At 37.6% G+C, this 144,179-nt stretch overlaps 1 protein-coding gene across 1 annotated transcript; it reads left to right on the top strand.

Annotated features, from left to right (window-relative positions):
• Positions 1-68,389: 68,389 nt before the first annotated feature.
• Positions 68,390-132,882, top strand: LOC119508831. The gene is made up of 4 exons (XM_037802594.1): positions 68,390-68,596; positions 70,658-70,886; positions 89,963-90,117; positions 132,390-132,882. The coding sequence occupies exons 1-4, from the start codon at positions 68,390-68,392 to the stop codon at positions 132,456-132,458; spliced, it is 660 nt and encodes a 219-aa protein (XP_037658522.1). The 3' UTR covers positions 132,459-132,882.
• Positions 132,883-144,179: the final 11,297 nt, after the last annotated feature.

The raw sequence follows: 144,179 nt of genomic DNA, 5'->3' as shown, positions 1-144,179 counted from the left end.
TCCAATCTATATACTGATATGAAGGGATTTTTCAGATGTAATTTAAAGTCCCAAATCAGCTGATCTTAAAATAGAGAGATTATCCTGGGGGAACTGACCTAATGAAGAGAGCCCTTTAAAAACAGAGCCTTCTCTAGCTAGACGCAGGAACGGAAATCAGCTGCGCTCCAGCCGGCCAGGAAGAAAGAAAACATCCATGTAGTGAACCGCCTACGGAGACCTCAGTCCTACAAATGCAAGGATATGAATTCTTCCAATAACCAGTGAGCTCAGAACTGGACCTCAGGCCCCAGATGAAAACCACAGCCCCAGGTGATGCCTTGATTTCAGCCCAGTGAAATCTTTGAGTGGAGAATCCATTCACATCATGCCTGGACTTCTGACCAACAGAAATTGTGACATAATAAATTTGTATTGTTCTAAGCCACTTAGTGTAGGGTTATTTGTTAGGCAGCAAGAAAAAAACAATACAACCTCTCCCCCAATACTCCTACCAGCCACCTTCATTTTCTTGGCTGTTCCTAGAAGTTACTAACAGTAACATATGCCCTCTTCAAATTCTCTAACATTTACCTTGCATTCCTCTTAGCTGTAGATCAATGAAACCCAAGTTAGTGCTTTACTAAATGTAACAACTTGTCAGCCTGTAGCCTCCAAGTTTGAGAGGGGTCAAAAGTGAAATCTAGAAAAAGAAGAATAGTGTGAATTAAGTGATCACAAATTTATTGATCAGCTCTTGAAAATTAATTTGAATGAGCAATCTTTGAGAGATGAGTGAGCTATATTAAGGAAAAAAATAAAAATAAATAAGATGATAAAATAAGATAAAATAAAATATAAGAACATTGTCCTGTAGAATTTGTTTCACTTAAGGAATCTGCCATAGAATTTGTTTTACCTAAGGACTAAATATAGCTTAAATAGATTAAAAAGAAGCTTTGAATCAGTTTGTGTATTACAGAGGAAATGCATGGCAAGGAACTAAACGTGGAATGCATTAAGACTCAAGAACTGACATCAGGGAGGGTGACCCATATCCACCCACAGCCCAGTTTTGGGGCTTTTTTTGGCATCAGACCATTGGCTCAGATGCACCATGGGTACAGACAAATGGCAGGTCCTTTGTCTCTGCATACTGACCGCATAATTTGTGTAAGTGACTATTCATGACTTTGCTGGATCTGCACCCTTTTGCTACCACCTAGAAAAGCTGCTTTGTATTTTGCCTCATTATTATGATCAATTTATGCCATCTTTCAAAAAATTATTAATAACACTTGATAACAAGCTTTCTAATTGTAATTAAAATCATTTTCCGTGTTTCAAGCATTCATATCATTCATATTAAATGAGGTGTGAGGAAAGTTCTATTTTGTAAATAATTGCTCATATGGTGCTAGAGAATTCCATAGTCCTGAGTGGACAGGGCCAGAGGGTGTCAGCGAAGTTCTGAGAAATGGTCTAATTAAATCAGCACATAATGGGAGAAGACAAAATGCTTCTGTGGCCTAAAGACACGATGTGACTTTGACAGATGCAGAAATTGTCTGTTTCTAAAGAAAGAACGCGCGGTCAGCAGGAAAGACAGGATGTGAACAGACAAGATTGCCATGGTGGTGTAAGCAGCGCTAGTGAAGAGAGAGAGAGAATGCATCTGGGAGGCAAAAGAAACCTTCTCACCAAAGAGAGAGATTTTGCTGGGCAGCAGAGTTATTTCATCAACCTTCTCTAAACTTTACATGTACTATTTCCCCAAGCTAAAAACCCTTACTTGACTACTCAACAAATAAAATTCTGATTTTAAAAAATCAGCTTTTCAGGTGTCATTTTATGAGGATGAAGGTATCTTGAATAAACAGCTGGCACCCTGTAGGTTTTATGTTTAACTGTGACTTTGGTTCTCAACGGTACTTAAAATATCTTACTTTTTCACATATTACAAAATTTAAGACCACTATGTCAGCTTCATAGTCAATTTGCTTCAACCTATGAGGTAGGTTTATTACAAATTTCAAGATGGTAACACAGAGAATTAAACCAAATGTGGGGCCCTTTTTAAGGGTCAGATTCACAGAACTTAGTTCTACCCATGCTTTGTGTGAAGTTTTAAAAATGATAGATTAGTTTATTTAAAAAATATACAATGCTTCAGAGTTTCTATTTCCTCTTATGCCAGTTTTGGTAAATTCTATTTCACTAGGAAATTGCTTATTTCATATAAAATTTTTGCCCCAAATTTGTTTGTAGTATTCTCATATTATCTTTTGAATGTTTGTAAGATCTGCAGTGATGATCTATTTTTATTACTGACCTTCGTTATTTGTGCTTCTTCTCTCTCTTATATTTTTGGTAAGTATCTCAAGGGGCTTCTCAATTTTATTAAACATTTTCCCCAAAGAACCAGCTTTTGGCTTTGCTGATCTCCCTTCTAAATATTTGTTTTCTATTTAATCTGTTTTCATCTCTATTATTTCCTCTCTGTTACTGTTTTTTACTTTAACTTGCTGTTTTAACACTTGAAATGGATGCTTAAACCATTGATTTTCAGGCTCTTTTCTTGCTAATGTATGTTTTTGTTTTTGTTTGTTTTGATGCAATAGAAGGGTTAGATCAATAATAAGGAAATCTCGAAATTCTAAGGCAAAAAGGCAGAGATGAAAAATTCAGAAAGAGAAGAGAATAGGGGGTCATTCCCAGAAGTCTAACACCTGAATAGTAAGAGTCTCAAAAGAGAAAAAATAAGGAAAGAAATAATAAATAAAGTAATTCAAGACAATATCCCCAAACTAAAAGGACAAGGGTTTGTGAATTAAAAGGGCCAACCATATGGCTAGAAAAGTAGATGAAGGTAAAACCATATTAAGTCATATCACAATGAAATTTCAAAAACTGGGGATAAAGAGAAGATATGGCAGTCTTTCAGAAAAAAAGGGAAGAAAGGAAGGGAGGGAGGGAGTTCTGAAGAAGGAAGGGAGAGAGTGCCAAATAAAAAAAAGAGTAAAGAATTAGAATGGCAATGACTATCTCAAAAGCCACATTGGAAACTGTAAGACAATAGGACAATATCTTTGCTACTCTGAAAAAAAAAATATTTCTATTTCATCCCAAATTATTAAGTGTGAGTATAATTATTATATATCAAATAATATATTTAATATATAATTGTTATATATCAAATAATTTATATTCTCTGCACCACATATAAAGAATTAGTATTAGGGGATGTTTTTCACCAAAAGTGAAAGGGAGCCAAGACAGAAATTGTCAAGGAATTCAGGAAACAGGGAATCCAACATAAGAGAAGCAAAGGGATCCCCAGACTTATGGTGAAAGGAGATCCCAAGATGGGAGCTGTCAGTAATCTCACAAACAACCACACCACATTTGAAGTACCCAAGTGTTTGAATGTATTGGGAGGAATATTTACACAAATTAGGGTGGAGTGTAAATTGAATGTTGAATTATTGATAATTACATAGAAAAGTATTCAAACAAAAATATAATTATTAACTGGGGAAGAGGTGCTTTGTACAAGAAATAAAAAGTAATCGTGATATTTTACATGACTTGGTATTTATATAGTCATATTAAGACAAACACTTAATGCTGATCCAAGAAAAACTAATCTATAACTATATTCAGTCAATAAGGGATATGGCAAGGAGTAGTGTTAGGAGTAGGAGATGAATGAGAGCCAAATCCTTATATTTCATAGTGGAAAGTCCTTAAATAATGAGCCAATCTGAAAATCCAAGAAGGAAGAATATTAGCACTTATTAGGAGACATATGGTAGATCCTCAAATAAATAGGTAACAAAGTTGAAAATGGTTGCCATTGGAGAGCAGAAAATGAGATGATCTTGTACACAAATCATGTGTACCCCGAGGCCTCCAAAACTGACCATCAGCACATCATATAATCCAAATATTTCTTCCTTTCTCATGCTTTGTGTCCATCAAGGTCAACTGTGGCCCTGCTCATGTCAATTCTTTCATTTTATCAGATAGAAGAAGTCACATGTATAAGCCTTGCATCAATGCACTGAGAATGTATAATCTGCTTCTAGGGAAGGGCAGCAAATATTTGAGGATATAGGCTGACACAATCCAGTCAAAATATTCACTTTCCTTAAACACGCAGAGCACACTCCCACAGGAGATAACCCGAACTGCCATGGCATCAGGCTCAAAGTTAGGGGCTGGTGATGGTCTTTACATTGATCTGGAGACCTAAAAATAAGTTATCCATCCCCTGCATGTCCAACATACAGCGGTTAAGCAGGATGAGCATAGCTACAATGAACACTCACATTCAGAAGAGGGAAGAAGGGGAGCTACGGCAGTCTCTCGTCAATAAAATTCTGAAATCCCACTGAGAAGTTTTAGTAAGGGACTCCTAACCTGAGGTTGAGGAATATTCCTTATCAGTCTCTGATTCCATCTTCTGGGAACAGCTCTACAGTTCCTTTTTCTCCATGGGCCCTGAATTTGCCTTCTGAGAAGTCCTTCATTTTCCAGCATTCTCCTTGGTGCATCTGAAGGGGGCATTGAAGACCACGCCCTCATTGGGGGCTGAGGTAAATTCGCAGCCAGCTTTCCACCCATAGAAGTTTAGTCAACCAAGTTTCAAGCTGTCACAGTCTGTTTTAGTCCAAGTTGGTATTCTAACAGCACTACTCCCTCAGAAACATGGGTGTCTTCTTATCTATCCAATTCCATTAACTCTGTGTGCCAACAGACATGCCTCTCTCAGCCCTTAATTACTTCCTCTTCTGCTCTTCATTTCAGGTGTCTTGAACCCAATATTCCCCCTTAGAGGTGTCATACTCTTAATCTCTTTTCCCTGAATCATTTTTCAATGAAATACTAGGCTCCACATTAATCAATTCAGAAGTTTCGACAAAAGGTATGAAGGCTATATCCTTGATTTGTACCTTGTTCGAACTGTAATTATCTTCTTAGACATATACAGTCAGTTTCAATTTTATCATTCATGGGCTATAGATGAGAGTCAGCTGCATCTTTCAACTTTGCAAGTTCTCGAATACCTTGACTCTTCCCATTTCCTTTTATTTCTTCTTGCAAACTTGTCAATATTTTCTGAGCTCTTCTCTGTCAAATGAACCTTTTCAAATGCAGGCAACAGCAACCAGGACACACTCAATTTCTTGGCCTAAATAAACAAACTCATAGGAGAATTATTTGCCCTTTAAGTTATTCAAGGGAATAACCTTACTTAATCTTTCACTATTTCATAACATAAATTGCTATATAACCAAACTCAGTTGTTCCTTGCTACCCACCGCCTGGCCTTGAAGCCATTGCTACATATTTTAGTATTTCAGCTTAGGCATGAATTCCTCCTAAGAGTCAGGATGGGCTAAGTTATATTACAGAAATAACAGCCCTCAAACCTCTAAAATTCAGTAATTATCAACTACAGCGGTGTATTGATTATGATTCCTGCCGTGTGCCCACTGTGTGTCAGCTAAGGCTGTACTCCATGTCCCTGTGTTCACTTCAGGATGCAGTCTGCTAGAGCAGCTCCTGCCTGGGCTGTTGCCATTCTTGTGGCAAAGGAGAAAGAGAACATGTTAAGTCGTGCACTGGCTTTTCTAGCTACTGTCAAAAGTAAAACATTTCATTGGCCAGAGCAAGCCACATAACCACACTTGTTGTCGTTAAGGCCAGGAAGTATCATCTTTCCCCTGAGAGGGGCAGTGAGTATTTCAGAACAATGATACAATCTTCATCAATTATATAAGGATTTTTTTTCATAATAATTTTTCTGCAATATTAAATGTAAATTCAATGTGAAAATCAAAAGGAAAATTGGAGTGTGGGCTCTGGAGTCAAATCACCTTCATATCTCTGCCCTGCCACATACTGCACGTAAATTACTTAATCTCTCAGGCTTAGATTCCTCTCTGAAAATTAGGATAAAAATAAAACTACTTATCAATCTACATATAGGTGAAATGAGACAATGTATGTATACCCTTAGAAGATGTCACAGTAAAAGCTTAATAAATATGAATCTCATTATTTGATTTAGTATCGCTATTAGTAATATTAAAATATTGCTTTTATACATAGCCATTTTATAAATTAATAATGCTTATTCTCTCATTTTATCTACAACTTGGATCACTTTTGAAATTAAGTAAAAATAATGAGAAGAAAATCCTAAAGTAAATGGGATCGAAACAAAACTGAACTAGGGAGAGTAATACTCAATAATACCCCTAAGACACAATCTGATCTTCACCATTATTTCTGATTGGCAAATTTTAGTTAAAGTCTTTTTTATCTCATCATTAAATTCTGTTTTCACGCACACCCACATACAGAATGCATTCACACATAACGGCACACAGAACACAAAAGTCTTTCAGTAAACCTATTATAAATATAATGCTTCCTAGGTAATGATAAAGCTTCAGATAGAACTATATTATACTAAGACTTATGAAAGACCAATTAATCATGTATCCAAAAGTTATGTATTCCTGCATTTCATCTCGCTATATCAGCCAACATGTAGTCCTGTATTGATGAGATCACCACATTTGTGGAAGGTAGTGCTTAGAAACACAGTGGTTTCATTTCCTTCATAAATCTTCTAACTATGGTAACAACAATCTCAAATGATTTTTAAGATATAAGAAAGCAAAATATTTAGCCTGAAAATCTTTTCAGTCTAGTCTAGGCTGACCAGCCTGAAATGACAACATCACAGAAGCTAACAGCCTGACAGATCCAAATGTCTGGACACTATTTTCCGGTGAAGCCATATGGATGCTCTAAAATCTAATAAGGCAGTAACTGCATTAGCCAGATATATTTTGATGACAATGAAATATATTTTATACAACTCATTCCTTTTAAACAATTGTTTAGGTAAGCATTAAGATTAATGTGGTTAAGCTCTTGAAAATGTGATTATTTCACTTCATATGTACACTATACATTACAAAGTCTATTTGCCTGTTCAGGAAACAACCCAAGCAAAACAAAACAAAAATAAGCCAAGCTTGAGGAATTATTTTGGTACACTAATCAAATGGACTAAACAGCTGCCAAATTCCTACTTCATTCTGTTACATGTATTTAACTGCTTTTCATTTTGAATAGCAGTTTAATTCTATGCACATATAGAACCTTAGCAGTGGTATTTTTCAAGGCAAATTCTTTCAGTGGCCAAGCAAAAATAGCAACATAATTACCACATTCTACCCAGATAACAGCAGCATCTTTTAATACATGCACCGTTTTTCCAAAATGGAGTGAACTATGTAGACATTAGTTCACTGATCCTCACAAGTAATGGGTAAATTCAGAAGTGTTTGAATAATAACCACCCACTTAACAATCAGAGAAATAGTAACAACAACATCAACAAAATAATAGAAGACCTGCACTAGGTCATTCAGGAAACCAATTTCAGGTTCTTGTCGTCACACTCACCATTCAGAGCTTAGTTTTACATTTAACCAATATACTTACATTTATAAAAATATACTGGTTAAATACTATATTATTATTTATTATGTTATAATACTTTTTAAGTCATTTTTTTCATGAGTGCATTTACTACATGATGAACTTAGAAAGAGATGACACAGCTGCAATACAAATTATGACATTACAGATTCAGAGTACAGGATATATAGCAAGGCTCCTGGTTCACTGTGCATATTTGACGCTTGAACATGAGAAGCCATAATCAGTAGACAATTAGAATTAGACCTGAAGGCTAATCATATCAATAACATAGTCCACAGTGTTTATTCAAATCACTGAAACATTTTATTTCATTTCCCTTGTGATTAACCAATATTTTCATATATTTGATTTCTAATTACTTGTTTCTCCAGACAACCACATTGAAGAAACTGATATATGAATCTATGTGTATAGATATATCTATGCATATAGATAAATAGAATCTGTGTGTATAGAATTTATAGAGAAATCTTAAGGATTTTGAATATAACATTTGTAAGAAACAAAAATTCAAAAGAAATATGAGCAAAACAGAACAGGTGTGTCTGACCCTTCTTTCAATTTTATGCTATAAGTGGTCAGAAACAAATAGGATAAAATTGGGAGGCAGCTAGTTTTCCAGATAATTTGCCTTACCTAATTTAAGATAAAAGCACATAGAATAAAATAATAATTGAGGAAGGAGATTTTTCTTATCTTTTATATTTCGAAATTCTCATTTCTTTTATTTTCAGAATTCTATCTGGATTAAAAGACTACATAATTTCTAAATGATAAAGGAGTATATTTAATAATTACTTAAATTTAAAGCATGTTTGAAGAGTTTTTCACAGAATGCTTTCTTTCCTCAAGAATGTAGGAAATCAAACCCCAACTTTTACATATTAATTTTTATTCATCTATGTTATTATTCTACTGTATTAATGATTTTAATATTAAAACTATGCCTGATTAGTTCCATCATCAACACTTACCAGGTACTTATTACATGTAAGTTGCTATCAAGCAAAAGAAAAAAAAATGTTGCTATCAGGCATTCAGTGAATAATTTTAAAGATGAAAAGACAATTTCTAAGTAAAGATTCCCCCATGATTAACTTTTGCAAGAATGCATCTTCGTTTTGAAGAGTAAAATTAGTCATTTATTACAAACTGAGGTGTCAAAAGATTTTCTACATCTTGAAGTTGTCAAAGGATTTTCCTAGTTCATTAAATAATGACTTACTTTTAATATGTTGTAGTTTTCTGTGTATAAGTCCTTCACATCCTTGTTAGATTTATTCCTAGATATTCTTTTATTTGCTATTGTAAGTGGAAATTTTTTTTCTTGATTTCCTCTTAAGATTGTTCATAACTAATGTATAGAAATACTACTGATTTTTGATCTTGTACCCTGCCAAGCTGTCTAATTCATTTACAAGTTGTAGTTTTGTTGTGGATTTTTCAGGATTTTCTGTATATGATCACATCATCTGCAAATAGGTAAAGTTTTACTTCTTTCTTTCCAATTTTTCTTGCTCTGGCTAGAATTTCTAGTACAATATTGAATAACAGAGGTGACAGTGGGTATCCTTGTCTTGTTCCTGATCCTAGAGGGAAAGCTTTTAGTCTTTCACCACTGAGTATGATAGAGGTGGGTTTTTTATATATGCCCTTTATTCTGTGGAAGACATTTCCTTGTATTCTAGGTTTTTAAAGTGTTTTTATCAAGAAGGGATGCTAGATTTTGTCAAATGCCTTTTCAACATCAATTGAAATGATCATGTGTTATTTTTTTCCTTCAGTCTATTAATGGGGTGTAGTACTTTAATGGATTTTTTTATGCTGACCTTCCCTTGCATACATGGTTAAATCCCACTTGATCATGGTGTGGAATTCTTTTAGTGTGCTGTTAGATTCAGTTTGCTAGTATTTTGCTGAGGTTTTTGCATCCATATTCAATAGGGGTTTGGGTCTGAAATGTTCTTTTCTTTGTGGTATCTTTATTTGGCTTTGATATGAGAGTAATGTTGGCCTTGTATAATGATTAGGGAGTATTCCCTCCTCTTTGATTTTTTTTAGAAGCATTTAAGTAGGATTGGTATTAATTCTTCTTGGAATGTTTGGTAAAATTCCCTGTGAAGCCATCTAGTCCTGGTTTTTCTTTGCTGAAAGGTTTTTGACTACTGATTCAATCTCGTTACTAGTTAGTTATTGGTCAGCTATTATCTTCTATTTCTTCTTGATTTAGTGTAGGTAGTTTGTTTGTTTCTAGGAATTTTCCCATTTCTTCTAGATTATCTAATTTGTTGGTGTGTGTTCTAGTTTGCTAATGCTGCCGGCATGCAAACCAGAGAAGGACTGGCTTTTATAAAAGGGGGTTTATTTGGTTACACAGTTATAGTCTTAAGGCCACAGAGTATCCAAGATAACACATCAGTAATCAGGTACCTTCAGTGGAGGATGGCCAATGGAGTCAGGAAAACCTCCGTTAGCTGGGAAGGCACGTGGCTGGCATCTGCTCCAAAGTTCTGGTTTCAAAATGGCTTGCTCCCAGGATGTTCCTCTCTAGGTGCAGTTCCTCAAAAATGTCACTCTTAGTTGCTCTTGGGGTGTTTGTCCTTTCTTAGTTTCTCCGGAGCAAAAGTCTGCTCTCAACAGCCATCTTCAAACTGTCTCTCATCTGCAACTACTCTCTAAGCTTCTGTGCATTCTTCAAAGTGTCCCTCTTGGTTTTAGCAAGCTTGCTCCTTCTGTCTGAGCTTATATAGTGCTCCAGTAATTTAATTCAGACCCACCCTGAACGGGCAGGCCAACACCTCCATGGAAATTATCCAATCAGAGTTATCACCCACAGTTGGGTGGGGTGCATTTCCATGCAAACAACCTAATCCAAAGTTCCAACTTAATCCCCACTAATATGTCTGCCCCCACAAGACTGCATCAAAGAACATGGCCTTTCCTAGGGGAAATTATATATACAAACTGGTACAGTGTGCAATTGTTCATAGCATTCTCTTATAGTCTTTTTTTTTTTTTCCTGTACGGTTGTTATTAATGTCCCCTCTTTCATTTCTGATTTTAGTTATTTGCTTCCTCTGTCTTTTTCTTCCTTGTCAGTTTAGCTAAAGGTTTAATTTTATTGATCTTTTCAAAGAACCAACTTTTATTTTTTAATTCTCTTGGTGTGTTTTTGTTCTCTATTTCAATTATCTTTGTTCTAATCTTTGTTATTTTCTTTCTTCTGCTTGCTTTGGGCTTAGTTTGTTCTTATTTTCCTAGATCCTCCTCCTGCAAGGTTAGATCTCCAATTGAGATCTTCCTTCTTTTATGATGTAAGCATTTAGAGCTATAAATTTCCTTCACAGCACTGCCTTTACTGCATACCATAACAGAACAGTGGGGTGTTACTGTATTTTCATTTTCCTTCACCTCAAGATATTTCCTAATTTTCCTTGTGAGTACTTCTTTGACCCATTTATTGTTTAATATGTTTATTTTACACATATTTGTGAATTTTCTATTTCTCCTTGTTATTGATTTCCAATTTCATTGTTATCAGAGAAGATACATTTTATGATTTCAATATTTTTGCATTTACTGAAACTTGTTTTATGATCAAACATATGGTTTATCCTAGAGAATGATCCATATGCACTAGAGAAGAAAGTGTATTCTGCTGCTGATGGGTGAAGTATTCTCTATATATTTTTATATCTATATCTATATCTATATCTATATCTATATCTATATCTATATATATATATATATCTGTTAGGTTTAGAGTATTATTCAAGTCTTCTATTTCCTTACTGATCTTCTATCTATATGTTCTATCTATTATTGAAAGTGGTGTACTGAGGTCTGCCACTATTAATGTAGAACTGTCCATATCTCTCTTCAAATCTGCCAGTAATTGCTTCATATCTTTTGGGGCTCTGCCATTAGGTGCATATATATTGGGAATTATTATGTCTTCTTGTTGAATTGACCCCTTTATCTGTATATAGTGATCTTCTTTGTACTTTACAAAAGTTTTTGACTTAAAGTCTATTTTATCTATATTAGTATAGCTACCTCAGTTCTCTTTTGGTTACTACTTGCATGGTATATTTTTTCCATCCTTTCACTTTCAACCTACTTATGTTTTTTAATTTAAGGTAAGTCTCCAGTAAACAGCATATAGCTGAGTCATGCTTTTTTAAATCAATTCTGCCAATCTCTGCATTTTGGCTGGAAAGTATAACTCATTTACATTTAAAGTAACTAGTGACAATGCAGGACTTTCTACTGCCATTCTGCTATTTTATCTTCATAAGTATTATACAATTTTTGACCCTCAATTCTTCCATTAATACCTATTTTCATATTTATTTGATTTTTTTATTGTACCATATTGAGCCCCTTCTCATTTCTATCTGGATATATTTTTCAAATATTTTCCTTGTGGTTACCATGGGACTAAAATTTAACATCCTAGATCTATAATAATAATGTTTGATATGCTAACAACTTAACTTTAATAGCATACATATACACTATTCCTATTCTCCTCTCCTTTTTTGCCATACTTCTTGCAAATTATATCTTTACACATTGTTTATCCAAAGCCATAGATTTATCATCACTTTTTACCCTTGGCATTTTAGAAACTGTAAGAAATAAAATGTGGAGTTACATACCAAAATATACAGTACAATCATTCTGGTATTTATGAAGTATCCAAACAGTTCCATTTATAGGAGGTCTTTATTTCTTTATGCTGCTTCGATCTACTGTGTAGTGTCCTTTCCTTTCAGTATGAAAAACTCCCATTAGCAATGCTTGTAGGGCCAGTCTAGTGGTAATTAACTCCATCAGCTTTTGTTTATTTCATAATATCTTAATCTCTCCCTCATTTTTAGAAGACAGTCTCACCAGACATGAGATTCTTGGTTGGGAATTGTTTTCTTTCAGCACTTTAAATATTTCATCCCACTGCCTTCTTGCCTCCATTGTTTCTGATGATAAATAGGCACTTAATCTTATTGGGATTCCCTTATACATTGTTTGTTGCTTTCTCTTGAAGCTTTCCAGACTTTCTTCTTGTTCTTGGGATTGGACGGTTTGATTACTATGTGTCTGGGCATGGTTTCTTTGAATTTATCCTGATTGGAGTTTGCTGGACTTCTTGAATGTGCATATTTATGTCTTTCATTAAATTTGGTTATTTTTCTGCCATTATTTCTTTGAATATTCCTTCTGCCCCATTCTCTCTTTCTTCTTCTTCTGGGACTCCCATAATGCATATATTGATATGACTGCTGGTGTCCCACAGGTCTCTTAGGCTTTGTTCACTTTTTTTCATTCCTTTTTCTTTCTGCTTCTCAAATGAAAACATATCAATTATCTTGTTTTGGAGATCACTAACTCTTTCTTCTACATCTAGGGAATTTTTCTTTTCAGTTATTATTGTCTTCAATGCCAATATTTCTGTTTGTACCCTATTAAGAATTTCAAAGAGATTCTTATCTTGTACATTCATTATTCATTATTTTTGTCATATCCTTTAGTTATTTCTCTGTGCTTTTTAATCTCCTTGACCATACTGAAGATCATTTTTTCAAAAGTATTTATCTAGTAAGTCCAAAGTCTCATACACTTTGTTGATGGTTTCTGGATTTTTATCTTCTTCCTTTGGAAGGGCCATCATTTCCTATTTCTTTGTTTGTCTTGTAATCATTTGTTGCACACTGTACCTTTTAATATTTTAAGGTGGTAACTCTGGGATTTAGTCCCTGAGCTGCCTATTCCTAAAGTCTGTATTCAGCTGGTATATGACAGAGATTTCTTGAGTGTCAGGAACTAACCAAAACAAAACAAAGCAAAAAGTACCTTTCACACATTGCAAATTGGCTCTGCTTTGGCTGATGGTTTCCTTCCCAGCTTAGCCCTCCTATCAAGATCAGACCAAAAGGAATGAAAAATGCAGGGTTCTCTTGTCTTATCTGTGTCTGTGGGTGGAGCTGTGGAGCCTGCTTTTCTTCCCTGGCTTGTGCTTGCTCAAGGTCTTAGAATTCCCCAGTTTACAGTTTATAGGAGTTGGAATGCTGCCTCTACTCCCTTTGAAATAGATTTTCACCCTTCTTATGTGATCTATTAAATTACTTTGTCCCAGGCTGTTCGACTTGATTGCTTCCTACACTGCTTTAGCTGCCTACAAGCTGCTTCTCTACCTTCAGGCAAATTTGAAGAGGAAGAGCCTGAGACAACTTTCCTGGTTCAGCCGTTAGGCTCCTACTGTTTAAATTGGCACTGACATACAGGCACTTCAGTACATGCATGAGGGTTACTCTGCTCCCTGTAGAACAGGGCCAGGCACCCTCAATGGGAGCACAGGCTGGCTCCACACCACACTGGGGGGAGGTTGGGGGAGAGGTAGCAAGGGCACCATTGTTTTTTAGGCTGCTTTTTCTTGATTCAGCACTTACCCAGTTACTGCAACCCTTTACCTATTTTCCAGAGTTTTCAGGAAGATGGCTCTGCCAGTTTTTGCTAGTTGTTCAAAGATTCTGTGGGGGACAGCACCCAGGAGCATTTTATACCATCATCTCGGTTGACCAGTGTTATATTCTATTTTGCTTTTACTTACTCCTTCTTTTCCCCTAAAAACTAAGTCCAATCTTATTTTCTAACCCAGGGAATATTTCACATATTATTCATACTCTATAAATGTGGTCATTTACAGGATACAGAAAACTTTTATTGGACTCACAGCAAAGTCCCTGAGTACTTGGATTAGAGGAGTTGTAATAATTTGCTGTGTGCTCCTGTAAAGGTTATTTGGCTGCTACAGAATTTTATTGCTGTCTGAATAGAAATTAAGTGCTTTCAAATAGAAGCCAATTCTTGCTTTCTATTTTGTATTGTTTCCATAATTATGAAATATATTGGGGAAAATATAATGAAAATATCATCACCCTAGTAAACTAGATGGTGCAGATGAGTTGTCAAGCAAGAATCAAGGATAAGAGCATTTAGAGAATCTCTTACTCAATGATAAGGGAGGTATTGCAAATTATTGTCATTGAACCTTAGACCTGTGTGTTGGTTAGGTTCATGTGTCAACTTGGCCAGGTGATGGTGCCCTGGTGTCTGGTCAAGCAAGAACTGACCTATCTGTTACTTCAAGTACATTTGTGGCTGGTTTATTAAATCCTCAATAAACTGATTGCATCTGTGGCTGATTACATCAATGAAGTGTGTGTTCTTCAAAGACTTTCATCGGAGTTGCCAGCTCACTGCCTGCCCTATGGAATTTGGACTTGTGCATCCTGCCCTACAGAATTTGGACTCATTCATCAACACAGTTGTGTGAGACACTTTTATAATATCTCATATTTACAGATATCTCCTGTTGGTTCTGTTTCCCTAGAGAACCCTAATTAATACAACCCATGAACATTTTTTATGCTGAAAAAAATGTTCCCTGACACCACCTTTTGATTTATCACCAGTACTCTCTCTCCCAAGGCCCTCTGCCTTCTGTGGTTCTTCTTATCTCTAGCCTAAAGGGCTACAAGTATCTTGCAAACTCATTCAAAATCTTCCTGCCTTCCCGCTTAATTCCAACCACTCTGGCAAAAATTTCATCAAAAAACAATTTTAAAAGAAAAAAGCAAGGAGATGCCAAACATATTCAGCCTAATTTAGCTTCTCTGATTTCCAGATTAGTATATATTTGATATTTAACTTTTCTTGACTCCCTTTCTGACTTAGTCCATCAGCTTTCCAGGATGGATGATTTACAATGTCCTTTTTTTTCTCCTGGCCCCTATTAGTTGGGGAAGTGATTCAGACAGGAATCTGAACTGCCATAGAGCATAAACCTCAGAGATCTGCATACCAAGGTTTTCAAAACTACAGTTAATCAAACCAGTGAAAGCTGATAGTATTTGATTTTCTTTCAGATGCAGAGTCTTGGGGGAAAAAAAAAAAGGAGATTAAGACTAAAAATTTACAAAATCACAAATTTTAATCTCTTTCCACCAAGAACCGGAAGAGGAGGCTATAATAGAAGCATGAAATTCAAGTTAAACCTGATGATCTGTCGATGCTCATTCTTAAGATGTGCAGTTATCCATTTTCAGAGGTGTGGGTTTTGTTTGCTTGCTTGCTTGACCATTTTTAAATGTATACATTTGTTTCAAATAAAAACATTGCCTCAAGCACGTGATTTCAAACTATTTTGACGGTAGCATTATGATTTCTTGATATTCTATCTCCCCAAAGTACTTTATGGCATATTATTTTCATGCAAATAAATCAATTAACTCCATTTTAAGACTTGCACACACTGCCAACAGAGAAAACTACATTAAATCGCTACCAAGGGGCAAAAAAGAAACTTCATAATGCCCCTGATTTTTAAATGACAAATTTAACAATATAACTTACATATTTTTTGAAACACAAATTAGTTAAATATTCCACATTCATTTGTTCATTCAAATAACATCATAAGTTTAATAAGTTGCTTATATCTTCAAGGACTGACCCAAATACCAAAGTAAAGAGACTAAATGATGAAAAATAGATTTCCATTAATTTCAAATTCCTTCTACAGGTAATAAGATTTTTTTCTTTATCCTTAAAATAAACCAAAGTTCCAAACCTAGGAGTACCCCATACAGCTGTATCAATGTTTTGGTTTGGTATTTACTGACTAGACAGCATTGTACAAATTCGAATATAAACATTTTTCTCAAAGCTCTTCCTCTGTGATCCTCTTACTGTAAACAAGAAATTAAGCATTAACAAATGATTATGATTACTGAATCATTATATAGATCTTTTTTCTTTCTATATTGTAGAATAGCCAGAGGTTAGTACTTGAGATTACTGAAACTCAACTAATCCCAGCCTCCCATATACTGACTATCATAGTAATTTTTCTAACCTTGTCTCAGCACTGTTTATACTTACTATTGTAATGGTTATTTTAGCCTAGTCTCAGCCCCGTTTATACCTGACATTGTAATGGCTACAACTACATCTCCCCATGCTTGAATCCATAAAAACCCTGAACTCCTTCGATTCTGGGAGACAGATTTTGGGGCCTATAGGCCATCTGATCTCCTGCTTCACATGTAGCAATAAACTCTTTCTCTCTTTGAAACACCTGGTGTCATGGATTGGCTGTAATATGTATCAGACAGAGAACCTCACATTTGTTCTCAGTATTATTACTTCATTTTATCCCGTAAATAATTTGTGTTGTTTTTTAATTATTATCTTGTAAAGTCTATATATAAAAATCTACCTCATTCTTTTTAGTGATTGTATAGAATTCCATAACTCCATTACATGACTCACTTATTTTAACCTTTTCTTTATGGATTGGCATGTAGGGAGTCTTGATTTTTTCACTAATCACAAATGAAATGAATTTCCTTGCACAAATATATATATATGTTCATACATATTTGTATATTTCCAACTTATCCTTTAGAAAAATTACACCAGGCATCACTGTTACACATGAAAAATTGGCAAAGAAGGGAAAAAAATTATGAATTTATCCATGCATTTCTATATGAATTTTATTTCCAAGTAACCAAATAACCCTAGTTGATAAGGGAAAAGTTCTTCATCATAGAAGAATTCCAGCTTAATAAATATTTAAGGGATATTAGAATTGAAAATCATCATCTTACAATTCCTAAGATAATCATTTCAGAGGAAAGATACCAACAGATGTAATCATTCAGTAAAATACTGACAGGATATTTATAAAGGAGGGATCGGGGGTTATCTTCTAAATTCACTGATTGATCTCAGAATCTCTAAAAGTGGGAAAAAAAGAGTGTCACATGCTTCTCAACGATAAACAAGATAAAATATACAGTACCAACTATGACATATTCTTACCAAAGAGATGAACCAAAATCTAAACAAGCCAATTTATAGGAAATATGAAGGACAAATAGAAATAGTGAGACATTCTATCACACACTTGATTTGGTTTTTCAACATTATCACTAACATCCACAAAAAAGGGAGACGGAGTTTATCTAGGACAGCCTTAGATAAAAGAGACTTAAGAGACTCAAAACAGACCAAAGAGACCTTAGGATCCTGATTCTAACAAATTAAATATAAAAAGACTTTTTTAGCCAATCAGGGAAATCTTTATATGAACTAGGTATTAGATGATACCAAGGAATTATTGAGACATTTGTTAGGTTTTATTTATGGAGCTCATTATACTATCCTCTCTACTCTTACATGTTTTTGAAATTTTGCATTTAAAAAACTTTTAAATTAAAAGAAAAGATTATACTACATTAAATTTTTATCCTTACTGTTTGAGGGTGCCCATTTCTTTTCACCTTCAGCAACATTATTAAATTTTCTATTAATCTGACAAATGGAAATAGCATATTCTTACTGTTTCTATTTGAATTTAAATTTCCTTGTTAGTGAAGCTGAGCTTCTTTCAGGCATTCATTTTACATTTGTGTTTCTTCTTTTATGAATTATGTTTATATTGTCTGCCACTTGTAAAACTGAGTAGTTTGTCTTTTCTAGCTGTGGGTATCGATGCTAAGTATCATTACCAAAGTCACACAGCTAGTCAGTGTCAGAGCCTGGCTTTGAATTATCTTCACCAGCCTTTCTAATGTACCATATAGCCTCCATACTCCCTGCTTCACAAAACGAGTTTTCTTCTTCCTTTGAACCTTTTCCTCAAAAGGATAGAGTTGATATTAAAGTCTCTATCCCTCCTGCCATACTCTCTATACATTTAATTTCAAGATGACATTTTTTTGTCTAGTGTCCAATAGCTACAGGTAACCCTACTAAACCTTTATACTTAGATACTCTGGACTCAAGTGTAATATTTCTCAAGGATTGCTTCCCTGGTGATAACTGCAGGACTCTAACTAAAAACCACTTAGCCAAAGCTATTCACAGATATAAAATTCTCCCAAATGAATTAACACTTCTATTTTTACTTTTAGTTTAATAGGTTGCATAAAGTTCCTCTTAGCCTAATACCATGGGAAAGTATTTTAGATCTTTCTGAAAATGAATATTCTGTCCTCATACTGCTTTCCTATAAAGTAGACCATAAACTTGTTTAAATCTATTAGCAGAACACTAAAACTAGGGAGTTAAGGAATCTGAAATGGCTCAAGAGCCTTTTATTGTAATTAATTATAATTTTTTTAGAAAAATAATTTTTATACTTATCTTGAATTGCTTCATGAGATAGGTTTTCCCTCACAATTCATTAACCAAGGAATATCTGAAGCCAGTCCCAGCTATTGCCTATCTAGACAAACATGGGCCTTATCCCTCTTGCTTTTAATTTAATAATTATTTCTGGGAAGCAAAGAAAATACCTAGGAAGGTTAACGGACAGTATGTCAAGAAGAATACCAATGTGCTACCTAATTTATTATGTATAAATTCTATTATAAACCTATAAATCCTGCATTAGTAAAGAAAAGCCACTGGCTCCTAGGTCTAATAATCATGATCAAATTTTTTATATAATTTGTTAAATCTTACTGTGGACTTGCCAAGGGGAAATGCACATCATTCAGAGATCTTGAATTTGGAATTGGATGCAGTATCTGGATGGGCCTTTGGGTTGCCTCAATTTGCAGTGTAGGTGAATGAACTTTCAATGTTGTATGTAATAAATGTAGGCATTTTTGAAATTGCATGTATTGAGAAAAAGATAAATAAATAAATTCTGGGTAGCCAAGAGGTAGAACTTAGTCCACATCTGTTATCTCTGCCTGCCAAGCATCTATTCTCCTTTTGGTTGAGAGGAGAACCTCTTCCTTGTAGTCAAATTTGGTGTGTTTTTTCCTAAGATCTTAGTCTAGATCATGAACCCTCTAAGAGCAGTTGTCTAAAGTTGCAAATAAGTATGAACTGTGCCTCAAACAACTGAAAAAGGTATAAGAAACTGCTCTGAGGTGGCAGGAGTATTTGGGGCTTCTTCAGCTACGACTCTATACATATTCGGGATCACTAAAGTTGCTAAATATCCTTTCCATGCCAACTCACTATACTTCTGTACCTGTAATCTCAAAAATTGGTTAATGGAGCATATTTATGAAAGTGATTCTTTGTTGTCAAACACCTAGACTAATATGCATCTTTCACAGTTTCCAGATGTTTCAGCTGGAGGTAGCACACAGTTTCCCAGCCCCAAAAATGGGAACTTAAGGTAACCTATACTCCAGTGATACTAAGAGATTTGTTTAACCCAAGCTATGCAATTAGAATCTTTCTAGACACTTTTATGACAAAACAATCAGGAAAGACTTTCATCCATCTTCCAGGATTTCTAAGATGGTGTGTTAGATTGCTAGGGCTGCTGCAACAAATTATCACAAACTTGGTGGTCTGAAATCAAGGTGTCAGCAGGGCTATGCTCCCTGCAAGCTCTAAGGGGAAATCCTTCCCTACCTCTCCCAGCTTCGGTGGCCCCTGCTGCTCCTTGACTTGTGGGTGCGTAACTCCACTCTCTGCCTCTATCTTCACATGGCTTCTCCTCATCCCTGTGTGTTTTCTCCTTTTTGGTCTCTCACAAGGACACTTATTATTGGATTTAGGGCCGATCTGAATAATACAGGAGAGTCTCATTTCAAGATCCTTAACTTAATTACATCAGCAAAGACCCTTTTCCCAGATAAGGTCCCAGTCACAGGTTCTGGGGATTAGGATGTGGGAAACCTTTTGTGGGGGATCACCAATCAACCCACTACATCTGGTAAGAAGTTTATCAGGGACTGTTAGCAGGAAACTTACCTAGTAAATAAAAAAGCCTATCTGCCGGGGAGAAAGAGACAGGGAACCACATGGTTGGAATCTAGATATGCAGCTCAACTTCTCAGTTACATAAGCCAGTGAAGAATTCTATATTTGTATGCACTTATTTGTTTATTATTATATCATTTTGCTTCGATTTTTTTGCTTGTTACTTTAAGACTACTCTGTCACTTGCAACCAGAGAACCGTATAATAATAAATGACAATTCCTTTCAAAAGAAGTTTAAAAGCGTGGGTTATGCTAACGTGGAGAGAAAGTGTACACATTGCTAGTGTGTTATGCCATCATGAATGTTCTTTTTTTTAACTTTATGAAACTGTTCAGGAAAAGGATTTGGAAGACTTTATTGAAATCATCAGGAAAAGACATTAGAGTACTTACTAAATCCTTGAAGCTTGATTGTTTCACTAGGCAAAAACAATGTGAGTCTTTGAAGGAATCATCACAGTACATTAGCTAATTTTTAACCTATTTATTAAGTACCTGTTATGTGACAAGCATTGTGCTACGTACTGTGAATAGATTCGTGAACAAAATCGATCTGGTTTCTGTACTCACAGAGGCAATATTTTAGAAAATAATGGGCTCTGTATTAATCAGGTATTAGTAAAGAGTGAATATATCCATCAGTGCTCAATTGCAGAGAACAGAATTCACACTCTTGGCTTAAATAGAATAGAATATTGACAATAGAGCTTATAATAACCAGAAATTAATATGAAGTGAACGTGTCAGTCAGTATCCAGTTGCAAAAAAGTGTTTTAATTATACCTTTTACAGGGTATTGAATGGTTTTTGGAATCATTCAGAGGACTGAAGAAATACACTCCAGGTTCATTTTTCAGATACTCTTGTATGTTCATGCTGAACTGGGCAGCTGCAGTGCCAGAACCTTCACTGCCACAAGAAGGAATCTTCCACCATTGTGTATTGCTGTGACTGTGTATTGCTACTACAGGCAGAAAGCAGCTGCTACTCCAGCCAGCTCCAGACCATGCAATGCCCGCTGCCTTCCACATCAGAAAATGGATATCCCACACCCCACCACTCAACCTCCATGAACTGCACAAGGCCTTGCACCACTGCTAATTCTGGCAGAGGAAAACCAAATGCCTCTATGAGCAGCAGAAACAGAGGCTGCCTTCCAAAAGGGCTGTAACTGAGCAGAACCATACAGAATCCATTATTAAGGGTTTCTTTAACAATGTGATTTTAGTTTTTCAGCCCACTAGAAAAAGGCTACCACATCACTATTGGTCTGTAAATTGGAAGGACAAAAACATGGTTTTTAAAAGCCATGCTTTAGAAAGCTTCCTTGGTATTTAGAACGTCTTTGCATGTCAGCTTTGGGGACTATTAATGTTTTTAAAAGCCAGAGTGATAGTCTTCTGTTCTCCACAGTTTGTTTGTTTTTTAATAGAAGTGTGTGGTTCCTAATTTTTTATTGTTTAGTTGGTATGATAGACACTCAACTCAATGCAAGACTTCAAGTGCCAAGTACTGCTGCTGATTTGTTACTGTTTTTTACTTCAGCCAAATAATTAAAATAGATAAAAGCCCATTGTGGAAAAGGATCAAAAGCAATTATAACCAACTTACCAACATAATGAAGCAGATGTCAAATCATTAAAAGATAATGGTAAGAAATGTAAAACTAGCCTCAAATTTGATGACATTGTTATCATTATATAGTATCACATAAACAGAGACTTCTCAGAAGTATGCTGTTTTTTTTTGACAATTACCCTTATACCTATAGCAGTAAAATTTCCCTCCAAATTAATGCGAATTAGGGAACACCATTGTTTTGCAAATTAGAGTTAATGTGCATAGAAGCTGAAGCAGTTGACAAATTGGTTATACTAGTGACAAACCACAGCAGAAAACATTCCAAACTTTGTTGTTTTCTGGTTTGCTGTTACGTTGTTAGACATTTTTTTATGCAAGAGAATTACCTAAAAATTATGAACAGTCTCTATTTCCAGAGTGGTAGGAATTAAATCACTTTTTCTTAGATTTTGCTTAGTGATAGTCAACAAATGATCCTTTTGATGAAAAAATAAATAAAAATGTAAAGCAAATATCCTAAGGGTAAGAGAACAGAATACTTCTTTGGCTTTGCAAGGATTCAGGATATAAATGTTGGTGGTGTGAGAAATTAGGTATATCCTGCAAGCATCTATTTTAATTTTTGGCTTTATTTTGTGGCCAAAGAGCTATTTCAGAGGAATAGGTATGGACCCCAAAGCCTTTCCTTTAAGGTTTGAGAATTTCTGACCGACTGCTATATCCCCAACAAAGGCAGCTGGTTAGCGCGATTAGCAGGGATCCCCAACAAGAAACTTATCCAAAAGTCTTGTCTGGACTGATGAGTTGAGTTCAATATCAAGGCCTTGGTTGTCAGAGAGGAGGACTGGAAGAGCAGTGTAGCTGACCCTGCTTCAGCAAGTCTCAAAAAGAATTAAAATGCTAAGCACTAAAAGCAATACCATTTGGGAATTTTAATCCACTTTTGCGTGGAATATCATAATTCAAGTGTTTCACTGGATATAGAGGATCTCTTTGTACCCTGATGAAGTATTGCCACCTTAGAGGCAGACCTTGGCTAGCAGACTGACCATACTTTCTTGTTTCTCATTCTTTTCTTCTTTAGAATTGAACACTTGGATCCAAGTAAGCACTTTGGAAAGAGACAATATGGAAGTGTACTCATCAGAGAGATGCCTGGGCCATGCTATAAAACACTTACATCTAATTATCAGGAGGTATGGCTTAGAGGTCAGTATTTTTCAAAGTTCCCAGGTACAGTCAAGGTTAAAAACTACTGGGTTAGATGGTCACAAACTCTAACAGCTTCACATTCTTTTCTGCGTTATCTTTTCTCTACAAGCCTCAAATCCTTGTCAGGGGCTGGATGAACTCCCGGCTTCCTCAATGAATAGGAACTAAAAACTTCGCCTCTTTTATTCATAGGTTTATATTCATTTACTCTTTCATTCAACATTCAGTACACATGATGAACACTTACCCTATACCCTCAAGTAGGTGCTTAAAATAGACATCTGGAATATAGTCCCTTGCCCTCCAGAAACCAAGCAGGTTGCTTCCACTTACCCACCACTACAAGATGGAACCACACACCTATTTAGTCATCTCTCTTAAGAGATCCAGTCAGTTATATGGCATGCAATTCTAAAAAAGGAAGTCAATTGATATAAACCTCTAGTTTCTCATGAGATTTTCAGAATTTCCTGTTCCCAGTCAAGTTTGGAATAACTTGAACTCAGATGACCCTTGTATCCCAGTGTATTCTCATCCTATCTGTCTTAGACCAGCATTAGCAGAAAGACAAACAGAAAAACAAAAGTATGCTTATTCACATTTGTTCCAATCTAAAGAAATATTGTGGATAAATTTCTTTATTCAAAAGCAGCTCACTGATCTTTGTTAGGTAGCTAAATTATATTAATTATATGTAGGGCTCTAAAAGAGACAAAAACTGTTTCTAGAACTTTTGATTTGGAGACTATTGTTTGCAGGTGATTTTTCAATGTATTTTTAAAAGCACCATTATGTCTCACTAAGGACAGTTTCCCCAGTTTCCATAGTGATACTCAAAAAAAGTGTAGGTGCAATCAAAGAGAATGACTACATTAATAGGAGGTTTAACATTTCTGTTGAATACAAGTTTGCTCAATATTTTAAAATAATTGTGCTATTTTTTAAATCCTCATTCCTTAATGGATACATTTAACATCAGCTGCCTTCTTTATGAAATGAGTAATAAAGCCCACTTTGCTTGAAATTTAAAGCAGTTTCAAAGATACTGAAAGATATTCTGATCATGTCTTGTTTTTATAAAGATCATGTGGATAATTACTTCAGGCAATTAGAGAGCAGTTTTAAAATAACCGTGTTCAAAGTTATGCAAGGAAGGGGGATGGGAATATGATATGTGAGCAGATACAAAATAAGGCAATTCTTGCCCTAAAGGAGTTTACAGTTGTTTTCAATCTATTGACGGAATCTAGCCAGTGGTTCTGTTAGGAAGTTAATTTCCAGAGTGGTAACAACCATAGTCAACATTTACATACCTCATGGATCAACAGAGGAGTAAAAAAAATACTTGAAATAACTTACAAAATGTTCTCATGATGCTCTTTTTATCCACCTATGTATTTTGTGGAATTGTCTCACTGAGAAGCCAGATAACTATCAGGCCTAAAGATTTATTATTGAATCATTTCAGGAGCAAACAGAATCAACACCATGCCTTGTGCCATTTATTCAGCAAACAATTATTTTCCCCAGATATTCTCCTAGGATTCTCATGAATTACATGAACAATGGTTTTTAGGAGAAAAGAAAAAGACAAACAAAAAAAAACTGTCTATAAGAAGAATAAACATTAGCAAATTAGCAGAGATCTAATTCAAGTGTGCAGGAACCTCCAAAGTGCATTAGATGTGTGTCGATGGCAATATTTTAGTATTCTTCTATGAGCATTCAGTTACAAAGCAAGCTAAAGGAGGACTAAGACTGGAGATTAGGCTTTGTTCTCAAGGAGTCTGAGTGTGTGTGTGTGTGTGTGTGTGTGTGTGTGTATTCAGCTGAATATTAATTGAGTGCATGTCCTGTGCTTTCACTGTGTTTGGCATTGGGGAGAGGAAAAACACATGGTCTCCACTTTCATCTTGTGCAGTGACAGACTTAAACCTAGAAATTCTAATTACTGGAAACGTGCAAATGTAATAAGTGCTTCATTGGGGTAGGTATTAACAGTGGTATATGAGCCTATGGTGATTGGAGGAGGGGTGTTTCCTTGGACAGGAGGTCAGAGAAGACTCTCTAGAAGAAAGGATATTCCAATAAAATTATTTACAAACAGGCGCTGTGCCAGCTTTGGCTTATGAAACATAGTTGGCTGACCTGTGCTATCAAGTTTTTGCAACAAAGCTTACAAACAATCCTCAAAAGATCAATTTGCTCAACCAGTAAATTAACCGGTGCCAGATCTGAATTCAATTCTCTTTAAAGAGAGTAAAACCCAGAAAATCAACAACATATCAATCACAATGTTTACCATACAAAAAATGACTAGACATACAAGGAAGTATGAAATTGTGATCCATAATCGAGATTAAAATGTCAATAAAAAGACTGAAAGACAGATAATGACATTGGGATTAAAAGACAAAACTTTAAAACAGTTATGATCATGTTCAATATTTAAAGAAAAAGATTGCATAAGTAAACAAGAAATTCACCAAAGAAATAAGTCTATGAATACAATACAAATTCTAGAACTGAAAAGATTATATGAAAAGAAAAATTCACAGCGTTTTGGACACTACAGAAGAAAAGATCAGTGATTTGAAGACAGGGCATTAGAAACTATCTAAACTGAAATAAAGTGAGAAAAAATATTAACAAAATAATGAACAGAGCCACGGTGACATTTAGAAAATATCAAGTGGTGCAGATTCTTGTAATTGAAGCACTGGAAGGAAAGGAGAGCGAGAATGGGGGCAGAACATACTTGAAAAACTAAGGTTAAATATATTCCAAATTTGGTGAAACTTACCAATCTATAGACCTAAAAAATTCAACAAACTCCAAACAGGATAACATATCAAGTCTAATACTTGGAAAAAAAAAAAAAAAAAAAAACATAAAAGAAAAATCTTAAAAGAAACCAGAGGAAAAAAAGACACATCCCATACAGGGTATCAATGATAAAAATTACAATTGGTTATTCATCAGAAGTAATGCAAGCCTGAATACAATGGTATGGTAGACAAAATAATGGCCCCTTCCCCCAAAGATGTCCACATCCTAATCCCCAGAACCTGTGAATAAGGGACTCCGCTTATCCTAGGTTATCTGGTTGGGCAGCATGTAATCACAAGGCTCCTAATAAGGCAAAGAAGGAGGCAGGAGATGTGATGTTAGAAGCAGCAGTTGGAGTGATACACTATGAACCAAGGAATGCAGGTAGCCTTTAGAAGCTGGAAAAGGCAAGGAAACAGATCTTCCCCAGAGCCTCCAGAAGGAACAGTCCTGCCCTCACTGATTTTTAGTCCTGTAAGACTCATTTTGGACTTCTGACCTACAGAATTATAAAATAATAAATTTATATTGTTTTAAGTCACTAAGTTTGTGATAATATTTACAGCAGCAATAGGAAATTATACAAATTGAATGACATTTAAAGTATTGAAAGATGGAAGGAGTCATTAATGTTAAACACTATATCAAATGAAATGTCTTTCTAAAGTAAGAATGAAATAAAGATATTTTTAGACAAAAGCTGAAAGATTTTGTTGCTAACAAATCTGTAGTACAAGGAACGAGTTTTTTAAAATCTTCAGACTAAAGGAAAATGCTACCATTTGAAAACTTAGGCCTAAACAAAGGAATGAAGAATCCCAGAAATGGAAAATATGTAGATAATATAGAATATTTTTTCTCATTTCTTAATTTCTTTAAAATTTAATTTATTTTTATAGCAAAAATGATAACAATGCATTGTGGGGGTTATAGCAAACATGGAAGTAGAATGGGACACAGCATGGGAAGGGGAAAAATGTAAGTTTATTGTAAATTTATGGTAGACTATGGTAACTTTAGGTTACATTTTATAATCTCTAGTGCAAACACACAATACACACATGAAAGAAGTATAACAAAAAGCCAACAGAGGACATAAAGATGAAAGAATAAAAAATACTGAATTAAACAAAATAAGGCCATAAAAGACAAAACAATGAATCAAGTACAGATGAAACAAAAAGAAAACAAATAACAAGATGCTAGACCTGAACAGAAACATGCCAATGATTATGAAACACTTCAATAAAAGGCATAAATTATCATACTAGACTAAAAAAACAAGACCCAAATACAAAAGATGTGCTTCAAATATAAATACACAGACAGATTAAAAGTAAAATGATAGTGGGGCAACATGGCAGAGTTGTGAGGCGTGGAAAATAGTTACTTCTCTAGGGCAGCTGGTAAATAGCCAGGAACTGCATGGAACAGCAGTCTTGGGACTTTTGTTAACAGCACGCATCATATATCAGTCTAGAATGGGCGGAACAGCTGAGATCGCAGTAAAGACCTATAAGTTTCCCCAACCAGGGGGCTGGTGCCCCTTCTCCCCACCCCTAGGTGTGGCAGACTGTATTGGAGCTGGTTCCCTGAGGGAAAAAGAAATAATCTGTGCTGGGAGCAAGGAGGGGGGGCTCAACCAGGCCCCCACTGCAGAATTAATTAACAAATTCAGCCTGCTGAATAAAAGCTCTAAGCATATATAAACCAAGAGTGGGCACAAAAGGAACCAGGAGGATTTGGTCCAGCAGAGAGGAGGCAGGGCTGACAACGATAACAAAAAAAAAAAAAAAAAAAAAAAAAAAAAAAAAAAAATCACACAAAAAAACAGAGACTTCTGGAGTTGGAGGTGCTCAGAATACTGGAAAAGGGCTGGGCTCCAAGAAAAAGGGTCACATAGAAATGGGTACCAACTCTAGCTCTTGCTTACTAAAGGAAAATGCTACCATTTGAAAACTTAGCTCTTGCTTACTAAAGGAAAATGCTACCAAATTTATTGTAGTATGATACCATAGTTCAGAGCTGGGGTCCGGTTCTGTAAAGGGTTCCTCCTCTTCCTCTTCTTCCTCCTCCTCCCCCTCCTCCAACCCTGGCAGTGACAGGGTCTGCTAAGAATTAAAAACACTGCACCTCTTTTCACTGGTGGGGAGCTGTGGGCTGACAAGCACCACCTACTCAATGGGATAGGGAAAGCACAGAGTCTAGAGGCTTCACAGGAGGGTCTGAAAACCTGCAGGGTCTCATTCTCAGGGAAACATGATACAAAGTGCACTCTCCTCCTGAGACCTGGGCCTGTCTGGACTGAGGTTGATTATATCTGGGGAGACCCTCTCACAAAAAGGTTACATAGAGGCAGGGGAAGAACTAGAAAAACAAGAGCTGAAAATTTCAATCAACTAAACAGATGCTGTGTTAGATAGATGTCTAGAATAAGTTAAACTGAATGCCAAAGAACAGATAGAGAACAAAGCCAACCAACAAGGAAACCCTAGGTAAGAGAGTGAAAATGGGCTCCAGAATAAACTAATCAAGAAAATCAGATGCCTAAACTAATCTAGAAAATCAGATGCCTAGGCAGCTAAAAATAATGAGCCATAATAGGAAACATGAAAACATGGACCAACCAAAGGAACAAACTAACACTTCAACTGAGATACAGGAACTGAAACAACTAACTAAAGATGTTCAAACAAATCTCCTGAATCAAATCAACAAGCTGAAGGAACATGTGGCAAAGGGATGAAGGATAGGAAGAAGATATTGGATGACCATTAAGAAGAATTCGTAAGCTTGAAAACACAGATGGCAGAAATTTTGGGAATGAAAAGCATAACAGAAGAGATGAAAAACACCATGGAGACATACAACAATAGATTTTAAGAGGCAGAAGAAAGGATCAGTGAACTAGAAGACAGGACATCTGAAATCATACACACAAAAGAACAGATAGGGAAAAGAATGGAAAAACATGAGCAGAGTCTTAGGGAGCTGAATAACAACATGAAGCGCACAAGTATACATTTTATGGGTTTCCCAGAAGCAGAAGAGAAGGGCAAAGGGGCAGAAAGAATAATGGAAGAAATAATCACTGAAAATTTCCCAACTCTTATGAAAGACATAAAATAACAGATTCAAGAAGCACAGCATACCCCAAATAGAATAGATACCAACAGACCTACTTCAGGACACTTAATGATCAGATCATCCAACATCAAAGAAAGAATTCTGAAAGCAGAAAGAGAAAAGTGATCCATCACATACAAGGGAAGCTTGATAAGACTATGTTCAGATTTCTCCACAGAAACCATGGGGGTGAGAAGGCAGTGGTATGATATATTTAAGATACTGAAAAAGAAAAACTGGCAACCAAGAATTCTATACCTGGCAAAACCATCCTTCAAAAATGAGGGAGACAGTAGCCTTGAATCTTGAAGATGATTGTATAGCAATGTAGCTTACAAGGGGTGACAGTGTGATTGTGAAAGCCTTATGGATCACACTCCCTTTATCCAGTGTATGGATGGATGAGTAGAAAAATGGGGATAAAAACTAAATGAAAAATAGGGTGGGGGGTATGATTTGGGTGTTCTTTTTTACTTTTATTTTTCATTCTTACTTTTGCTTTTTCTGATATAAGGAAAATGTTAAAAAAATACATTGAGGTGACGAATGTACAACTATATGATGGTACTATGAACAGTTGATTGTACACCATGGGTGATTGTATAATATATGAATATATCTCAATAAAACTGAATTTTAAAAAAAAAGGAGGGTGATATTAAAATATTTTCAGACAGACACCGAGATTTATGAATAAGAGACCTGCACTACAAAAAATACTAAAGGGAGTGCTACAAGCTGATAGGAAAAGGCAGGAGAGAGAGGTTTGGATAAGAGTGTAGAAATGAAGACTATCAGAAAGGGTAAAAGAAGAGACAGAAAAAATAAGATATCATATGTTGTTCTGGTTTGCTAATGCTGCAATTTTGCAAAACACCAGAAATGGATTGGCTTTTATAAAGGGGGTTTATTTGCTTAGACAGTTACAGTCTTAAGGTGATAAAGTGTTCAAGGTAAGGCAACAATAGGGTACCTTCACTGCAGAAAGGCCTCTGGCATCCGGAGAACCTCTGTTAGCTGGGAAGGCACATGGGTGATGTCTGCTTGCTCCCAAGTTGTGTTTCAAAATGGCATTCTCCAGAATGTCTCTGTGTCAGCTTCTCACAGCAAACTCTGGGTTAGTACCTCCAAAGCATCAGCAAAACTGCTTTTAATGGCCGTCTTCAAAATGTCTCTGTAAGTTGCAGCAGGGAGCTCCTTATGTCTGAGCTTCTTATATAGGGCCCTAGTAAACTAATCAAGGCCCAGGCTGAATGGGTGGGGCCACACCTCCATGGAAATTATCTAATCAGAGTTATCACCTACAGATGGATGGGTCACATCTCCATGGAAACAACCTAATCCAAATGTTCCAACCTAATCAACACTAACACGTCTGCCCCCACAAGACTGTATCAAAGAACTTGGCTTTTTCTGGAGGACATAATATATACAAACTGGTACATACCACTCCCTAGGCCCCAGAAAAACATGTTCCTTCCATATACAAAATACAAACATCCCATTACAGTATCACAAAAATTTAAATCATTACAGTATCAGTAAGAAAGTACAAGATCCCATCAAAATCAGTCACATGTGTGGTCTGTCCTAAGGCAAAATTCCCCTCTGGCTGTGGACCTGTGAAACTTAAAACAAATTATCTGCTTCCAATATACAAAGGAGGGACATTCATAGGGTAAATATTCCCATTGCCATAAGGAGAAATAGTAAGGAAAACAGGGTTTAAGGGACCAAAACAATTCCTAAAACCCACAGGGCAAACTTCCTTAGATTTCAAAGTCTGAGAGTCATTTAGAGAACGGCATTTTATCTTTGGGGCTTGAGAGAGTGGAAGCTCAACCCGTTCCAAAGGCCTACAGGGCAGCCCTTTTCTCTCCAAACGGCTGGGGTGAGTGCTCCACCATATTCACACACTGAGGAGACTACCTTTTTCTCGGTCCACCCTCCTCAAACATCAAGATGTCACCCGGACCCTGCCTCTCCGGTGCAAAGGCGCTCCCCTCTCCGAACAGTGGGGTGGCAGCCAGGTGCTCCTGAATCCTAGGGAAATGTGTTCCACCTGCTCTGGGGCCAGAGGTGGCAGTACTCTTCCTGAGTATCTGGGGCAAACTCACCTTTTCCATGTGCCTGGGTTGCTCTGCTCTTTTTGCTCAAGATTTCTTGACTCCATACCTCAATTTCCATGATTCTGTCCTTGAAGAAATTTTTCCTTCTATTTTTTCCTTTGTCCCCTCTAGTCCAGACTGGCCATGGTTCCGTTGGCTCCACCTATACAGTTCTCTCAAAAATCTTATTGGCCTGGCATGAAGCACACAGGGGTCAAAGCCATCAGACAACAGAACTTTCCACAAATCCTTTCTGGATAACTCCACCTCCAATCCTGGCTGGTACTGAAATGGCGGTTGGGTTCCATGTTTGGTTAAATCCTCACATGGGGCTGTAGCCTCTGGGGTCACACTTTTTGGAAGCCCAGAATTTTCCAAATATCAGTTTCTGGTTTCTTTGTACCCAAGAGTTCAGTTCTCAGCTTATCTCTGTCCTGTTGCATTCTACTATAAGCTGCAAGGAGAAGCCATGCTGCATTTGCTATATTTACCTTGGAGACCACTTGAGCTAAGTACTCCAGCTTGTTGCCTTCAAATTCTTCCTTCCATCTGACACCAGGACTCAATTTTGCCAAATTCACTGCCACTTTAAAACAAGGCTTGCCTTTCTACCAGTTTCCAATGAAACATTCATCATTTCTGCTCAAGGCTCCATCAGAAGTACCTTTGAGTCCACATTTCTACCAGCAGTCTCTTCAAAGTAGTCTAGGCTTTTTCTGTCAAGCTCCTCACAATTCTTCCAGAATCTCCCCCTTATCCATTTAAAAAGCTGTTCCAACATGTTTGGTATTTGAAAACTCAGTAGCACCCCACTTCTCTGGTACCAAAATCAGTTCTGGTTTAATGCTGCCATTTGCAAAATACCAGAAATGGACTGGCTTTTATAAAGGGGGTTTATTTGGTTACAAAGTTACAGTCTTAAGGCCATAAAGTGTCCAAGGTAATGCATCAACAGAGGGTATCTTCCCTGGAAAAAGGCCATTGGCATCTGGAAAACATCTGTCAGCTGGGAAGGCACGTGGCTGGCATCTGCTGATAGGTTGCATTTCAAAATGGCATTCTCCAAAGTGTTGCTCTTGGGGCATTTTGTCCTCTCTTAGCTGCAGTTGCTCTTCAAAATGTCACTATCAGTTGCTCTCCAAAATGCCAACTCTTAGCTGCTCTCTGTTCCTTCTGTTTGTCAGCTTTTTATATGGCTCCAGTGATTTAATTCAGACCCACCCTGAATGGATGGGGTAACACCTCCATGGAAATTATCCAATCAAAGTCACCACCCAAGTTGGGAGGGTCACATCTCCGTGGAAACATCCAATCAAAAGGTCACACCCTAATCAAAAATATTAATCAATCTGCCTCCACAAGATAACACCAAAGAACATGGCTTTTTCTGGGGGACATAATATATACATGTAAAATCCAAAAGACAAAATGGTAGAAAAAAGTACTGCCCTTACAGTAATAACACTAAATGTTAATGGTTTAAATTCCCCCATAAAAAGAGAGACCAGCAGAATGCATTAAAAAACAGGACCCATCTATATGCTGTCTACAAGAAATTCACTTTAGAAACAAGGACAAAAATAGATTGAAAGTGAAAGGTTGGAAAAAATATTTCATGCAAACAACAAGAAAAAATGGGAGTATCTTCATCAGACAAATTAGACTTCAAATGTAAAACAATTAAGAGAGAAAGAAGGACACTATATATTAATAAAAGGGACAATTCATCAAGAAGACACAACAATCATAAATATGTATGCACCGAGTCAGAGTACCCCAAAATACATGAGGCAAACACTGACAACACCGAAGGGAGAAGTAAATACCTCTATCATAATAGTTGGAGGCTTCAATACACCACTCTTATCAATGGATAGAACATCTAGACACAGGATCAATAAGGAAACGGAGATGTTGAATTGTATGATAAATAAACTAGACTTGACAGACATTTATAGAACAGTATATCCCACAACAGCAGGATACAAATTTTTCTCAAGTGCTCATGGATCATTCTCCAGGCTAGACCACATGGTGGGTCACAAAGCAAGTCTTAACAAATTTAAAAATATTTAGATTATACAAAACATTTTCTCAGATCATAACAGAATGAAGCTGGAAATCAATACCAGGCAGAAGATCAGAAAATTCACAAATATTTGGAGGCTAAACAACACACTCTTAACCAGTGGGTAAAGGAAGAAATTACAAGAGAAATTAGTAAATACCTCAAGGCAAATAAAAATGAAAACACAACTTATCAAAACTTATAGGATGCAGAAAAGGTGGTGCCGAGAGAGAAATTTATTGCCATAAATACCTATATTAAAAGAGAAGAAAGGGCAAAAATTGAGGAATTAACTGTTTACCTGGAGAAACTAGAGAAAGAACAGCGAACTAACCCCAAAGCAAACAGAAGGAAAGAAATAACAAAGATTAGAGCCGAAATAAATGAAATTGAGAACAGGAAAACAATAGAGAGAATAAACAAAACCAGAAGTTGGTTCTTTGAGAAAATCAATAAAATCAGTGAACTTTTAGCTAAGCTAATGAGAGAGAGACACAGAGAGAGAGAGAGAGAGAGAGAGAGAGAGAGAGGAAATAAATACAACCGGAAATGGGAAAGCGGACATAACTACTGATTCCGCAGACACAGAGGAGATAATGAGAGGATACTATGAGCAACTATATGCTAATAAATCAGACAACTTAAATGAAATGTACAACTTCCTACAAAAGCATAAAGAACTAACACTGACTCAAGAAGAAATAGACAACCTCAACAAACCAATCACAAGTAAAGAGATTGAGTCAGTCATAAAAAGCTCCCAAAAAAGAAAAGCCCAGGATCAGATGGCTTCATATGTGAACTCTAACATGCATTCATGAAAGAATTAGTACCAATCCTGCTCAAACTTTTCAAAAAAAATTGAAGAGGAGAGAAAGCTACTTAACTCATTCTATGAAGCCAACATCACCCTAATACCATCATCAGACAAAGATACTACAAAAAAAAAAAAAAAAGAAAATTATAACCAATCTCTTTAATAAATATAAATGCAAAAGTCCTCCACAAAATACTCACAAATTGAATCCAGCAGCACATTAAAAGAATTATACACCATGACCAAGTGGGATTTATTCCAGGGAGGCAAGGCTGGTTCAACACAAGAAAATCAATTAATGTAATATACCACATCAATAACTCAAAGTGGAAGAACCACATGATCATCTCGATTGATGCAGAAAAGGCGTTTAACAAAATTCGACATCCCTCCTTGAAAACTCTCAAAAGGATAGGAATAGAAGGGAACTTTCTCAATATGATAGAGAGAATATATGAAAAACCCACAGGTAACATACTCAATGGGGAGAGACTGAAAGCTTTCCCTCTAAGATCAGGAACAAGACAGGGATGCCCACTGTCACCATTGTTAGTCAACATTGTGCTGTAAGTTCTAGCTTGCGCAATTAAGCAAGGAAAAGAAATAAAAGACCTCCAAATTGGGGAGGAAGAAGTAAAACCTTAACTGTTTGCAGATGATATGATCCTATATGTAGAAAATCCAGAAAAATCTACAGCAAAACTACCAGAGCTAATAAATGAATACAGCAAAGTGGCAGGGTACAAGTAATGAGCAACAGGAGGAGGAAATCAAGAAAAAATTGCAATAAAATTTTTTGAAAAATTTACAAAATTGAAAAAATTACAATAGCAACCAAAAGAATCAAGTATTTAGGAATAAACTTCACCAAGGCCACAAAAGACCTATACACATAAAACTACAAGAAACTGCTAAAAGAAATCAAACAGGACCTAAAAAAATAGAAGACCATACAATGTTCATGGATTGGAAGACTAAATATAGGTAAGATATCAATTCTACCTAAACAGACATAGATTCAATGCAGTACCAATTAAAATCCTAACAATTAACTTTGCAGAAATAGAAAAAAACAACAATAAAATATATTTGGAAGGGCAGGGTGCCCCAAATAGCCAAAAAATATCTTTAGAACGAGGAATGAAGTGGGAGGTCTCACACTACCTGACTTTAAAGCATACTACAAAACTACAGTGGTCAAAACAGCATGATACTGACATACAGATAGTTATACCAACCAATGGAATCAAATTGAGTGTTCATAAATAGACCTTCTCATCTATGGACAATTGATCTTTTATAAGGCAGTCAAGCCAACTGAACTGGGACAGGGCAGCCTCTTCAATAAATGGTGTTTGAAGAACTGGATATCCATTTCCAAAAGAATTAAAGAGGACTCCTATCTCACACCTTACATAAAAATTAACTCAAAATGGATCAAAGACCTAAACATTAGTGCTAAGACCATAAGACTTTTATATGAAAATGTAGGGAAATATCTTAAAGATCTTGTGATAGGAGGTGGTTTCCTAGACCTTACACCCAAAGCATAAGCAATGAAAGAAGAAATAGATAAATGGGATATCCTCAAAATTAAACAGTTTTGTACATCAAAGGACTTTGTCAGAAAAGTAAAAAGACAGCCTGCACAATGGGAGACAATATTTGGAAACCACTTATCGGAGTAAGGTTTAACATCCAGAATATATAAAGAGATCCTACAACTCAACAACAGAAAAGCAAACAACCCAATTAAAAAATGGGGAAAAGATGGATAGATACTTTTCTGAAGAGGAAACACAAATTACACAGAAACATATGAAAAGATGCTCAACTTCACTAGGTATTAGGGAAATGCAAATCAAAACCACAATGAGATATCATCTCACACCTACTAGAATGGCCATTAACAAGAAAACAGAAAATTACATGTGCTGGAGAGGATGTGGAGAAAGAGGCACACTTATTCCCTGTTGGTGGGAATGTAGAATGGTGCAGCCACTCTGGAAGGCAGTGTGGTGGTTCCTCAGGAAGCTAAGTATAGATTTGCCATATGATGCAGCAATTCCACTACTACGTATATACTCAGAGGAACTGAAAGCTCAGACACAGACATTTGTAAACTAATGTTTATAGCGGTATTATTCATGATTGCCAAGAGATGGAAACAGCCCAAATATCCATCAATGGACGAGTGGATAAACAAACTGTGGTATATACATTCAATGGAATATTATGCAGCTTTAAGACAGAACAAAGTCACAGGACATATAACAATGTGGATGAAACTTGAGGACGTTATGTTGACCGAAACTAGCCAGAAACAAAAAGACAATACTGTATGGTCTCACTAATATGAACTAACATTAGTGAGCAAACTTTGAGAGTTAAATCTGAGAACATAGGATATCAGAAGATAGAAAGAGTGTAGAGATCGGGCATTTGATGCTGAAGGAGTATAGAATGTTCAGGAGGATTGACTGTTTAGAACCAGAAATGAATAGCACAATACTGTGTGATGGTAGAATGATATTGTAAGTACAGTGAACAAAGATGTCTGTGAGTAAAGTTGAGAGACAAGGGCTAGCAGCATATCTGACATCAGAAGGAAAGATAGATGATCAAGACTGGGACTGTGTAACTTAGTGAAACCTAGAGTGGCCAATTATGGTGACTAAATGTACAAATATAAGAATGTTTTTACATGTGGCAGAACAAATGAATGTCAACCTTGCAAGGTATTGAAAAAGTGACAGTATTGGGGAAAAATATAATCATGAAAACTGGAATCTATGGTTAACAGTAACATTGTAATATGCTTCCATTAAATGTATCAAAGCCAATATACCGAAGCTAAATGTCTATAAGAGGGGATATAAGGGAGGGGTATGGGATTCTTGGTAATGGTGATGTTGTCTGACCTTATCATTGTATTGTATTGTAATTTTTTCTTTTATCTTTTTTATTGTTCTTTTTCAAAAATTTTTTGTGTAATGAATATGTTCAAGTTCTGATTGTGATGAATGTACAACTACATGATGATACTGTGAACAACTGATTGTACACTGTGGATGATTGTATGATATGGGAATATATCTCTATAAAATTGCAGGGGAAAAAATAAACAGATGGATACAAATGCAGGAGAAAACCTGGAAAGAGGGATTTACCTATTCACTGTTGGTGGGAAGTAGCATGGTGTAGCCCATCTGGAGGGCAGTGTGGTGGAGCCACAAGAAGCTAAGTACATGGGTGCCATAAGGTGTTCTTTTTTACTTTCATTTTTACTCTTTTTTTTTTTTTTTTGGAATAAGGAAAATGTTCAAAAATTGACTGTGTTTATGAATGCACAACTATATGATGGTACTATGAACAACTGATTTTACACTGTGGATGACTGTATGGTATGTGACTATATCTCAATAAAACTGAATTTTTTAAAAAAGTAAAATGATACAAAATGACATACTATGCAAAGATAATTAAAAGAAAGCTGCAGTAGCTATAACAAAGACTTTGAGATTTGGAATATTACAGATAAACAAGAACATTTACTCATGATAAAAGGTTCAATTCACCAGGAAGAGATAATAATCCTTAATGTTTGTGTACCTAATACTAAACCTTTATAAAGCATAAAGCTTACAGAATTGAACAGAAAAATAGGCATATAAACAATTATACTTGAAAATTTTAAAACATCTTTTTCAGTCATTAATGCAAAAATGTGACCAAAAATGAGCAAGGATATAGAAGATGTGAAAAACATTATCAACCCACTAGACCCAATTAATATTTACAGACGCTATACCCAACAATGCACAATGAACATTCTTTTCAAGTGCATGTGGAACAATTGCCAAGATAAACTACTAGTTGGACCATAAAACAAATCCCAATAAATATGAAAGGATGAAAAGTCATACAGAGTACATTCCCTGACCACAATGGAATTAAATTACAAATAAGTAATAAATATATTTGGGAATTAAACAACACACTTCTAAATAAACCATAGGTCAAAGAAGAAATCCAAGGAAAATCAGAAAATAATTTGAAATAGTGATAATGATAATAAAACATATTACAACTTGTGAAATACAGCGAATGCTGTTCTTAGGACATTTATAGCTTTAAAGGCTTATATTAGAAAAGAAGATTAGTTGAAACTTAGTGACCTACATTTCTACCTTAAGAATCTTTAGAAAAAGTAATGCAAGTTAAACCCAAAGTAAGTAAAATGAAGGAAGTAAACATAAAATCAGAAATCAATGAACTAGAAAATAGACAAGTTACCATCAGTGAAATTGAAAAACCTCTAATGCCATTTTTATATTTGAATTTTTAAAAATCTTCAGGTACCTTAACTTTTATACAAGTTAGATTAACAATTGTCCCCACATCATTGTATGGCAAGTAATTTACTGTAATAAATTATCAATCATTTTATAACTCTGTATAAGAATTTTCACAGTCCCTGAGTTTTCGCTAAATCAAAAACTAATTCCTCAGTCTTTCATTAAGACAGTCCATGTTCTGGTTTGCTAAAGCTGCTGGAATGCAAAATACCAGAAATGGATTGGGTTTTATAAAGGGGATTTATTAGGTTACAAATTTACTGTTCTAAGGTCATAAAAGTGTCCAAACTAAGGCATCAACAAGAGGATAACTTCACTGAAGAATGGCTGACTGTGACCAGAACACCTCTGTCAGCTGGTAAGGTACATGGCTGGCATCTGCTGATCCTTTCCTCCCGGGTTGCATTGCTTTCAGCTTCTGATTCCAGTGGTTTTCTCTTTAAGCATCTACAGGTTCTCACTTAGTTTTTCCAGGGCAAACTCTGGGCTTCCTCTTAGCTTAGCGTCTCCAAATGTCTTTCTGTCCACATCTCCATGCATCTAGGTCTGTGTCAGCTCTGATCTCTCTCTCCCTAAGCTCTCTGAAGGACACCAGTAAACTAATTAAGACCCACCCTGAATGGGCAGGGTCACATTTCCATGGAAACAACCTAATCAAAAGATTCCACCCACGATAGGTCTGCCCTAAAAGAGCAGATTAAAAGAATATAGTCTTTTATGGGGTACATAACAGATTCAAACAGCACTGTCCACAATCTGGCTTAAACCACCTTTCCATGCTTCTCTCCTGTTTTTTACTTCCCTTGAGATAATTTCACGCTCCAGCCAAACAGGGAGATTATCTGAATGTTTTCCTTGTTTCTTGCCATCTTCCTCTGTCCTTTCAGTCTGCCTTATTTTTTCCCTCTTACCTTCCCTCTCTTCCTATCCTCTCAGTCTGCCTTATTTTTTCCCTCTTACCTTCCCTCTCTTCCTATCCTTTCAGTCTGCCTTATTTTTTCCCTCTTACCTTCCCTCTCTTCCTATCCTCTCTCCCTCGCTATCAACTCGTCTTCCTTAACAAACATCACTAGAGTACCTCCTATGTGCCAGACACCGCACTAGGTGCTGGAAGTTATCTCCTGTTTCTACTTGTTGAAATATCAACAAGCAATGCTTAGATTTTACACCAAATCTGAGTATAACTCTCAAGTGCGAGACAGGATGATGTCATTCAAACATCCCTTAGTCCAGTTTCTGGGTACTGTCAAGCTGTAAGCTCCAAAAAAGCAGGCGCCATGTCTGTTTATTCCTTTATCCCCAGCACCTGGCATTACTGATATTTGGCCAATACTCGACTGATAACTTTCAAATGAATGAATGAGAACAAGCAAAAAGACCAAAAAATGACAGAAGAACAGGAGAAGAAGACAACAAAGGAAACAGTTGGACTGCCCAGGATCCACAAGGAGAGGGGACTTGGAAGGCTTGGAGTTGGAATGATTAAACCAGTTGAGAGCTAAGAGTCAAATATTCTTGGATTTTGGAAGACTTGGAGTTGGAATGATAAAACCAGTTGAGAGGTGATAGTCAAATATTCTTGGATTGTCACCCCATACCTAGAATGTCTTCAAGACTCATAAGGTATGAGGAGAGCATGTGTTTTAAGTTCCATTTCTTGAATTCAGAGATGAGAAAAAAAAAATGTATTTTTCCAGATGCACTTCCTTTTATCAGGCAATGAAAATCACTTCTATTTATAATTATTTATGAGGAAACTCAGCTAAATAGTGCTCAACTCTCAACTCCAGCTGAGCCTCAACTGAAAATACTGATAATTTCTCTCCCACTGGGGTATAGTTATGACTAAATGTGGTAATTTCTGATAAGGGCACTGCATAGGGCCAGTTACATAGAAGAACTCAATGTGTGCAGCTACCTTACGTATCTCAGCATCCACACAGTTCCAGTGGATAGAATCAACTTGTTATGGATTATGTGTAGTGTATCAAGGATATGGAATGTATTTGTGATTTTAGGGATCTTGTGAAGTAGCAACCTGGTGGTGTAATGGTAGCATATAATGTAAGTGGCTAAGAACTCTGGAACCAAGAGCCAGGGTTCTACTCCTGGCTCTGTCACTTATTGTATGAACTTGGGAAGTCACTTAACATCACTCTGCTTATTTACTCACCTATAAAATAGGTATACTATTAGGATCTACCTGATAGGGCTGTAAAAAATAAATGAACTAATAAATATAAAGGGCTTGTTATACAAACCCAACACATAGTAAGCATTAGCTCTTACAATATTTCTGGTTGTAATCAACACACAGCATTCCAAGCTGGAATAGCATAATGGTTAAGGGCACTGGGGTCAAGATGCCTGGGTTTACAGATTCTGGGACATAATTAATACTTAACAAATGTTATATTCTCAATGAAAAGTACATACCCTCAAAGTGCTCATGATCCAGTAGGAGAGTGAGAGAGATGTAGCAAAATGTATTTATTGATACCTGTTTCTACAGTGCACAATAAGAGTATAAAACACACTCGTTTATCTGGAAAGGTAGGGAAATATCACCTAATTATAACTTGGATGTATTATAATCATTTAATTAGCTGTTTGGAATAACAAATATTGACAAAGAAGAGGAAACCCCACTGGAGAAAATAAGCACTATCTTAATGGGATATTCTTGTTTTGATCATAAATGTCTTAGATATGGTTCATTTATTCTAGATTCCCTAAAAGACTGTTCAACTGTGGTAATAACAGTGAATCTGGCTCTTACTTCATCATGGCAGGACATATGCTTAATTAAGAATGCAAATCAAAACAACCCACCACCCACCTGTAAATGTGCTATTTTCACAGCTTGCTTCACAGCTCTTCTTCCAGCACCTGGTAATTCTTTGTGTATTTTTGTACTCCAGAGGAAATCACTGCCATTGTCATAGGCTGTGTCTAAATAGGTTGCATACACCCAAGTGTTCTGTGTTATTTCTTCACACTTATCACCCCCATCTGCCTACCCTGGGCTTTTGTTCTTTCCATTTTGATTTTTTTCTATGACTGTGCTGAGAAAAAATCAAAAAGTTCCCGGCTTGTTTGAGTACAGAGGTGGGGAATGTGTGATGTAAGTCAGGGAAGTCTAAACTAAAGTCATCAGAACCAAATCCCATTACATATCGGAGTCTTACGGTGGTGGCTCAAGATGGCCATTACATAAAGTAATAATTTCTGCACTTGGTTCTGTGGTCATGCTGATCAGTAGAGAGTTCTGGTTAATAACATTCTGAGCATCTAAAAATATATGACTATGCTTGGGTTTTCTATTGTTCTGCTTGTTCCTGACTTCCTCACTACCTCAATTTCAGTTAAGATTTAGTTTGAAGTATCTTTTTCTTATCCTTTCTTCACCCTCAAAGAGGAATGAAACAGTTTATAGTTATTGTCTATATGAGTGATAGAAGTGTAATATCTCACCACTTACACAACTCCCTTCTCCATGAAAAAAAAAACTAACCAGTTTGAAGATTTTATGTCCCAGAAACTTCTTGCCAGAACTGGAGGACTACTTCCACTGGGAGCAATGATCTGAACCTCAGGGAAGCAAAGATTTACTTTCTTAAAGAGCTTAACCTTAGTCAGTTTGGATCATTAATGAAGAGATGTCTTGGGAACTTGCTTGTTTTAAGCTTAAGGAACACTGAATTAAAAAACAAGTTGCATAGTAATAATTTTACCATTGTATTAGTTGTAGTCTTTTGGTTACAAGCTGTGGAAACTACAATTCATGGTGGCTTGAGAAATAAAAAAGATTACTGGTTCAATAATGACACCAGAAACCAGTCTCCCTCCAACCTCTTTCCTACCTTTCTCTGTTGGCTTCAATATCAGGGTCCATATGGTAGTAAGACATCTGCCAGGAGCTGCAGCCTTACATCATCCCAAGTGCAAATGCAGAGAAATTTTATTCTCCTCCTCAAACTGGGATGAGTCCCATGATTTGGCTGGTAGATGGCTCCCTTGGCTTAGGCATAGTTAACATGCTCTTCCTTGAGCCTTAGGGCTGAACACTGGGGGAGATTATTTCTAAGGGAAATTTAGGGTGCTATTAACAAGTATTAACAAACAAAAAAGGAGAAATGGGATAGTAGGCACTCAAAAAACAAATGTTTAATAATAGCCAACATGTCATCTATTGATAAGATTTAACACAGACTGAGTACTTACCATTTGTCCGCAATGTTCTATGAGTTTATTGGCTCTTAAAAGAAAGCAATTTCCTGTGTTTCTCTGTGTTGCAATCACTAATAGAATTAGAGAGTTGTTTCTTGTCTCACTGTTAATTTAGACTCATACTTAAAAATTCAATATACTTAACCAGAAATTAGAATCATAGAATTTTAGGGCTGGAAGAAGTCCTGAACTTCATTATGGAGATAGGTACCACAGATGCAGTAAGACATAGTGCAGGATTCATCAAACCATTTTGATCAGGGTCTTCTATGAACTGAAAATTTGAATATATGTACATATCACTAATGAATTACATTCCTATTCTACCACAGTAATATATTATCTGATTATAAAATATACATTTAAAATAGAAATTACTAAAGGACATTTTAAAGAGGAAATAAGTGATTTTATAAAGTTTTGCTAGTCATGATGGCTTACCATCTGCTTATATCTCAAGCACAATATTCACTTCATCAGATTCATCATTAATGATGGCAGATGAAAATCCATGGTTCAGTTGTTCTTCTGATAATTTCAAATATTTTATTCAACTTCTTTTCAGTGTTGATTATACTGACTTTAAAAAAATAATAAGTCCAGACCTTGCTGATAAAAAGCTCATGGTAAGTCTAGGAAGAGAGTCAGTTTTGCTAATTTCTTGTTCAATTGTGACCAAATTATGGGTATTTTCTTTACTCAGCAGTTTTGTTTTGTTTTGTTATCTGCAGGAATCTTTTTAAACCACTTGCACACTCTATGAACATAACTTTATTTAAAACAAAATATACAAAATCTGTCAAATCTCTTGCCTGGCACTCATACTCAGTAAATCAGTCATAATATGCTGACAGCAACATTCCTCTCTTGAGGACCCTCCACGCTTGCCTCAGGACCCTTCCCACATCTTAAGTACTCACAAATGAGGGACAGTGTCAATCTATGCATAATATATTTGAAGAGCTGATTTTTTTCTCATTTTTAAGATAAAAATAAAAATGAGTGCTAATGTTTTCTCTCTCCTACCCACTGAACGGCCTCGAGCAGTCTCTGGATTATGCCCATTGCACAATGGAGACCATGGCTCATGGCATAGAAAGAGAATTAACAAACTGTGTTTTCTGGTCCTGCCAGACTCTACTGTGTGATGTCAAGTCTGAGCCTTTGGCCATTTGTAAAATGGAGATTATGAAGTCATCCTCACAGAGTTTTCTTGAGACCTGCATGAGATAATTAATTCCATGGTAAGGAATCTTTTCCAGAAGGGCAATATGATGTCTGAATTAGGTTCTTGCATAGTCTGGAGTCAGACTCCTTACTCTCAAAGGCTAAGCCAACAGTGTAACCCTGGGAAAGTTACCTGTGCTCTCCAAGGGCCTGTCTCCTCACCTGTTAAATGGTACTATTAGTAACATCATAGTAGTAGCATCATATATATATATGTATATGTTATATATATATTTTATATATATATATGTATATATGTTTTTTATATACAGTAATATCATATACTAGTAGCATTATCTTCTAGGGTTGTTTTGAGGATTAAATGCAGTATCATTCATGAAGCTCTTAGCACAGTGTCTGATACCACAAGGGTTAGCTCTCATTTCATTATTACTATAAGGATCAATTCTGAAAAAACAAAAATTCTTATTTAAAGTTATTTTTATTCAAAATGAATATAACTATATAATCCCATGGTAGAAACAAAATATAAATGTATTTCCTTATGATTTAGACTATGTACTCCATCATATAGAACAGTGGCTATCAACTCCTGGGGTTCCCCCAAAACCCTTTCAGGGGCTCTGAGAGGTCAGAACAATTTCGTAACAATCCTAAGAAGTTACATGTCTTTTTCACTCTCGTTCGCTCAAGAGTTTATACTGGAGTTCTGCAGAGTCTATGTGTGTGATATTGCAACAGATCAAATGAAGAAGCAGATATAAGAATCAGCTGTCATCTATTGAGCTAGACATTAAAGAGATTTGTAAATTTTCCTTTACCCTCTTCACACTAGATATTTTTTTTGAGTTGGAAAACATATTTATTTTTCATAAAAAGTAAGTTATTTATGTAAGAAGCTTATTATTTTTAAATAAATATACACATTTTTAAAATTTGTCAGCTTTAATTTCTAAAACGGTAACTATTTATAGATAAAATCCACAGAAATAAAAGACCTTTGGGATCCTTAGTAACTTTTGTCTAAATGGGGTCCTGAAACTAAAATATTTGAGAACTGCTGATACAGAAGATTGTTGAAGAGAAAATTGGCCCTTCTTTCAGCTACTAAAATTAGCCACACATTCTAATCTTTCAGCCTGAAACTAGACACTGGCTGGTAGCAGGAGGTTAAGCTAGACACATAGGTCCCTCAGGGTGGTTATCACAGCTTATAAAGCACTGAGATCCTACATGGTGAGTACCAAGGGCTCAATAAAACGTAGAGATTGTAGCACAGTAGTTATGGAAAAGGGATCCAGAAATATTAAACATCTTGCCTAAGGCCACAGCCCATTAGTGGCAGAGCTGGAATCTCAAATGGGACTCTCTTCCTCCAAATTTTTATCTGAGGATGGGGTTTCAGATACAGGAATTCTGGAGCTTCTTAAGATTGTCTTTCAGTCTAACAGTCCCTCTCAAATATAGCAGAAATACAAGAAAAAAAATCATTATGAAACATTTGTCTATTAAGTAGTAATTCTATCTTAATCTTAACACGAATCTTGCCTTACCATGGACCATTTAGTCTAAACCTTACAAGAGCTACAAAACACTCACTTTAATGTTTTTCCAGTTATAATCTAAGTAGAGCACATCATATGTTGCATTTTATGGGTCCTCTTTATAGAATTTCTCAACCTAGAATCTGCATTTTCCCCACAAAATGTCTTATACAAATGCCACATTATTCTATTTCTTTTACATCTAGTCACATTTATGCCTTTTGGCGGGGGGGGGGGGGGGGGGGGGGGGGGTGATTTTAAATCTATTCCACAGGAGCAATGACACATTTCTCCCCTTTTTGTCCCTCATTCTCAAGTATTATAGAGTTACTACATTTCAACAACTAGGTAAATTATCCTTCTGTACAGAAAAATGAGTCTTCATTCTGATTATAATCTACAGATGTTTAAAAATGCATGCTGGTAGCTAGTCAGGCAATTCTGTTTGAAATCAACTCTCCAAAGTGACTTGTGGCCTTTTTATTTATTTATTTTACTTCAGGCAGGTGGGGTTGGCGGCTAATTTGACTATTTTGGTGGGTTTTTAAAAATAGTAGTAGAAACCAAGTTTGAGGTTTCAAAGTCCCCCTCTCTAACTCCCATATTTAAGTGGTAACATTTGGGAGAGTGCCATAGGAAATTTTGAGGCAATATAATCCTTTACCCAGAACAGGCAGTTCTAAAGCAACTAATAATTTAATAATGTTGTTTTGTTTTGCAGAAGTGATCTGTGGGCTCAATTGGCTTGCAGCTGCATAGTTTGCTGAATACTTTTACTTGTTGCCTGTAGTTTTTTTCCAGGTTATGATTGTAGCAAAGATTTCAAGAAAACATTTTCCAAAACGTAGGTTCCATCTACGATGCTTAATACAGAAAGTCTCAGAGACAAAAGTAACCATCAAATCTGCAGTCCAGCAACACAGTTGGGTTTTCTGTTCAGATAGGCCTGGGTTTTTTTCTCTGCTCCACCACAGACCATTGTGATCTTGGGCACATCACTTAACTGCCCCAAGCTATAAACTATAAATTATGCTTGTAAAATAGTTCCTACACATATCCTTGCTGTGCAGATTAAATAAGGCTAAGTTTGTTACACCTGGTACAGTTTTCCATACCTAATTAGCACTATATACATGCTTGTCATTTTTATTATTAGGGTGTGGGGCTGAGGGCAGGGAGGGAGGGAGGGAGGATGGGTAAAGGCTGAAGAAAGAGAAAGAGAGAAAGTTTAATACAACAAGAAAGAAAATAATAAAAGTATTTTACTAGGAAGTATTTTGATAAACATAGGAATTAAAAAGAGGGACATTTGTAACAATTGAGGAAAAAAAATAAAGACGATAAATCAGTTGCCAAAACATGCTGGGTTCAAAGCAAAAGTCAGAGATTTCCTGTGAAAGCCATACCGTTTGAGAAAGCATGGATAAAATTATTTAAATTTATACTTTTTTCATAAGTCCAGACCATGCATTACTTGCTTCTAGAAATCTGGGTTTCCCTGGGGGCTTAGAGGAAGGAGCCGCTCCTAGAATCTTCCTTGGGGATTGACCTGTTGTAAATTTGTCTGACTGGCTTTGTGGAGAAGCCCCAACCATACTCCTTCAGAGACATCAAAGTTATATTACAGGTAGAACAGAAAGCAACTACAGTTGTAACAGAGCAGTTGCATTCATGCTTACCCAGATATGGATAAAATTTCCATGACCTACAGCAAAAAATCTTGATTTAAAGTCAACTCCATTCTGTCACCACCTCTAACATTTACTTTAGAGTTAAGATAGTTTCAGAATCCTGATAAATGCTAGGGCTTTTATTGTTCCTTTGAAAAAAGAAAGAGAAATTGTCCTTCTACTGTTTTGTATTTCAGTCTTGAATGGTTTGGTAGAAAGAATGCAATACAAAGTTTGAATTATATTTAGATTAAATTCCTGGGGCTTTATGCATTTTGCAAGTAGAATCTACAAAAAAAAAAAAAGTGTTTTACCTTGTGATACTAGAAAAGTGACAGGACTTGTTCTAACATTTGGGGGGTTAATACTACAATTCTAATTTAACAAATAAAGTTAGATGCTCTGAAATTCTTAAATACTGTTGCCTATTAAACATTCCAGTTGAATGGGCATTCGAACTTTCCTGTATCTTCATTATAAAAATGGCTTTAGCCTCATTTTCTTTCCCCTCTATTAAATAATCCATTTGGTTGGGAGTTTTACCACTGGCAGGCTGCATGCAGCTATGGATTGAATTACAGTTGGGAGTCTCAGCTGTGTAAAATCTGATAAGATGGCTTCTCACGGTCATCTGGGTGTTTTAAAGATCAAACAAGGAAAGCCTTATTTGAGCTTAGGAAACCCTCCAGGAAGGCTTTTTTTTTTTTTTTCCCTGGAAAAGAACAGTATGGGGAATCAAAATGTTTCCTATGGAAATCTGAAGTAAATCAACAGACAAGCATTTTCCATTAGTGGGTAAACTATAATCTTTCTGTTTCACCTCAGCCTTTTTTTTTTTTTTTTTTGGCTTTTATAAAAGGGGGTTTATTTGGTTACACAATTACAGTCTTAAGGCCATAAAGTGTCCAAGGTAAGTCATCAACAATCGGGTACCTTCACTGTAGGGTGGCAAACAGTGTCTGGAAAACCTCTGTTGGCTGGGAAGGCACGTAGCTGGCATCTGCTCCAGAGTTTTGGTTTCAGAATGGCTTTCTTCCAGGACTTTCCTCTCTAGGCTTCAGCTTCTCTCCAAAATGTCACTCTCAGTTGCTCTTGGGGTGTTTGTCCTCTCTTAGCTTCTCCAGAGCAAGAGTCTGCTTTCAACAGCCGTCTTCAAACTATCTCTCATCTGCGGCTACTCTCTCAGCTTCTGTGCATTCTTCAAAGTGTCCCTCTTGGCTGTGCCTCCTCTTCAAAATGTCACTCACAGCTGCACTGAGCTCCTTCTGTTTGTCAGCTCATTTATATGGCTCCAGTGATTAATTTAGACCCACCTGAATGGGCGGGCCAACACCTCCATGGAAATTATCCAATCAGAGTCATCACCCACAGTTGGGTGGGGCGCATCTCCACAGAAATACTCAAAGAATTACAATCTAATTAACAATGATAAGTCTGCCCACACAAGATTACATCAAAGATAATGGCGTTTTGGGGGACATAATACATTCAAACCAGCACACCAACTATTATAGATGTTAACTACATATGCAAAATACCTTCACAGTAACACCTAGATTGGTGGCTGATTGAATAACACAGTACTATAGGCTGGCCAAGTTGACACATAAAACCAACCATCAGAGAGAATATCCAGGGAACATGGCAGAGTAGGGAGCTCCAGAACTCAGTCCTTCCAACAAAACAGCTATTGAGCAAGAAGAAACTGTTTGAAACAATCGTTCTGAGGCTCCAGAGGCCTGATGATCACTGTACAGCATCTTTACCGAAGGAAGGCCAATGGCATCTGGAAAACCTCTGTTAGCTAGGAAGGCACGTGGCTGGCGTCTTCTGATTCTGAGTTGTGTTCCAGCTCTACTCTTAGCTCCTGTGCAGCCTTCAAAATGTTGCTCTTGGAGTGTTTTGTCCTCTCTTAGATTCTCTGGAACAAATTGTCAGCAAAAGTCTGCTTTCAATGGCTGTCTCCAAAATGTCTCTCTTGGCTGCAGCTGCTCTGAGGTCCTTCTGTCTGAGCTTTCATAGGGCTCCAGTAAACTAATCAAGACCCACACTGAATGGGCGGGGCCACACCTCCATGGAAATAATCTAATCAAAGGTATTGCCCACAGTTGGGTGGGTCACATCTCCATGGAAACACTCAATGAAAGGATTCCAACCTCATCAACACTTATATGTCTGCCCTCACAAGATTGCATCAAAGAACATGGTATTTCGGGGGACACAATACACCCAAACTGGCACACTGTGCTCCAAAACTGAGTTTTAAATACTCACAAAAACTGAGAGAGTTCACCACCCAGAGACCTGCCCAACAATAAATAAATACTAAAGCGAGCTCTACAGGTTGAAAGGAAAAGACAAGAGATAGTGGCTTGGAATAGTGTAAAGAAATAAAGATTTTTCAGCAAGGGTAACTGTGATGGTTGGGTTCATGTGTAACTTGGCCAGGTAATGGTGCCCAGTTGTCTGGTCAAGCAAGCACTGGCCTGTTACTGTGAGGACACTTCACATACTTAAATCATCAGTAAATTGATTGCATTTATGGCTGCTTGCATCTATAATCAACTAAGGAGAGTTTCTTCAGCAATGAGAGGCATTTCATCCAATCGGTTGAAGGCTTTAAAAGGAGTAGTGAGGACTTCAGCAGTCAGAAGAGAGCACTTTCTTCTCTACATTAGCCAGCCAGCTTCTCATGATTTTGGGAGCTGGCAAGTCCAAAATCTGTAGAGCAGGCTGACAGGCAAGAAATTCCAGCAAGAGTTGATGCTGTGGTCTTAAGTCTGAAATCTATAAGGGAGGTAGGCAGACTCACCTCAGCCATTTTTTTTTTTTTTTTTTTTTTTTTTTTAGGGAATCAGGTTTTATTGTTCTGTTTCACAAAAATGTAAATAGAAATTTTTTGCTACCAGTAATGGGTATCAGGAAGGATATAACTGGAAACTTTTGCTTCCCTGCCTTTTTTTTTTTTTTTAATTAAATTCAGTTTTATTGAAATACATTCACACACCAATCATCCATGATATACAATCCACTGTCCACAGTATGATAACATAGTTATGCATTCATCACCACAATCTATCTCTGAACATTTTCCTTACATCAGAAAGAACCAGAACAAGAATAAAAAATAAAAGTGAAAAAAGAACACCCAAATCATCCCCCCATGCCACCCCATTTGTCCTTTAGTTTTTATCCCCATTCCTCCACTCATCCATACACTAGATAAAGGGGGTGTGATCCACAAGGTCTTCACAATCACACTGTCACCCCCTGTAATCTACATTATTGTATAATTGTCTTCAGGAGTCCAGACAGCTGGGTTGGAGTTTGGTAGTTTCAGGTATTTACTTCTAGCTATTCCAATACATTAAAGCTTAAGAGGTATTATCTATATAGTGCATAAGAATGTCCACCAGAGTGACCTCTCGACTCCATTTGGAATCTCTCAGCCACTGAAACTATTTCATCTCATTTTGCATCCCGCTTTGGTCAAGAAGATACTCTCAGTCCCACGATGCCAGGTCCACATTCATCCCCGGGAGTCATACTCTGCGTTGCCAGGGAGATTTACACCCCTGGGAGTCGGGTCCCACGTAGTGGGGAGGGCAGCAAGTTCACCTGTCGAGATGGCTCAGTTAGAGAGAGAGAGGGCCACATCTGAGCAACAAAGAGGTACTCTCACCTCAGCCATTTTTAAAGAAAGGTGACTTAGGAAACATTATCTACTGAAATTTCCTGAACCATTGACTTGTACTCTTTGGCTCAAACTCTAAAAAAGTAATTAAAGATTAAGAAGAATATGGTAAATTTGCCAACTTTAGCTATGGAGTCACCCCAGTAACATTTTAAATCTTATAATGTGTCTCTGCTCCCAGATTTAGTCATGTTCGTATTTAGGCTAAATGAGGCTTTTAAAATCTTTTAATGCATGGTTATACAGCATTCACTCATTTGTTCAACAATTAGTTATTGAGTGTATACTCTGAGAATTGTTTTCCAATTCTCAATAAATTCAACACTGTTCTAGAGTTCTAGACATGTTGAATGCTGGGTCACCAAACATCAACACAAACCTTTGATAAGACCATGCTGAGTTTATCAGGTTTATTGATAAGGAACATTACCAATGTAAGAAAGAGTCAAGTTTAGCTTTCACATAAAGGCAAGGTGCAGTAGGGAAAATGGAAACTAGACAAGACTGGCTCAAATGGGCTCCGTGGTTAAAGGGAAGGAGAGGGCCCCTGACGTAAGCCCAGAGTTGGCGCTAGCTCCTTCCCAAAGGCAGACTAGTTAGCTCTTTTGGATAGGCTGCACAATTTAAAATCCCAAAGGTGGGCTAGTTAGCTCTCTCGGATGGGCTGTACCCTCTGGAGTATCCAGCCAATAAAGACACAGGGGAGGGACTTGCCTGTTAGGCTTAGGATATAAATATTGCTGTGTTCTATTGTTTGGCGTGCCTGTCACATTTTTTGGTTGTGCACCTGTCCTTGCAAGATCATGAATAAATTCTTTTCCCCTCCATAATCGTGTGAGCATTTATTCTCTTTTAGATACAGAGTTCTTTCCAACAACTTGGGGGCTCATCCAGGATCCAAAGCATTGAGGAGGACCCCCGGGATGGAAGAAGGGAAGATGCACCCCACTGTTTGAGCGGTCTCAGACTCCATTGTTAGGGGCCTGCCTCTGACTGCTGGTGAGACCGACAATCAGATGATTAGGTTTGCCGCTTGTAGACAAGAAAAGGGGAAGGAAAAACATGCCTCACAGCGACTAGGTAACTCTAGGCATAGACCAAGGTAAGAAAAAAAAAGGACTATTATGTATTGCCTTGGTGGTTGGAACATTCTGATGAATCTGAGGCGGATCCTGAGGGAAAGATGCCCAGACAAGACTCAGAATGGGGAATAGAGGCAGTTGGCCAGCCGGGGATAAAGGGAAGGGGGTACCTGTAGGGTCCCTGTGAACATTCCTCTGGATAGTCCATTGGGGAGGATGTTGAAACATTGGGCTGAAAGTGATCAGACCAAGGGAAATGATTAAAGAAAAATGATCAAATATTGTTATTATATTTACACAAAAGAAAGCATTTTGCAGCCTGATGTATTCTGGCCACAATATGGGGCAGATGAGGATTGGCTCTGTGCCGACCTCCTCTGTTATATTAATGAGAAAAAAACTTTTTCCAAGGAGGAATCTGACTATGCCATGTCTGGCTGCAGGGAAAGGAGACCAATTTTTATCCCATAAAAGTTAAAACCCAAGACCCAGAGACTGAATCTTTAGAAACTAAAACCTGGGATCCTTTGTTAAGTATTCCCCTGCCTTATGTTTCTCCTGCCCCACAGGGACAGGAACCGATGAAGCCTGGGGATTCGCCGGGACCAGTCCATGCCCCCAGGCAACTGGAGAGCCAATTGGTGTGAACTACTCACCGGTTACAACCCACCAACAGTTAAGAAAAGAACTGAAATAGTGGAAGAGGGATACCCAAAAGTTTCCATTTCCAGAGGCTCCTGAGGAAAGGAGGGTGAGAGTATATAAACCCGCTAAGTCTTTGTACCCTCTAAGAGAAGTACCTATTGGACCAGGAGAAATTGCTTAATTTCAAAAGAAAAATGAAATCATTAATGGAAGACCCAGCAGGGCTAGCCAAACAATTAAATCAATTCTTAGGTACCAGTTTATATACCTGGTCTGAACTTAGGTCCATACTAAATATCCTCTTTACAGGAGGAGAAAGGGGAATGGAGAGGAGGGCGGCTATGAGAGAATGGGAGAGGCAGCACCTGCCCGGACAAGGAGTAATGGCAGCAGAGCAAAAGTTCCCCAATGTAGACCCCAATTGGGACAATAATGATCAGGGGAATAAAATACACATAAAAGATCTTAGAAAACTAGTTATACTGGGAATAAAATTGGCTGTACCCAGATCCCAGAATCTAAGTAAGGCCTTTGAGGTAAATCAAGAAAAAGATGAGACCCCCTCAGCCTACCTGTGAAGGTTAAGAGACCAGGTGAGAAAATACTCAGGAATGGATTCTAATGATCCCATGGACCAGGAAATGCTAAAGGCCAGTATATAAAGGGATCTTGGCCTAATATCCAGAAAATGGACGCATGGCTGGATAAGCCATTGGAGGAGTTATTAAGAGAGTCTACAAGCAGGGAGGAGACAGACAGAGGCAAGATAAAGTAGTAGTCAGGGCCAATTAGAAAGAAAGAGAGGGGATTTATAGCATAGGGTTTGTGTAATTCTCTATTTGTATACTTAAGTGATGTGGGACTGAATAGGTATTGGTGGATACATTTGCATATTTTAGTGTGCTGTGTAATTGAGTCTATTTAAGGCACATGGAAGTTGCGTTTAAATTTCATTAATGTGTGTATTCAGGGTGCACAGGAAGTTGTATGCACATTTTCTAGGACTGTGCATTTGGATTTTATAGCAGAAAGTTGTTAGTATGCATTCTGGGAGTTGAGAATCATGTATCTAATGGAAGTTTGGGTTGTGTGTTTAAACAGGGATGTGGGATAATTGTATTTGTATGTAATGAAAGCACGAGATACGATTATGTAGGAGTCTTTGGAGCCATGGAAGTCTGTCAGTGTATGATTTAGGACTTGGCAGAAATTTCCTGTGTACTCATCTACAGTAAACTGGAGATATTTCTTTGTGTCTTTGTAGTGTCTACTAGTTTGTGTGTACTCTAGAGCTGGGCGATTGTGTGCAGGTTCATGATAGTATGGAGAATGAGACAACTCTTTACTTGAAAGTGTGAGAAAAACTGTTTGTGTAGAGGTTTTCTGTGTATATGTAATAGTAGTGTGCTGGCTGTACATGCTTGTAAATGGGCATAATGTGTGCGTGTTTTGTATGGTTATGGGTGTGTATATAAGTTATATGTGTCTGTCTGTGTTCCAGATATATAAGGGGCTGTGTGTTCTTAAGATTCGTCGTATGGTTTTGCTAATATATTTTGGACAAAAGCAAAAGGTTCATACTCAAAGTGCAAGTGGATTATGTGCACATGTTCCCGTAAAAGGGGTTGAGGTTCACTAAAGCTGAATTGAACGAACTTGGGACAGTGAGTGGTGCGTATCTCTTCCCAGCTCTGTGTTTGGTGATGCCAGGTTGCTAGCTTGAAATTGGCTCTGGTGGGAATAGAAACACTACATATATTGTCAAATGCCACACACCAAGGCTTGTCTTCCTCTCCCTGGAGAGTGGGTTATTACTCATCTGAGAACAAACCTTGTGTGTGTGTTCAAGGTATACATATACATGAATCAAGTATATTCAGGCATCACTAAACTAGGTGTACTAAAGACTGTATTTTGAGTGGGCATTTAAGAATGGTAAGCCTTTTTGTGTTCATTAATCTTGGGTTATTCTAAATTATTGTTGTCCTTTAGTCTAATTGTTCCATTCTTTTAAATCAGTAAATAGCTTTAAATGTTGGTAAATTCTTGCTGCTCTTTATGCGAATGAGTTCAGGAGTATCTGTACCTGAATGAGGTATTAGCAGTTTTACACCAGGGGGGTCATTGGGGAGTACAGGCCATGTGTAATCTGGTTCTTAAGCATTTTGGATATGTGGGCCTTTATACTGTAGCCACACAAACATATGAACAATGCAAAATTTGCCAAAGGGTTACTAAAAATGTTCTAAGGAAACAGGTACATGGGGGAAGGGAACCAGACCTCAAGCCATTTCAGAGTATTCAAGTTAATTACACTGGAATGCCCCCCAGTAGGGCAGCTAAAACTAGAAATCTCCCTTCCTTAGATTCAAAGGACCTCTTCCTTAAAAATTATGTACTGGCTTTGTCTCCTACTCTGTCGTCCCTCAGGCATTGTGGTTTGCTGGACCAGACTCTGCCTCTTAAATTTGCTGTCCATCAACACCAACCCAGCAGCTGGGTCCTAATCAAGTCATGGAGGGAGTCTAAACTTCAACCGATCTGGGAAGGACCCTATCAAGTCTTGCTGATGACTGAAACAGCAATCCAAACAGCAGAAAAAAGCTGGACTCATTACACCCGAGTAAAAGGACTAGTACCTGAACCAAATGATAAATACCTGGCAACTCCTCCTGAATCCTGGAAAGTAAATCCCACCTCAAATCCCCTAAGGATCACTCTAAAAAGACAGTAATTGACAAAGCATATTGGGAAGAAAGAGGGGGTGAATCAAATCCTGTGTTTTTGCATAGTGACTTATGTTCAGCCTAAACATGAAATTCCATCAAACTGGTCGTAAATGTAATCAAGGGCTTGGAGTCCCAAACAGTGCAGCTTGACGCTTGTCAGGTAATTAACTGTGGGGACTCAGAACATCAGCAACAGCTAAGGGAGAAAAATAAGTATCTATGTGTGCAAACTTTTCAGTTAAAAAGACAAACTGTTGGGGGAAGGGCAAACTTTTCAGGGCGTAATTTATGAATCAGCTAACCCTCATTACTCCTGGAACACTGTCTGGTGAACAACACAGTATAAGGGATGGGTCGCACCCACGTAAGAGGGGAAACCATTAAGGGATAAAATAACCTTTTACAAAGGCAATGCTCCACCAAATTGCAAAGATCTCCAGTGTAATCCAGTAATAATAACTGTTAGGGAAGTGGACGAACAGGTAAAATGACAGTATGGGATCGGGGCCAATGTCACAGATACAGACCTCCTGGGATTGTTTCATATCCAAGTCCTCCCCTCCCCACCCAATGTATTCCCAACAACACCCTCTCCAACTAACTCATCAGTAATATTCGAGGAAACTTGGCTGGAGTCCAACTTTCCAGTTCAAAATGATCACAAGGTCATTAGAGTAAAGGGCCAGAGACTTAAAGCAGACCACAAAAATAGAGACAGGTTACAGAGACACAAATGCTTGGGTAGAATGGGTCAAATATACTGTCCAGAGTCTAAACAAAAGCGACTGTTATGCTTGTGCAACAGGCCAACCCACTGCTCAGATTGTGCCCTTCCCCTTAGGTATGGAAAAGCATGAAAAGGAGTTTAAGTGTATGATACTCCTCTTTCAAAATGCTACTCCTGGTAAAAATTGTAGTACGTTGTCCTCCCTTTTCCCTCCAGTCCAGAAGGGAAGTGTCAAGGCCGTACCAGCTTCTCACCTTGGTCCCAGAAACCACTCCGCCTGTCTCTCCAGATAGAAAGAAGGGCTCCAGGATCTTGAAACCATTGCCTTGTGTACATGGGTGTGGAACATTAGTAAGGATAGTACTGGCAACTTCTCCAGCTTAGCTATACCCCAAGCAGACCTCTGGTGGTACTGTGGGAAGAGTGTCCTCTGGCCAACACTACCTGAAAAGTGGGGAGGAACCTGCACTCTGGTTCAACCGGCTATCCCATTCACCTGGCATTTAAAAGTAAAAAAAAAAGTACCAACCCAAGGCAAAAGAGATAAGAGAAATGTACAAAATGTACCTGATTCCTTTGATAAACAAATCTATTTAAGTAGTACAGGGGTTCCCTGGGGAGTTCCAGATGAGTTTAAAGCTAGAAATCAAGTGGCTACAGGATTTGAATTGTTCTTATTCAAATAAAAATGTGGATTGGATCAATTGTATCTATTATAATCAGCAAAGATTTATCAACTATACCAGGAATGCCTTTAAGGGAACAGCAGGACAGTTAGATGCCATTAGCCAAATGGCATGGGACAACAGGATGGCCCTAGACATAATGCTAGCTAAAAAGGGATGTGTCTGTGTTATAATTGGGGGAAGCTGTTGCATGTTCATCCCCCATAATACAACACCTAACGAAACTATCACCAAGGTTTTACAAGGCTAAACAGCCTTATCTCAAAAACTAGCAGAAAATTCTAGCATTAACAACCCTTTCACAGGGTAGCTAGAAAATTGATTCAGTAAATGAAAAAGAGTTGCAATGTCTGTTTTAACTTCCCTTATCATTTCAGCCGGAGTACTCAAAGCAGTTGGGTGTTGCATTATCCCATGTGCCCAAGGGTTAGCTCAAAGACTCATTAAAACTGCCCTAACCAAGCAAATGCCCGTGCAATATCAGCAGAACAATCTATACCCCCCTCAAAGAAAAAGATCCCTATGATGAGGAATGTGAAAAAGCTCTTAGCAAATTTGAAAAACTAGAATGTGAAAACTAAAAAGAGTTTAAAAAGAAAGAGGAGGGAATCTGTAAGAAAGGGTTAAGTTTAGCTTTCACATAAAGGCAATGTGGAGTAGAGAAAATGGAAACTAGACAAGACTAGCTCAAATGGGCTCTGCATTTAAAGGGAAGGAGAGGGCCCCTAGCGTAAGCCCAGAGTTGGCACTAGCTCCTTCCCAAAGGTAGCCTAGTTAGCTCTCTCGGATAGGCTGTACAATTTAAAATCCCAAAGGCAGACTAGTTAGCTCTCTCAGATAGGCTGTACCCTCTGGAGTATCTAGCCAATAAAGAAACAGGGGAGGGACTTGCATGTTAGGCTTAGGATATAAAAATTGCTGTGTTCTATTGTTCAGCATGCCTGCCACATTTTTTTGGTGGTGGTGCCCATCCTTGGAAGATCGTAAATAAATTCTTTTCTCTTCCACAATCGTATGAGCACTTATTCTCTTTTAGATACAGTGTTCTTTCCAACAACCAGCTTCACCAAACTTTGGTGGTATCTCTGAGGAGGAAGGCAAGGTCAAGATTTATTGAGACTTGGAAGTCTGACTTAGAGCGAGTTTTTCAATGAGGTACGGTGGGGGGTGGGGGGAGGATTAATTAGGACTGGGTAAGCACCATGATAAAACAGTTTAGGATTGGTGAAAACAACAAGGTGAGGATTTTTGAGGCAAAGGATTCAAAGCAGCTTTGATATTAACTGTCTGTACTTGCACTGATTCTTTCTGTTGAACAGTTGATGGATCTTTTTGGAAGTTACTGTAATGAACAATCAAGTTATATGTCTGGACAAGAGTCTCTTGGAATAGGAGAAGTATGCTAATGAAGATGATGTAATCATAAAGTCACATTAATATAGCCAGTTAGCTGTGTGGTTGTGCGAGTGGGGGATCGGGGGGTGGGGTGGAGGGGGATGGTAAGCAGTTCCATTCTCAGGTACTCAGGATCCACAGTGGACAAAATGGATGAAAATCCCTACATTTTGGAATTAACAGTCTAGCAATTTCAATTAACCTTAGATTTTGAACAAAAATGAATAGTTTAAATCATGTATCAGTCACTGGTTCCCTCTTTCATAGCTTAATTTGAGATTAACCAGATGCTATTTCTTCTAGATCATTCGACAAGGTTTTTTGGACTCTTCAAGTACCTGGCTGTGGGCTGGGTGTGATGGCAAGATTCCTTCCTCAAGAATTTCATTCTCTAGTGGGTAATACTGACTTGAAAACAGAAACTTCTAAGCAAGTAAGTTAATCCTAAGAAAGAGTTATTTATCCAATAAAATTACTATTTGTCCTAGCATAGTTTTCTAGTTATAAAAGTACTTACTCTAAAATTGCAATGCATGAAAAGGGGAAAGTGAATGGGCAGAAAGGGAAATCCATAGGCTATTTTATAACCTGGTCCCAGATTGTTAAATCTGTTTCAAACGGACTGTATTTGCATAAGACCCAAGGTCACTGTGTTTACTTGTTCTTATGACTTAAGCATGAAGAAGCAGCTACTTGTTTCCTGCCTCTCTTCCCACCCTGTTCAATTATTCTACAGGTGGTTTTAACACTTAATCAGAGCCACAAAATCCAAAAACTTTCTGGAGTCTGGCAAGACAGCGTGGGTGAAGTGGCTAGATACAGGGCAACAAGTTGGGAGCTGAGTTTAACAGGAGAGTGCCTGCCCGGCCTTAGGGTATGCCCATTGTGGGTGTGGGGGTGGGGCCTGGGGGGAGGTACAGGCCAAAGAAAGGTCTATAGGCCTGATTCAACCTGCCTGTGACTTGATTATTAGCGCTGATTAAAAAAAAAAAAATTAAAGCCTTAAGCTAGAGCTTCCACCAGGGACTTAACCATTAGCAATCCCTTGCTCTTTTCAGAAATGTTATCCTGCACCCCTCACCCATGCAGGGGAATCTCAAAGTGGGAGACAAGTAAATCTATTATGGGTTTTTATTTTACACAAAAGTTAACTCAGTAATCATTTCACTAGGAACAACCTTTATTTGAAGAAAAGAGAAGAGTATATCTTTTGGCTTGAAGTTTTGGTCACTGTGCTATAATTAAGATAAATTTAATTGTCACACATCTTGTTTAATGCATATCTTTTAAATGTCATTTCTAATTTCGAAATTGTGTTTTTCCATATGATAAAATCTCAAAAAATAGGTCTGTGGCCTAGATTGTTAAAAAAGGGATGTTAAAGCCCATAGAGTTCAAATCTCCCATTTTTCAAGTGAATGAACAAAGTCAGAGACAGATTTATTCAACTGAAGTCACAAAGCATATCAGAGGTGGAGCTGAGGCCAAACCTCAAGGTCTCTGTCCAATTTCTTCTGCCTTTCCTAAGGGGATTCTCTTCTAGGGAGACAGGGTGGGGTGGGAGAACTGTCTTCTTTTTAAAAGTGCTTTCAAAAATTGACAAACTGTGTACAAGTTGAAAACAAACAATGCAGAAATCTATGAAGTCAAATGTTAAAGCCCTCAGCTTCCCTTTTTCGTTCCCAATCACAGCCTCCTCAGGGTTTACCATGGTAACAATTTTGTATGTATTCTTCCAGATCTCTTTTACATACATTAAAATATATCCAATATAGGCAAACATTTTATTCTGTTTGATTTTACAAAAACAGGATTTTGCTTCTGCAATTTTATTTTTTCAAAATCATGGGAATCCTTCCATATACAGATACCTGCAAAATATTCCATGGTGGGTGGGCCACAACTTATTTTCAGTACTCCTTTATTGACTGACAGTTATGTTGTCCCCAGTTTTGGGCTAGCACAAAAATGTTTCAATGAACATGTTTCTACATATATACTTTACTAGGTGTACCAACATTTCTTTAGCAGAGATTCTTACAAGTAGAATTTCTGGGGCAAAAGGTTTTCACCTTCTTATATTTCATATTAGTACCTACCAAATTTGCCATCCAGAAAAAAGTTCAGTTCTCACTCCACCACTAGGGAAAGTGAGAGCTCTCCCCAGCACTGAGTGCTATCCAGGACAGCATTTGCACCACTCATCTGGATTTACCGAAAGTAAGTGCCTGAACCAAACATGAACAAAAATAAACATAGAAGGGAAATTTTAGCAAGCCAAATTAGAGAGGGATAAGAATTGCACTGGCCTTGGATTATCTGTACCTGGGACTTGATGTCCCCAGTGTGCACTTCTTTCTGCATGTCAGCTGCTTTAGCTCAGCCCGGTGTCTCTATCAGCGCTCCCCTTAGTTTCTAAGAAACCACATACTTCTGAGTTCATCTTCCAACAGTTCAATGAGCCAAAAGGAAAAAGGAACTTATTTCTCTTAAAGTTAGTTTCAAAACCCTAGGGAAGATTCAGCCTGCATCACATGCCCACCACCTGGAACAATTACGGTGGGGAGGGGGGTTCAGGAGGGAGTATATGAAGTGTTATGATTGAAGCATGTGCCCTACTCACCCTCTGAGGCACTTAATACCCTCAAAAAGAAAGAAAAGGAGTGTTGGACCGACTGGTACACACACACACACATACACACACACATACAACACACACAAATAGCGACGACGGAATTAAACGGGTTCTTAACAATTAAATTATCCCTCTTTGGGATCATGGTTCAGACTTCTACATGTAAGGTAATTGTAAACTTGTTCAGACGTTTCAACAGCTCCCAAGGGCAACATCTCTTAGCCTACAATGTTCATATTTTCTAAAGATTTGTTCTAACAAGTTTACAGTGAAGAAAGAACTGTAGGTTCATATTAGAAAGCCTGTTATTAAATTTCCACAGAACACATCTGAGCCATTAAAAAAAATGAAATCCCAGTAATGGCAAAACTCATTATAAATGCCTTTTGCTGGTGCTGGCCTTACTTCAGGGTTTCCTAGACCTGTTGAGTGAGTGGAAATCCAGAGTTTCACTAAATCATTGCTCCAATATGGTTAGTTGGTCAAAATCTATCTCATCCATCATTAAAGAATTGCAAATGGGAACACGGATGCAGAGAGTCATGATGGTGAATTCTCTTCTGGACCCAGAGGTGGATTCTGATGTCTAGTCTGGCATTGGAATCAGCAGACAGAGGGGAGGGGGATCTGCATTGACTCTTACGGCACATACACATAAGAAGCCAAGAAGTACAGTGGGCAGAGCAGGGCTCTGGAGCCAGAATGCCTGGGTTTGCATCCTGGCTATGACACTCATTAGCTATGTGATCTTGGCTAAAATATGTAACCCCCATGCCTCAGTTTCACCATCTGTAAAATAAGGACAAGGATGCTATCTCCTTCATAGGTGTTGTGAAGACTTAATGAATTAATTTGTGTCAAGTGCTAAGCACATAATAAAACAGTACTTCTTATTATCATTATTTTGGGCAAATTATGCCACAGTTTCTTTAAGTCTAAACATGAATTTTAATTATCAACCGTGTAGGGTTGTTGTCAGGATTAACAAGATGGTATTTGTGAATTTTGATTGTAAACTTTAAAGAAAGACAGTCAACATTGATTGAATAATTACCATGTTGAATAATCTGCTCTAATACTTCCCAAGGATCACTTCATTTAATCCTCACTACAGTCTTATGATCCCATTTTAAAGATAAAGAAATGGAGGCACAGAGAGGTTAAGTTACTCACACAGTGTTACAAAGCTAGTAAAGGGTGGAACATGAATTCAAACCCAGAAGTCTAATTCCAGAACTTAAGTACTTAATTAACTTCACTACTCTGCCTCTAGGGAGGCAGTTATTTTTGCAGTTGTCTAGGTAACCCTCACATGCCTTCATCCAGGGGAGCAGAGGGACAAGGGCAAGAGTGGCAACCTGGGTTTACATCATGGAACTTTTTCTTACTAGTTGTGCAACCTTGAGTGAGTTGTGTGAACCTTCACCAGGATGATTGTGATGATACGCCCACAAATTCCCTAAAGTGAGTAAAGTTTACATTCCAAGACTCCTTCACACAATGTTGGGTGCCTTAAAGGATCCAGCATGGGAAGTGCTGTATTGGACAGTAGGCAATGTGGGTGTCAGGAGAATCCTTAAGGAGAGGAGCCAGGGGTGCCAGGGCTATGGGGAAGAAGAAGAAGGGATGATTCTATCATTCAGTTAACTTTATCCCATTAAATCCTCCCAACAAGCCTATGAGGAAGGAAGATATTGTTCTCATATTACAAATGGAGAAACAGGTATCTCAAAAAAAAAAAAAAAAAGGCAATGGTCTAGTACTGGAATAACCTTTTTTCATAAATATAGATTTATTAATAATTTATGAAGACATAACACAGACAATACAATTATAAAGTTAAAAATTGAGAAAACAAAATTATCAATACCACTGATCATAATTAATATGTATGTGAATACACACACACACACACACAAATGTTAATAGCTAATATTTTTCAGAGGTGGAAATAAGGGTGACTACCCCCCTCCCCCTTTTGTATTCTGGAATAACTTTCAAGTCCAGATATGCATTTGGGAGAGATTTTTTTACCATAATACACCTTACCATAAACAACATTCTAAAATTGCAGTGCAAATGAATTAGGTTGTGTTCAACAGGAAAAAAAGCCATAAGAGAATCTTACTTAATAGTCTGTCACCACCATTGATGAAGCTATGAGCCTCATCACCTTGCCCTCAACATTTTGCCTGTTGGTTTCTCCACACAGTCATACAGGCCCTCGGCCAAAGCACCCCGGATCACCAGCTTCCCCCACAGCCTGCCTCTGGTGAGTTGGGGAGTCATGCTTGCCCAAGGCTCTGTCTTGGGATTGTCCCCCTTTGTGGACCGCTGCCCCACACCTGAGTGGCAAGTGCTGGCGAGATAAGATCTTCCCTTCACTGTTTCCACTAGTTCCTCCTTCCCTCGTGTTGGCCCTCTTCCCTCTTTACTTGCTCTAAGAACAATGGGACATAATATTTTCAAACATCGCTCCCTCAAACCCTTTCTGTCAATATTCTGCCATTCTAAGTTTATCAATAGCATTCAGTCACTCCCTTCTAAGATAGCGAAATGCCTATCGACAATTATAAGTTTATCTGGAAATTTTAAAATGTAACATAAAATTTTATTTTATTTACTAAATACAGAGTTCCTAGCTTTGTATTCATTTATTTTTAAATAGATAATCACTCTGATGATTCAAATCAAAGAGACACAGAAGGTAAGATTGTAAAAATACATCCTTCTACCTCACCCCCAGTGACCAAGTTCTCCTCCCTACAGGTACTCCATCAATGTTCGCAGTTTCTCAATTATCAGTCTAGAGATATTTTATGTTTATACCAGCAAATGACTACATGTATTTCCACACTCAAGGGTAGGGAAATTAGGCTTCACTTTTTCAATGGAGGCCTGTCAAATAGTTTGTCTATATTTTGAAACCATTCCCCATATTTTATGCTTATCCAAACAAATAACCTATTTTTATTAACAGCAATTCAGTGCAGAAAAACTACTCTTCTCCTTGATTTCCTTTATTTAACAATATATTTTGGCTAACATTCCAAATCTATATATGAAGAGGCTCCTTTGTTTGCTTATTTTGTAATAGCTGCATAATAATTCCCTGTAAGGGAGTATATACCGTAATTCATTTAACTAGTCTCTTACTGATATGCAGTTAAATTGCTTCTAATATTTTGTTCTTAAAAATATTATTTCACACATGTTAAGTATCTCTATAAAATAAATTACTTGGACTGGAAGTACTGGATCAAAGGGTTTGTGTATTTGTGATTTTGATATCTACTGACAAATTTCCCTTCATAAAACATATTATAATTTACACCCTCACCTGTAGTATACAGAAGTACCATTTAGATGAGAAAACATTTTCTCTGCATCTCATTCAAAATATCTGAAATTGCAGCCATTACTTTCTTTGATAATAAAAATAAAGTAAAAACATGAGATGACAAATTACCATCATGTATCCTTCTAAGCAGAGCCTAGAGTTAAAACCATGCAAGGAAGTCTTTGTAAACAAGCACAGATAAGAAAATTTCCCTGTGCTGGAGGCAAGCCTGCTCCTAGCATTTGCATAATGAACACATTACCAACTCCCACACTCTTTCCATCCCACCAGCTGTTCCGAATAGTACCAACAATTCCCTCAGTGACAAAGATGGAATATGCAATCATACACTATCCATACATTTAAGAGATATTAATTTCGTACCTACCACGTGCCTCGTGATGGAGTGATATATGAGCTCCCAGCCTCAGGCAGTTTCGAGTGAGATCACATCTAGAGGGCAAGACCGAGGGGAAGTCAAACCGCAGCATTGCTGGTGGAAGCAGAGCCCTGCTGTGGAAAGGAGAGTCTTTATAGTTCATGGAAACCTAGTGATTCTGGCAGATAGAGGCTGTTTCTGTTGTCCTTGCAATCTTATAGCACAGTTGTTTAAAGTCCGGCTACGGTAAATGGACTATGAACTCCCAGGAAAGACAAATTCTTAATCTTAATCTAAGCTCCTGGGGGTGTGAATTTATTTAGAACTAGGACTTTCTGACGATACCATTAACTAAGGTATGGTCAACTGTATCACGCTCTCAATCCACATTATGGGAGGCCTTATAAAGAGAAGAAACCGGAAGCCAGGGTCAGCGAAAGCTACAGGGAGGGGCCAGAAGCCGGAAGCCGGAGGGAACCGGAAGAGCGGAGACGAGGAGACGAGGAGACACAAAAAGGAAGAGATTGCCGCCACTTGAGTCAGAGAAACACGCCAAGGAACCTCAAGGGTTGTGGCAAACCAGCTCGTAAACACTATAGACTTTGAGGAAAGAGCCTGGCCTTCCTCATGCCTCGAATTTGGACTTCCAGTTTTCCAAACTGTAAATCAAAAAATTCCTGTTGTTAAACCAACCCTTTGTGTTGTATTTGTCACAGCAACCTGGCAAGCCAAGGCAGTTGCCATTAGATTGAAATCCTTCGTCTGTACTTCTCTATACTTCTGTTTACTTGTCTGTAGACTGAATAATAGTAGTAACTCGTGTTATGGTAAAGATAAAATAGTATATGTAAAAAAAAAAAATGTCAAATATCTACTTTTCCTCATCTCCAGATTTCCATATCTCCCTTGGACTAATTCCAGGCCAGTTTATAATAGCATGAAAGAGCTAGTCCAAGGAAAGAGTGGTCAGATTCACAGGGAGTGTAAAAACTTCTCAGTAGTTATCATCTAGGACAAAATGCACCAGTAAAATTTGACTCATTCTTTTAGCACTTGACTGTGAGCTCATCTATGATCCCAGAGCTTGGGGGTGAGGGTGAAGGGGTCGGGGGAATAGGAAAGAAATAAAGACTATTTGTGATTTAGAATTATTATCCAATTTGGGAGAGAAAAATACCCACATGAAATGACATGAATTAAATATGAAACAATATATTACAGTCCCACCTCAATAGATGGAATCCAGCTAGCCAGAATCCTTGATTAGTTTTGTTTTGTTTTATTTTCTGGTTTCCCCGTATAGGAGAGAGACAAATAACAAGACAACAAAATGGGAGATTTCAGAAAGCAAAAACCAAAAAGCAACTTGCAGAGCACACAGCATTCAAGGCCCTACTGGATCTGCCTCTGGGGGCAACAGCCTCTGACCTCCTATTGCTCACTCTTCTCCCCACTTGCCCTGCCCAACACCATGGGCATTCTTGCTCTTCTTCAAACACCGAAGTGCTCATGTCACAGGATTTCCATACTCTTCCTCTTCCTGGATCCTTCTTCTCTCCCTTATTTACATGCCCATTCACTGCTTACTTCAGGTCTCTGCTCAAATGTCACCTTTCCTGAAGCCTTCCCCAAACATTCAGTGTCAAAGAACAGACCCCACCCTCACCCTGCAGTTCTAGTCCCCTTACACAATTTTCATTTTCTCCATGTTTCTCACCATCTAACACACTGCACATTTGGTATATTTATTGTCTTTCCCTTGTGTGATAGTTCAAAACTATGTGCCCCAGAAAAGAGTGCCACAGAGAGGGTCTTAATCCTCGTACTCTTTAATAAGAGGATAAAACACATACAGAAGCTAAGAGATGAAATTAAGAGAAGCTCAAAGAGAAAAGCCCCAGAGAAGCTAAGAGAGGACTCACAGAACCTCGGAGAGGAGGAACACTGGAACCAGATGCTGAAAGCAATGAAACCCTGGAGCAAAGGGCCAGCAGATGCTGGCCATGTGCCTTCCCATGTGACAGAGGTGTCCCGGATGCCAGCAACCTGTCTTCAAAGTCCAGTTATTGTCCAGTTGATCCCTTGAGTTGGACATTTTCATGGTGTAAGATCTGTCAATTGTAAGTTAATAAATCCTCATTATAAAAGCCAACCCACTTCTGGTATATTGCATTCCAGCAGCTTTAGTAAACCAAAACACCTTGGAACAACGTTTTGTTCACAGATGTATCCCCAGGGCCTAGAAAATCTTGACATACAGTAAGTGTTCTGTAATTATTTGTTGAATGAATGGATGGGCCTGCTTCATCATCTGTTTATCCCGATATCCTATAACCTCTGCAATTCATAGTACCTACGAAAATAATGTGTTCCTCTATTTAGACACTTATTGCATTCAGCCCAATGTTAGCATTATTTATATGTTAATTATATTCCCCTCTTGGACTTTAAGGTTTCCTAAGGCAGAGCCTATACCCTGTCCATCATTAAAGGCCTAGTACTTAGTAAACATTGAAAGAAGGAATAAATTTGGCCTTAATGATCTAGTGCCTCGAAGCATAGCAAGAACCCAAATCCCCAAAATAATAGTCAATCCATTTATTATATTTTGTTTACCAAGGCAAGAAAATATGTTATATCTTTGAAATATTTCAACAAGGGCACAACTAAATGGGTGGACTTTTTTTAGCCTTCATTTCAGTATGAAATCCAATTAACCGGCGTGATGCCATTTTTGAACATTCTGACTTAGCTGGGATAAAGGCTCATTGGAAAAAGAGAAATTTTATTCTCATTAAACCAGAGAAATGCAACAAAACAAGTAAATGCGTGCCGAAGAACATTAAAGATATTCAATTGGAAATAAGGTCCAACTCCCCTGGATACAGAAAGAAAAATTATTTCATTCAGCATGGTAGTAATGTATGCCATCGTGATCCTTAGCCTCTTATAAAATTGGTGACTGTATTTGCCCTGATTTCTGTTATATGTGGTTTCCAAAAATTCAGTAGGAGGGTAGTAGTAGGTATGATGCCTGGCTGCTTGCCCTTAGTTGGCCAAAAATGGACAAAGCAGGTAGAGTCAGACCAGAGCTTTAGAGAGCTCCAGGACAGAAGTCTGGACGTGTATGTGTTGCTTGGGGGATCCGACAGAAGGAAAACGGAACCCACTTGGATAATGTAGCATCAGAAAGTCCAAACAATAGTGATTGTCTTAGCGGGTAGGCAGAGCACAAAATCAAGGAATACGATTTTAGCACTCAGGAACAGGACTCTAATAAATGAGAGGATTGTTTCAAACTTTAAACTTTATAGAGAGACAAATCTTTGATCACAGAGAAAATTAATCTGTGTTTTGGTAATCCACCCAATGTCCCCAGACATGGAGGAATAAGGCAGTTGGGAGAAACAAAGCAAAAGTCACTTTCCTAGTAATTTCACTTAACATCAGTTTTGACTTGATCAAAACATCAGTTTTGACATCAGTTTTGACTCAAGCTTGTGACTGAGAAGAGTAATTGGTCTCGGTGTGTAGAAGTATTAATCCAGTAGAGGGGCTGGATGGCCCCCACTTGGGAAGAGGCGGATGGTATGGAGCTGGGAATCTGATGGACCTCAACACCTCCCTGTACGTCAGGGACATAAAAGCAAAATTCAAAACTGGAATGCAGGGTCTTGTCCTTTTTGTCCTCATGGACTGCCAGCTTTCTTACAACCACAGGGATTAATTCTAAACCTAGAGGCATTTCATGTATCTTGCATTCTAAAGACCTTTGTAATTATCTCTGGGAGAAGCAAAATAATGTGGGAGCCTGAACATTGGAATTCTCTTCCCTAACATTTGGTGTCTTCATTTTTAATGGGTAGGTGTTAAGAGTCAAAAGAAATATAAGATCGTAGGTATGTAACTTTTTATGGGTTTTTAAAAAAATGTAAAATAGACCATCTTAAGGAAATAAAGGAAATATACCTCTCTCCAGATGTGAACATAGCAAGGATCCTGTCCCTGATTCAGGAGCAATTAAGGCATGAATGCTAGAGTATGTTGAGAATAAAAACTCAAGAACAGAGGGATGAAGGTGAAGGAAAGTCTGAAAAAAGGAATCCAGGAAAAAAAAAGAAAGGTGACAAGGCCTCGAAATCCCAGGAAAGTGGATTGAGAGTCAGGACAATTCTACTATCCCTGCCCGTGGATGGACCACTCGAAGCAAGGCTGTTGAGTAACCTGAGCTCACCAGACCATGATGTGGTAGCTTGTGAGTGATCCAACTACCAGTTAATTATTACCTCTCACACTGCAGTTTCCCTAAATTGTGTGGGAAGCCAGCTTTAGGTGCTGAATTACAGAGGATCAAAGTTGGGTGTGGAAAATATGTAATGAGACAAAGACTTAATAGTAGATATTTTCTGCTCAAAAGTATAAGTGAGAAGACTTTACTGAAACCACTTTAAATTGTCTCCTTTAACATTCACAATACGTGGATTTCTTTCTGCCTTTTTCAAAGTACCTTAAAGGAAATAAGACATAGCAAGGATCCACAGAAAATTCCACCATACTTGCAAGTTCCTTGAGGCAAAAACTAGTTTTACTCATTTCTTTGATATTCCCATTAATGTCTACTTCATTGTTGAGCCAGAGTGGGACTTATATAAATACTTTTGACTAATTGACTTTTAGCTGACGAATCTGAGGTTGTGTTGTGTCCAAGCTGTGGTGGTTACAAAAATGAATGCAGGTCTCCTGATTAAACTCAAGTCATCAGTCACACACTATCTTGGACTCCTATATCATTACAATTCCAAATTAAAGTGTTTCCTTTTAGGGTTTTAAAATAAATAGATGAGCTCTAGGAATGTGAATTCTTTTATAATTAAAGTTTTATTTTAATTTAACATCTTATGTTCATTTTAAGAAAGAGACTTAAATTTCAGTGTCTAATAAAACATACACTTCCAAAACTATAAGGAATTTGTAGTTTTTAAGGTTTTCATGTCCTCTTCCCATCAGCAAAGAGAGAATATTCTGAATATTTTGTTACTCCTGTTCTGCACCACTGACCCCCTGACTCTTGGACTCATCTCTTTCATTCAAATGTTTCTTCTTTTCTAATCTCTTCTGTTAATTTACCCAGGAATATTTACTGATAACTGCTATTGATTTTTTTTCTCTTTTCCATACTATCTTTTTCCCTCCCCAAATAATTGTTTGATACATCAGTTAGTCATTCTTGTTATTAACTGTTAATTTAAAAAAGGAAACCCTGCTTTTCTCCAAAGATTTGGCATGCTATAAGTGTAACCATTAATTTTCTGATTCATGGAACTGTGTTTTACGCACTGTTTCTTTACAAGGAGGAACATGTTCCGAACTATAGCTCCTCAAAATCTCTCTTTATAAGGGAATATGAAATACTTGTATTTTTTCTTTGACTGGACTCTTACTTCTAAAAATCCCTCTACTGACTCCTAATTCTGAAGCCATATCTATTTGCATTTTAAGACATAAATTTATTTTTGAAAAACAATTAGACATAATAAATTCAGGTATATAAATGGAGCATGAGAATTTAAGAAAAAGAAATGCTGAATCATGGGCTTGTTTTTCTCATGAAATCATTTACTTGAACCACGAAAATACTGGTCTCTTAGTCCAGTGAATGCCTAAAACCCTGAGATTGGTCTCATTTCACCTACTAAAGCCAAGTACTCAACGTTATTATTACAACAATTTGAATTATTTTACTCATATTTAGCATTCATTAGCTTCCAAATCCTTAGAATTTTCTTCATAACTTTTGTTTGAAATTTTGAGTAAAATATATAAATTGAAAGATAGATCAATTTCAAATATTTTAAAGAAATTAATGTTTAACTTTTGATTTAAAGTAAGAGTACGTTTGATACACTACAAATTTCCATGATTTATTTGTAATCAAATAATTGTTATTACCCTCGTTAGTAAAATACATTGCATGATTTATTAAAATTTTCCAGTTCTGAGACAGTTTTTCTACTAATAGATGTAATTTCAATCCAGTTGCCACTGAAACTGTGTATGAAATGAAGTCAGTATTAACAATATAATGAAATACGGAGCTTTTTTTAAGTTTCTGTGTATACTATGCACTCAAGGTGGTGTACTGTAGTGGCTTGGAAGTCCAGTCTGATTTTATTTCTTCTATCTTACAAGCTTTGTGTCCTCAAACACGTTGCTTAATCTATTATTCAGTTTTCCCATTATTAAAACGGGGATGAAGCGCGGGCGGTCCTCCCGAGCACGAAGCCGGGGCGCTCTCTGGGTCTCCCCCAGACGCCCCTTCTGCCCCTAAAGTGCGAGAGAGGCCTGGGCGCCGGGACTCCCGCCTCGCCGTGGGGCCGGCGCCCGCGCAGCCGCAAGCCCGAAACCCCGAAACCCCGCGAGGCGCCCCCTCGGGCCCTTAGGTCCGTTTGGTCGGCGGAGACATGGGATTCTGAAGGAGACCTAAAAGCTTCGGAAGAGCGCAGATCTATTGATGAGGAAGCGGCCCTTCAGTCTCCTGGTAAGAGAAATATGTACTAAATTCCCTCGCGGTGTTGACTTCAGTTGGCAACTCAGGCCCTGTTGGCCCTACAGCAGGCAGCAGAAACTTTTCTAGTTCAGCGCTTTGAGGACGCCTACCTCCCCTCTTTACATGCTGGCCGCGTCCCTCTTTTCCCGGAGGATGTGCAGCTGGCCAGGAGGATCTGAGGCATGGACGAGATTGAGCTTCCGCAGCCAGGGTCTCTGTAAGTCTTTTCTGCTCACCCAGCCAGCAAGTGGTTTTTTTGTTTGTTTGTTTCTTGTTTTTTGTTTGTTTTGTTTTGTTTTGTTTGGGGGTGGGGGAATAACACCCAGCTTCTCATCTCTGGAGTTGGAGTTTCTCTGAAGGAATTTTCCTTCTCCATCCTTAGACCCTTATCTTGCTTTCCCTTTGTTCTTTAGAAAAGGCTAAACCTGTTTTTAACTTTATGCTTGGGACACGATGGCTAAGGCCTTTTTGTACAATATTAAATAAAGATATTTTTCTATTAAGTGGAGACCAGACGACCTGAGTCTCTGACAGAGTTAAGCTTCTCCATATTATAAGGACCAGATGATCTCATTTTGATTAAGAGAAATGTTTCTTACCTTGTGAAAATGCCTTATTAGTAAATATGTTAGTAAAATTTCAGGGATGATACCAGAGACCCTCCCTACACCCGTGACCAGGTCCGTGGGGTCTGAGCCGCGCTGCCTGGATTAGCTGTTCTTGGCGGCACGTGCATGTTGCCATGAGGCTTTGCTCTTTTTTTTTTTTTTTTTAAAGAAGACTGAAGATTGCATGGCTTTTCTCTGCAACAGAGGTAATATATGAAACAATCAACACAATTCCAGAGACCTCAGAATTATTTTCAGATAAAGATTCCAAGGTTGACTTCAGTTTGCAAATTATTAATATGACTGTTTTAATGATTTTGAAGACATCAGATATGCTGGTTAATGGAGAAAAGGATGATTGCTTGTTGTTTTAGAACTTTCTGTACTGCCTACAATTTTTACCTTGTGTATATTTAATTTTATTTAAAACATACAGCAAAAATTAAGAGACAAACACTTCACTCATGGAAGGGTCAGGCATGCCTGGCATGCAAATATCCATCCACCAGATTAATCTCATCTTTATAGCAATGTCAAGCTATTGAGTGGACTGTGCCAGTCAACAAATTTATAGCTTTTCAAAAATTTAATTGGGGTTGAAATCAAAAATATTTAAGGTTTGATGTTCTAGTTCTTTCCAGTAAATGCCTATCAATGTTATTCAGAAATTCTAACCTGTAGAATTTAACATTTTATTCTCATTTGTAAATCAACATGTGTAATAATCTACACTTTGGACTTTTTTATAACTCTGTGGAGAGATAATAGAAATAATTTTTAATGGAAAAGAACTTAAAACTTAGGTTATTAGAGCATACAGAGATAATACTTTTTTGTATTTTTTAACATTAAGTTCTTTAGTTGTAGATGACGTGTTTGCAAATTTAAACAAGAGAATTAAGGGATGTTTGTGCCTCCAATGGAGTGAATATGAGCAGATAAAAACCTTGCCTTATTGCAACTGAAAGCAGTTTAAAAGATTTTCAGAGAAATGAGAAATGCCATCCAAAGATTTTAGATTTTGTGCATGGTAAAAATGATTAGTGGTAGGGGACTACTACTTATAAAGTGCCAGTCACCTGATTTCAGAGACAAGTTCTATTGTTGAATAAACAAATTTTAACCCTTTAGGGGAAAAAATGGGGATGATAATAGTACTACCTCATAGAGTGATTGTATTATTTGAGTTGATAATTGTTCTATATGTTTGACACACAGCAGAGGCTAAGTAAGTGGTTGGTGAAGAGACACAGTCCCTCCAGAGCCAGCAGAACTTTATGTAATATATCCTAATGTTACACACTCAGTGAACAAAAAACATCTGAATATTTTATTCCTTTGAAAACCTTCAGGACCTTATTTCAGAACTTCAGTGTTATACTCCTCTATTCTTTTGAATAAACACTGTGGTTCACTTATTTTCAATGGATATTTCTAAGAACTCTTTAAAAGTGTATTTACTTGTCAACATAAGACCCCCCCTCCCCTGTAGATCATAAAGTCATTTCCATAAAGTAATTCCCACAACAGATTTGTGCATGTGTGTCTTTATGGTTGGGGGTGGTGGGATGTGGGAATACTTGGGTGTAAAGAAAGCCTGTAATTATGAAGGGTTAAGGAATGGGGTACAGGGGGTGCTTCCCAACTCCTGAATGGCAAGCAGTCTCCTCCTTCCTTCCTGTAACATTGTTCTCATAAATGGCAAAATTCATATTCTAAAGTTTAAGTCTGTGGTCTCCCTCCCCCACCTCACTTTAGGTATTACTATTACTAGTAAAATATTCTAAAATATTAATAGGCAAATAATAAGGATTATTTTTCATAAAGGATTTTTCTTAATTTAAAGCATTTGAAAGGTTAAAATTTTTTTCTTCCTGAATTAAAAGGAAGCTATTTACATATATGATGTATTTTTTCCAGGACATTCATTCTCTACTTCTGGAATTAAATGGGGCAGAGAGAGGATTTATTTAATTCTGATCTTGAATTTTCCCTTTCCTGAAGGGGAAATGGAATTATGTTAGAGGCCCAGTAATTAGGTTTTGCAAGGATAGACAGATCCTCGGAGTAGACTATACTTAGAGTCTAACTTTTACCTCTCCTTTAGATAATAAAGAAAATAAGAAATATTTCCTAGCACGTACCTCAATGAAAAAAATCCTCATAGAAGCCACTACACTCAGTGTTCGCTATCTTTTTGTAGTGTCAGACAAGAAGGAGAAGAGATTCTTTCTTTTCTTTTTCCCTCAAAGACTTTTCTTTTCTTCAAAGACTTGCCTTTTCCTCAAAGACTTGCTGAGCCTAGAACTTGGAGTGGAACTTAGAAAAGATCTTTGGTGGAGTCAGCAGGCAAGACGGCAAGCTCCTCGCATACAAGTACATTTGGAACTAAGCTATGGAATAATGAAGGAGAGAAAAGTGTTAAGGTCATCAACCCCTAAACCTTTGATAGGCAAATTCAACCCTCACAAATGAGATATAATATGACTGGCATGGCATAACATGATGTGATGTGATGTGACATGACACAATGTAATATAATGCCACAATAATTTGGGTCTTAGAGAAATTTCATTGTCACTGGTTGGTTAGGACATTTTGGTTTCATATGCATTGCTCTTTCTGAAAATAAAAATGCATTAACATGTATTTCTGAACTTTTAACATGATTTGTAGAGCAAACATCATTTTTTATTATACCAGGTCTCCAGACAAGGCTAGGACAATGGAAGAATTAAAGAGGAGCTTTATAATGCAGTTTTAGAGTCTGTTAGTGATTTTCAGAGTTGGGATAAACAAAATTGTTATTTAAAAAAGCTCTCTGGTGGAGTCAGCAGGCAGGACAGCAGAGTATACTCTAACTTGACCCTGAAGGTCCTTAACCAGACAAGAACAATAAACTACTATGCTTAAAGCCAGAAGTACTACAATGTCTCTAGATGTTTGTTTGATCTGTGTTTTTTCCGGTTATTTATGTTGGTTTGTCAAGTGTCACCCAAAAGTCTCCTGACCTCACACGCCTGTGAATTCAAATGAGGTCATTTTGTTATTTAGACTCACCTGCAGCTCAGTAACACTCACCACTCAGCCAAATTCTTGGGGTCCCTCTTCCTCCGTCTTCCTTCTGAGGCCCCAGGCCCTATCTCTGCTGCTACTTACCTCTGGTTGCCACTCGATGGTCCACTTATAAACCTACTCCTTCGGGGATGTGGAGGGAACCTCTTCTTCTTACTCTGAATTAGCTCTTGGAACAGTCAGGCTGCAGAGTTGTTTGAGACCCCAAAATGTGACAGCTCACTAAATTTAAACTCAGACCTTCCTCCCCATGGCATAAGGGGAATTCCAGTCTGAATGGTTTGAGAGCACATTCCAGTGACAGCCCCACACTCTATCTATATCTATTTCTTCCCTCCAGTTTTCCTCACTGGATGAATTTCCTCAGGGGATCCTGCTATTCCTTCTTATAACTTGCCTTCTGTCATTTTCTCCTCACCTAGTAAACAAGACACAAATATATGTATTAGAATCCCAATCATAGACAAGGTTCTGGTTCTTCTCACTGGTAGTTCTTCAGCCATTGTAAAGGCAGCTGATATAGTTAGATAACAGGGTTTAACCCCATATACTAAAATAGGAAGGAACTCTCAACTTCCTGAACCTGATTCCAAAATGTTTGACAGTCTCAGGACTGCCACTTACTGGAGGTGTAACCTTGGGCAAATTACTCAACCTTGTTGCAGTTTAGTTTTCTTATCTCCAAAATTAGAACAAATAGAAAAGATTGCTCTTTTGAGATTTGAATGAGATAATGTATGGGAAAGCTCTTTGTAAAGAGTTCTGTATATAAGGTATTTTATATGTGACAGGAGTCCTCATTTGATCTCTTGCCAGGATTCAGGGGTATGTGGACATGTCTGGGGAACTTATTGTCTAGGTTGACTAACAGTCTATTTGTAAGAAGACTGAAGAGCCTTCCCAGAGAGAGTCCATCTTAAAAGAAGGATTCAGACCAAGGAACTTGACTCAATAAGGACCTTAGTCTTCAGAAAGAAGGGTTGATTTTCAGCTCAATATGATGGCTATCTGGATTTCTCTTTATGTTCAACTCCTACTGGGCCAGGTCTCCCAAAATACCTAATAAGGGAACTGAGTTTCCTCTGATCAGGGCAAGCTTTAAAATGCTAGAAGAATTTGAATTATTTCTAGTAAGGTGACTCCATTTGTACCACAGGAGGTGAGGCCTAGGGAAATGAATTACATATGTATATATACATATATATAAAATATATATGAAATATACTGTAAATACTTGATTGTATACCATGAATGATTGTATGGTATGTGAATATATTTCAATAAAACTGAATTTAAAATAAAATAAAATAAAATAATTAACTGGCAAAAAAAAAAATATATATATATATATATATATATATATATATATATATATATATATATATGAAATGTATTCTCCTTTTGCCACCTGTTTTAGTTTGCAAAAGCTTATGAAATGCAATATACCAGAAATGGGTTGACTTTTACAATGGGGACTTATTAACTTACAAGCTTACTACAGTTGTTAGGCCATGAAAATATCCAAATCAGGGCATCAACATGAAGAAAGGCTGCTGGTGATCTGGGATTCCTCTGTCACATGGGAAGGCACATGGTGGTGTCTGCTGGTCCTTCTCTCCCAGCTTTTGTTGCTTTCAGCTTCTGGTTGCTCCATCTGTGACTTTCTTTATGTTTCTGTGTGTCCTGTCTCTCACCTTTTCTGGGGCTTTTTTCTGTGTCTTCTTTCTGTCTTTTATCCTCTTATAAAGGATTCCAGTATGAGGATTAAGATCCACTCTGAATGAGGCAGTCACATCTCAACTCAAGATCCTATTCACAATGTGTCCACACCCACGGGAACGGATTACCTTTAAGAACATGATCTTTTCTGGGATACATACAGCTTCAAACCATCACACCACCCTAAAAAATACAGTAAGCATTTCCTAAGAAATTAACCTGCATACTTCATCACTTTATACAATTTTTGCTGAGACTACTGAAAATTATAGTTTTTATTTCTTTATTTTTGATCTACAAAAGTGGGTTTAGTTGGTGTAATGGTTAGGTTCATGTGTCAGCTTGGCCAGGTGATGGTACCCAGGTGTCTGGTCAAGCAAGCACTGGCCTAACAGTTACTACAAGGACATTTGTGGCTGGTCAATAAACCAGAAGGCTGGTTTATTAAATCATCAGCCTGTTGGCTGCAGCTGTGACTGATTACATCAACGAAGGGCATGTCTTCCACAATGAGCGAATGCAGTCAGCTGGATTTAATCCAATCAGTTGAAGACGTTTAAGCAAGACAGACAGAGGACCTTCTTTTTCATTGGCTAACCAGCAAAGGGTTTCCTGAGGAGTTCATCGAAGTTGCCAGTTTGTTTCCAGAGGACTTCATCGAACATGTTCATCGGGGTTGCCAGTTTGCTGCCTGCCCTACAGAATTTGGACTCATGCATACCCATAGTTGTGAGAGACACTTTATAAATCTTATATTTATAGATAACTCTTGTTGATTCTGTTTCCCTAGAGAACCCTGACTAATACAGTTGCTTATGACAAGATGGTTTGAACAATTAAAATTAAAAATAAAGTACTACTTTATAGCAGATCTTATATAACGTAAATATCTTTTCCTTTTTGGAAACTAGTTATCAACTAAGATGAATCACTTGTAATGTTTACTTCTTCAGGAACTGGCAGGCAAGCAATAAGCAAATCTCAAAGGATATTGATGATTAAGGCCTCAAGGACATTACTGTTCCTGCCTGAAACCTTAACCAAGGCAAATTCTGAACATACAGAATTTAGAATTTCAATGTTTCTTCAAATTGGGAGTTGACAAATACAGAAGAAACCATTGGTCTGACTGTTCACAAAACAACTTAAAGCAATTACAATAAGTAAGTAACATAACAATATCTTGAAAGCAAATTGGCATCTCAAAATAGAATGGTGGTAGTTCCCCACACCAAAAATCTTCCCAAGAAGTTCACCTGAAGAAGGGAGAAACACAACTCTTTCTCTTGGATCTTGAAATTATGCTAGTCTCATATTTGCATTGTCCTCATAATCATCAAAGTGTCTTCATATCTGTTAACTCCTGTGTGCCCCACAACAACCCCATTTAATAGATGGAGAGACTGAGGCTCAGGGGAGAGCAGTGCCTTAGGTCCCACACTCAGTGGCAAACAAAGCATCAATACCAAATCCTCTTGATTTGCTTGTAGGGGCAGCAGCCAAGGTTTGATGAGGACAGGTATGCTGTTACTCCACACTTGCTGATGGGAAAACTGAGGCACAATGTCACCAGTGAGCTGTCTAAGGTCTGGGCAGGAAACAGGCTCCAGGGCCTGAAGCCAGGTCTTCAGACGCTGGATCCCATGAGGTTTCCGCTGCTCCACGAAGGTCATGCACTTCCTCTGGAGTCCCAGGACTACCCTTGGCTTCCTTCCTCTCCTTCCTTCCCTTCTTCTTGCCAAGGCGATACTAGCTCTCAGGTCTAAAGGGAAACTAACCTCTTAGGCATGAATTTTTAAACTGTTGAAACATTTCTTTAATACTTCAAAGACAAATTTGTATTTTCTATGATTTTAACTTTTGTTCCTAATGAGAGAGAAAAGCTCAATCTCATTTGTTAAAAATGAACATATTAAATTATACCTTTTTAAAGAGGAAATGGATTGTTTTTTTTTTCCTCATATAAAGAAAAGTAATCTAAAAAAGACAGACAGTGGGGATGGGGGTGCAGAAAATATATAACTACAGAGAACTTTGAGGAGAGGAAGGGCTGTCTAGAAGGTGTTTTAAGATGTTTAATTTACTATGTACTGTGTGAACTCCACAGTGTAATCCCCACTTGGATGTCTTCGAGAGTTATTCAATAGAGGCCTTGCCTTGGTTTCCCAGGGCTACCATAGCAAAATGCCACAAACTAGGTTGCTTAAAACAAGAGAAATCTATTGTCTCGCAGTTCTGGAGGCTAGAAATCTGAAGTGAAGTTGTCAGCAGGGCCACCATGCTGCACCTGAAACCAGTAAGTTTCCTGGCCTCTGTTGGTTTCTGGTGTTTGCTGGCAATCCTTGATGTTCCTTGGCTTGTAGATGCTTCTGCCCCCATCTTCACATGGTCTTTGCCCTGGTGTCTCTCTCTCTCTCAGTGTCCAGTTCTCCCCTTCTTGTAAGGACATCAGTAATATTGGTTTAGGGCCCATCCTAATGCATTTGGCCTCATCTTAAACAATCTTCAGAAATTCTGTTTCCAAATAGGGTCACATTCATGAGACTAGGAGTTAGGATTTAGCCATATCTTGTCGGGGGGCACAAATCAACCCTTAATAGGCATAGAATACTTTTCAATGTTATTGGAAATGGATTTGGACTTCTTTTATTTTGAATGTCATATCAAACTAAGGTGGGCCAATTTTATTTGAATCACACGTTTTCCCCTTAGGTTCATTGAGAGATGGAGTGAAGATGCTACTGTGAAGTGAGAGACAGTAAGGATTTAAGTGAGTGAGCTGCTAGGAACCAATAAGAAATACTGGGACCCTTCAAATGCCAAAATGTGACCCCCATACAAATTCTTCTGGATCAGTCAATACTTCTTAACAAAAGTCACTAAAACCAAAAAGGGGTAATAGAGTCTATCTATCTATCATCTATCTATCTATATATTTGACTATTCTTCTACTAAATAGTTTCTATATATTGATATTTGCTTTACAAAAATTTCCCATATGAAATCTCCAAAAGAGAAAAACTAACCAATATTTTTAAAAGGCAGTGTGAAAATCAGAGCTCTGGACCATAGTTCAACTTTTCACACTTGCTGACAAATGACTCACTGTCTCTCACCTTCATGTGATATAGAGCCAAGGAGTGAAGAGGCTAAGGATGACAAAGTATTATCAAACAGGAATAACAAAATGCTTAAAAAAAAAAGAACTGGGACAGAACACTCTCTTCAACAAATGGGGCTGGGAGAACTGGATATCCATAATCAAAAGAATGAAAGAGGACTCCTACCTCATGCCCTGTAAAAAATTAACTCTTAACTCAAAGTGGATCAAAGACCTCAATACAGGAGACAGCACAATAAAACTCTTAGAAGATAATGCAGGGAAACAGCTTCAAGACCTGGTAATAGGAGGTAGCTTCTTAGACCTTACAGCTAAAGCACAAGCAATAAAAGAAAAAATAGATATGTGGGAACTCCTCAAAATCAGAAGTTTCTGTGCCTCAAAAGACTTTGTCAAAAAGGTTAAGAGGCAGCCAGTTCAAAGGGAGAAAATATTTGGAAACCATATATCTGGTAAGAGACTGATATCCTGCACATATAAAGAAATCCTACAACTCAACAACAATAGTACAAATAGCCCAATTATAAAATGGGCAAAAGATATGGAAAGGCATTTTTCCAAAGAGAAAATACAAATGGCTAAAAAACACATGAAAAACTGTTTATATTCAGTAGCTATTAGGGAAATGCAAATGAAAAACACATTAAGAGTTGATCTCACACCAATAAGAATGGCTGCCATTAAACAAATAGGAAACGGTAAATACTGGAGAGGTTATGGAGAAGGTGGAACCCTTATTCATTGCTGGTGGTAATGTATAATGGTACAGCCACTGTAGAAGACAGTTTGGCGATTTCTCAGAAAACCAGACATCAGATTACCCTATGATTTAGCAATTCTGCTTCTCAGTATATACCCAGAAGATCTGAAAGCAGTGACATGAACAGACATTTGCACACTGATGTTCATAGCGGCATTGTTCACAATTGCCAAGAGATGGAAATAATCCAAGTGTCCTTCAACAGATGAGTGGATAAACAAAATGTGGTGTATACGTATGATGGAATACTATACAGCAGTAAGAAGGAACAAGGTCCTGAAACATATGACAACATGGATGAACCTTGAAGGTATAATGCTGGGTGAAATAAGTCAGACACAAAAGGAGAGATATGGTATGTTACCACTACTATGAACTCCCTGAACAATGTAAAATCAATGTCTTATAATTTAGAATATTGGGGACTTAGTGATAGACAAAAGCTAGTGGAGGGGGAATGATAATCTAATTTCTTCAGATATGTTAATTAGAGTGAACTCAAAGGTATGGGAAAGGATGGGGTGGTGTTGTTAATGGGATTATAAATATCAGAGCTGTATTGAAGGGGAATAGGATTGGAAGGGGTAGTTTGAAGGCATATATCCCACAGATCAGCACTACAAATGTAGATAAGTGCTTGCATGATATACTTCTAAGGTATGACACTAGTACAGAGAATTGACAACAGAATGGTATATGGGAAAAAATCTACCTGTTGCATACTAGGGACTGTAATTAATACGAATACCATACTAGTATTACCTGAATACTAGGGACAAATAATTGTGGGCTGACAAGAGCTGTGAGATGTTTTGGGTCATGAGAATTGTTTAAAATGGAGAGTGATGAGGATTGTACAACTAAGTGATGATAATGTGAGATATGGATGGATTTTCATGGACATAACACATGCTATATGAACTTGGAAACCCCCTACTTAATAAGTCAAGCCCTTGATCTTGAGGCTTGCTCTTGTGAAACTTATGTAAAGGGGAGTCTAAGCCCCCCTATAATTATGCCTATGAGTCACCTCCAGAGAACCTCTTTTGTTGCTCAAATGTGGACTTTCTCTCTCTAAGCCTAACTCTGCAAATAAATTCATCACCCTCCCCTCCTGACGTGGGACAGGACCTCCCAGGTGAATGATCTCCCTGGTGACATGGGACATGGATTCTGGGAATGAGCCCAAACCCGGCATCAAGGGGTTGAGAATGCCTTTTGACCAAAGGTGGGAAAAGGAAGGTAACAAAATAAGGTTTCAGTGGCTAAGAGAACTCAAATAGAGTTGAGAGGCTGTCATGGAGGTTACTCCTATGCAAGGTTCAGCTAGATATGACAAATGGCCATGGTTTGATAAGCCCAAATTAACAGAAGTCCCGAAAATCCTAAAGAATACCCAGATCCCTATCTGAGACACTATAAAGTTTCACTCACTAAGTTTATTCTTAAGAAACTTAAATCCTCCAGAGAACTCCTATGCCAACTAAGTCCCAAAACCCAGAGGCAATAGACTTTTCAAGAACATAAACAGATGTGTCCTCTTTTCCCATAATGTTGACACCCCTTTTCAACATGAAAAAGTTAGGGTCGTCCCTGCCTAGATATCTCTGAAGATTGGGAAAATGATTAAACTAGAAGAAGGGGTAGCAACAGATAAGATGGACTTTAATGAAGGATTATGAATACCGAATCTCTACATAATTTTATTCTTCTTAGTTGCTAAGGTATTAGAATAGTTAGGAGGAAAGAATTGAAATGGTGGAACTGTAACCCATAGCATTCTTTAAAATTTGCTCTATAGCTACTTGTTAAATTGCACTTGGAAAGTTATTGCTTCTATGTATGTATGTTATATTCCACACTAAAAATATGATTTAAAAATAATAATAAAAAAGGTTTCAAATTATTCTGTTAGGTCTGAATCTTTCCTAGTTCTTTAGCACTGTAAATTTCCATTTACAAAATGTAACCATCCATAAAGCAGTAGAATCTAGCCAGGGATTCCCACAGGGGTAGGCAGGGTCTCATTCTGAAGGATGCTGCTACACACTCCTTTCAGCAAGTCCCTAGGTACTTGCGTGAGTATCTTTTGGAGAATGGGTGGCTGCTTGCATGAGACTCACTGAGATTCCAAACGACCCTAGAGACTCCAAAATGACGTCCACCAGTTAAGGAGTCCAGCAAGAATGCTGTGGCCTGGACTTAAGAGTGCATCTTGCATGATAAATGTTATTCTGTAATAGCCTTGGTTCTGCAACATCAGACACTAAGCAGCAGCTCTTACAAAGTGAGAAGTGACCTTGGGCAAAAAGCCACGAAGAAAGGGTCAGAATTTCCCAACCATGGCACTGAAATTAGGCCAATTATTGTGGCGGTGGCAGAGTGAGATGCCCCACTTCTCCTGTGAGCCACAGGGAGGGAGGCTCACCTTTCCAGCAAGGTCTCTCCCGCCAGCTAGTCCAAGAGCTATGGGCACCTGTTCATTCTTTATTTAGTAACAGTCCACTTTGCAATCCACTATTTTCAACTGCCTCTATTTTTATTCCTGTCATAATCTGGATATCCTTGGCTCATGAGCTACTCTATTCTGACCCTCTCACCCCCAAGCTGCCTCCATCAATAAATACAAATTTTTTTTTATAGAATGCCTGACTGTCCTTGGCTGAAATCTCCTTTTGCCAGGGCCTGTGGCTACCTTTAAATACTTCCCTTTTTGAACTTAATCTTTTGGTGGGCTTCCTAGACCACTTTCCTCAGACACACCTCTCTTGGAAGAAGGTTAGTCTTAAAATAAGTCCCATTTGATAGTTCATCTTTCCTCCAACATAGTTTCACTTCTAGGTCTCTGAAGTTTTTTTATCTTAAAAAGTATCTCATTAAAATCCAAATACTCCTGGAAATTATGAACCCTTGTTAACAAAGATTTGCAACAAGACCTATGGATGCCTAGCCAATTAATGGGCTAATGACACATCAGTATTTTCAGCTCAGATTTCTCTCCTGAGCTTTGTATCCACATATTCAACTAGGTATTTCATCCACGATGTTGCCCATACCCTTCAAACTCCATGTGTTCCAAGCCCAGCTTATCTTCTCCTCCAAGTCTTACTTATTTCCTAATGAGTGAAACGGCATGCCATCTACTGAGGCCCCAAAGTGATAATCCTAGATTCTTTGTGTATAAATTTGTGTAATGATGATAAAGCTAAACATACTAATTTTATTTGCTTGAAAGCACATTGGCTTAAATAAAGACCCATTCTATATTCTTTGAAGAGGAAAGCAAATATGCGATTATCCTTAAATAATTTAAATAGTTAAATCAATACTATCCAATAGAAATAAAATTTGAGCCACATGTGTAATCAGTTTTAAACTTCCTACTAACCACATTAAGAAAAAGTAAAAAGAAAGAGGTGAAATTAATTTTAATATATTTTATTTATCTTTTTGAAATGTTATCTTTTGACATGTAACCAGTATAAAATTATTAATGAGATGTTTTACATTCTTAATTGGTACTAAGTGTTTGATATTAGGTATGATTTTACATTTACAGCATATCTCAATTTGTGCTGACCATATTTTAAATTTCCAATAGCCACATGTGGGTAATGACTGCCATATTGGATATTGCAGATCTAACATAATCCAGTCAAAATTAAACTTGAAAAAAAAGGGGGTACATGATGATTGCAAAATGATTCTGAAATTATTCTAAAATTTATAAATTTAGAATCTAAAAGTACTCCAAAAAAGAAGAAAAATAATAAGCATTATACTGGTTCAAATTTTAGAAACAGATTAACAGGACAGCAAAGCTTATAAATAGATTGGGTTATAATTAAGACCATAGCCAACTCCAAGCAACAGAGAAAGGAAGGATCCTTTGATAAATTCTATTAGGGTAACTGTTGAAGAAGGTGAGAAAATAGTATTTTTTGGTCTTTCACACCCTTCTCACCATATATAAAAATAAATTGCAGAGAGCTTAAAGCTCTGCATTTAAACGTAAGAAAGAAAATAGAAAATATTAGAACTTTTAGTTATTCAAGGGCTAAAAATTTTCCAAGATGATGTGAGTAAATAAATTACAAAGGAAAAGACATAGATACAACTTCAAACAGATTTAAAACATGTAGAAAAATAATGTAAACAAAATAAAAAAGAAAACAAAGGAAACATGAAAAATTTGAAGGAAATATATAAAAATGTTTAGGTTTATATTTTAAAGATAATCAAGATACTAATCAGTAAAGAACACAAACAGAAAATTCATATTTAAAATACTATATTATCTCACTGACATGAAATAATTAAAATATGCAAATTTATAGAGTCAGAAACTAGAATCTGGGTAACCAGGGACTGGGGTGGGGTAGGGAGTGGGGAGTCAATGCTTCATCGGTGCAGAATTTCTTTGGGGTGAAGGGAAAGTGTTGGTAATGGATAGTGGGAATGGTAGCACAACCTGGTGAATGTGACTAACACCACTGAATTGTACATTTGAAAGTGGTTATAATGGGAAATGTTAAGTTTGTGTTTGTTATCAGAATAAAAATAAAAAATAAAAATCCATAGAACACAGACAGTGAACTCTAATGTAAACTATAGTTAATTTTATAATTATAATAGTGCTTCCTCAATTGTAACAAGAGTATCACAATAAAGCAAAGTGTTAATAATAGTGAAAACTGAATATGTGTGTGTTGGGGGGGATAATATGGGAACTCTACACTTTCTGCATGATTTTTCTGTCAACCTACAACTACTCTAATTTTAAAAAGTAAATTAAAAATAGTAAACTTAGAGCAGCCCTGGAGTACTAATTCTCAGGCCCTATATTCAGAAATAAGATGTGTGAGAATCACAAAGGAATAAACTATCTACATGAAAATGGAAAAAAAAATATTAGAAGCATACCTATAGGCTCACTATTAGTTAAATAAATGAAAATAACCATAAATAATATCTATATTGATTAAATTCATTCATTCAATATTTACCGAGCACTCACTACATGTAAGGAACTCTTCTAAGTTCTGGGAACACACAATTGAACACAACAAAAAATGCTGCTCTTATGGAACTTATATATTCATTGTGAATACAGGTAATGAACATATAAACAAGTAAATACATGTGTCAGATGGTGAGAAGTACCAAGAAAGTAGTGTTTGGGGTCAGGGATTGGGGAAAATGAGAGCAAGGAAGACCTCACTAAATGACATTTGAGCAGAGACCTGAGGGAATTAAGTGAGCCAGGCAGATGTTAGGAAAAAGAATGTTCCATGCAAATGGAAAAGCAAGTGCAAATGCCATGAATGAAAGGGCAGAGGCACAGAGAGGGGGGTAAGCAGAAATCCACCTTGGAGAGCCTTACAGGTTATGGTAAGAACTTTGGTTTCTATTCTAAATGAGTTGGAGAACCATATGAAGTTTTTTGTTTTTCGTTTTTTTTAAAGCCATATTCAAATATAGAATTCAGTGCTGTTAATTATGTTCACAATGTTGTGGCAGAGGAGTGACTTGATCTGTCTTTGTTTTAAAAGCTGTGTTTATGTGTGGAGAGCAGAATGTGGGATGGAAAGGTGGAGAACAGATTGTAAGAGGACAAAATTAGAAGCAGGAAGAGACCAGTTTCAGTAATTCAGCAGAGAGATGAGGGTGGATTACGATAAAGATGGTGGAGACAGGAAGAAGTAATCAATTATGGGTATATTTTAAAGATAGAACTGACAGGCCTTGCTAATAGATTAGATGTGAGTTGTGGAAAAGAGAATTCAAGATGACTTGAGATTTATGCTGGAGAAAGAGGAAGAACAGACTTGCCATTTCTGAGACCAGAAAGATGGGTGTCAAAGGAGCAGGTTGCAGAATGGGGAGGTTGGTGGGAGGCAGAATCAGGGATTCCTTCAAGTGTTTTGTGCTACATATTTGATATCCAAATGGAGATGTGAAATAGGCAGTAAAATATAGCAGTTAGGAGTTCAGGGTAGTGATGTATGTGGGAGATATAAATGTCATTGATATCACTGTACACATGGTTTACATATTTGTGTGTGTGTGTATGTGTGTGTGTATATACAGTCAATCTCATTATTCACAGATTCTTTATTTTCAAAATCATCTACATGCTGAAATTAATTTGAAACCCCAAAATCAATAGCTGCAGTGCTTTTTAGGTCATGCAAAGAGAGGCGAAAAATTTGAGTCACCAGATCAAATGTTCCCAGCTGAAGTGGAGCAAGGCGACACTCTTATTCCTGTTTCAGCTCTCATACTGTAAACAAGTGTCATTTTCACAGTATATTTAGTGCCATGTTTTTCTCATTCTTGTGTTTTTTGTTAGTGATTTCACTGTTTAAAATGGCCCCCAAGCATAATGCTGAACTGCTATCTATTATACCTGAACACAAGGCTGTGATGTGTCTTATGGAGAAAATACATTAGAAAAGCTTCTTCAGTTGTAAATTATAGTGCTATTGGCTATGAGTTCTTTGCCAATGAATCAACAGCTTATATTATATAAGGTGTCTTTAAATAGAAACACACATAAAACAAGGTTATGTACTGCTTGTTGATGAAAATATTATGACAGAGGCTCACAGGAATCTGTGTATTTTCCCCAGGAGCAGTGGTTCAGCATTCACTAATTCAATGTTCTCAGTGGCTTTATAGAACATAACTCCTGCAAATAACAATAATCAACCATATACAGTCAAAGGAGTATCAAAACCAATGGGGAGACATGTTGTTTACTAGGTTGTGTTAGGAAATCTCACTCAGAACATGGGGAAAATTAAACTGGATTTGTACTTTATACTATATACATGTAGATGGACACCAGATTAAACATAAAACCCTAAACTTATGAAGTCAGTAAAATAAATGTAGGGGTTATCTATGTGACCTTGTGGAAAAAAGATGTACTTAAACCACATACACAAGATAAGCTTATCAGATTTGATTAGATCAAAATTAGGGATCTCTCTTTTACAAAGAATATTATGGACAAAGATAACAAACAGCAGAATGCTAGAAAATTCCAATAATATCTAAAACCAACAAGGGATTAATATTTTAAAAACAAAAAACTTTTGCAAATCAAAAGGAAAAGGACACGGACAGAGATTATGACTAGGAATCACATAAAAAAGGAAAACTGAATGAATAAGAGATCTTCAAACACATCAGTAACCAAAGAAATGCAAAATAAACAATAAGACACCACTCTAGATGCATCAAATTAGCAAATTTTAAAATTCTAGAGACAGCCTATTTGGGATTGAATCATGTCCCCCACAAAAAGTACTTAAGGCCGGAATCCCTGGTCCTGTGGGTGTGAGCCCATTTGTAAAAAGGACCTTTGAAGATGTTAATAGATAAAGTGTGCCGAATGAGGGTGTGCCTCAATCCAATATGACAACATTATAAGCAAAGGAAATTGGACACAAAGAGAAAGAAGCCACTGAGAGCATCCAGAAACTGGAAGTCAACAGAACCCAGAAGAGAAAGGAGTTGACACCATGATGTACATTGCTATGTGATGGAAAAGTGGAGGAACCCCAAAGATCCAACCCTGGGAGGAAGCAAACCTTCCAGCCTCTGAAACCATGAGCCAATAAATTCCTGTTGTTAAGCCAACCCATTATAGGGTATTTGTTTTAGCAGCCAGGAAATGAATATACTGCCCAATATTGATGAGAATGTAAATAGATTGGAAGCCTCCTGTATTGCTGATGAAAGCAGAAAATTAGAGTAAATCTGGAGAATGATTTGACAGCACTTAATGAAACTCATCAGGCAAAAATTCTGCAACCTGCCATCACACTCTTGGGTATAAATTTCAGAGAAATGCTCTCAAAAACCATCATTTGACATTTGCAAGGATACTCATTGCAACATTATTTGTCTTTGCTGAAAACTGGAGACGGATTAGGTGTCCACAATCAAATACCACATATGTATGTTTAAAACCTTAGAAATACTATATATTTTACAAGGCACATACATATCCAAAGAGCAGATATCTATCAGATATCTTGGGGATCAGGAATAGAGGGGTAAAGAAAAGTAAACAAGAAAAGAGTCTTGATTATGCTGAGAATGATAGGGTATCATAAACTGACGGTATGATCCACTCCACTCTGCAAATGAGGTTGAAAGGGAGAAAATGTACTTACTTCTATATTACAAACCAAGGTGCACAGATACAAATAAGAATTACACAGAAATATAGATAGAAAAAAAGTAAATGTTGAAAGGTATAGGTGATAAAATTATGTGGGAAATTTTTTCCTTTACCATTAGAATGTTAGTGTTCATGACACTTTTTAAAAAAGAAAAACTAAACATAATACAAGGGAAACCCCAAAACTGTTTATTTTTATGAATACTGAAAACTAGCAAAGGAGTGGATAAGTAAAATTAATAATTTGAGTAAAATGGCAATAATTATTTATTGGACTTTCTCAATATTTTTACTTCATTATTTTTACTATGGTAACTATTTTGGCTATTTCTAATATGCCATGGTAATTTTATTTCATTTATTTATGTAGTAAATTTTTGTTCATTTTTTAATGCTCCTCCCAAAATAAGCTTTGGGATTGAAGAAGGAAAGGGCAATGGAACTCTGCTGCAATACTTCCTGGCCTGTTTTGATAGATCTAGGCAGTGTAAAGGTTTAGGATGTTCTGCAACCCCTACACTAAGAGTTCTTGATAAACCAAAACCAGGAATGGAGTCTCTCAAACTTACTAAAACCTGTTTTCCTTGCTAAACCTATGGAGAATGGACATGCTCATCCTTAGCCACCTATATCTGAAAACATTTGCCTCACTCTTTTGTTGCTGTTTCACATTTTTTGTTATTGTTTCCTTTGGTTCAGACAAATCTGAGTTCCTATAACATATGGAACCTCTGTTCGCTAAAAGGCAGAGACAGCCCACAGTTAGGATGATGCTCCTGATAGCAGCAAACAGATTTCTTGTCATTGCTCCACTTTGGTGATCTTTATTTCAGGACCTTTCTGCAGTGGTCAAATGTGACATGAAGCTCTGTAATTCAGACTATGCATATCGTGACATGGTATGTATATCACGCACACTTTCATTAAGCTCTGGAGTTTAGGGCCACTTGGACTTTTAGGACCAATACATCTTCCCTATACCTACCATTCTTTGGCTTCCAAATCTCGAAAATAGTAGATACTTTGTTTTCAAAGAGAAAGAAAGTTATTCTCGGGCCTATTGCTTTCCTCACTCCTTCTCTTTTCTCCTCCTTTCTAGACTAATGGTTAAGCAAGGGCCAGAAGCCAGACACCTAAATTCGAATATTGTCTCCACCATCGTATCCTCTTGGGCAAATTACTTAATCTTTCTTTGTCTCAGTTTTGTCATCTGTAAACTGGAGAAAATAACAGTAACAATCTCATAAATTTGGTGTGAAGATTAATTGAAAAGCTTAGAAAGAACTCACTGCATTATTGCTGTTATTATAGTTCCTATATGCCAAACCCTTTACTATAGGCTAAGATTGCCATACTGAATAAAACAGACATAATCCCTGTCCTCAAGTGGCATCTAGCTTACTGCGAGTCATCCATCTATTATTCAGCATCAAATTTCCATTAACTAAAAGGCAAAGGTCCTAATCCATATCCCAGGATGCTTCGTGCCTCCAATCACCCTCCTCTGCTTCCTCAGTTGGGGCCAGGGTTTTCGGGGATCTCTATCCCCTAGTCTCCTCATTTCACTTTTCTCATCTCTTCTACCTCCAGAGGTTCTTGGATATCACAGGCATCTGCTGCAATATCCCCACTCTCTAGAAGGGCAAACCTGGGTACTGAAGAGTACAAGAAGAGAACACCAGGCAGGAGGCTGTGAGTCAAATTGTAAAGAGAGTCAAGACAACATCCTCATAGTCCCTCTAATGGTAAGTCAACAACTGATGTTGCAGTGAGAATCTTCTTCATTGGATATATATCATTGTGTCAGTGGGGAAAGAGTACCATAGATGAATTCAGAGTGGAAAAGTCAGACATTGGGGGTGAGAAGTTACAAAACTAAATTTGGCCCCAAAAAAGCTGACAAACAGGCAACACAATCAGTTTGTCATAATATTTGGTCTATGCAAGGCTCTCCCTGCTTTAGAAGCACCCAGGTGTAAACCTGGTGCCAAATAATAAAACTATGGAATACTAGAGAACTACTGATCAGAAGACAGCTTTGTTACAAGGGGAAAATGCAGGAAAAAATAAAGGTTGTTTGAAAGAAGATGCTGGATGAGTCCAGTGAAAACTTGATTACTGTAAGGTTGATGTAATTCTCTGGACTCATGAAAATAAAGCTCTGAGGCATATTACTAACACTTCAACTCAACTGGACCTTTCTTACTGTTCATCAACCCTTGGAAACTACACTGAATAGGTGTGATATATTTGTGAGTGTATGTGTGTGCATGTAAACTAAATAATGGAATAAGTAATGCAGTCAAGACTTTAAAATTTAGAACTTGAATCTTTTGGTGAATCTTCCTAAATTTTCTCCACCCCTGATGTCTTATGTTTCTAAAGATAAGATTTGCCTTTTACTTCCCATGTTTGCAGTTAAAATCCCAAATACTATTTGCAGTGGTACTTGCCACAGGATGTCAGAGGGGATGAAATATGGAATCTTGGATTCCATTAGGCAAGGAGAGAATGGAAAAGATCAAGATAGACAGGATAGCCTGCCATTAGGGAAGAGAGACCCAGATCCCAGGATTTGAAATTTATTTTCAGTAGTCCAGGTTCTGATATAAATTCTATGTAAAATGCAAAATATTTGATATCAGTTGAATCTGGAATCTGCTAGGTAGATAGATCTGGTAGGATGAGAGGAGTCTCAAAGGGTGCAACTCATTTATTTTATTAATCAAATACTGACTGCCGAATGTTATCTGAGAATCAGCGTTCCTAGTCCTGCCTGAGGGTGAGTGTACATATGGTCACCCACGTTTCCCACCAACAATCAAAGCAAACTGCTAGATTTAAATGTTCATAGCGAAACTTTGAAAATCTGCAAATGAACACTGACATTCAAATATTTATTCTTATTAATAATAAATTACAAAATCTGGAGTTCTAAAATCATTTAGAATGATTCGAAGATAAAGTCACAGACCCTCTTATAAATGTCTGTACTTCCTTACATTGTTGTTCAATTTGATGAGAAATTTAAGTTTCTACAGTGGTAATCTCTTCTTTCCAGGCAAGTTTCCCTTTTACTGACTTAAATGTTGCTATAGTAGGAGAAACGTGTAAGGGATAAAATGATAAGACCCTGTAAGAAACAAGAAAACAGAGGCACAGTCTGGCCTGAACCAGTATCACTGAGCCTAACAATTTTCCTATTTCCATGTCTCAGAGATTTCTATAGACACTAAATACATATTTTTTTAATTAATGGATTCCACTTTTTTTATCCTTTTCCATTTAAAAATATAAACTCTACGTTTCATTCTCTAATTTTATTGCATTTTCTCTTTTTTCTTGGTTTTTATTTCTCTATGTTTTAACCACATCTCTGTCCCCCAAGAACACACCAACAGCAGTAACAGCTGACGTAGCCTTCCTTCAGTGCAGCCTGATGTGCTGCAAGTGCATTACAGAGGAGTTTCCTAAAGAAAGAGAGTCTAGAGTCTTCAGAAATCATAACCTAATATATGAAAATCTATCCACAAAATCCAGACATTCATTCTTCAGAATCACTTACTACCCTGGAAGATAGCAGAAGTAGGGGGATAAGGGAAGATATGAGCATCCTTGTTGAATATGTTTAGTTAAATAGAAAAGTTTATGATTACACACACAAAAAAAACAAACAAGCAAACAACAACAACAAAAACAGTGATCTTGTGAGCTATAATCATACCCTAGGATAATCATATAATTTCAACTATCCCATATTATGTTGAAATAAAATAAAAGGTACAGAAAACATATCCATCTGAAATTCTTTACTGGTATTTCCCAATGACAAGTTAAAGAAAACCTTCCAGTGTATTGGGGTGACATTTTGGAGTGTGCCAGTGTTGACAAAATCAAGGAACCCTTTTTAAAATCTGGAAAGGAAAAGCAAATAAGAGATCCCAAGAGATTGTACTATGGATTTAAGTTAACCACACCAAGCATGTTTACACCTTGACTAAATCTCTATGAATCAGAAATCACAATGACTTTTTAAAAAGCGTCCTAGGGCTAATTTTTTTTTTTTTTAATCTCCTGAAACTGTTCTATAACATTCTTAAGAGATGAACACAGATGATTAATTAGTTCAACTAATTTGTTCATATACATGCATTAAAGCTACTCAGCATTAAAATTCTCTATAATATTTAAATGTTAAAGCCACTTCCAGTGTTTTCCTAGAAATCATAGATACATATGTATGTAATTTGTATGTCTATCTATGGATATGTACATACTTGTATCTATATGTGAGTATATATGTGAGTATGTGTGTTTGTGTGTATATTTATGTGTGTGTAAGCACACATGTTTAACATATCTTTAACACAAAAACAACAAAAAAGTGTTAAGTCCAGTGCATGCTTAGGGTAAAAATTAAATCCAGACTCCCAAGGCTTAGCATGTTAGTGCTCTCTGGCTTGAAAGACTACATATTAAAATACTTAAGTATCTATAGTACTTGTAAGTGAATCAAGGCAACAGGGAACAAGAATTCCTGTTACAGTTGGATGACTTTCACCAGCTTCCTTATCAGCAAATCTTTTTTCAGGTAACTATTCCTTAACTCATTATTTAGTTTTGCCTCCTAAGAGATCTTCCCCCTCCCTAAGAGTCTGGTTGCATTTGCTCTAACAACTCAACTGCAATCCCATTATTACATGATTCATTAAGTAGCCAAGGGTCAAAAACCATTTGGAGTCTACAGTAGGTTTCAATTCTGTGGGTGGCATAATAAAAGAGATCCAATAAATGTTTCAAATTTGTGAAGAAAATTGTAGAAATTTTTGCTTTCTTTGAGTCCTGAAAGAAAGTGGTTTTTAAACCAAAGAGCCATTTCACAACCAAACTCTAATTTTAATTCAAAGATTGTGCCACTCAATATTTCACAACTAGACTCATGGGTACTTAATTGCTAATGAAATTTATAGGTGAAGAGCAGGGAGTCTTTGTCTCTGTAAAATGCTCTCAATACCATTTTCTCCTTGGCAACCTCTACCTGACAGCTCAATAGCACAAACCGCTATAAAGTGAAGGCTTGAAGGAGGACTATAATGCCAGCATTTGGGAAGTGAAGAATAATTTTAAAGATTTGGTGGAAAAGAACAGGCTGGATCTAGGGGAAATAACTTTTTTACAACTATCTGAAAAAATAAAGACATCATAAACCCATACACAAGTTAGAGTCCCTGCTTTAGTTTTAAGAATGAAGGACATTTCCTAGAAATTCTGGATGTCAACTGGCCTTCTAGCTCTTTTGCATGTAAGTGGGCTACTCCTTCACTGAATACGCACCCCCATTCTCATTACCAGACCTTCATCCCTTTGCATTTTGTCTTCTCTCCAGCATAACCTCTACTCACTCTTCAGGTCTGACCTTAGCTGTCAATTCCCCCAAGAAATCTTTCCCCTCTCTTAATTGTGTATCTCCTCTACAAAGTGCTATAAGCAGTTCAAACTCAACATGCACAGACCCAAGGCCTCCATGACCCACCAAACCTGCTCCTCTTCCTGCTCTGCTTCCCACATCCACACCATGGCCCAGCCAGAAACAAGGATGTCAGCTTTGGTTTTCCCTGTTTCCACTCCCCACATGACCTCGGTCAGATCTGCCCACTTCTCACTATCCCTACCCCCAACTCTTCTCACCTGCTTTATGGCAGCCCCTTAACAGGGTTTCCAGATCCATTCTTGGCTCCCTGACATCAAATCTTCACCCCACTGGCAGAGCCACCTATCTAACATGCAAATTTTATCATTTATTCTTCAGTTTTAAACCCCTCACCAGCTCTCCATTGCCTTCAGGTAGAATCCAAACTTCTTACCATGATTTACAAGGAACTTCATGATCCCTTACCTTTTACAGATCTTTCCCTGAATTCCAACTCTCGGAGGTATGTATTATCACCAGTCATATAGAGACAATCAAATTAATTCTCCATGATGTTGAAAACCATGATTAAGATCACAATGGCCAGGAACTGGTAGTATTAGAGCTGAATTTCTATTAAAGGTTTGAACTCAGTATTCAGAAATTTAATTCAAATTCAGAAGTTTGAATTTATTTTTGCCCGGGATGGTATGTATTCTAGGGTCTCATTTAACATACTCTGGTCTAATATACAAAACATCATTGTTCTATTTCATTAGCTTGGTACTGGCATTTAAATTATTAGACCATCCTTACTTGTTACCTTATCTAGGTTCTCCTGAAAACAACCTGAAGAGGGAGTTGTGTATAGATGATTATTTGGGAAATGATCCCAGAGAGCAGGAGTGGGGAACTGGGAAGAGTGAGGCAGGGAAGGAGAAATAGCCAATAGAAATGTGTATTAATAATGTCTTCCTTGTGGGCAATGGGGTCTCAGTTCTGTCAAGACCTCCAGAGAAGCACACTGGACATCCCCCCAGAATTGCTTTCTAATGCATGGGAGGCAGGGAGCATTTCCCATCACCTCTGTCTCCATTAGTGGAAAGTTGCCCTGGGGGTGTTAACTCCCCCAAGGTTCTCAGCTGTACGTGTGGACCAAAGAAGGGTCTGTGGAGCCCCAGGGCAGAAAGCAAAAGCATGCAGTATACATTTTAGGCTGCTCTGCTGGTGGAGCCCTACACAGCAACCACAGCTGAAATCAGACATGAGGCCCAGGGTGGAAGTCTGGGCACTAGAGGAATCTGAGACACCGATTGTCAGGAAATGAAATAATTTGAAAACATAATGCTATTCATGAGTGTTTTTAGACTCATGACATATTTGAAGTACATGGAATAGACTATAGATGACAACAAATACATTTTTTTACTGATTTTTCTCTACAGAAAACAAAGATAATTGAACTATGTGTAGGTGGTCCTATTAAGTGACTCATGTGTTGCAAGCAGGTACCTGATGTTTAGTTTCAAAGCTAGGACTAGTACATAAGTAATTGTGCCTGGAAAAAGGTACAGATTTCTCTATTCCTTTGAATCCGTTTATAAAAATGTTAATATTAAAAACTGTGGGCCCCAAATTATTCACACAGGAAATGATTTTAACCATTTTTTAGAAACTTTGACTCTTTTGACTGGTTTTCTCACTATCTTTATTCTATGTAAATCCTCATGCTTCTTTGCTTACTTACATATTAAGGCTTTAAGAAACACGCCGGAGTAATTCACAAAATGAAACCTTTCATATCTTTGGAACACAAACTCTTAATATCTATTTCCATCTCATTTTAAAAATGTGCTCTATATCCCTAGACAAAAGATAGGGAGAGAGGATATAATTTAAAATATTAACAATGGTTATTGCTTGGTATTGAGATGAAAGGAAATCTGTTTTCTTCTCTGTGTTATTTAGAATTTCCCAACTTTTTAATAGTTTTTATATGTTATTTTTGCAGTCAGAAACAATCATACAATATACATTGTTTTTTAAAAGTAAATTTTAAAAAATTTTTAAAAATTTAAATTTTAAAAAAATTTTAGGTAACCATTTTTATTTCTGTGGAGTCAGTTGTAATGTAATGATCCCCTTTCATTTCTGATTTAAATTATTTGTATCCTCTCTCTTTTTCTTTGTGAAGTCTAGCTAAAGGTTTGCCAAGTTTTTTGATTTTTTCAAAGAACCAACATTTGGTTTTGTTGCTTCTCTCTATTGTGCTTTTGTTGTTCACTGTTTCATTTATCTCTAATCTTTGTTATTTCCTTCCTTCTGCTTGCTTTGGGTTTAGTTTGCTCTTCTTTTGTAGCTCTTTCAGTTTTGAAGTCTTTTTTTTTTTTTCTTTTTTAATGTAATGTAAGCATTTAGAGCTATAACTTTGCCTCTCAGTACGCCTTTGCTATATCCCATAGGTTTTGGTATGTTGTATTTTCATTTTCATTTGCCCCAAGATATTTCCTAATTTCCTCTGTGACTTCCTCTTTAACCTGTTGGTTGAGAGTGTATTGTTTAATTTCTATGTATTTCCCATTTCTCCCTCTGTCATTGATTTCTAGCTTCATTCCATTGTGGTTGGAAAATATACATACATTGTACAATTTTAATATTTTTTAATTTATTGAGACTTGTTTTGTGATCCAATACATGGTCTATCCTGGAGAATGATCCATGTGCACGCAAGAAGAATGTGTATTCTGTTTTCATTGGGTGCAGTGCTCTATATGTCTGTTAGGTCTAGTTGGTTTACTGTATCATTCAAGTCCTGTACTTCCTTATTGATCTTTTGACTTGATGGTCTCTCTGTTATTGAAAGTGGTATATTAAAGACTCCTACCATTAATGTAGAACCATCAATTTCTCCCTTCAAATATGTCAGTGTTCATTTCATATATTTTGGGATGCATCTGTTAGATCCATATTTATTTATAATTGTTACATCTTCTTGTTGAGTTGACCCCTTTATCAGTAACATAATGACAATCTTTATCCCTCATAACTGTTTGTCGCTTAAAGTCTATCTTATCTGATATTAGTATAGATATCCCACTTCTCTTTTGGTTACTACTTGCACAGTATATATTTTTTCTATCCCTTCACTTTCAACCTACTTATATCCTTGAATTTAAATTAAGTTCTTACAGACAGCATATAGTTGGGCTGTGCTTTTTTATCCATTCTGCCAGTCTCTGCCTTTTGGTTGGAGAGTTTAATCCATTTCTATTTCAATTCGCTACTGATAATGCAGGACTTTCTTCTGCCATTTTGCTGTTTAGCCTTTGCAAGTCTTATCCTTTATTCCTCAATTCTTCCATTAATTCCTACTTTTATATTTACTTGATATTTTGTGTTGTACCATATAGAATGCCTTCTCTATTGAATCTAGATATATTTTTCATATATTTATTTGTGTTACCATGGGGTTAAAATTTGACATCCTAAATATCTAACAATCATAATATCTAACAATCAACTTGAATTCAGTAGTATAAACATACACTTTTTCTAACCCCTCTGCATCCCCACATTTTTTGTACTTGTTACCACTTACATCTTTGTACATTGTATGTCCAAAACCATGGATTTTTCATTACTTTTTTATGCATTTGCATTTTAGCACCTGTAGGAAGTAAAAAGTAAAGTTACATATGAAACAATATAATATAATAATACTGGGGAGAACCTAAGACAGTGGCTAGGAGAGATGGGGCAAAAAAACACCTCTGTGAAAAATACTAGATAAAAGCCAGAAAGTGACCTAGAACACCAGGTCCAGTGATGCACCAGCTGGACAAGGTCTGCTAAATCCACAGGGACTGTGCACTTACACTCAAGTAAGCTGGCTGAATGTCCGGCAGCCATGCTGCGGTGTGAGGAAACCATGGATTGGCAGGCAGACTAGTTCTTTTTTAAAAAACCCAAAAGCAGATGCAGATACGGCAGCAAGAACCACACAGTGAAGTGCAGCAGGAACGGGTTGTGCAAACGCCTCAATATCTGGCATGGAAGACAGCCTTTCACACACACACTGCTAATTGTCTCAGAGTGAGGAAGGCAGAGGTAAGCCAAAAGAAGAAAATAACTACGCCCCTTGCAGCCATCTACCCAGTGGGCTGGGAATGCTCCTTCCCGGCGCAGGAGCCACAGCCCAGAGTTGCGCCAAAAAACCCAGTGTGACAGGAAGTGTTTCCAGCAACACGCACACATGCCACAATATCAGACGTGGACAATAGCCTTTCATGCATCCACAGCTAATTGTCCCAGAGCTGGGAAGGCAGAGCTGTGTGAAAAGGGGGAAATTAACACGCCCCATTCAGCCATCCTTACAGCAGGCTGGGAATGCCCCTACACAGCCCAGTGGCCCAGAACTTCCCTTGAGGGATGGCGCACACTTGTGACGAAGCACAACCTTCCCTCAGCAGAGGCCATAGCAGAGCACAGCTTGGAAGAGGGACCCATTCAGAAATCCCAGGGACCATACACCAATACCAAGGACTTGTGGGTCAATGGCAGAGACAATCTGTGGTGAGACTGAAATGAAGGTTTAGACTCTTGCAATTAGCCTTAAATCTCCAGAAACACCTGGGAGGTTTTGATTATTAAAGCTGCCCTCCCTCCCTAATAGCTCAGACACATGCCTCACATTCAGGGCAGACAGGACCAACAACACACCCAAACTTGGTTCACCAATTGGACCCCACAAGAGTCAGACCCCCACACACCACAAAGACAAAGTTGGGGAGAACTGAATTGAGGGGAATAGGTGACTCGCAGACACCATCTGCTGGTTAGTTAGCGAAAGGGTATGCCACCAAGCTGTAGATCTGACAATTAGAGATAAATCTGTGAATAATCCTACATACCTAAAAGAACCCTATCAAGTAAAGCAAATGTCAAGAGCCCAAAAACAACAGAAAATTTTAAAGCATATGAAAAAACCAGACAATATGGAGAACCCAAACCCAAACACCCAAATCAAAAGATCAAAGAAGACACAGTACTTGGAGCAATTAATCAAAGAACTAAATACAAACAATGAGAGCATGGCACAGGATATAAAGGACATGAAGAAGAGCCTAGAAGAGCATAAAGAAGAAATTGCAAGAGTAACTAAAAAAATAGATGACCTTATGGAAATAAAAGAAACTGTTGACCAAATTAAAAAGATTCTGGATACTCATAGTACAAGACTAGAGGAAGCTGAACAATGAGTCAGTGACCTCAAGGACCACAGAATGGAAAATGAAAGAAAAAAAGAAAGAATGGGGAAAAAAATAAAATCAAAATGGACCTCAGGGTTATGATAATATAAAACATCCAAATATAAGACTCATTGGTGTCCCAGAAGGGGAAGAGAAGGGTAAAGGTCTAGAAAGAGTATTCAAAAAAATTGTTGGGGAAAACTTCCCAAACCTTCTACACGATATAAATACACAAAGCATAAACACCCAGCAAACTCCAAATAGAATAAATCCAAATAAACCCACTCCAAGACATATTCTGATCAGACTGATAAATACTGAAGAGAATAAGCAAGTTCTGAAAGCAGCAAGAGGAAAGCAATTAACCACATGCAAAGGAAACAACATAAGACTAAGCAGTGACTACTCAGCAGCCACCATGGAGGCGGGAAGGCAGTGGCATGACATATTTAAAATTCTGAGAGAGAAAAATTTCCAACCAAAAATACCTTCAAATTTGAGGGAGAGCTTAAATTTTTCACAAACAAATGCTGAGAGATTTTGCTAATAAAAGACCTGCCTTACTTCAGATACTAAAGAGAGCCCTACTGACAGAGAAACAAAGAAAGGAGAGACAGAGATAGAGAAAGGTTCAGTACTAAAGAGATTCAATATTGGTTCATTAAAGGACAATAAGAAAGAGAGGGGAAAGAGTATATCTGACAAACATAAACCAAAGGATAGGATGGCTGATTCAAGAAATGCCTTCACAGTAATAACGTTGAATGTAAATGGATTAAACTCCCCAATTTAAAGATATAGATTGGCAGAATGGATCAAAAAATATTAACCATCAATATGTTGCATACAAGAGACTCATCTTAGACACAGGGACACAAAGAAATTGAAAGAGAAAGGATGGAAAAAATATTTCATGTAAGCTACAGCCAAAACAAAGCAGGAGTAGCAATATTAATCTCAGATAAAATGGACTTTAAATACAAGGATGTTAGGAGAGACAAAGAAGGCTGCTACATACTAATAAAAGGGGCAATTCAACAAGGAGAAATAATCATAAATGTTTATGCACCCAATCATGGTGCCACAAAATACATGAGACAAACACTGGCAAAACTAAAGGATGCAATGGACATTTCCACAATAGTTGTGGGAGACTTGAACACATCACTCTCTCCTATAGATAGATCAACCAGAGAGAAGACCAGTAAGGAAATTGGAAACCTAAACAATCAGATAAATGAATTTGATTTAACAGACATACATAGAACATCACATCCCAAATCACCAGGATACACATTCTTCTCTAGTGATCACAGAACTTTCTCCAGAATAGACCATATGCTGGGACATAAAACAAGCCTCAAAAAATTCAGAAAAGTGAAATTAAAAAAAAAATTATGTTGCATGCAAGAGACTCATCGTATACACAGAGACACAAAGAAATTGAAAGTGAAAGGATGGGAAAAAATTTTTCATGGAAGCTACAGCCAAAACAAAGCAGGAGTAGCAATATTAATGTCAGATAAAATTGACTTTAAATGCAAGGATGTTATGAGAGACAAAGAAGGCCACTACATACTAATAAAAGGGGCAATTCAACAAGAAGAAATAACAATCATAAATGTTTATGTACCTAATCATGGTGCCACAAAATACATGAGACAAACACTGGCAAAACTAAAGGAAGCAATGGATGTTTCCACAATAATTGTGGGAGACTTGAACACATCACTCTCTCCTATAGATAGATCAACCAGACAGAAGATCAATAAGGAAATTGAAAACCTAAACAATCTGATAAATGAATTTGATTTAACAGACATATATAGAACATTATATTCCAAATCACCAGGATACACATTCTTCTCTAGTGATCACAGAACCTTCCCCAGAACAGACCAAATTCTAGAACATAAAACAAGCCTCAATAAATTAAAAAAAAAATGAACCATTATTCAAAGCACATTCTCTGACCACAATGGAATACAATTAGAAGTCAATAACCACCTGAGACTTTAAAAATTCACAAACACCTGGAGGTTAAAAATGAGGGGGAGATGAAAACATTCCTGGATAATCAAAAGCTGAAGGACTTCATCACCAGTAGATCAGTTCTATAAGAAATGCTAAAGGAAATTGTGCAGGCTAAAATGAAGGGACACTAAACAATTGACTGAAACCACATGAAGAAATAAAGATTTCCAGTAAAGATCCCATGGTAAATATAAATACCAATACTACTGTATTTTTGAATTGCAACTCCACTATTTACTTCCTACAGGATCTAAAATACATAAAGTGTAATGATAAATCAGTAGTTTTGGACTCAATGCAAAATATGTAATTTTTGACAAGAACTACATGGGGGGGGGAATGGAGGAGTGTAGGAACATAGTTTATGTGTCCTACTGAAGTTAAGTTGGTATCAAAGAAAACAAGATTGTTTTAGATTTAAGAGGTTAAATTTAAGCCCCATGGTAAACACAAAGAAAGTATCAGCGAATATGACCATAGAGATGAAGAGTAGAGTATGGGTTATGAGAAGTGGGGGAAGGGGCAATGGGGAGTTAATAAGAAATGAGTGTAGGGTTTCTGTTTGGGGTGAAGAGAAATTTCTAGTAATAGAGGGTGGGAAGGTGATGGCATTGCAACATTGTGAATATGAATTAATCCCACTAAATGGAATGCTTGGGAGGGGTTGGAATGGGAAGATTTATGCTGTATATATGTTTCCACAATTGAAAAAAAAAAGACAGTCTAAATAGATAATGACAATTAAATGCCATAGATAATCCTGGATGAGATCTAAGAATAGAGGAGAAAAGGCTCAAAAGGACACAATTGGGACATAAGAAAAAAATGAAATATAGAATGTAAGCTTTATATCAATGTTAAATTTCTTGAACTTCTTAACTATACTTAATGTGATTACATAAATGAATATTCTTGTTCATAGGAAATGTATATGTGAATTATATTATTTGTTCAAGGATGTGTGCAGCTTGCTTTTATATGTTCGGAAGACAGAGCAATAGATGATGGATGATAGGGAGGGAAAGAAAGAAATGATAAAGTGACAAAATATTAAAGTTGGTAGATCTGGGTATCGGTGGAGGGGGGTTGGGGTATGCTAGAGTTCTGTGTATGGGGTTTGTATTATTTTTGCAACTCTCCTGTAAATTTGAATTTATTTCAAAATAAAAAGTAAAAAAAAAAAAGATAGTAATACTGGCATTTATAATTACCCAAATGGTTACTTTTACCACAGGTCTTTATTTATTTATGCATTTTGAACCACTGTCTAGTATCCTTTCCTTCCAGTCTGAAGAACTCCTTTTAGCAATACATGTAGGACAGGTCTACTGGTGACGAATGCCCTCAGCTTCTGTTTATCTGGAAATATCTTAATCTCTCCTTCTTTTTTTTTTTTAAATCTTCATGCTATTGAGATATATTCACATACCACGTAGTCATACAAAACAAATCGTACATTCGATTGTTCATAGTACCATTACATAGTTGTACATTCATCACCTAAATCAATCCCTGACACCTTCATTAGCACACACACAAAAATAACAAGAATAATAATTAAAGTGAGAAAGAGCAATTAAAGTAAAAAAGAACACTGGGTACCTTTGTCTGTCTCTTTGTTTGTTTCCTTCCCCTATTTTTCTACTCATCCATCTATAAACTAGACAAAGGGGAGTGTGGTCCTTATGGCTCTCCTTCATTTTTGAAAGAAAAATCTCACCAGATATAAAATTCTTGGTGAGTAGTTGTTTTATTTTTTCAGCACTTTAAGTACCTCAACGCACTGCCTCCTTGCTTCCATGGTTTCTGATGAGAAATTAGCACTCAGTCTAATTGGGACTCCCTTGTGCATAACACATTGCTTTTCTCTTGCAGCTTTCAGAACTCTCTCCTAGTCTTTGCATTCGATAGTATGATCAGTACATGATGGGGTGTGTTTTTCTTCATGTTTATCCTGGTTGGTGTTCTGTGGGCATCTTGGATGTGCATAGTCATGTCTTTGCTAAGTTTGGGGAGTTTTCTGTCATTATTTATTTGAATATTCCTTCTGTCCTTTCTTCTCTTTTTGGGACTTTCACAATGGTTATATTGGTACACTTGATGGTATCCCTGAAGTGTTTTAGACTATTTTTGCTTTTTATAATTTTAGTATCTTTCTGTTCCTCAGCCTGACTCATTTCAATTGTCTTGTCTTCAAGTTCACGGATTTTTTCCTCTGCCATCACCTATCTGCTGTTGAAACCCTCCTGGGAATTTTTCATGTCAGTTACTTTGGTCTTCAAATACAGTAGTTCTATTTGATTCCTGTTTAAAATTTCTATCTCTTTGCTAACATTCTCATATTGCTCATTTATTGTTTTCCTGATATCCTTTAGTTCTTTCTCTGTATTTTCTTTCATCTCCTTGAGGATTTTTCAGATCATTTTTCAAAGTCTTATTTTGGTGTGTCCACAGCCTGGTCTTCTTCATTGGTGTACTCCGGATTTTTATCCTCTTCTTGTGGATGGGCCATCATTTCCTGTTTCTTTTTTGTCTTGTACTGTTTTATTGCACATTGTACATTTTAAATTTTAGAACGTTAACTCTGGGGTTTATTCCCTGAGATGTCTGTTTCTTGATTTTGTAACCAGATGGGGATAAGACAGAGAGTTTCTTGAGCTTCAGCCCTCCAATCAGGAAGTCTGCCCAAGGTGAACACAGTGTTCTGGGTCTTCTTTGTCTTTCTGGGGCCTGTGACTTGTCCTGGCCTTGTGCTTGTTAGTTGTTAGCTCCAGGATTCAGTCTTTCCACCAGAACAACTATTAAATGGGCAGGAACTGTCTAAAACAACTGTGTTGAAACTCAGAGGGCACTACACACTGTACAGCATCAAGGGAAGAGTGGGAAGAAAAGGCTGGTAAATTGTGGTAAAGACCAGTAAACTGCTCTCTCAATGTGGTGGCTACCGGCACCCATCCCCGACTCTTGTGGCAGGCCGCCACAGGGTCCAGCCCTGACTAGTTCACTGGTGACAGAGAGGGATGTAAAAATCCTCTTTCCTAAGACCAGTTGTGGGCACTCCTGGTCACTGATCATGGCTTTTCATTATCAACTTTGGATCACTGGGGGCCCAGCTCTGGGGGTGATTGTTGCTCCAATCCACACCAGACAAAAGTGGAGGTAGAGGAGACAAAGGCAATCCACAATTCCCCCACCCCAAACTAAATTTGATCCCCTTCCTCCACTACCATTATCCACTCTTCAATACCCTATAGTTTTCCTCTAGAGCATTATTTCTCAACCATGGTACTATGGACATTTTGGGCCTCAATATGCTTTGTTGTGTGTATGGTAGGGGAGCTATCCTCTGAATTGTAGTGTCATGTATACAACCTAACATTTCCCCTTCTAACCACATTCAAATGTATAATTTAGTGCTATCAATTACACTCACAATGTTGTGCTACCATCACCACTATTCATTACCAAAACTTGTCCATAAACATATTTGACTGAACAATTGTCCTTCAAATTACAATAATAGTGAAAAGCTTTAAACTCCAGAATACATCGATTCAAGTCTTGACACTTAACCCTTATTTGCTGTTGACTGTGTGCAAATCATGAACCTCTTGTTGCCTGCTTCCTCAGGCACAATAATAGCCCTGCTTCATAGTATTGTTGTACAGATTAAATGTTAGCACTAATGTGCTTAACCATGCCTGGTATATAAAAAAGCCAATTTACAGATGTATTTCTTGAATGTAAAAGACAATACATGGACATCAAAGAAATAAAAGAAATGCTATTATTTTAAAAGTTCTAATAAGTTTCAAGGGAAGATTGCATGTTAACGAATGGAAGAAAAGAATGACATCAATAGGTGACTATTCTCAATTTAGCTATAAGCAGAATTTTATATATTTGCCAATTATCTTCTTCTCCTACATTTTGGAATTTGGAAACATGTCTAAAAAAATCTCCCTACAGATCTCAAAGCATTGTCTCTAACTGTGGTTCCTCAAAGTGACTGATCATAGGAATCACTTGAGAGCTTTTTAAAAATACATTATTTCCTGGCCTTACCACCAGAGAGTCTGATTCTTTGGAACTGAGGTGGAACAAGGAGTTTACATTTGGAGTTTTGTTGCATTGATTTTTTTTTCTTTTTAATCTGGAAGTCCCTGATTTAGAATTCCACACCAATTAACCATATTGTGCTTTGTCTTCTCTTCCTCCATTTTTCAAGGAATGCCAGTAGAAATCAGGCCAACCACTGAGAACTCATCCTTCTATAGACTCTTGTCTTGGGTTTTATTTTAGTATTACTTTTCTTGTGTTCAAGGATTTCTCAGCAATCACACTTAGTCCCTTCTTCTGGAGATTACTAAATATTGAAGATTTTTAAAATAACTCACAAGAATTGAATTAGAAATATAATATTTAATTTTGTCAGTAATTGAAACTGGTTGGGATTATTGACCTATGAGACAGATGTTTTTTGGTAAACATTGTGGCTATTAAACAATTAAAGCAGGTAAATTATTCATTTCCACTAAATAATGAAGAAAATAACATTTTTGAACATCTACTCTGTCCCAGGCCCAGGCATTATTTTAATGTTAATTAATTTATTCTGCCTAACAACTCTGTGAGGTAGGTGTTATTTTCACATTTTATAGACCAGGAAGCCGTCATTCATGGCAGTTGAATAACTTGTTCAAGATCCCTCAGCCACCAAAAGGGTGAGGTCAGGTTCAGACCCAAATTTCTGGCTCCATGTCCAGAGCTGTTTCTGCTTCACTGTATTCGTAGAAGGATAGAGGGGCATCTCTCTTTTCTACAGTTAAAAAAAAATGCATTCAACTAGATTTGTTTCTAATGCACTATAAACTTATCATAAACTCTTTGGTAACCCTACTCTTTAATAGAAAAAGTCTTTTTTGTTAGAATTACTCCACAGCCTCCACAATGAGTAGGCTGTGAAAATTGGCAGAACAGTCTGGAGTCTGAATTAGTCAAACATCAATCCACTTGTAAAAGTCCTTGGAAAAGAAAAAAATCGTTAACACTTTGCCAAGCGGTAGAGAGGAGGATGGCTTGATGGATATATGAGCTTTCTTCCCACAGTGCAGAACATTCTGGATATATGAGCTTTCTTCCCACAGTGCAGAACATTCTACTTCGCAACTTCAAACTTCATCACGTTTTTTCCTCTGATTGAATCACTTTTAATACACTTGGAGGTGAATTTTTCCCCAAGCCACTGGGTAGCCCTCTTGCCTTTGTTGCATGTGACCCGTCCTTGTGAGTTCGGGGGCCCTCCTGCCCTGGCTCCAGTTGCCGCAACCAGGTTAAGGAACATTCGTGTCTTCTGCCTGGCAGCTTCTCTCACAGCAACCACTGCTCCCCACACCTGCTCCTATCCCTTTGCCTCTCCTCATTTAAAGTCTTTGCCTAAAGGAGTTTCTTGGCTGAGCAGATTGGAAAAATCTCCTCAAAATACATGACCAAGAACTTCTGAACCATTTAAAAAAAAAAAAAATCTAGATAGGGATGAGGTGACTGAGAAACTGGGGTCATTTTCCAGTTTTATCCCATTTTCCATTTCCATTCATTCATTCATTTATTCACTTACTCATCATTTACTCAATACATGCTTTCTAAGAGGCAAAAACACATGTAAGCAACAGGGATGATTAAGTATCTACTCTCTACCCTCAAAGAGCCAGCCAAGTGATAATTTATAAAGCAGCCTGATAAAAACAGTGGTGGAAGCATACACAGAGCATTATGGGGGCACAGAGAAGCTCATTCAACCCAGACTAGGGGTGGGGGCAGGGAGAAAATGGTAAGGGAAAGTTTCCTGGGGAGGCTACCCCTTAGTTCATTCTGGTTGTGGGGATTGGAGAGGGCAGTAGAATGGAATTGATAAAAGGCATTCTAGAAAATGGGAACATCATGAGCAAAGGCTATGAAGAAGAAACAGTCGTGTGTGTTGCGGCTATGTGTGTGTGAGTATGAGGGTGTGTGGGTGTGTGTGTTGAATGTATGGGTGTATGACAGTGGGAATGTGTGTGAGTGTGCATGAAAATGTGGGGGGTGGGGGAAGGGCTGTAGGCAGTTCTGTGTGTTTGGAGTGAAGAGTGTAAGGAGGGGAACAGCAGAAGATGAGGCTAGAAAGATAGGAAGTGAGGACCACCTTGGTGTCCCAGATATAGTTACTGAAGCCAGGGCACCATGTCACCAGGAAGCAGAAAGTAGAACAGAAAAGTAGAAAATGAAGGACTACACTCATAGATGCCTTTTTTACTTCTCTCTAATTATGGGTCAGAAATCCTGAGTTGTACAAAGATCTAACAACTTACTCCAGTCTGAAAATAAGGCCATCACTCCTCAGGATCCTTAGCAACTCTCCCCCAAAGACTTCTTCTCTGGGCTTTAGTTTCTTAAGTTGTCAAATGAAAAGGTGGTACTTCAGAGTGATTAAGTTTCTGGGTTTCACTGCTGGAGTCTGTGTCCTCCTTTCAGTTGTGAGTGCTATAAGCTGGGGCCAATTATTTAAGTATTTGTGCCTGAGTTTCCTTGCCTATAAACTGGGGGAGGTAGTTTTTAATCTCAGAGTTGTTGTGCTCATTAAATATACACATAGAACCTATCAATAGGTATTAACTGATAATATGTATATGTAACTCATATAGCTGAGTTTTTAAAAAACGTTTTAAGTACCCTGATAACATATTAGATGCTTAAAAAATATTAACTCCATTACCCTTTTATGCAAATATAAATGCTTAATATTTATGTTTAAGGAGAAGGAATGCAAAGGATAAAACATATCTAATTTTTTGATGAATGCTACCAATGTAGAGACAAGACAACACTTGATGGAAATTAATAGGCATTTCATTAGCAGCAAGCAAAGTGAAAGCACTTTTGCAGTCACATTGGAATTTGGGCTTCTTGCCAGTCACAGCCATATATTTAATAACAGCTTTAACGATGAGTGTTTTATGAATAGTAGTGACATCAAAATTATGCAAGATAATCATGGGAATAACAATATAAGGAATATCCTATGTTATGCCTCGGGCTGTACACCTGAGGAATGGAAAAGAAATCCTCCCTCAGTACAAAGCAAAGGGATGGAGAGGAGCCAAGCAAACTAAGGAGAGGGCTGGTCAAGAAGGAATTCTTAGAAATATTTTACTACGACCTGTGACCCAACAAACATATTAAGAAAAAAATCATCTTATAAATGGGATAAATTATCTATTGAACTAAACCAATGCATGCGTTTATGTACATAAGTTAAAAGCAGAGGCTTTTAAGTGGGGTCCGAATAGAAGGAGGAATACTCATGATAAGGCTTCTACATGCTGTCACAGAGTGGTGATATGGGTGACAGCAGCTCCCAGCACATGCTGGGAGGATGGTGACAGATGACATGAATTGCCAGTCCTGCTCTATCCCCGGATCTCAGTCTCCTCCCACAGTAAGCACCCCCTCCATTCCATTCCCTCACTTAAACCTCTCATTCAAGATACCTTCAATGATACAGACTAGGAATCCACTATCCTGCTCTCTGAGCCATGGAGGAAACTTCCAACCCTGCAGGCCACAATAACAGGGACATTTTCTATTTAAATCAATAAAGCCTTCATGTAATCAATCAATAAATATTTATTGTTTTTCTGGGATTTTTATTGAAGTAGTACTCATGAAGAGGGCAAATAAACACCACATTTCATTGAATCCAACATGCCATCAGTTAAAATTTATACCATAATTTTAGATAAACTGAGAAAGGCAAACCAATTCTGATTAATTGATGAAACAATATCTTACTGATTGTCTCGTTGCATTATTTCTTTCATCTATTCAGAGGCATTTGGCAATTTTGCTTTTCTTCAATAACCTTGCTTGACATACGATAAGCAGTCTTTTTGTGCACATATTAGTGCAAAAACATAAAAAGTTTCAACCACTTGTGGTTTTCTTCCTTTCTTAGGTCACATAAAGTGCTTAGCTGTTACTTTGCAAGAAAATATGGAATTGTAGTCATCCCTCAAATAGCTAATATTTTTCTACTTCACAACCATTAAATCTATGATTTATTCCACTATTTCTGTACATTTCTGTGTACAAATAGCTTTCATCTGATTGCTGAATTATAATACAACCTTTCTGTTGGCATTTTAAGTGGCAATTAAATTCAACATATGCAGTATCAACAATGCCCATACTTCAGCTGATGTGATTATACCATCCAGAGCTACAAATAGGTTCACTCCTGTGCAGGCAATGACGATTCAGTCACAACCTTTTCCCAACATGGTGATGGTAACAATCCATAGATCATCAGTCACATCCGGCATTCACAGATATTAAAATATAGGGAAGGACAGTGCATCTCAGGTTGATAAAATAAAATAACAAGACTTGATTCCTGTCTTCCAAATTTCAATAGGTCATACTTTGGAGGTAAGATATTATCATGTAATAAGATAACTACAAGTCAATTACCTCTATAGCTTTCAAGAGACTGTCACAGACAATAAATATTCTAGGTCTTCAGAGCAGAAAGATAATACTATGGTTGTAGGTTCCTTCCAAAAGGAAGGATAGAAACCTAATTCTCTTTGAGGTCCTATTCCTACATGCCAAAATACTCTACAGTAATGATTTATGCAAGGAGATCTGACACTTCCATCTAAATTTGCCAGACATTCAAAGAGCTGTAGAGAGTTATGGCACTATTCAGAGTTCAGCAGTCACCATTCAGGTGTTAGTGCAGCAACTAGAGAGGAATGGGGAGTGTGTCCTGGCAGTCAAAGGCTCGCCCCACAGCCCTCTGGCCAGCTGGCACAGGGACCGTCTCCCATATGCTTGGATATGCACATATTGGTGCTTAAACCATTCCTCCCACCTCAGACATTCTCACTGGTCCAAACCACCAACTGTTAAAGCAGGCTCAGTTAACTCCTCCATAAGAATAACAATGTTTCAAGATTACTGGCTGTCATGAAGGCAATTACGGCACTGCAAACGTGCAGATCTGGGGCATAGAGGGCTGACCAATGGACCATTACTGACATTGTAATTCACAGCGTCTACCAAGGTTGCTTTGGAAGCATCCGTTCTCTTCCTACTCAAGTCCTACCTTTGCTTCCACAAGTTTAGAACATTTTGAAACTGTAGACCAAAGTAATATTCCTTGAATCTGAGCATACTTGGTGTGTCATGAATATTTGGAATGATGTATAGATGACATGATACATGTCTTTTACGTAGAGGGTTCTTATGAATGATCAAATGCTAACACTTCATTATTTGCTCAAAATATTTTTAAACATAGAAGGAAAGTGTGGAAAATAGGAGTCAAAATATATCTATTTATTTATTAGAGGATACAAGAATCCAACAAATGCAGTTGATAGCACCATTTTTTTTACTCTAGTTTCTAATAGCTAGAGTGCTGATGTAAATTTGATACTAAGTGGCTGTTTCCCACTGGAATGTGATCAAAACAAACAAAAAATGCCAGATCACACCAAAGAACTCAGGCACTACTCCAGCTTTTCTAAGGGAGACAGTTGACTCCAACGGTTAAGGGACTGTTTCAAACCTACATCACCGTTACTGTGAAAAGAAAAGATCACAATCATATCGGGAGTTCCAGCATGTAAGAATTGTGAATGTTAGCAGCTGTCAGCCCACTGGGACTAAGTTTTTTTTTAATTGAAAAGCTTGTGGTGGAACCCCAACACCCAACAACTACACCTACAGTTAATGGTTTTTCTATTAACGTATCTGCACCCAATTATCTACTCAAACCTTTTAAAGGCTCTGTAATCAACCCAGAATTCATTAAACAATTCTATCCTCCAAAGAAACACCAAATCTGAGATACAAGTATTGTAAATCACTGTCAAGATTCACTATAACTTAAAACAGACTCAAAATGGAAAGTCTTACTTTAATCCAAGACATGTTTTCCAATGAATTTCTCAGGATGTTTTGACCCATTCCCTCAGTTTTCCATAATAACATACATAAATTGAGCACCAGTTTCTCCTTATAAAAGAAATATTACTTTTCAAATATTCATTTACATGATATTTTAATCAAATTTCCTGAAAAGTATCTCAAAGTTAGAGTTTATTTAATCATTAGCTGATATTTCAAAGAAGAAATGTCTTGGTTTGCTAATGCTGCTTTTTTGCAAAAAACCAGAAACGGATTGGCTTTTATAAAGGGGGTTTATTTGGTTACAAAGTTACAGTCTTAAGGCTATAAAGTTGCCCAAGGAAAGGCCTCAACAACAGGGTACCTTCCCTGAAGGATGGTCCGGAAAACCTCTGTTAGCTCAGAAGGCATGTGTCTGGTGTCCGCTTGCTCCCCGTTTGCATTTCAAAATGGCATTCTCCAAAATATTGCTCTTGGAGCATTTTGTCCTCTCTTAGCTGCAGCTCTTCTTCAAAATGTCACTCTTAGTTGCTCTGAGGTCCTTCTGCCTGTGAATTCCTTTATATGACTCCAGTGATCCAATTAACACCCACCCTGAATGGGCAGGGTAACACCTCCATGGAAATTATCCAATCAAACATTTCACTCACAGTTGATTGAGTCACATCTCCATGGAAACACTCAATCAAAGAATTCCAATCTAATCAACACTAAAACATCTGCCCCCACAAGATTGCATCAAAGAACATGGCATTTTGGGGGACATAATATATCCAAACTGGCACAAGAAATATACCTAAGAATAACAGAACCACAAAGAATGGAGTCCCTATTTATAGATTCTCTTTTAAAAAGAAAGCATTATTTAATCTTTTGACTGACCTAAATCAAAGTAAGAAATAATTATGTATAGAAATAATTATAAAATGCTAATTGAAAACTTAGTATGCAATTTAATCCTGGTTAAAAACAAAGTGACAGATTGTCGATAATTTTCTCAATCCAGAGCCATTTTGGGTGGATTCTCCTGGGATTTGCCACTATTTGGGAAACTGCAGCTTTCATTTCTGTTCTATTCTCACTTGAAACCTCACCTAGACTTTTCTGGGTGGGAGGGACCACTATTACTTTCAAGTCCAAATCTCTTCTCCTGCCAACTTATTCATCTTTTGCTCCACAAATTCCTTATGACATGGAAACTACCTAAGAATCTTTAGATGCTACTAAAGGGGAAAACAAAATATTCAGCACTTTTTTTTAATGTAAGAAAGTCTTCTTCAACCAAAATTGCCCTCTGACCCCATAAAGTTTTTCTTAAAATATCTTTTAAAATAACCGAGGCCGTGTGCTGCTGTTCAGCCCTGTGCCTTCACACTGCCCTAATAAATATTGCCATGATGCAGAGGAACGGGGTGTAATTGCTTTGGGTCTCTTGTTATGAGATAGTTTTAGGTCTCTTCTGTGCTAAATACCTTTCAATGACTATGGCAAGGGCTGTGCTAGGAAGTTTGCATCCCACATGGAATCGGTTTGTCAGTTGTCATTTGTTTCTCAAAGGACAATCAATCCCTCTGAGAGACCCCACTTAGCACTTCCAAGGTGAGGACCAGGTTACCTGAACGATGTCAACACAGGGACAGTATTTTCAATGAAACCAACAGGATTTTTCACTAGATGGTTTTTAATCATTGACTTTTAAAGTCACTTATTTACACAAGTAATTCAGATATGTTCTGTTTTGAGTCTGTTCCCACACTCATTAAAATGACTTCTCCCTCTGGTCAGATTTTTACTTGCTTTGTTCTTGCTGAAGCCAGCATTTTGGATTCAATGAGTTTTCTTCAGTTCTCCTTATTTTCAGAAATTTTGCTATAAAGTGATTGCCTGTTCTGCCACCAGCATTACAATTCCATAAGACTGTATATGACACATTCCCTACATACATCTACCCAAGTCAGGATTAAAACTGGGCTCCAACAGTTGTATCACAGTTCAAAATGCTGGTTTTTTTGTGAGTAGGACCAAAGGTTCATGGAGTCAGGCACGAAGGAGGCAGGGGGTTAGGAGCCCTGTGGTCCCACGAGAAGGTCAAGGGGCTCCTTCTCCAGAGGGCTCAAGTTCAATTCCAACTCCCAGCCCATATGAGTGGAGTTCATTGAAAATTGGAATTAAAAAATATTTTTAAGCCTCTTACCCTGCCCTTAATTAATAGTACCTCTTTTTTCAAGCCTTTATAGACTGATGAGGACTTAATTGATCAAACAAATGAAGACTGATTTTTTATCTAGCTCACATTAGACTGTGTCCTTCTGTATTATGAAAGAACTGATCTAACCTGACTTTTTAAATCTCTTGAGACAATTATTTTAATAGTGGCTTTAATGAGTCGTAATTCACATACTAAAAAATTCACTCCTTTAAAGTGCACAATTCTGTGGCTTTTAGTATATTCTAAGAATTGTGTAACCATCACTACTATCTAATTTTATAACATTTTCATCACCCTAAAAAAGAAACCCCATGCCCATTAGCAGTCACTCCCCCTTGGTACCTGGCAACCACTTATCCACTATCTTTCTCTATATATTTGCCTATTCTGGCATTCATATAAATGATATTATCCAATATGTGGTCTTTTGTGACTATTTCTTTGGCTTAGTGTAACACTTTCAAGTTACATCCATGTTTTAACATGTATCAGCTTTTTATTCCTTTTTATTGTCAAATTACTGGACTGTGAAGATCGGGCTCAATAGCTCAGGGAAAACTATATGTTAGATGTTTATTACCTAGAGAAGCTTTTTTATCTTAGCCTGATGCAGTTCACTCCATTTATAGGTTATGACTCAAGAGCAATTTGGTAAATATAATACCACTTCTGCCAAGGCCCTGGCTGGAAACAAAAAGCAAGCCCGACTTGCTTAAATTGGTAAGAATTTAATAATGCAAATTCAGAAAGATGTAGGCACTGGGGGGAATCACCCTGGGATGGCTCAGGACCTCAGAGCTAGTTGGAGCAGGGGCCTCTTCTACCCCTGGCTGAGGGGCAAGGAAAGGACAGTAACTAGATCCCAGAGAGGGAGCTCTTGGAGCTGACAGGGGTGGAGCATGGGAGGGAGAGTATCGGAGGACCAGGAAGGTGGGGCCAGCAGCCCCGCTCCAGGTGAGAGAGAAGAGACTGAGGCAGGACAGGAGGGAGTCTGGGAAGGCACTTCCCGGGGGATCCAGGTGTTCAGAGAGAAAGAGCAGCGAGGGAGCAGAGTGGATTGTGATGAGTGGGCCAGTGAGGTCATAGTGTGTGGTTCAATTCCTACCCAGTGCCACTTCTAAATCTGCAGTAAAGTTGCAGATACTTTTTTTTTCTCTCATGAAAACCAGAATAGACTGAGCTGAGAGAGCAGGTTTGGGTGCAACAACACAAAGAGAAAGGAAAAAGAGAAAAGGATATCAGGAATTCACAGTAATCATGGGGAGGCCTTTTGTTTCCCTGACTCATGCAGATTTGGGGGGGTGGGCAGCAGCTTGTGAGTGACACTGACAGTGTCTGGATACATTTATATCTGGGATAGCAAATCACTCATTTTTAGATGAAATTATTCATAATGATAAACCATAGCCTTAATATGATCTCCACAAAAGATCGACTCATGCTCCTTTAATTAAACCAAATTTAAAATGCATACATCATTAGTTCTTGTTCAATGCCATATATTTATCTTAGTTAGTAATATTGCGATAACATTACTTTCTTCCCCCTTTCATTGCAAATAGACAATACCACAGCTAAATTATAGATAAAATAACTTTTTTTACTTGTGCGTTTGGAAAATCACCACCACATAATTTGTTGGAATGTACATTTTGATTCCAAATAGCAGAACTTGAAATAAATTTTTTTAATGTATTTGTGTGTACACTGGGGATCTGTGGTCAGAATAACTGAGTCTAAGTGATCTGCCAGAAGGAGGTAGGAGAGACTGATGTGGGGGAAACAGACAGAGATTGACTTCTTTTTATTGGGAGATAAGAAATTTAGAAAGGCGATTATCAGTGAGGGAATTTGGGGTAGTGCTGCTCAAAAGGGAAATTTTGCTGTGTTGAAGAAGGGCAATAAATTAGATTAAATATGTACTGTCAATGAATTCTGAACATATGTTTTTCAGTAAGGCACCGGGACAAACTAGATAGAGAAAGAGGTTGAAGAATATTTACATTCATGGGACTAACCAAAATGAGGTAGGCCAAGTTCACAGCTGAAATTAGCCCAAATGAAAGAGGTTCCAGCTAAATTCATGGCATTGGCACCTCTCTCAGTTTCTCTACTTATTGAGGCCCTCCATATCTTAAGAATTTATCAGTAAGGCCAGATGGAAATAAAATCATCAGGACTTGGGGGCTTACCAAACTGTGCAGGGTTTGAAGAGTGAGGTAAGGAGAGAAGCTCAGGAGCTCGATACAGAGTAGATCTGCCTGAGTACTACCACCTCTCACACTTTAATGTGCACATGCATTCCCTTGAGATCTTACTAAAATGCAGATCCTGGTCTGGTAGGTCTGGGGCAGGATCCAGGATTCTCCAGTTCTAACAGGTTTCCAGGTGATGCCAATGTTGCTCTTCCATCGATCACACACCCTAGACCTCTTGTCTCTCCTTCTGGCACAGAGACCATCAGTGTAAATGAATTACGTATTCCTGAGTCCATCTCACTTGTTCTATTATGTAGCATTGGTGCCCCAGGAAGTCCTGGGAATGGACAACAGTGGAGCATTCTCTCTGTAACTTTTATGAATTCGTTTGGCTGGTAGCTGTAGTCACTTTGTGATGTCCTTGCTGCCATCAAACCCATCCAAATGGATCAGGAAAAAGAGAAGCATGGGTCAATGGAAAGCTTATTTATTAAGTAAAACCTAATTTATCTGGTTTAAAAAAAGAAATGCCCAATGAAGAAGACAGTGTATGATGTTAAGAGTACAAAGATTTGTCAGAGCTTCTTGGTCTTAAGGAGCTTATGGTACAGTACAGAGCTTCTTATTCTCAGGAGGAAAGGAAAGCATATATCTATGTCACCAACCTTTCCTGAAATTTAGCATTTCCTTCCATTATGAGAGCAGGCACCACCATGGTATTAACAAAATCTACAAATTTGTTGCCAATGCAAATCACAATATTTTCATATTAGATTATTGTTGTTGCAAATATCAATCTATACAATTTATGTTCATCACTATTTTGAAATCACACTCATTATTATACTACCTCTAAGTCTCACAAGATCCCTGTCTTTCTGTCCACAAATGCTCCTGTGATACAAGTCAGCCAACGACTGGGCAATTCTGAATCTTTTTGGCCAGCCTCCGAAGGGTGAGGTCGTGTCTAATACGTTTGTCACCCCAACATCTACACTTTTTTCACAGTGTATCCCATCTTCAATTTCTTGTCAGTAACTATGTGGAAGAAGGTGAGTGAAAGACTACTCCACAGTTTAATATTTTAGTTTTATCTAAACCACAGCAGACTTCACACCACTGTTCTTAAAAATAAAATGAATTTGCCTACATATTAAAAGCTTTATCTTGTTCTTTAATGTTAACAAAAAAGCATATATACACTTTTATGCCCAAATTGGTTTTTTAGTATTCTGATAACTATATCTTACTGTTTTCAAATACTCCTATGTATTTATTTTGTGCATTAAAAAATATCATTTTGAGAAAGGGTACATAAGCTTCATTGGCTGTCAAAGGAGTCCAGGGCTCAGAAAGGGTTACATTCCCCTGGAACAGAATAATGCACTTTTGATGAGTTCATTATCAACTAAAAACCACTTTTTCTTAATGATTAGAGCTACTCTGGAACACTGGGCATTTCTTTTCTCAAACTTTCACAGGAAACTGAGTCTCTGGGATGTTAAGTTCTTGCCCATCATGTGTAGATACCAAATGGTGGAGCCAGCCCTCCAAAGGACCTAGTTCATTCACTCATTTATTCATGCAGCAAAGGTTTGTTAGTACCTACCGCAGGCCAGGAGTAGTTCTATGTAAAGGGACATAACAGTATCAAAGCAGAAAAAACAAAGAAACAAAAACTGCTTGTACTCTAGAGGATAATCTTTCCTCCACTGCAGACACCTCAGGTAAAGGGACCACGAATAAGACAACAAGTAAGGAAGCAGGAGATAGAGAAATGTAAATTTTCCTCAAGTAACTAAGTTAACCAAATGATTTATACTTCTCTTCTGAGAAAGCAAAGCAACTGTAGTTTATTGCTCTCTTCATTCAAACTATTTTACTTTAAAAAATTGATTCTTTCATTTGGTCCTTTCAGACTAATCCATAGTTACTTAAAACGTGCTAGCAGAACACCACTGTTGGGGCATTTCTATGAGTCTTAGGTTCCCAGGGTGTAACAACTGCAAAAAAAAAAAAAAAAAATCATCTGAGAGTATTTATTCTTTAGCTGTACTGTTTACAATTATACGTTCTCTGGAAACTTTTTCATGAAACATTTTTATGGCCACACAAGCAATTGATAACTTTTGCTTTGACAAATTTTCAAGCCAAATTGTTTGCAGTTATAACGCAGAACTTTGGGCCCTAACAGCCAACTGATCTATACATAGCAGGGTTTTCTGAGAGGGATTTTGGCACCAGCTCCGGGTACTCCTGTTGCCCATCTTTCTGCTGCGGTGGGGCAGCCATTCCTTCAGGCGTTCATCTTAATCAAAGTAATCTACCCAGCCCTTGGCCTCTGGGTCATCAGTGACATATTTGCACTTCGGATACTTGGCAGAAACGATGCCATCAACCTTCCCTTGTACAGCTCCTAAATAAAAGTCCCATTATGAGAGCCAGCACTTACGAAGAAATACCAGAAGGACATCAATCCAGTTCTCCAGTTCTTCTAAATGTTTTCTTTGGACCAAGTCAGACAATAGAAATAAAACAACCATCCACTGAGCATTCATTCCAGGCCCCTGTGCTAAGCCATCTACCTAGTTGTCTGATTATAGCAACGTCCTGAAGGATAGGGAGCGGAAATTACTTGCCTGAGGTCAGGTAAAAGGATTAGTCTTCACATGAGTTTGTCTGATTCCTTCATCATTACAGTAAACTGTCCCTTGTTATAGCACTGCATGCTTGAATTGCATTGTTTTAGACCTTTAAGACATACTCGTCCTGAAATGTGCTTTATTTAGCCTTACCTTATTGGATGATATTGCTAAGTGCTCCTACAAATATCCATATAGAACTGGCAAAGCTGATGATGGTTGTTGCATAAATGAGGACTGCCAGAGAAATTATTCTCAGGTCTCTGGGTCAAGAAAGGCCAAAAACAGAATAATTGTTTTTTGTTTTTGTTTTTTTTGTTTGTTTGTTTTTTGCTTTTGCTTTTTTCTCTAGGACCCTGAATGCCATGTGTCCTTAAGATACTGATCCTGTTTTCTTCTTAGCTTTTGCCTTTCAGAAGTACAGAGACAACTGTTACCAACTGTACATATATATTTCTGAGTGCCAACTTTACCATAGATTTACTATTTTCCTATACTTTCTCTTTGCCCTACTTTTCTCATTTACTTATTTTAACTATTTTTCATCGTGTGTGTTTTTGAGCCCACTTATATCCTTTGTGAAACTAGTTAGAATATACCAAATAAGTAAATACAGTACGTCTAATATGATTCGAATTAATTTATTTGGCAAGAATTTATTAAATGCTTATTATATTTCTAAAACTATTATAGACACTGCATATATAGAGAAACTTCCAAATATGAAACAATAACATAACTCATATATTATGCTGATGTTTAAAATACAACTTCTTACTCTATTAGCCAAACAGCATTTAACCAAAAATAACTAAGACTCATAGGTACATCCTGACTGATATTCTGCTCACTTGTATGACAACACACAATATATATTTATATACACTTTATTTTTTAGAGTAGTTTTAGGTTTATGGAAAAGCTGTGCAGAAAGTACAGAGAGGTCCCAAATAACTCCCTCCCCTTCTCCCACCATTTCCTCTATTACTAACATCTTGCATTACTGTGGTATATTTGTTACAGCTGATGAACAATATTGATACATTATTATTCACTAAAGTCCAGAGTTCACATCAGAGTTCACTCTTTGTGCTGTACGGTTCTGTGTGTTTTGATAAATGCCTAATATGTATCCACCATTATAGATCATACAAAATAGCTTCACTGCACTAGAAATTCCCATTGTTCCCCCTATTCATCTTTCCCTCTGAACCCTTGGCAGCTCTTGGCCTTTTTACTGTCTCTACAGTATGCATTTAAGTTTCCTCCAAGTCTTTTCATGGCCTGAGATTCTGTTTTTTTCTTTTCCAATCAGTAAATAATACTCCATTGCATGGATGTACCACAGTTCCTTTGTCCATTCACCCTTGAAGGACATCTTGGTTGCTTTCAATTTTGGGTAATTATGTACAAAGCTGCTAAAACATTCATGTGCAGGTTTTTGTGTGGACATAAATTTTCAGCTCATTAGGGTAACTACCTAGGAGCACAACTGCTAGACCTATATATTTTTAACTAGATTGAATATTGTCAGTTTGAACAGTTTAATGGATTAGGCATACAGAGCAATTAAAACCAAAACACATTCATGAAAGCAGCTATAGTAGAGGAAAACGACAATAGTGTTTCTTCAACATCTTTGTAGACATTAATTAGGCCTCAAAACTTTTTTTTTTTATTTTAATTTTTAGCCTGAATAATGTGCCAGCATCTCTAGGTCTGAGAAGGGGAATGAATTATACTTTACAAAACTTTCCATTAGATAAACATGAAATGCAATAGCAGAACCCAAAAGCAGGCCAGAGTTGCCTGCTATGACTACTAATCCCATTCTACAGAGAAAAAAGCAAAGAAATTAAGAGATTTTTGTCAAGATTACCCATAACTGACATGTTTAATCCAGTTTTGTTATTATGCAGAGTTTATCTCATTCACTGAGTGTTCTGGGCACCTTCAAGAAGGTGAATTAATCATTAAGCAATTTCTGCAAAGCTACTTAAGTCAGCTTTTTCTTTCCACCTCCAGAGCAATGACACATACAAATGCATTCATGGAATAGGATGCAATTAAAGCTTAAATTGATTTGCATTATTGACTAAACATCAGCTAAAGTATGAGTTTAGGATTTGTTTCCCAGCTAACTTTTTTTCCTACAAAAGGAAGAGGATAGATGTCTTCAATTTTTTGCCCATTTACTTGTCAAACATACATTTAAATGTTTTTCACCACACCAACTATTAGCTACTGTTCTTCTGTGAATATAGATCCCTCTAGTTAATAGACTACTTGAGTTTTCATTGCTATTTCCAGAAAAGATTGCTACTTATTTCTGTCAAGCAAACTTGATTCAAACTTCAGAACTGCAAATAGAAAGGCCAAGGAAAACAATAAGCTAGTTATCAGAATTGTTGATCCTCTCTGAGCATATTTTCAATAACTTTAGAAATGATATGACATTACTGGGTGTGCCAGTTTGAATGTATTATGTCCCCCCAAACGCCAGTATCTTTGATGTAATCTTGTGTGGGCAGACATTATCAGTGTTGATTAGATTGTAATTCTTTGAGTGTTTCTTTGGAATGCGCCCCACCTAGCTGTGGGTGATGACTCTGATGAGATATTTCCATGGAGGTGTGGCCCCACCCATTCAGGGTGGGCCTTGATCAGTGGAGCCAGATAAATGAGCTGACGGGCAGAGAGAACTCAGTGCAGCTGTGAGTGACATTTTGAAGAGGAGCAACAGCCAAGAGGGATACTTTGAAGAAAGTACAGGAGCTGCAGATGAGAGACAGTTTGAAGATGGCCACTGAAAGCAGACTCTTGCTCCGGAGAAGCTAAAAGAGGCCAAATATTCCAAGTGCCAACTAAGAGTGACATTTTTGAGGAACTGCAGCCTAAAGAGGAATGTCCTGGGAGAAACCATTTTGAAACCAGAACTTTGGAGCAGACACTAGCCACGTGCCTTCCCAGCTAACAGAGGTTTTCCGGACACCATTGGCCATCCTCCAGTGAAGGTACCCGATTGTTGATGTGTTACCTTGGACACTTTATGGCCTTAAGACTGTAACTGTGTAACCAAATAAACCCCCTTTTATAAAAGCCAATCCATATCTGGTGTTTGCATTCTGGCAGCATAAGCAAACTAGAACACTGGGAGTTGCCTGATACAATCACTTTAGAATTAGATAAACCACATCTTTATATTAAGAAGAAACCTGAGATATACTTACAAGAGGAACTCAATTTTAAATCTTTTTTTTTTCTGCTGCACAAAATTCTGTCTCAAAATCATCAGATATTAAATTATGGCCCTTCTTAGGCTCCACTCAAGATAGAACTGATGTTTTAAACCAAAGAATTTCTTTGTATTGAATACTTACAAAGACAATGAAATGATGACAAATGAAAATTAAGAGAATTTTTACCATCACAATTCATGCATATTCCATTTAGTGTGTTTTTGGCCACGGATCACTGAAAACCCTCCCCAGACTGGCTTAAGCAGTAAAAGGGGGTGCATTGACTCAGGTAACTGGGTCTGCAGGCACAGGTGGGCTCCAGAGTTTCCTTTCCATTTCCCCATGACTCCTTTAGCTGTATCCTCCTCTATTTTTTGACTTGGTCTTCAGACATTCCTGACCACATGTTCTTGCTCTACAATACCCAGGAAGAGCCATCTCTGAAGAAAAAGTCACCCCCTTCTCAACAAAAAATGTCTTCACATCTCATTTGTTAGAATTGAGCCACATGTCCACTCCAGCATCAATCCCAGTGCCCTGTGTGTCTCTAAACGCTTAATATTTATGTGTATGCCAGAGCTCACTCATTCACTCAACAAACATTTAGGGAGCAGTACTCTCTTTTAGAAACTTCATTTATCATCTGCAACTGGCAACATTTACTGGGTGACTTAGGCCTAGCTTATTTACACCAATTATTATGGTCGGGGGAATGTGACTACCCTGACTGGCTTCAACCAATCCACCGCTTAGGGGATGGAACTGCCTTTGAGCACTCACAGCTCACAGCTCACAGCCCCTGGTAGAGGGCTGAATCCAACCCAGACCTCAAGGCTGCTTTGCAACTGACAGCTCCAATCCCCCAACTTCTCTGGGAGTTCTTTTGTTCTACTTTTTTCATCAGAACAGAGTGATGATGTGAAACCTAAGCATGCGCGTACACACACATACACACACACACACACACACACAACAGTTACAAAAATTTTTATAGATAGAAGCCTAAAAGCCAAGGTGAGCTCCTACTTCCCAGTTCTGAGATTTTACCAAATGCCAGACACGGAAATTTACTTGAAGTCTAGATCAAAGTAAATGTGACTTTTCTTAGCATTTTCTCACCAGTTCTTGAGGGAAACTTTGTTCACTAGACTTTACTGAACTGGCTCCCAGACTGCCTCTTATTTGGGAAATATCAGCAGGCAGGAGGATTCCCACCTCCTTAGCAACTTCCTGTGAGGCAGCTGTTCTCAGTGATGTCACTGTGTGAGAATTCAAGGGCAGACAGGATGCTAAGGAAGCTGGAGCCCTCTCTCTGGCACAGAGTTAGGTAATGTATCGCTGTCAGAGTCATGGAGACAAAGAGACATGCTGAACCAGCGGCAGTTCCTCTTCAATGGTGCTGGGAAATAGAATATATATGTTGAAGAGTGCATCTGAGCAAATCATTAAGTTCAGCCTTATAAGTCCACAGGGGCAAATAATTTCTGATACAGAAGGAGTCAACCATACCACTAAATTTTATCATTGAATTCTATTTCTTCGAATGGTTGTTAGAAAAGACAATAATAGTATCTATACTTCAAATAAAGGTATACTAGTACCTCTCCTAAAAAGGAAAAAGACTTCTTATTCTAACCAAATTGTAAATTTAGAAATTTGTCCATAGGAATAGGTCATTAACTATTTAGGGTGAGAGTTTGTGCTTTTAAAACAAGAAAATTCATAGTGTCCTTTATTTGAACCTTTTTATTCTAAATCTTTAAAAATCAAGTCTCTAACAAATCCTGTCAGGTTCACAAAGAACACATCATACTCAGCTAAGCAAATTCCTTTCACAAGCCCAGAGGCAGGTCTGTCAGTGCCTAGAGGATGTCAGAGAAGTAATCTCTTGACTGAGGCATATACTGTAATAATCTAAGAAAATATGTTCTCTAGAGTTCCACTGATTTAAAAACTGATTCTGTTCAGTCAGTCAGTGGTCAGCCAATCAACACGATTTCTTGTACAGTTATTTCATGCCAGGCACTGTGCTTACTGCAGTCCTCATTTCCCAACGTTACCATCACCAGCACCAACTCAGGGTCACAAGAGAAAGGCAAGATGGATGAAGAAGTTAGAGGATAGAGAGAAGGAAGAAGGAATAAGGAAGAAAAGGAAGGAAGGAAAGGAAAGAGGAATGTGGAAAAAACATTTATCCAGTGGTGCTCAATTAATCCTGCTGGTCAGGCTTCTTTTTTCACCATGGTCTTGTATCATGGGAATGGAGGGAATAAAAGGGAGAAGGGGGTGAAGGTGAAACAGGAAGGAAGAAGAAACCCTGCTCCAAAGCTCTCTACTACCCCCACTTTTAATTTTGAAATAATTTCATACTCACAGAAAAGCGGCAAAAATAATGCAGAGAACACCAATATACTCTCTACCCAGAAACCCAGATTTACCAACTTTTAACACTTTGCCACATTTGTTATATCATTTTATCTATCTAACTATCTATTTTCTAAACATTTGAGAGTAGATTGCATACTTTATACTCCTTTACCACTTAATACTTCCAGGCATATTTCCAAAGAACAAGGGTATTCACTTATGTCAGTTCCATTCTTAATCCTATCACCATCCAACCTACAAGACTATACCCAGGGACACATCTCTAGACTAGATCCCTTATCCAGGAGTGTTGGAAGAGAACTCTAGTGCCTTGAAACCAGCAGAGACAAAATAGGACAAGATGTGTTCCTGTCTCCCTATAATGTAACTCTGAATGAAGATCCTGGTGGCAGTTAGGGTATCTATCACTACACACAGTAGTTCTGTAAAATTAATTATTTATTTCATTAATTCATTCACCGAGGACCTACTATTGTCAGTCATTATTCTAGGCTATGGGACGCAATGATGAACAAGGTACCTTCTCTCAGGAAGCTTATATATTAGCAGGGGGACACATACAAATACAAAGAAATTAGCAAGAAAATATCAAGGGGTAGATTGTAAGAGCTATGTAAAAATTAAAACATGATAATGGAATAGAGTAACTAGGTGACTCATTTATATTGGGTGTCACAGAAGGAATAATAGTTGAGGTGAGTCCTCCTTAGCAAATGTACCCAGTGACATTTTTCAGAATGTCTGAAGAGCAAGAAGGAGCCAGCTTTGCTAAAATCAGAGAGAAGAGGTCTCTAAGCAAGCAAATGACTAGTGTAAATGCCCCAAGCTGGGAACAAACTGACTCATGCAAGTAGCTCAGGGGAGACCAGTGTGACTGGAGTAAAGAGGGTGAAGGGTTGTGGTGTGAAATAAGGTCTAAGAGGGAAGCAGAGGGCACACCACAAAGGGCATTCTAGGATAGAGTAAGAAGTTTGAGTTTTGCTCCTAGAGTAAGATGAAGCCATTGTGTTAGCCATGCGCTGACATTCCTCTAGCTTTATCAGCACATATAACAACCATATTGCATGCTAAAGAGGTTTGCATACTACAAACATATTGCAAGTTAAAGATTATTTCCATGAGAAAATGTTTGTCTGTATTCCAAACAAAAAACTCACATAATTTCTTCAAACTTGATCCATTTGTAACCTGAGCTGGTATCTTCCTCTAATATGGTTTGGGCATTGTCCCTGTGTTGCCTCACTCTTTACTTTCATTCCTAATGATAAACTTGGAAAGTGGAGGACTGCAGGCTATTTGAAACTTTTAGGCCTCAAGGAAGATCTGATTTACCCTTTCTCTCTCTCTTCTGATGCACAACCAGCCTTACCACTAGCAGAGCCCACTTTAGACTGGTCATTTACATTATCTAGTGCTGGGTCTACAGTTTGTAGGTCTAGTATAATTTATTTTGAAATGTTCCCTGATAAAAAAGCGAAAAATCAATTCAGACACTCTTTCTCTCTCAGTTTTAATTAAGCTGACCTTCATATTAAGTTTTTCCAGAAGACTTTTTGACTTAAAAAACAACAGTAATAAATCATCACCTCTTTGAAAATTCCATTAATAAGCAAAACATGAAATGCAATTACATTTTAGGTTATTTGTGAAAATTATTCTCTGGTGATTCAACTATTTCAATTTTAAATATATGTTCCTATTTTTAGGGTAAGAGATCACACTTTAGTATATGGCATAATCTACATCAAATAATTTGAAGCAAGTTAGTACTTAAATAAACATAAAACGGTGTCCTTCAGTAAGTTAATGGCTACCTGGTACACGAAGGATTTACTTTCTCTTCAAGTAACTTAGACAAAACAAAAAAAGAAAAATGATTATGTTTTTTACCATCAGCTTATTTCTTTCCTCTCTCATTTTACTATAAGCTGCAAGGAGAAGCCAGGATGAATTTTCCATATTTAGTTTTGTAATCTCTTCAGCTAAGTATCCCAGCTCATTGCTTTTAAATTCTGCCTTCCATTCAGCACCAGGACTCAGTTTTGCCAAATCTCTGCCACTTTAAAACAAGGATCGCCTTTCTTCCACTTGGCAATGACACATTCATCATTTCTGTCTAAGGCCTCATTGTAAGTAAATTTAGAGTCCATATTTCTACCAAGAGTCTCTTCATAGCTATTTGAAGGCCGACCTGGTCACAGCCACTGCTGAGTGCTCAATCTGCCAGCAGCAGAGACCCAGACTCAGTCCCCAATGTGACACCATTCCCTGAGGTGATCAGCCTGCTACCTGGTGGCAAGTTGATTACATTGGACCACTTCCATTATGGAAGGGGCAATGATGTGTTCTAACTGGAATAGACACATACTCCAGATATGGGTTTGCCTTTCGTGCACACAATGCTTCTGCCAAAACTACCATCCATGGACTTACAGGATGCCTTATCCACCGTCATGGTATCCCACACAGCATTGCTTCTGATCAAAGAAACTACTTCACAGCAAATGAATGAGGGAATGGGCACATGCTCATGGAATTGTCTGGTCTTACCATGTTCTCCACCATCCAGAGGCAGCTGGGTTGATAGAACGGTGGAATAGCCTTTTAAGACTCAACTAGGTGGCAACACCTTCCAGGGCTGGGACAGTGTTCTCCAGGAGGCTGTTTATGCTCTGAATCAGGGTCCACTCTATGGGGCTGTTTCTCTTATAGCCAAGATTCATGGGTCCAGGAATCAAGGGGTGGAAATGGGAGTGGTACCACCCACTGTCACTCCTAGTGATCCACTAGGAAAATTTTTGCTTCCTGTCCCTGCAACCTTAAGCTCTACTGGTCTACAAGTCTTAGTTTCAAAAGGAGGAGTGTTCCTACCAGGAGACATAACAATAATTCCACTGAACTGGAAGTTAAGACTGCCACCTGGCCACTTTGGTCTTCCCATGCCTCTGAATCAACAGAAAAAGACGGGGATTACTGTACTGGCTGGGTTGATTGATCCTGACTATCAAGGGGAATGAGGACTGCAACTACACAATGGAGGTAAAGAAGAGTTTTCCTGGAATACAGGAAATCCCCTAGGGTGTCTTTTAGTACTACCATGCCTTGTGATTAAAGTCAATGGAAAACTGCAACAACCCAATCCAGGCAGGACTACCAACAGCCCAGAAACTTCAGGAATAAAGGTTTGGGTCACCCCACCAGGCAAAGAACCAGGACCAGCTGGAAGTGCTTGCTACGGGTAAAAGAAACATGGGATAGATAGTGGAAGAAGGTAGTGATAAATATGAACTATGACCACATAACCAGTTACAGAAATGAGGACTATGATAGCATGAATATTTCCTCCTTGTTTTATTATGAGTGTGTTTGTATTTGTCCATAAAGCAAATATCTTTGTTTTCTTCTCTATCTTACCCCCTTATCATATGACATAAGTTGTATTGTTCATTTCATAGTATTTAAGTTATAGGATATCAAGTTTAAGAGTGAATGTTACACAAGGACTTGCACCCTATTCTGGAGGGATTTAGTGTGTTTCTGGTTGTATGCTGGATAGCTGAGTATTGTTAGATGAAACATAAGTCAGTTACTGTGTTCCATTTAGAAGTGAAGTATGGTTTAAGGTGACGTGTATAGCTGCCAAGTTGACAAGGGGTGGACTGTGATGGTTAGGTTCATGTGTCAATTTGGCCAGGTGATGGTGCCCAGGTATCTGGTCAAGCAACCACTGGCCTAACTGTTCCTGCAAGGACATTTGTAGCTGGTTAATAAACCAGAAGGCTGGTTTATTAAATCATCAGTCAATTGACTGCATCTATGGCTGAGTACATCAATAAAGGGTGTGTCTTCCGCAATGAGAGAAGTCAATCGGCTGGATTTAATCCAATCACTTGAAGGCTTTTAAGGGAGAAGTGAGAGAACCTTCATTTCTTCTTCAGCCTCTCCTAGGGAGTTCATCGAAGACCTTCATCAGAGTTGCCACCTTGCTGCCTACCCTACAGAATTTGGACTCATGCATCCTGCTCTATGGAATTTGGACTCTTGCATTCTACCCTATGGAATTTGGACTCATACATCCCCACAGTTGCATGAGACACTTTTATAAAATTTCATATTTAGATATCTCCTGTTGGTTCTGTTTCCCTAGAGAACCATAATTAATGCAGCACCCTTTCAAGGTGAAAACTATTCATTACCCATTCATTTAGGAGTCCTGATGCTTCCTGTGTGTGAAATGCTCATCCTGAGCTTCCACGGCACTGACCAGGTGATGTTGCAAATGCCTGTTGATGTCCTCATTTCCCAAGTAGACCAAACCTCCTCGAGGCTAGGGCTGTGTTTCACTCATCTTTACAACCTCAGTGTGTGTTCAGCATATACTATGTATTCCATAAATGTTTGTTGAATAAATGACTGGGTGAATAAGTGAAACATACACAATAATGCCCTTTTCACTGAAAGAATTTTTCAAAAGAAACTGGAAGAATCATCATTTGGAGTCTCATTTACTATAGTAAAAGTTATAATAGCAAGTCATCTCTAGATTCCAGAATCTATTAAAATATTATTTATTGATAGCAGATAAACATTAATAATGTGCCTCAGTGGGATTGTGATACTTCTTTATTGTCATGAACTAAATATAAATCCTCTACCCTTCCACCTCACATGGGTTAGTACTTATTAACAACAATTTTGATAGTCCTAGGTTTCCTAACAGAGCTTCAAGGAAATGACAGTGTATTCAAGGAAGTTAAGTCTATTTTTTCCCCTTAAGAAAATAGGCAGAATTTCTCAGAAACTGTTAAAGATATGTTACTTAGGTTTTTGATGGGATTGATTGATTTATTTTGTATTATGTTTCAGTGTCATATTGCAACTGAAACCATGTCTATTCTATGCACTGCCTCAAGTCCTTTCAAAGACAGATGGAGCATAAATTTAAACAGATAAAGGTACCAATTTAATCCACTACCACTACAGAGTATACAACACTTATGCCACTTACTATATTGGTATATTTTTTTCGTGTCTATGAAATTAAATTAATGGAATGAAGAATGCATTGCTTTGCTTTATTTATAAGATATTTAAACCTTATTACTTGAAATGCAGAAAGTGATTAACTACTTCATTTAAATAGCTCTGACCTTAACTCAATGCAAAGTATAACAGCGAAAAGAAACAAAAAATTATTCCCCTTTTAAGTTCCTAGGGAAAATACAATCCTTTCAAATCCATTTATGAATATGTTAATCTCATTCTTAAATGTTATAATTCAAGATACAATATATAGTTATTTTCAGAGCTTTGCCATCTTTTTCTTAATTATATTCTTCTGCAAAAAAAAAAAAAAAACCCTACAAAAAACAAAAAGCTTACATCTGTCTTTGATAATAAATAATTGTAATAAGACTATGGAAGAACTTTTAGCTTTGAAACAGAAGATTTTGTAAAAGGTCTTCCACTCCTATTCTAAAAATATTATGGCAAAATATAGGTGGGAGGCTGAATAATGTCCCATCAAAGAAAATCCACGTACTGTGTGTGTTACTTTATGTGGACAAAAAGGACTTTGCAGATGTGATTACATGGAGGATCTCAAGATGGGGAGATCATCCTGGATTACCTGAGTGGTCCTAAATGCAAGCACATGTATCCTTATAAGAGGAAGGCAGAAGGAGACTCAACACACAGAAGAGAAGAAGGCAATGTGACTATAGAGGCAGAAACTGGAGTGATTCGACCACAAGCCAAGGAGTGCCAACAGCCACCAGAAGTTGGAAGAGGCAAGGAATAGATTCTCCTCTAGAACCGTGGGAGGGAATATGGTACCACTGGCAACTTGATTTCAACTCAGTAATACTGATTTGAGACTTCTGGCATCCAGAACTGTGAGAGAATTTCTGTTGTTAAAGTCATCAAGTATGTGGTAATTTGTTACAGCAGCCCTAGGAAACTAATACAGTGCATGATTCAGATTCAGATATGCAAACATTTATCAAAAAGCTACCACATTTCGGGCACTGTGTCAAGGGCCTTCTTATGATATCTCAGCTGATCTTTATAACAATGTGTTGAAGAAGTTATTATCACCATCTCTATTTTACAGATGGGCAGCTGAGACCTGGGGAGGTCAAGTCCTTCAGCATCACACCAATAGAATGGAAAATGCCTACACTACAGTATAGCACACGATAGGCATTCAGTAAATGCCTGCAGAATCTGACAGTACACTGCATTTTAAGGTGACTGGCACTTCTTTTCAGCATTCTCAGATCTTACCACAGTAAATGGGTAAACATGAGGCTCTGTAATCTTCCTGGCTTATTTGTATTTTTATTTATTTATTTTTGTAGGAGTTCTGCTATTTTATCTGAACAGGATATTAAACTGTCTGACAATATTTTCCTTTTAAACTCTTTAAGCATGTTTGATGCTGGCCTTTTCAAATTACATTGTATTATTAGTCCAATACTGTTCTCTCCTCTATTGTTTAATTGAGGGTGCTCAGAGAAATTGTGTAAGCTAATGTAGTTCTTTTAGCTAATCTGGAAAAACACCTCCTATATATTGTCATTACTTATATATTCTAACATTGAAGTTGGAGGTACGCAAATGGAAAATGGCTTAGGATTAAGCTTTATGTTTTTTTTCTTCTTCAAGTTTTATGTTTTATTAACCATTTCTCCCCAGCACCTAGCACAGTGCCTAGTATATCGTAAACATTCAGTAAACATTAGATAAATGAAATGCTGGATAAACAATTCCTCCACTGAATGCCACACATATATAAAACAATTAATTTCTCCCTGAAATGTTGCTCTGGATTGGATTTGATTGGCTAGTTGCAGACAATGTTCAAACTCGGTAGTTGCTGAAGAAACTTGGTCAAATCATAAAATGGCCTTAAGCCTCAATTTTCTCCATTGCAAAATGAGAACAATAAGCTGTAATCAAGGAGTAAATTATGCAGATGGTGGAAAGTAGTTCTTGAAGTTCACACCTGACCACAATTTCCTCAGTAAAGAAGTTAAGAGCATCTGTGAGCAGAGAGTTGAAGTGGAGTTGAAAACTTGAGAAGTGAGATAAATTTCTTCTTTATTCCATCTATGATTATGGAACAACTCCTAAGTGTTAGCTACTGTGCTTGTCTCCAGAAACATTGCCATAGGCAGACAATCATTTACACTAACCTCAGGAGTCTGACATCCAGTAAAGGTTTGGAAATTCTGTGGTAGAGAAGAGGTGACAGGGGCAATTTGGAATGAAGAACATGATACAGTCCTGAGTTCAAACTGTTGATAAACAAGACCTTTAGTATGATTGGCCTTTGCCTACTTCTTTGACTTCATTTTCAACCTCCAACATCCTACTCCTTCCTCTCCACTCCTAACACACACACACACACACACACACACACTCAGAGGCTATATTTCAGCCTTACTCGGTTATTTGTATTTCTTCAAACTGCCACATTCTTTGTTTCATGCCTTTGCACATTCTACTCTCTTTCCCTGAAAGTCCCCATTCATCTTTCTTTACCTTGTAGGCTCCAAGGTTCCCCTGGGAGCTCTGTCTTCATGGTTTTATGCCTTTCTTCAACTGTCTGTGCCTCCCCTGTCCCACAGTACAGGACACTCCCTCCAATCCTGGACAGGAATTGACTTTTGACTTGCTTAAGAGCAGAGACTGCGTCTAGCATCTCTCTCCCTCATGCTGAGCACAGTCCCTGGCACACAGCAAATGTGTAATACACATTTCTTAGATCAAATGAATATCGTTAATTAATGTAGAGAAATGTCATATGCAAAAATATTCAGAAATTTACTTGTACACTGTTGTACTATGTTCATAGTAGCATTATTCACAATAGCCAAATGGTGGAAACAATCCAAGTGAACATAGATGGATGAATGAATAAATAAAATGTGATACGTACATGCAATGAAATATTAATCAGCCATTAAAAGAAATGAAATTTTAATACATGCTACAGCATGGATGAAGCTTAGTGTTGTGAGGAATGAAATAAGTCAGACACAAAAGGTCAAATATTGTGTCATTCCACTTATATGAAATGTCTAAAATAAGCAAATTGATTGAGTTGGAAAGTAGATTAGCAGTTACCAGGGAAGAGGGGGATGGGAAGATAGAGAGTGATTGCTTAATAAGTACAGAGATTTTGTTTGAGATCATGAAAAATTTGGGGTAATGAACTGTGATGATGGTAGAACAATATTGTGAGTGTAATTAATATCACTGAAATGTATACTATTAGTGGTTAAAATGGGAAATTTTATGATATATCTATGTTACCACACACACACACAAAGGGAATGAATGGATACATGCAACAATGTGGAGGCATCTTAAACCCATGCTGAGTGAAACAAGACAGACAAAAACATGTACTGAATGATTCCATTTATATGAAATTCTAGAACAGGCAAAAGTAATCTATAGTGACAGAAAAAAAAAATCAGTGAATGCCTGAGGTTATGAAAACGTTCTATATATTGATTGGAATGGTGGGTTTTGGGTATATAAATTTGTCAAAAGTCAATGAAAGTTCAATGAAGTAAAATATTTGTAGGTAAATTATGCCTCAATAAAGTTGATTACTTGAAAAAAAGTATTCAGCCACATGGCAAAACAGCTCCAGGGCTGATTTATGGTACTTTACGCATCTGTTGCCAGGTCTCGTCTCACTCTGCTCTGGAGGACAGTGGCTTCCATCACCACCATCCACAACCTCATCTACCATGAAGCTACATCCACTCCCAGCCTGACTGGCCATCAGATGCTAAGTGAGTTGTCTCCATCCTTCACCACTCAAAAGAAAAGTCCTTGGAATTTTGGCACATATCCTTTGAAAGTTGTGGTTCTGGTTTGCTAAAGCTGCTGGAATGCAAAATACTGGAAATGGATTGGCTTTTATAAAGGGGGTTTATTTAGTTACAAAGCTATAGTCATAAGGCCATAAAAGCATCCAAACAAAGGCATCAACAATAGGGTACCTTCACTGAAGAACACCCATGGCATCAAAATCCTGTTAGCTTAGAAGGCACGTGGATGGTGTCTGCTTGCTCCTAGGTTGTGTTTCAAAATGGCGTTCTCCAAAATGTCTCTAGGCTTGGCTTCTCAGGGCAAACTCTGGGCCAGTATCTACAAAGTGTCAGCAAAAGTCTGCTTTCAGTGGTCTTCTCCAAAATGTCTCTCTAAGCTGCAGCACTGAGCTCCTTCTGTCTGAGACCCACACTGAATTGACAGGGCCACACCTCCATGGAAATAATCTAATCAACAGTATTAAGCAAGGTTTGGTGTGTCACATCTTCGTGGAAACAATCTAATCCAAAGATTCTAACCTCATCAAACACTAATACGTCTGCCCCCACAAGATTGCATTAAAGAACATGGCATTTTGGGAGGCATAATACATCCAAACAGGCACAATTGCCAAGCCCAATTCCACAGGTATGTAAGGTTTTTCAACTGTACAACTATTATATGAACCATGTCTCAAAATGTATAACAAGGAGGCTCTGAAGAAGTCATAAAGCGTCGAGTCTCTATCTAGAGATACGTCAATCTTTTTTGAAACTAAATAGAATGTGTAAAAATTATAAGGACAATAAAGTCAGCTGAAAGGTTTCATTTCTTTGCAACCTCGTATCTTCAAAGGAAGATGTCGATGAGCAAGTACTATTTAAAACAGTCTCACAAAAATTAGGAATCATGAATCCTATTTTTTACTTCATCTCTGTATTGGATTGTGACTTCTGGAAATGATTCAGGTGGTTTTACAACAAAACCACTTTCACTTTCTGTAAAATTGCACACTAAAATGAGAGCTTATGGGGAAAAAATAGGGCTTGGACTGATCACTCAGAACCCATGGAACTTTGTAACCAGAGCACAAATAAGAACAACTAACAATCCTAATAAATCTCTACTGGCATTTATGCCTGGTCAGTCAATCTTTACAGCCTGAACTCCTGGAGCTGGTGTTTCCCTTTTGACATGGAGAACCTAGAGGTCACCCTCTTCTAATAGAATGTTTTTGTCAAAATCAAAAGTTGGATTCAGAGTGTAGTTTTTTACATTTTTCCTTTGTTTTAATACAAGGGAAATGTCTTTGTAGCGTCTTCATCTGCAGTCAGTTTCTCAAGGAAGCTTAACATAGGAGAAAGCACAGCAGTTCTTGAAGCCACCAAGTGATCTCTACTTGCCGCTCTGTAGATTTCCAGAGTTCTTCCTAAGGTTTTCACATATTGCTAAGGCAACCTGATTACTTGAAACATTAAAATACTGGGGGGAAATCATATATAAACCAATACATGACTGATAAATTATATCAATGTCCTTCTATTTCCCAATGGTGAATGAGGCAATTCACCATTGGGAGAAACACTCTTTGAAGTAGGACAGATTAAAGTTATAAATCCTTATTTAATTATTGAGAAAAAAATCAGTTGGGGCTTAATGAGATCATGTCAAGAAACTTCAAATTCTATGAGACAAATATACTATGTAGCAATATCCAGCATCTCTTTGGAGCTTCCCAAATAACAATTGTTGTGATCACTTCCACTTTTACATTTAAAGGAAATGTGTTGTCAGGTACTGCAATTCCTACCCTGGCTACCTTCCCAGAAAGTTGTGTGCTAAATACATTGAGGCAAAAGCAATGAAAATGTGCTCATTTTTTTGCTGTTGGAGTCCTTTTGGACATTTTCCAATAAATGACTTATTGATAAAATGATTTGGAGGAAACAGTTTCAAACTCAGCAGCTGACAATGCTTCCACAGTGGTCTATCTTTTTACTTTCCTCTGGAATGAAGATGTTTAAGTACCATTGGAAAATAACTTTGCTGAATCCTGTCAGCTCCATTTCTCTGGAGAACCCTGACTCATACTCAAGAAAGAAGAAGCAATTCCATTTAGATTCAGCATTTGGGATTTAGGAGAATACTGACTTCACATTTCAACCTCAAAGTTCATTGGTAAACAGTTTCAGGATTGGAGTGAAGAACAGATGAAAGATGGGTCATAAATAGGACGCATAGAGCAGTACAGGTAGAGATAAGACAGAAATCAAATGACTCCAGGGGTTTACATTTTAGAAGACTGATCAAGGACTTATTCATTTATTTATTCCACAAATATTAATTAAGAGCCTACTTCTTGCAAGACACTAAAGATTAGTGAGGGCAGAATATTAAAATGAAGTCCCTGTCCTCATAGAGTTTATAGTCTAATGGGGGTCAGAATTTATCAAAGTGTCACATAAATAACTGTAAATTTCTAAACTTATTTTTATATAACTGTTTATATGAAAAGAATCAGGCTAAAGTATAAAGTTATAGCCTGATAAGTGCTAGGAAGGAGAGTTACAAGAAACTGGAAGAGAAGGTTAGAAGAGAGATTGATCTACTTAGGGAGGACAGCTTTTCTGGAGAAAGTCATGATTATGCTGAGCTTTAAAGGAACTGGTGGCCTGGGGCAATGATGAGGTAAGGGTGGTGGGGGTGGAAGGCAGTGAGAAGACAGTGGGTGTAACGGCCTGTGGGGAGAGGGACTGGAAAAAGCGTCATGGCTGGGTCCAGAGTGCCCTGAGCACATGCCTTAGAGACAGAAGCTAGAGCTAAATATGTTGATCCTTGGGGGCCATGGGGGAGATTTTGGTCCATTTTGGGGGGAATGTTTTGTTCCTGTAACGAAAATCCTTAAATTATCCCTGCAAGGCAGATGGAGAGTCCTATTCCAACCGACAGATAAGTTGGCAAGCACAGAGAAGGAATTTATCCTTTGCTCCAGTGAAGGCTGTTGTGGTCCTCATAGCTAACAGTAACTTCTTCAAAAGGATTAGAACATCCTGCCTGGTGATCTTATATCTGCGAACAAAGCATACAGGCTAAAACGTCATGTGACAGTCCTTTGGGTAGAGACCTCCCCACCCCCTACCACTGAGCTTCCCCCTTTCCCCCTGTGAGAACACAGCCCCTAAACTCTGGCAGTAGGGTGGACAATCAATGAGAAGATGACAGAGATGTAAGACGACTTTTGTTAGAGCAGTTTCAGAAGAATTATGGGGGTAAAAATCAGATTACTATAGGTAATTACCGGTTAGCCAGACAGTTATTTCTGAAAATATGAAGAGAAAGAGAGGGAGAGAGCGTGGAGACTTAACCTTAAAGAAAAATGAGGTTATAGGGATCATATTTGTGCTTGTTAAGAAAAAGCTTTTTTGGAGAAAAATTTTCAAACATACACAAAAGTTGAAAAGATAGTAAAATGAACCCTCATATTTATCCATGTTAAGCAAGTGACAACAATTAAGGTTCTTTAACGTTCATATGCTTCACTATGCCTCACCAAAAATATAGATTTTTAAAATACAAATACAGTGTTATTACATCTAAGAAAATTAATAATTTTTATGATTACTATGCCATACCGAGTCCATATTCAAAATCCCACCACTGTCTCAAAAATATCTTTTTACCATTGACTTACTGATATCAAGATAAAAATAAGTTTCAAATAGTGTATTTGTTGATTGTTACGTCTCCTTTAGATTTCTTTTAATCTAACATATCCCCTTCCTTCTTTGCCTTGTATTTCTTGATGCAACTGGTCAGTTCCTTTGTCTCCATATTTCTTATAAATGGAAGTTAGTTTCTATAGCCTTCATGTGTGGAATTTTCTTAATAATGGGAATGTTTAAATATGTCTTACATTAAGTAAAAGGAGCTGGTGATGAAGTAGAAGAGAAGGCAGAATAATTACTGTTTTACAAGGTTATATAGATATAGACTACACAGAAATCAGTCTTTGGCTGAAAGTGAATTTTTTTTTCTTTTCAAATAAGAGAAATAGAGATAAGGATATATGCAGTATCAGTAAATTTTGAGGTGGTAACAACGGTGATTCTCAAAATATTGATTAACCTGTGTGGCCTGTGCACCAATCAAATGGAACAGAGTACCAACTGCAGTGGCCCCAAAGCTATGCCCACATCCTAATCCCTGAAACCTGGAGATATTACCTTATATGGCCAAAGAGTAAATGTGGCATTAGATGGCAGAAGATGTGATCAAGTTAAGGATTGTGAGAGGAGGACTTCATCCTGGGTTATCCGAGTGGGCAGCAAATGCAATCACATGTATCCTTATAAGAGAGAAGCAGGAGTTTGGAGACAGACACAGAGATGGCGGTGATAGGACCACAGAGGCAGTGACTGGAGGTGTGCAGCCAGGACCCCAGGAATGTCGACACCAAACAGAAGCTGGAAAAGAAAAGGAATGAAATCTCCACTAGAGCTTCCAGAGGGAGTGTTGCTCTGCCTACTCCTTGATTTTGGATTGCTGGACTCCAGAATGGCGAGAGAATAAATTTCTGTTAAGTCACCAAGTGCACAGTAACCTGTTACAGCAACCACAGGTAGGAAATGAACACACTGGCCTATTCGGGATCCCTGCAAAGAACCCACATATGTGAGGACACGGGCTCATCTCAGGTGCACGTCAGTCCTTGGTAATGGACAGGGCAGCAGATGTTTGTGCCTAATGGCTGAAGTAAAGGTAAGGTGACTTGTAATAACCAGCTTTCAGGGTTGTTTAGATTAGAGATAAAGAATGGACAATGCCTAGCACAGATGAGGCATGTAGGGGGTATACACTATTATAGGTGCATAAAGTGCAACGTGTCAGGGGAGAAGTAAAGGTAAGGTCTGATGGGACGGAGGGGCTAGGGCATGGTTGGGATTTTGAGACATAAATATTTGGATGTAACAGTGGTAGTGAATGAGAAAGTATGTCAACCAAGGAAGGGGTGAAGAGTTTCCAGCAAAATCCAGGGTCCAGAAAGAACAGTGAGCATCCTGGAGGCACATGGTTAATTTGGTTATAAAGGCAAAGTCGTGGCATTATTAATACTGGTGAAAAGATATCTAGCAATCAACAAAGAAATAGAGCACACATATTTGCAAATCTTGTGTAATTTTTAAAAATTGATAAGTGGGGAGAAATGGCTGAAAGCAAAAATGATGAAATACTAATGGTTGTTAATTGAAGAGAGTATGGGAATTTATTATAACATTCTCAGTACTTTTTATAGTTTTTCACTATCTAAAACACTTAAATAATTGAAAAGTGAAATAGAGAATACTAAAGATACAAGGTTGAACTATCTCAATTAAATTTTGTTTATAATTTAATTGTAATAAAAATATAAATAAAGAAATTTGGAAATCAGGGATTAGGAAAAAAATCAATAATAGCAACACTATATTACAACCACTATTGATGTATTTCTATTCCCATGATTTTGTAGTAGATTTTTTTGGCAGGGGGAGGCACTTACATAGTACAAGTTTGCATATGTTGTCATTTTATGAATATAAACTTAAATTTTCCTGTTATTGTATAAATTTTATAACACATGGTATTTAATTATTATACTCTTGCACTCTTAGAAATAATGGTTTTTCATTTAGTTCATCTTCTGTGAGTATTTCTGAGTCAAAGGGTATGAAAGTTATTAAGGTCCTTCTTAACAGATTTGAGGCTTTGCTGTCCAGGCCCCAATTTTCTCTAAGAGGATTTATGTTTCTACCAGCAATATATGAAAATGTCTGTTTCACCACATCCTTTTCAGCATTAGATGACATTTATATTATTGTGTTAATTTTTTAGACCAAAATTTATGTTTTAATAACACTGACTAACATTTACAGACCACCTAGGCAGTGCCTGCATGTCCCTCCTTTGCTAAGTACTTTTTAAACAACACTAAAATATAAGTCTTGTTCTTGCCTCAACCTTACAGAGAAATTGAGGCATCAGTCAGTCAGTCAACAGCGTTCCAGGCACCATTTTGGGTGCTGGGGATACAACAGGGTAAATTCCCTTCGCAAAGTCTCTTACATTCTGGAGTCCAGAGAAACACCATAAACAAAAGCAAATTAAAAAGATCATTTCAAATAGCGGTAAGTGCTTTGTAGAAAATAAAACAGAACAATATACTGAAGAGTGAGGAGCTATTTTAGTTAGGATTGTAAGGTAAGGTCTTTATACAATGGCTGAAACTGAGGAAGTTGTCATTTGACCATCTCGGGAAAAGCATTCCAAGGAAAAAGAAGAGCAAGTGAAAAGCCTTGAAGCACACATACATACACACACACACACAAAAGCAGTGTGGCTGGAGTGTGGTAGAAAGGGATAGAGAGGAGGGCAAAGATTTCAAAAGGAAAACTGAAGCCAGACCCTTTAGGGCTATGAGGTTAGTTTGCGGGGGTGGGTGAAGGGGGTTCCTTTATGTTCAGTGGGAAGCCATTGCCGAGTTTTATGGAAAGGAGTCCTGATTTATGCTTTAGATAGATAATTCTGGCTCCTGTATGGAATATAAACTGTTGAGCAGGAGTGGAGGCAGGGAGATGTATTGAGATGTTGTTGCAGTAGTTCGGGGAAGATACTGATGGTTTGGACAAGGCTTGCATGGGGAGATTCAGGGAAAGAGATGAATCAGATGAACTTTCTAAGTTTTTGGCTTGAGCAACTGGGTGAGTGGTGATGCCATTAGCTGATTTATACAGAGGTGAGAATGGAGAAGATAGGAGGAGAGATGTTCAGCTGGTCTTTTTGGGTAATTTTAAAGTTTAAGGTGCCTCTTAGCCATCCAAGTGGCAAATTTGAATAGACAGTTGACTTGGGATTCTGTGGCTCAGGGAAGAGGTGTGAAACAAAAATAAAACCTGGGAGTCTTCAATCTGTAGGTAGCATTTAAAGGTGAGATTCTTGAGAGGTCACCTATGTAGAAAGTATGGATAGAAAAATGGATATGGAACAGATCCTTTGAGCACTCCATCAATAGATCTGGTAGTTTCAGAAAGAGGTGTCAGTAAAGGAGACCAATATGAAATAGACAGTAAACCAGAGGAAAACTATGTGAGTGTGATCTCATGAAGCCAGTTGAAGAAAGTGTTAAAAAATATAAATTAAAAAAGGACCATATGATCAACTATATCAAATGTTTCAAGAGATCAAGTAAGACAAAGACAGAGAAGGAGAAGTTTGCTTTGTTTATATCTAGGTCCTTTGTGTTCTCAAATACTGTCTTTCATGGTCCAGTAGGGACAAAATGCTTACTGGAGTGGGCCAAAGAGAGAAGGGAATGAGAAAGTGGAAAGAGTAAGTACAGGCAACTCTTTTGAGATTTGCTGTGAACAAAGATGAATTTATAACTGAAATGTCTGACGTACTTTGTCCAAGTGCACACAGATAGAAAGCCTGAAGATCCTTGCTTTGAACTCCAGATTTTCTGACTCCAGATGAGACAAGCTCTTAACCAAATATACTATGTTTAATTTGTATCTAAAGAGCATTTTTCTAAGTATTTACTTAACATCACCTCTTTAATTTTCAGACAGTGATTTTGTTATTGTCATTTCAACATTTGCTTAATATTTGAGATGCTGTCAGAACCAATTCTTAGCTAAGAGTTCTGAGACTCCTAGATAGTAGGGAAGGGTCCAAAGAATACTGAAGTGTGGCATAAATTTTGTCACTGAAATGATCTTTGTTTATCACAAGGAAGAATTAACTGCATATTGTGCACTTTGGGTATCCTACATCCAAAAGAAATATTTCCCATTTCCCAACCTTGCTGAAAGGTTATCTTGTTGAAAGAGTAGAGCTAAAAGTGATTTCATGATGCTTCATCTCAAAGCTTACATACGACATACCAAGAAAATTATTTTTCTTTGGTTTATATTTAAGATAAGCCAGTATAAGTGATGTAAGAAGTGAATGTTACATGAAGCAGAATGACTCAGAATAATAAAATATATGGTCATTTAGGTTTGGGGATATGGTTCTTGAGGTGGAATTTAAAAGTGGACTATTAAGACTGCCTGTGATTTTATTGATAAGACTTGGAAAGGAAGGAAGGAAGGGATGGAGGGAAGGAAAATAACAACTATTGATCACTCATGCACCAGGCACTATGCTAAGTACTTTAAAATGCATTATCTTTTTTGGTTCTTACAAAAGCTCTTTTGAGATTATGATCTACATTTTTGAAGACAATAAAAGTAAGGTTCAGGGAGGTTAACTCTCTACTATAACACATTAGGTGAATTAAGGAGCTAATACATGGATTAAAATTCCAACTCTGTCTATTAAATATATTATCATTTGTGCTATCAAAAACTTTGTCAGTGAACTATGACATGTAGCTTTATTTCTTGCTCAGGTTTACTTCAAAGGGGAAAAAATAATGGCATTATATAGGAATTTTTAGAATTTTTACCAAACAACATTCTGTTCCACCTTATCCGAGAAGGGAAAGGGGGCAGAAGCAATAATAGAGGAAATAATTAATGAAAGAAGAAATCCCTGCATGCCAGGTTCAATATGGGTTTACAAGGAATACAGAAATAGAAAGTTAATACAGTTTTGCTGGTACATTAATGGAGGACCTACTCCTAAGTGGTTGCTTAGTTGGAGGAAAAAAACCTGATAAAATATTTCTCCTGTGCACTCCTTGAGGTATCCTCTCAGAACCCAGCACTAACAGGAGGGTCTCAATATATATTTGTGGAAATACTTCTGATCATTAGGTGCTTTGGATTTTGAGAAGGTGAGAATAACCTGGCCACATTAAGAAAAAGGAGGCTAAGGAATTGTATGAACTGGGACAGAAACCGAAAGCTGTCAGAAACCCAGGCAGCTCTGGAACAAACTTCTTCTTATTCTCTGGGCTTCATGGTCTTTCTGCTTCATGGCCTCTGTGTGCTGGTTTGTTCTCCCCTGATTTGGTCTACTTTGTAAAGGAAGCAAGTCTGATAGACTCACTGTTACCTCCTTTGGGCAGAAATCTTAATTCCGGCCACTGCTTGGTCCAAATTTGAGTTAGGTCCCCTCCACTGTCCCAAAATTCATTAATAACTCAGAGAACTGCCGAGGGCTACTTTCCTGAAAAGGGAACTGTGAGAAAGGCCAAGTCAGCTGGAAAGGAACTTGCAGGGTGATCATGACCCATGCATTCAGTCCCTTCCAAGGCTAATGCAATCATCTGATTTAATTTGCATCAACAGCATGGAGTCTGGGTCACTCTCTGCTTGGGTCATTTCAATACAAGTCTAATACTTTTAATCTTGTCTTTGAAGAACAAAGGAAAATCAGATGATATGCCCTTTCAGAATTCTTTTAAAAAGAAACATGATATCTGAAATCTAGAATGTGCAAGGATAGTAGACACTTAAGGAAAAAGCTGGAAAGCAATTGTCATCTCAGAGTTTTGACGAAATGACATAAAACCAAATTCATACACTGCTTACTTTATACAAAAAGTCTCTTCATCAGCTAACAAAGCTGCAAGAGTTCTGTTTTATTTAAAGCTTACAGAGATTTGATACACTGGTAGCAATAGGTCATATTCTGATATATAAAGGAATAGCTTTTTCCTCAATGTAAAGAATGTGTCTTGTAATTAGGATTCTAGGATAACAAACATGGTTGGTAAAATGCAAGAGATGAGTGAGAGACTCATTGCTTCATGAAAAACGAAGGTTGGCAAAATACACAAAATGCATCAGGGACATGAATGTAGCTTGACAAGTGTTTCTTTTCTTCAGTTTGGCACTTGCACAAGTATTCTGTAAAAAATCCTGCCTGTTGTAAAAAAAAAAGTGAGTTTATACATAATATAAACACATGGGAGTTCTAGATTATGGAGTGTTTTTTTTTCCTTCTTTTAAAATTTATATTGAATTTCTATTGCAGTGATTAAAATTTGCCATATATATTCCATAAATCCTTTAGCAGGAAGTAAAAATAATTAAATTGTAGTCCCAAATGGGGAATATTTAGAAATTAGTAAAGAATATAATTTCATTTTGGCATACAATACAAATCTTGTGTCAACAGATATTTTGGATGGTCAACTGCTGCTGGGAAGCAGGTTCAGGAATCCCTTCTCCTCCAATGAATCTATAAGAATCTGGAGTTTGTATGCTGTGGAGGAACAGAGTTTGACAATATCCGTGTGTCTATACGAATCAATAAATTTATGTAAGAGCTGAGAATCTGCCTTTGGAAAAAAGAGACAAACTCTGACCTCATTTGGGCTCAAGTCTAAAAAAACACTTAAAATGAGGTGGCACATGACGAAAACCAGAATCCACCATCAAAGGGAAGATGGAGCCTGGACCCATAAGCTATGGACTCATAAGCTGCCCATAGCAAGAACCAAAGGGCCTGGTGATGTGGAAGCACCCTAGGGATGACGATGTGTGCGTGAGCATTGAAAGAATTGTCCCTCTCAGCATTTTGGAGACCTGACAGCTCTGCTGTGAACAGGTCATCCCCACTGTGTATAACACCCAGAAAGAGGAAGTGATCATCCTTCCATTTTTTCAAAAGCATCACAATCTGTGTGAGTTGAAGTAAGCGCACATGAAAGCCAGTGGGACTATCAGGGTTTAATCAGGGTTGCAGGAATCCCAGTGATGTGGTTTATATTCCTAGTCCCGAGGGCAATAACAGATCTTCCATTTCCTCATTGGTTGCAGAAGTGAAGGAAAAGACACCAAATCAGGACCCTTCAGGGACCCATCACCTATGGAGTTTGTCCACAGGCATAGCTCAGATTTCCTGCTCTACCAGCAGAAAACAATAGTGAAATACATCCAAGAAAGTGCCCACCCAAGGAATGCCTGTTGAATAAATGTATTCACCCCTCAGATCCAAAGGAATATTTGGAGAGAAGGGATCTATCACAGACTAAACTTCCTGTAAGCCTATCACATAGGATTTGGAGCATCAAGAATTAAAACTTCAATGTAAATGTTTTCTTGTTTGTATGCAAATTTAGATACAGCAGTCTTACTGGTATACATTTTAAGTCAATCAATTGTCTTCTATACAAATATTTAATTTCAATGGCAGTGATATTTTAAAAAAACAAAACCACATCATTGCAACCTCATGCCTATAGCAAATATTTCATTATTACTCTTGAAAATTTACCTAAGAGGAAGGCAAATGAAAACTATGCATACACACTGAAGTGCTTGCTCCCTGGCATAGTGGAAAAGACTATGAAAACACTTGGGGGTGCTCCAAGAAAAGTGCTTCTTGAATGTTACAAGATAGCTGAAAAAAGAAAAAAATGGTGGAGCCTGTCAGCCCCTGACAGCCCGATCTCTAAACTGAGGAAAGCTTCAGATACTTGTCTTCACAAACTCATCCCAGGGACTGTCATTGCACTTAATGGGGCCATTTGTCTGCTGGATGGCGTCTGTTTTTAGGGATGTGACTGTGGGTGTTGGGCACTCCACTGGGCTTGCAAGCATGACCACAGTTGGTTCTGGAGTGAAAAGCCTCAATGTGACTGTTGGAGGCCACCATGTATTCACTTAATGGGTTTTACCTTTCCAGAAACCTGGAAAAAATCCAACTGCCACATCATGAAGGGGATTTCTG

The sequence above is a fragment of the Choloepus didactylus genome, chromosome 14 (assembly GCF_015220235.1).
Source record: "Choloepus didactylus isolate mChoDid1 chromosome 14, mChoDid1.pri, whole genome shotgun sequence".
In the NCBI taxonomy this organism is placed as follows: Eukaryota; Metazoa; Chordata; class Mammalia; order Pilosa; family Megalonychidae; genus Choloepus; species Choloepus didactylus.
Note: the sequence above shows the minus strand (reverse complement) of the source record. Positions and strands in the feature narration are given on the sequence as shown.

Coding starts and splice junctions, on each gene's coding strand:
- LOC119508831 (XM_037802594.1), top strand. CDS start 68,390: ATGTTGAGAATAAAAACTCAAGAACAGAGGGATGAAGGTGAAGGAAAG. Junction 70,887..89,962: donor AGCGGCCCTTCAGTCTCCTG/GTAAGAGAAATA, acceptor TTCTACCTCCAG/AGGTTCTTGGATATCACAGG. Junction 90,118..132,389: donor TCCTCATAGTCCCTCTAATG/GTAAGTCAACAA, acceptor ATCTGTTGCCAG/GTCTCGTCTCACTCTGCTCT.